A 140968-nucleotide genomic window follows, 5' to 3' on the forward strand; every position below is an offset into this window, starting at 1 on the left:
AAACACACACACACGCACAAACACATACATGTACACAAACACAAACACAAACTCACACAAACACACTCACACACTGAGAACCATGCATCTTTGAGTTTGAGGGAAAAATGTGATGGAAACATAAACATGTTAGTGTCAGATTTATTGTGTGTGTGTGTGTCTATGTGAGAGAGAAAGAGAGAGAGAGAGAGAGAGAGAGAGAGAGAGAGAGAGAGAGAGAGAGAGAGAGAGAGAGAGAGAGAGAGAGAGAGAGAGAGAGAGGAGAGAGAGAGAGAGAGAGAGAGAGAGAGAGAGAAGAAGAGAGAGAGAGAGAGAGAGAGAGAAGCAGGACATTGATCCTATATCGCCCCCCTGAGGTAGATATTTGTTGCCACAAGTACTCAGATTGAAAGTAAACTGAGATGGATAGATAGAGGAGAGAGAGAGATAGAGAGAGAGAGAGAGAGAGAGAGAGAACATGAAAAAACATGATAAATCATCTAATGAAAATGAAACATTCTATGTTATTTTATCATTTATTTTATTGTATTTTTAAAAACGTATCAGTTTATTATATTTGTTTATCATTATATATGTTTAAACAATGAATTATATTTTATTATTTACATTGCTCGGTTTTTATTATATTTATATTTAATAATATTTCTTGATCATTTTATTGATAATCTTTATTTTCCATATGATTTTCAGTGAACGTGTCGGAACTGGTTTGAGCTCTGTTGTGTTTGCTGCCCTCTGGTGGATCCAGGGGAGAAGAGAGAACAGTGGAAATAAACTCACCTCCTTTCTGTTTGATGAACAAACACACTCTGATGAACCTGTTGCTGCTTCAGTGTCACAAAAACCATTCAGTTCAAATAACTAATAATTAGCAGGTTGTTTTAATTCAACTTGATATTTATTGTCTAGTTTCTTTGAAACATAAAATCACTTGAGTGCAACACAAAAATTAAAATACAGAGAGAAGCAGAGACAGGGACCAGTTTGGACCAGATCTGTCAATTAATTTAAAAACTGTCACATCATTCACAATATTTATTTGAATAGAACAGGTCAGATATCACAACTGAGACCAAACACAGAAAAGGATTCAGGAAAAACACGTCAGCTCAGAGTAATAATGATATTTAAAACTTCAGTTATTTAACTTGGATGTATGTTATACGAGTATGAATACTTTTGTATGTTCTGTGTATTTGTTTGTATTTCTATATAAAAGAAATGGAATAAATGGGTATGAGTACTATTAGTCCCTCGTGATTACACACCTTATACTACTACTAATAATAATAATATTATTATTATATATATAATAATATAAAACATAATAAAGTATGATGAATATAAATACTCTGGTAGAACTGGTCCTGGGTGTGCAGAGCAGGATTAGAGGACTGGAGTAGTGGAGTAAAAGTAACTGTAATCTGACTGGGACTGAAATGAATGGGGGAGCTCTTCCAGCGGCAGCCGCAGGGGGCGCTGTTGTCGCTGTCCTTACCCATAAGCGGGGGAGTGAGAGGTGCATGAAATGGAGAAAAATGGCGGATCATGTGCAGGTGAGCAGAGGTTTCATGTTTTTCTAACCGTCAGTTCCTCCGGGAGCGTGACGATGGGTGTGAGCGGGGACTGTGGCGCTGTGCAGCGGGTCCGGAGGCCGTGCCCGGGCCGCTGAGTGCAGGAGGCGGCCGCGCTGCTGCTGCCCGGCGGGTAAAGAAAGGATGTGTCCGCCTGTGTTGACTTGTGGCCTCCTGTCAGTGCTCACTGGAGGCTGGGTTAGCCGGAGCTAGCTGCGAGCACACCGGCTGGAACCAGGCGGGGGGAGCGGGCAGGAGCCCCGGAGCCGACGGGGCAGAGCCGGCGGTGTTCTCGGTGTGTGTGCCGGGGGAAGGCTCCTCAGCAGCGGGCTCCCGGAGCGAGTTAGCGCCGTGTGTGAGTGAAGTAAACAATAAGGAGAGGCGGTTAGCTGCCGGGCTAGCGTCCCGGGGCTGCTCCGCTTGGCGCCACACTGGATCTCCCCGGATCTTCATCCTTCACACCGACATGGACCCGCGCTCCTCCTCGGCTTCACCCCGCTTCTCCTCTGAGAACATGTAGTTCTGCTCTGCTGGCGGCGGCTGCACGTTAGCTAGCTAGGCTAACGTTAGCATGAGCACAGACGTGCACTTCTCCCGCCCGAGCCCGTTTGAAAACACGGTCCGGTCTGTCGGAGCGTGGGTCCGGGCTCCGGGCTCCGTGTCCGCCGCCAGCTCCGGCAACCGCGGGCACGGAGCCGGGTGTGCACCGGGGGCTTGTTTGTGTGCGTGGACCGAGCGGTGCTGCTGTGTTTAGCTAGCAGCCCGGAGCTAGCTGCTCAACACATGTCCGGGTAACGCGGAGGGAGAAGGAGCCGTTGAATCAGCTACCTCTGCTCCTCCATGGTGTGAAACCACCTGGCTCCTCCGCGATGAGGAGCAGGAGCACCTCCCTCTGCTGTTGCTGCATGTGGAGCCTCAGTGGTTCTGTAGCTTCATGTCTCTTCACTGTCTCATCCCCACACGAGCTGTGTGGATGCTAATGAAGCAGGTAGATGTCAGAGCTGCAGCCTCCACGATGCTGCGAGCAGCGGCCAGGAGCTGCAGCCTCCACGGCCCCTCTGGAAGAGGAGCCTCTTCCTCTGGAGGTTCTCTGGAAGAGGCTCCTCTTCCTCTGGAGGTTCTCTGGAAGAGGAGCCTCTTCCTCTGGAGGTTCTCTGGAAGAGGAGCCTCTTCCTCTGGAAGTTCTCTGGAGGAAGAGGAGCCTCTTCTTGGAGGTCTCTGGAAGAAGAGGAGCCTCTTCCTCTGGAAGTTCTCTGGAGGAAGAGGAGCCTCTTCCTCTGGAACTCTTTCGTCTCACACTGTTTATTCTTATTGGCTCCAAACAGAAGATCAACATCTGGCTGAGAAACACATTCCTGAATAGTCCTGATGTATTTCACCATTTATCTTTGAACTCCCTCTTTAAACTGTTAACTTCACACCATCACAGTCCTGACCCTAACTGCTCTGTGGTGTTAATTGTGCTGTAGTTATTCTATAAGATGGCGTAGGGCTGGAAGATGATATCACTCAGGTTTGATTTGTTCGGTCCATATTCTCCTCATAGATCCTAACAAGGTGCGACATCATCTGCCCGTCACCTTCCATAAAGTTCAGACCTGAAGCCCAGTAGAAGATCATTCATATAAACATGTTCTTAACAGAAGGAGTCACCCAGTCCGTAATTAAATAAAATGACAAATCATATCTATATATATATATAATTAATAATATCTATGACTAATTCATGTGATCTGATTGATGATGTGATTCTCTGGAATCAGCTCAGAAATAGTTTCCGTGTGTTTCAGCGTCTCCACTGGATCTACTGTGATGTTGAACAACAGGTTCGATCTGAGTCGTGACGTCTGTAGAGTTTTCTCTCTACAGTGTGAAGCAGCGTGTGTTTGTGTCTGTAGGACCTGAAGCAGGGAACCTGGTGTGAGCAGCACGCTGTCAAACACCTCCTCCGAGGAAGACGCCCGTTTATTGCTTCATGCATTGGTTCAGATGTGATTCAATTAAAGGTTTTAAGATTTCACCAGGAAGTCTGTGGAGTCAGAATGAGGAAGAGTTCTCACTCTGCACACGTCCCTTCAAATCGTTCATTCTGCTGCTCGTGTACATGCAGCCACTCCATTTATTTTGATAATGTTGTTTTTAATATATATATATAAATTATTGTTATTATTATTTTTCCTGTCGGTTTTCTCAACATAACTTATGCAGAGGTTTAAGTAAATACTGTGTTCTCTGCCTCTCGGTCCACGTTGTAGTTTTAAATGTCATCCCTGTTGCTGTGGTAACGCCTCCCGTCCACAGGAAGTTTTACAGCCTCTAAAACATAGAAGTCGATGCAGGTGCAAATATTAGGGAGTAAAAATCTTACCAATAAATTGGTTGATATATAATTATTCTTGCAATATTATGACTTTATTCTTGAAATCTCCAATTTTATTTCTCTTGAAGTGGCCACAATACTAATTGTACGTTGTACACTATGATATTAGGTATTTAGACATTTCAGATACTTATTATTATCAGCTAAGTAACTAAGTAAAAAGAAAACAAAAATACAACCAAATATGTAGAACTTTAATTAAGTAAACAAACATATTTTCCTATGTAGTTATTGACACTGCTCCTGACGCCTGTGAAAGGATCACATCAAAAGGTTTTTATTGGTCAACTGATAAATCCTCAGACTCTTAATTTAGATGTTCCAGTTTGTGTCATCACCTCGTGAACCCGACAGTTTCAAACCCAAACAGGATGAAACAAACACGTAATTGTCTTAAAGTTTCTGCCCGATAAGAGTTTGAATGAAGACGATTCTGCTGTTACAGAGTAGAGATCAGACTTTGGTGTCAGTCCACTGTGGTGAAACTGAACCACATCATCTTCCTGTCGGACGTCTCATCACCAAACATGTGTTCACATAACGTGTTGTGATGTCAGTGTCTATCAGTTTGTCTCTTCAGCAGCTCGTGTGCAGACGAACAGGGTTTGGTGCTGAGCTCTTATCTGAGACCAGCAGAGCTTCACACGCGCTGTTCTCCAAACTCCTGACTCTGATGCAGACAGTGAACACATCACAGACTTTAACCATCCAGACTCCGCTGCTCCCCCCACCTCCTCCGCTAATCTGCTCCTTTAACCTGGTGGCCCCTCCAGTTTGACTTTACTCATGAGTAACTGGCATCTCGCTGTGACGGGGCATGACTCAGCATTTTCCTGTGTGCCACATGAATGAATGAGAGTAAACGTGTGTTTCTGTTTGATTATTCTGTGAGAAAAGTGACGACACACAAATCATACAATCATTCACACACAATATGAACAGGAAGTGATGAACGTGAAGTGAAGGAAGTAAACAAAGATATAGATAAAATAATTATAAGTAATAAAAACAAAGTTTAGTATTTCTGCTGAAAAACAAAACAACACAGTAAATCAATAATGAAAATATTAGCAAATATAATTGCTTGATTAGATCAGAAGTTTCCTCTGTTCTTCGTTTCTCTGTTTCATCGTCACATGTTGAACCTGTGGCTGAAATGACTCTTATCTGTTTTAGTGAGTGTGGAACGTGGTGTTCTGTCCGTCTCTTGTCCTAAAGTGATGCCATCTCGTCTGTCTCTCACTGATAAGTCTCCTGTCGTCCTCTTTATCTAGGGCCTTGCCCAGCTGGAGATCCTGTGTAAGCAGCTGTACGAGACGACCGAATCCGCCGTCCGACTCCAGGCAGAGAAAGCTCTGGTCGAGTTCACCAACAGCCCCGACTGTCTCAGCAAGTGTCAGCTGCTGCTGGAGAGAGGCAGCGTGAGTAGGCCCTGTCTGTCCCCTGTCTGTCCCCTGTCCCTCACCTGTCCGTCGCCTGTCCCCTGTCCCTCACCTGTCCGTCACCATTTTATTGAATTCGCGAGTAGAATTCTCGAAATTTCATCAAACAACATCCACGTCAAATATCTCCATGAAAATTCACTTTAATTTAAATCAGGGGGTGAAGTGTTTTCATTTGAAAAATAATTAGACTTCAGGAAACTGAGGTCCCCAAACGATCGGCTCTGTCGAGCTCCAACACTCAGGAGGGAGTTTAAATAGTTGGTTTCAGCAGCTGCAGCTTTTGTTCGGTCTCGGCACTTTGCTGTACGCTGTAAATCTTCTGTCCAGTATTTAAACGATTTAACGTGTCTCATGTCAAGTGAATTTCCCTGATGTGTGGAAAAGAAAGTTCTATCTAATGTTCTGATGTTTCTCTCTCGTCACAGTCGTCGTACTCTCAGCTGCTCGCAGCCACGTGTTTGTCTAAATTGGTTTCTCGGACCAGCAACCCTCTGCCCCTGGAGCAACGCATCGACATACGTGAGTATATCCTGAAAGTTTCTGCCTCGTTACTTATGAAGTAACACGAGGTAATGTGCTGCTGAATCACTAGGCTGCGCTGTTCCTGCCTCACTAAGCGGCTGTTACTGTTTTTGTATCGTTCAGGGAACTATGTTCTGAATTATTTGGCCACGCGGCCGAAGTTAGCGGCGTTTGTGACCCAGGCTCTGATCCAGCTGTACGCCCGAATCACCAAGCTGGGCTGGTTCGACTGTCAGAAAGATGACTACGTGTTCAGGAACGTCATCGCTGATGTGACTCGCTTCCTACAGGTGAGAGCCTGGTCGATCGTGTGATGCTGAACGCTGCAGGAACCTTTGTGTTGAGCTGTTGTTGTTGTGTCTCTACAGGACAGTGTTGAACACTGCATCATAGGGGTGACCATTCTGTCCCAGCTGACCAATGAGATCAATCAGGTACTCTTCTTTTGGGGGGTTTCACCGTAACGAGATTTACCGAACCGTGATTTTTTGTTTAACGTGGTCTGTTTCCCCCGCAGGCGGACACGACACATCCTCTGACTAAACACAGGAAGATCGCGTCGTCATTCAGAGACTCCTCCCTCTTCGACATCTTCACTCTGTCCTGTAACCTCCTCAAACAGGTACGTTGATCTCCTTCACGAGAGAAGGCAGTGAAATGAAATCATACGAGGTGCGATCACAACGTTCTGAGAATCAAACAAACAACCAAACCTGATGTCATGTGGTGCAGCGATACACCACTGACTGCTCCTGGATCTGTTCCACTGGGTCAGAGACGACTCCCAGAGTAAGAATGTGTTTCCATGTGTGTTTCCTGGATGACGGGTTGTTTGGTCGCAGACGCACCTGATCCTCGATAGAACACTTTGTCGTCCCGCTGGCGCTGCTGGTAAAGTGCTGTGTCCTGCTCGGTCAATAACACGAACAGAATCTTTTACTTCATGTGACTTTTTGACTTGTGATCATTCACAGTGTGCGACTCAGTATTTAGTTCAGTTGAAGCTTCGACAGACTAAAGACTCTGCAGTCGACGTCTCATCAGTAGAACGACGGAGCTCTGAGCTACTTTTAAAATCCCTCAGAAAAGCTTTCAGAGCTTAATTGTCGACAGAGGGCGACCTGCAGCCCGTCGGAGGATAATATCAGTTTATGACACGTGTGACAGTCGCACAGATGGAGCAGAATAAACAACGGATCAGAATTTAATGGAGTTTCTGTAATGAGCTCAGAGTGAGATGATGATTACATGTTTTAATCAGCTTCCTGCTCCCAGCCAATGAGAGAGGAGTAAACCTCTGCAGGCCGACTGCAGCTGAGCTTTGTTCTGTGTGTTCCTCAGGCGTCTGGGAAGAACCTGAACCTGAACGATGAGTCGCAGCACGGTTTGCTGATGCAGCTGCTCAAACTCAGCTACAATTGCCTCAACTACGACTTCATAGGAACTTCCACAGACGAGTCGTCGGACGACCTCTGCACTGTACAGATCCCCACGTCCTGGAGATCAGGTAGCTGCTGCTGAGAGCGTCTTGTTATATATAAATATATAAATATATATATAAATATGAGTGGGATCAGGCTCAGTCCAGTCAGAAGAGTCCATGTGTATATTGATGTCATTGACACAAGTTGAAATATCAACATGTACTGACAACTTCCTGTTTCCTTTCTCTCCTGCAGCGTTTCTTGATTCCTCCACCCTGCAGCTCTTTTTCAATTTATATCATTCCATCCCTCCATCCCTCTCTCCGTTGGTAAGTGACCCAGTGACGTCCTGTGACCTCAGAACCACAAGCTTCTCTGTGAATCACATGAAACTCTTTAGGTCCAAAGGTTTGTTAGGATGAAATGATGTTTTTAATATGTAGAGATTAGAGCCTGACCTTAAATATGTCCTTATCAAACCAGTAAGTCAAAGAAATGTGATTTAGGTTTGATGCTTTACAGTTAAACCATAAACTTTATTATAAATTACTTATACTTTCTGCTCCCAGTTACCTTCTATCAAAACTTAATTCAGTAAATAATCAAACGTTTCTGATTTTAGTTTTCAGTCTGAACATCTTCTATCTCTCGAGACCATTTGAAACCAATGAAAGATGGAACCTGGTCTCTTCATGTTGTGTTAATAACCCGTGAATCTTCCCGTGTGCAGGTGTTGTCATGTCTAGTTCAGATCGCCTCCGTCAGACGATCTCTCTTCAACAACGCAGAGCGAGCAAAGTTCCTTTCACATTTGGTCGACGGAGTAAAGAGGATATTAGCAAACCCACAGGTGAGAAACCGTCTCGTGCACCGCTCCTCCTCTGATTTGTGTTCTCCAGTCGTTGTGTGACGCTGTGGAACATGTTGTGTTTCAGTGTTTACCGGATCCTAACAACTACCACGAGTTCTGTCGTCTGCTGGCGAGGCTGAAGAGCAACTACCAGCTGGGGGAACTGGTCAAAGTAGAAAACTACCCTGAAGTTATTCGACTCATAGCAAACTTCACTGTCACTAGTCTGCAGGTAAGAGGGGTTTGATTCCAGATGTTCGACTCAGTCATCAGCAGCTCGAACTTAATTCTTTCTAAACTAACGTAACATTTACTGATTAAAGAGGAAACTCAGCTTCGTCATGTTTTATTTGAACTTCAGTGTTTTTGTGAAACGACTCGAGCTGCAACGATTAATCGATTTAATTAACAAAACATAATTTACAGCTGTAAAAATATAGTTTCCTGATTTTCTTTGGCTTCTTTTTTTGGACGTTTGTAAAAACTAAACATCTGGAAGATAATTTCTTTATCTTCAGAAATCTAATTTCAGACTAAATCAATAAAATGATTGATTATGAGTTTTTCTGTCTCCTTAATAATTCTTTCTTCAATGACGATGTTTGATGTTTCAGTAATATTTTCAAAACTTTTTAATGCAACATCAACGAAGCAGCAACTTGGCCTGAAAGTGCAGAAACATGATGAACATCTATATATTTTAAATGACAGTAACATCCCCTGTTGGTCTCCTCAGCACTGGGAGTTTGCTCCCAACAGCGTCCACTACCTGTTGAGTCTATGGCAGCGCCTGGCAGCGTCGGTCCCCTACGTCAAAGCCACCGAGCCTCACCTGCTGGAGACGTACACGCCGGAGGTCACCAAGGCCTACATCACCTCGCGGCTGGAGTCGGTCCATGTCATCCTCAGGTAACTTACCACACGGCTTCATGTCCAAGAACCAGTTCAACATGTCAGAGTGTGTCTGACAGGTTTTTATTTAGTACGTATGTAATCAGTGAAGCTCTGTGTCTCGTTCTCTGGTTAAACCCGTGTGTCCAAACGCGTTCGCTCCACAGAGACGGTTTGGAGGATCCTCTCGATGACGCCGGCCTCGTGCAGCAGCAGCTGGACCAGTTGTCCACCATCGGGCGCTGCGAGTATGAGAAGACGTGTGCTCTGCTCGTCCAGCTGTTCGACCAGGCGGCGCAGACCTACCAGGAGCTGCTGCAGTCCACCAACTCCAGCGCCGCTGACATCACCGTGCAGGAGGGTACGTGCTGCAAACACAGGACCACGCTGATGTTTTTAAAATCGTCTCGTTCTCGTGGCTTCGTGCTCAGTGAATAAAACGTTAATCCTGGTTTTTAGGATCAGAACCCTCTGACCAACAGTTCCTCTGCTTCTGTGTGCAGGTCGGTTAACGTGGTTGGTTTATATAATCGGGGCAGTGATCGGCGGACGGGTGTCGTTTGCGAGTACGGATGAGCAGGACGCCATGGACGGAGAGCTAGTCTGTCGGTAAGAAAGAAATCTGAGGATCTCATGACGTATAGAATAAAAAGAGAAAATAGTTTTAAACATGGAAAAGAGATTAAATCTGAAAACAGATTGTTGTTGATGTGTCGTAAGCTCGTGATGACATCTTTACATGTGGGGACAAACGTGTCGATAACGTGCAGCAGCCCAAGATTAATGTTCATAACTCTAAAAATATAATAGTTGTAATAACTTTTCTATATTTAGAAATATTTAGGGTCCATATGTTTTGTGTGTTTTCTGATGAAAAGGCTGATTTCTCTCTTCTGAGCTGCTTGTGGCCTGAATGACGTGAGTGAATCTTTAATTTAAACAACACACTGTACTTCTCTTTCTTCTTAACTCAGGGTTCTGCAGCTGATGAATCTGACCGACTCCCGGTTAGCGCAGGCTGGGAACGAGAGACTGGAGCTCGCCATGCTCAGCTTCTTCGAACAGTTCAGGAAGATCTACATCGGGGACCAGGTGCAGAAATCCTCAAAGGTGAGCGCCGCTGTAACCGTGTCAGGACGCTGCTGTCGCCGTCTGTCGCCTCAGTGTTGCATTAACCCTGACCTGGCCTCCCGCCCCCGGTGACCCCTCATGTCCGCTCCGTCAGCGGGGGCCACTTCGGGGCCACGTCTTTTGTCCCGAACGCTGACATGTGCTCGATGTGGCGGCTGCGTTTTAAAGAGTCGCTCAGTGTGTTTTGCTGTTGTGTTTTTAGACGTGTAGTCGTCCGGCTTCACGCTGACTGACTTCCTGTTCTCTTTGTTCTGAACATGTGTTCGTCTGGTTCGGCGTCGTCACACTTTAAATCCAGGACGTGTTGAGAAGTCGACCGTTTCGCCCGAGCAGCTTCACATAGAGCTCTGAGTGCATGTGGCTGCTGATTGGCTGAGGAGCTGCATCAGTCTGTTGTAGGAACTGAAGCTGTAACTCAAAGAATCCGTCGTCTCAGGTTCTGCTTTTGTTCCTCTGACACTCAAACTCCACGTCCGCGTCGTCTCGTGTTCAACATGAATAAAACACCATGTTTGTACAAGTGATATCCTCAGAATTCAAACCATCAACTAAAACTCTTCTGTCTCCACTAACGTCCTTTATCATTCATATTATTGTTATTAATATTCTTCTTTGGGCCGGATCAGCGACTTCTGTTGTAATTCGTGGAATCGTTGTTTTCATTTTATGAATAAAATTTCTGAGAATAACTATTCATGGAAATTTACCGAACTCTGAAATGGTTTTAAAGCGCTCGACATGGACGAGTGACGGGTCTCCACTTCAAACTGAGGCTAATGAGGAAGTGGAGACGCGTCGTCCGTCTTTATTGTGTGAAGAACAGTTTTTATCTGAAAGGACAGAGAGTTGAATGAGGAGGAGACGCAGCAAAGTCTCCTTGTGCTGCACAAACAAAGATATGTTATTCATGACAGGTGATGTAACCTCATACAGCATCTTCACAGCTCAGTGGGATGTTACACATGTTGAATGTTCTTCCTTCACATTATTTTATCTGTTTGTTTTGTCACTGCAGCTTTATCGACGACTATCAGAAGTTCTGGGTTTGAACGACGAGACGATGGTACTCAGCGTCTTTATAGGGAAAATGTGAGTATTAGAAATAACACAGATTCAATTCATCTCTTCAACAGTTTGACAGACATCTTGAATTTTAACCCAAAGTAAAATGAATTTAATATTACATTTAAAACATTTTTTGTATCTTTTGTTTGTATTAAGGATAATTAATTAACTCAAGGTCCACAGGATTTTAAAGCATCTTTCAGCCGCATGTCACTGCCGTCATCTTTATGACTGTATGAAGGTGCACGTGGTCACATGACTCCAGATCCTCACCAGGGTCATGTGATAAACTGTCTCCATGGCAACAGAGCAAACTGCAGCTAATTAAGACTGAGATGTTGAAAGCTCCGTTTGAACCTTTATCTCAAATAAAGTTTGTCACAAAGTTTTCCAGCTTTAACTTTAAGTGTTAAAATGATCAGAAATAAACGAGTTTTGATTATTGATCAGAAAACAATCTGTTTGTGTGTTTGTGTGTTTCAGCATCACAAACTTGAAGTACTGGGGCCAGTGTGAACCAATCACCTCCAAGACATTGCAGCTACTAAACGACCTCTCACTAGGATATCCTTCACTAGTGTGTGTGTGTGTGTGTGTGTGTGTGTGTGTGTGTGTGTGTGTGTGTGTGTGTGTGTGTGTGTGTGTGTGTGTGTGTGTGTGTGTGTGTGTGTGTGTGTGTGTGTGTGTGTGTGTGTGTGTGTGTGTGTGTGGGGGGACATGAATGTTTCTAATTGTTACTGGACTTGTTGTCACCTCACGCAGCAGCGTTAACTCAAAAACTGAAGAACACACTTTCATCACACTGAGTTTTATGTGTCCGAGTGGAGACTCTGGTGTGTTTCTGGATCTGTGTTTTCTCCTTGACCTCCTGTGCACGTACAGCAGCGTGAGGAAGCTGGTGAAGCTCACCGCGGTTCAGTTCATGTTGAACAACCACACGGTGAGTTCCTCACAGTCGGCACATCTTCATCCATCTGAACGTCATCATCATTAACGGTCTGTGTGTCTGTGTGTGTGTCTGTGTGTGTGTGTGTCTGTTTGTGTGTGTCAGAGCGAACACTTCTCCTTCCTCGGAGTGAACAACCAGTCGAATCTGAGCGACATGAGGTGTCGGACCACCTTCTACACGGCACTGGGGCGCCTGCTAATGGTGGATCTGGGTAACTGCACTTTTCTTTCTCCAGTGAGAGAAGTTCACTGTGAAATAAAGTAACTTTAAAAACAGCAGCTCGTTGTGTTTTGAAAACGAGTCGATGATGTCGGAGCGAAGCTGAGCTCTGGTCACACGAGTCTCGTTACAGTTCGAAGCTCGATGAGTCTTAAAGCTGCAGTGCATCAGACAGTTGTGTTGACTTTCCTCATTGTGCGTCTGTGTGCAGGCGAGGACGAGGACCAGTTCGAACAGTTCATGTTGCCTCTGACGGCTGCGTTTGAAACTGTGGCTCAGATGTTGAGCACAAACACCTTCAATGAGCAGGAAGCTAAGGTGACGCACGCACACACACACACACATTAACAGGTACTGACACTATTTAAATTAGCAGAATATGTCTCCTATACATATTATTCTGTTAAATTTAAAAAGTCTTCAGCTTCTTAGAATAAACTTTTACTCAGCAGCCAATCACAGCAGCAAGTCACATCCTGATTGAAAAACAGGTGAAAAACTCGTCTGCTGAAGTTTTATTATCTGAACATTTCGCTGTCTGAAGAATAAACTGACCTCCGTCTTCTTCTGTGGTTTCCTGTAGAGGACGCTGGTGGGTTTGGTCCGAGACCTGCGAGGCATCGCGTTCGCCTTCAACGCCAAGACGAGCTTCATGATGCTGTTCGACTGGATGTATCCTCGCAGCTGAAACTGAAACGTGCTCTGTATTCATCAGTGTGTGTGTGTGTGAGAGAGACTTGTCCTTAACCCTCCCCTGCAGATACCCAGCCTACATGCCCATTTTACAGAGAGCCATCGAGCTGTGGTACCACGACCCAGCATGCACCACGCCGGTCCTCAAGCTCATGGCTGAACTCGTTCACAACAGGTGAGGATGCTCAGTGTCGCTCTGTGGATTAATCCATCGAGTTCAGTGGACGATGATCAAACAAGAACTCAGCATCATAATCTCTTCAGTCAATAACTGATCTATAACTGATCTGTAACTGATCAATAAGTCGTCTGCTCTGTTTTCGTCGTAGATCCCAGAGGTTACAGTTTGACGTGTCGTCACCGAACGGAATCCTGTTGTTCAGAGAAACCAGCAAGATGATCACTACCTACGGTACGCTCACCAAAATAAAAGTCCTCACTGCACACCCCTCCTTTCTCTTCTTTTTCATTATTATTATTATTTTTATTATTATTATATATCAACTGGTGAACAAAATCTTCCCTTTTCCTTCTGACGTTTACTTATTGATCTTCATGTCCACAGATACTGAGGCTTCTGCAAAAATCTGCAACAAATCAGTGACACAATAATATTAATGATGATGATAATAATAATAATCCAGATTAAACTGCTTCTTTTCACACCGACAGTTAATTAATAATAAACCAAAACAACCTGTAAAGATCCAGCGTTGTTCTCTTTGCAGGAAACCGTATCCTGACGCTGGGGGAGGTGCCGAAGGACCAGGTGTACGGGGTGAAGCTGAAGGGCGTCAGCGTGTGCTTCGCCATGCTGAAGGCGGTGCTCAGCGGGAACTACGTGAACTTCGGCGTCTTCCGTCTGTACGGCGACGACGCGCTGGACAACGCTCTGCAGACGTTCATCAAACTACTGCTGTCCATCCCCCACAGTGACTTACTAGTATGTTCAACCGTGTTTATGTTCATCGTGTCAGCGACACGTTTAATCATCACACGCCACAAACACACGAAACATGAGAGCGTGGAGGTGGAACCTTTCCTGCCCCCTGGTGGCAGGAAACGTCTCACTGACATGTTCTGGACATTTGACCGGCGGCTTCAGGAAAAGTTCCAGAACATTTCTGTCTTTAAATTGAATGAGTTGTTTGTACATTAATCCCATGACTCCTCCTGACTCCTCCCCCTCAGGACTACCCTAAGCTCAGCCAGTCGTTCTACTCGCTGCTCGAGGTGCTGACGCAGGATCACATGAACTTCATCGCCAGCCTGGAGCCTCACGTCGTCATGTACATCCTGTCCTCCATATCAGAAGGACTGACGGCGCTCGGTGAGACACCCGGAGGTCCAGCTCAATTTCAGAGAGCGTGCACGTCACGGCAGGTGTTAAACACGTGTGTGTGTGTGTTTCAGATACGATGGTGTGCACGGGCTGCTGCTCCAGTCTGGACCACATCGTCACCTACTTGTTCAAACAGCTGTCGCGCTCCACAAAGAAGCGTCCGGCTCCCATGGCAACGGACGATCGCTTCCTCCACATCATGCAGCAGCACCCGGAGATGATCCAGCAGGTGAGAGATCCTTCTGATCTACACTCACATGCTTTTATTGTGAAGAAGCTTCCGTGTGTGACCCTGGTGCTCGTTGTGCAGATGTTGTCCACAGTTTTAAACATCATCATCTTCGAGGACTGTCGGAACCAGTGGTCGATGTCACGACCTCTGTTAGGCCTCATCCTGCTCAACGAGAAGGTGAAACACCCCCCACGCCATCGACAGTCTGTCTGTGTGTCTGTGTGTGTCTGAGTGTGTGTGTGTAGTAACACGGTTGTGTGTGCGTCCTGCAGTATTTCGCTGACCTGAGGAACAGCATCGTCAACAGTCAGCCTCCGGAGAAGCAGCAAGCCATGCACTTATGTTTCGAGAACTTGATGGAAGGAATAGAAAGAAATCTACTCACCAAGAATCGGGACAGGTAGGTCACATGACCCGACACGTGAAAACCTCACTTCATGATCTAGAGTCAGATTTAATGAAACATTTTAATATCTGTGTTTATGTTTTGTGAGATGAAAAATAGATCTAACTTTGCAAATTACAAAAAAAAGTCCTAATATTGTGAGAATAAAGTCGTAGTATTTGTATCAGCTCCGAAGATCCAGATCAGTCGGACTCTAAAATATTAGAATCATTTTTAGGTTAATGAAGAAACTAAATGTTTTTATATTCAGTAACTGACAGGAAGCTTCTGTTACCATGGAAACACACTGCAGATGATCATCTACTCTAATGTGACACATGTAGAAAACAAGCTTTGTTGTTGTTATCTGATAAAAGTCTAACGTCTGTGTGCGTGTCTGTGTGTGTGTGTGTGTGTGTGTGTCTGTCTCTGTGCGTGTGCAGGTTTACTCAGAACTTGTCGGTGTTCAGGAGGGAGGTGAACGACAGCATGAAGAACTCGACGTACGGCGTCAACAGCAACGACATGATGAGCTGACATTCCACACATCAGAGTCTTAGAGCGCAGCCGCAGACAGAGCCCACCCCCCTCACCCCTCCTCCCCCCTCTCTGCATCAGCGTCCCCCCCCGGGCCCGGATGCCTGGGGGTCGTCTCTTCACTCGGATTCACAACGTACGGGATCGTTGATTCAGTTCAGCGAGTAACTCCCCCTCACCCCTTCCTCCCCCTTTTTGATAGAAGCATATATAAATATATACAGATCTATTTTAACGCCAGTCTGCATCGGTCTGACCGCTGCGGCTGTCCTGACCGTAGGGGGCGCATGTCGAAGCACTCGGAGGACGGAGGTGAGGACGGGGGCGAGGTGAGGAACGCCGGTTAAACGTAATAATCCGCTTCTGCCTGCCTTGTATAGAAAACACTCAAAAAACCAAGTGTACATTTTTTTTCGTAACATTTTGAACAATGTTTATAATGATGATTGAATTTAAAAACACAAAGAAGAGTCGAGGAAAAAAGAAAAAAACAACAAAAATCGTGTGATTGAGCTTTTTACAGTGTAGTGAGTTAGGGCAACTGTCTGTCTGCGTGGGGGTGGGGGGGGGGCTGTCACGATGCAGAGGAAGCAGAGAAACGCACACTAACACAGCGAGAGGCGTCCACGTTGTACATTGTCCTCCGTCTCTGGTTGGCGTGATGTAAATAGTCACATGACCCCGTGGCAGCGGGCGCGACGGGATTTAAAGGGACAGTTCTGCTATTTATCAACGAGGTTTTGTTCTCGTGGTCGTGTCCGACTGAGTCGTGAAACCTTTTTGTTTGAGGAGATTCTGTCGGAAACGAGTCTGAAGATTGAAACTCCGTCGTATCGAATAATCATAATCAATTTGTGTCCTGAAGAGTCGACACGTGGCTTCAGGTCAGAAATCGAAATGTTTCCAGATGAAGTTAACGAATCGAAGCCTCGTCCGATGTTTCAGATAAACAACGTTTCTACATTTATTCAGTTTACTGAGAGAAAACTTTCTTCCACTTTTCTTTCTTAAATGTCATAACGTCATCAAAGTAGTTTGAAGTAATTTGGTGTTCGATAATTTTTCAGCTCATCATAAGTCTCACAAAGTTAAATGTCACAGAACTTCATGTTACCAGGATTTTAGAATCTGCAAAGTTTTCCACTTCATTATCTGAAACATCCGATCAGTTCGATTTCAATCATCAGTTCATTACGTTTTAAACTAGAACACTAAAATAATGTGAGAATCAGCTGTTTGTGTCTTTGGACCTTTTTCACTGTTTTCTCACATTTTAATATCGATTATCAATAATCAGTTAATGAATCAATGAGGAAATTATTAGTTTTGTCCCGAGTGTGAGAAAACATCAAATCTCATCAGATTATTTATGATCAAGTTTCCTCTGGTTCTGAGAAACACTCGTTCTTTGTGATGGAAAACGTTTCTTAACCTCCCGTCAGATCCGGCTGCGTCTCTCTCCTCGAGTCAACGCGTCTCTGCGACGATCGACGTGTAAGCAACATGGTCACGGCTACATTTTCCCCTCTGGTAGGCTGGGTGCAGTTTCCACCATTTTGTTTACACTCTGGATTCCTCGGACCAGGTTTTGGGACTGCCCCCCCTCCCCCTTTAGGTCCTGCAGTGGAGTCGTTTTGTGTGCGTGTGTGTGTGTGGTTCTCTGTTGCCTGGTGTGTATGTGGCGTCTCATGGTGCTCGTGATGGAGCTCAAACAGCCAAGGTCTGTGCCACCGCGTTGGGGGGGAAAGAATCGTAATGTTATCAGTGATAACGATGGAAATCTCCCGTCGTTCGTCAGCACACGTGTCCATCAGAGCTCGTTGAAGGAATCCAGTTTAGTTTTCAAATATCTGAAGTAAATTGCATTGAACCTTGGTAGAAGTCCGAACAGTGTAAAAAGAGAAGCAGGAGGAGTCTATTAGCAACTTGTGTTACTCTCTACGATGTTGCTGCTAACTGTTTGTGACAACTAGCTCATCTCTAACATGTCCGCACTCATGGATGTTTCTTGAGTTCCTAATTTTTTGGTTTGTGTCCCTGATGTGAATGTGTTGGGTCCATAGAGTGAATAGCTGTTTGAGTTGTTTGGATGTCTGCTACATATAGTGTAAGCATTGTGACTGCAAATAAACCTCATTGATTTTTACATGGATGCTTCTCTCTTCATTTTACTGTCTGCACGTCTCAAAGCTCCAGAAACACGTCGTCACTTCCTCGTGACTCGATCAAATCGTACCGATCTTAACATCTTCTGCCTTTAACGCTCAGAGACTGAGGAAGAACTGAGAAGACTTCAGTCACATGTGAGGGATCAGTAGAACGGACATATGCAATATGATGTCAAGTTAAGCTTAAAAAAACATGTATAGCAAAGCATAAAGTCTTAATATAGTAAAACATCAAATCAGTCATTAAAATAAAATGATAACTTTTTTAAAGTCATGTCACAAAACGTAACTAAAATGCCAAATATGGAAAAAGTCAAACTAGTAATGAAAGTCAGAAAATTCCTGACAATGATTTAAGAAAAGTCAAAATCATAAAAACGTCTTAAACATGAAAATATCTCAACCATCCAAGACGTCATGAACCTGTCGTATAGTTAAAAGTTGTAAAATGTTTGATTTTCAGATGTGATGAACTCGACACTTTGAACTTGGATTCTTTATTTGTTTCCTTTTCAGGCACTAACATTTATTTTCAACAAAAAAAAAAAACGAGCACTTATAATTGGCACAATATAATTTTACAGTAAATACAAAATGCAGGTGAAACAGAACTGACGTCACGTATGAATCTGAATTATACATGAAGGAACGTTTTCATAAAACTAAGTTTAAAAGTTGAAGTTTCCTGGTTCCTGGAGAAACGCTCGATTGGTTCTGTCTGGGTTTGTTAGGATGTTAACTTCGCACTTTTAGACTTGAACACGGCGTCGTTACATCCTTCTCTGTTACGGGCGATTTCAACAGCGAAGAACTGCGCCCTGGTGGCTGAAATGAGAATCACAAGAGGACATTAGTGACGTTAAATCATAACAAACGATAAAAACACAGACTGTAAATAAAGATGACGACGTGAATCCACTTCCTCCAGAAATGAAGTTAAAGTATCTTGGATAGAAACGCTGCCATCTTGTGGTGATGTCATTTACAGTCAGTCTGTGAAGCCTCTAGGTCCCGCCCACACACGCTCTCGACCAATCGTGAGTCAGTCTCAGCTGTCACTCGTGTCGTCCATCTTTATCTACGTCTGTGTTTCCGACAGGAACTCACCGAAGAGGGTGTTTTCCTCGGTGTAATCCTTCTCACAGTCCAGACGCAGCAGAGTCCCGTAGTTGAAATCTTCGATGAGTTCTTCGAACTGGTTACAGAACGGACGCCAGCGCTGCACAAACATCACAACTGAGTTACTGACGACACAATAAACCACCGACACACACTGTTTCACATTGTTGTGTATTACTGTGTGTGTCTGTCAGCATGAAAAGGCAATGTACACAACAAAATACACAACTAAAATAATTGTTTTATCAACTAAACTACAGTAAAAGCTGCAGGTTCCTTCTCTTATTTGAGCGCGACGTCTAAACGCGTCCCCCTCGTGTCACTGACCTCTTTGGCTTCGTTAGATTTCAGGTCGTCTGTTTTCAGAAGTTTAATGTCGAGATCTTTGAACGTTTCTCTGAAGGACGAATAGATACTATCGTCCAGTTTAGTTAGTTTCAGGAACTTTGCATCCACTGATGAAATGAGCTGAAGACACAAGAGACAAGTTTTCATTCCATCTTTTTAAATCACTAATATTTCATTTCATGTAAAAACAAAGAAACGTGAAGAACGAGGTGAGTGAACGGACGATCTTACGTTGAAGTAAACCTCAGCGTGGTTGTACGCCTTCATCGCCCACATGGCCTCGAGCCGCGGCTGCAGAGCAAACACACACAACTCAATTACACTGTTCAACAAAGTACACAACAAATCTATGTAACTGGAAGAATATTTAACAATGAATCAACATGAGGGACACGTGAGGAACATGTGAGAGGCATTGAGAACATGACACGTCAGGGCGTGAGAACACGTGAGGAACATGTGAGGAACACATCAGAACATGTGAGGAACATGTCAGGAACATATGAGGGACGTCAGGGACGAAGAAGACTGACATGAGGGGGACACGTCAGGAACATGTGAGGAACACGTGAGGAACATGTCAGGAACACGTGAGGAACACGTGAGGAACATGTCATTACACATCAGGAACACGTCAGAGCTTCAGCTCTTGGTCCTTGATGTGTGAAACTCGTCACGTGTGATGTTCACAGCTTCGCGTGTGATTCACTGTTTAAAAGTCAGAAATGAAAACTGAAGGTGTACAAACGTAACTTACGTCATTTCCGTAAGCGTCAGCAGGAAGAGACAGAGCGTGAGCTGCAGCCATGGCTCCCCCCACCCCCTGAAAACACACACACACACACACACACACACACATTAACCTGACATGTGTCACCTGGTGAACATGTTAAACACATGATGAGCCACTTGAACATGTGTGTTGTAATAAACATGTTATTCACAGCTCAGTTTCTACACGTGTGCTCCTCTCGGCTAACTAGCATTAGCATCATAAGCTAACTCTCCGGCCTCGTTGAACGGCCCGTGTGTGGTTCTGTTCGGTTCTTTTCTCTCAGGCCAGTTTCACGGACTCGGTTCAAACACGTGACTCGTTAGAAACGCGAAGAACCGACGTGTGAACGGAACTGTTCGGGTTTGAATCCTCACCAGAGAGGACAGCACCTCGTCAGACGCCATCTTCCTCGCACAGAGATCCTCAGAGTCAAGATGGATCCGCGCCCCTGTTCGATGTGTGCGCTCCGACGCGCTGCATGTGTAGCATCATGCTAAACTCACTCAGCTCTTTATAAACATTAGTTTATATATTTCATTATTCTATATTAATATTGAAACTATTTATATTTTACTAACGACATTTCTCTCTTGTATAATTTCACTTCCTTTAACTAATCTGATCCGATTCTATAAACCGAGTGAACCATCTCGCTTTTTCAAAAACTCTCTGCGCTCTTTGACACCACTGTGACGTCACGTATTTAAAGGGCCAGCGTCCGACTCAGAAACGAAAATGTGATATTTTACAAAGTGAAAATTCAAATGATTTTTTTCTTGTCAAACACTGGAATGTTTTTATCGTCATATTAAAAAGTGTCTGGTCACCTGAACAATGATTTATTTTTTGTTTGTACAGCTCATGTTTATGTTTTATTTGATGTCTTACTTTTATTTTCATTTATTTACACATTATTCATTTGAGATATTAGAGTCTGAATAACCAGTGTTTATGTTGATTAAATTTCCATCAATATAAACCATCCCCATGTGATTTCAGTTGTATCGTGTACGATGTGTAGAGAAACTTCAGGAGTCGACTGAGAGGAGATATGAAATCAAAAGAAATCTAAACGGAAGTAGAGGAGGAAACAATACAAACATGATGAGGTCACTTTATATAGACAGATGCATAAGTGGATATAAATAGAAAACAATGTATATTACTTTCTGTGTTGTTATTATTATTATCTGTTATCAGAACATCTTCAGAGCTGCAGTTAAACGTCAGTGACTGTTTGTCTCCTGTAAATGAACAATTATAGATATTTAAATAGCTACAGATGAATAATAATATAATAATCATAATAATCATATAATAATAAATTGTTTTAAAGGTTTTTTTTCAGCTGCAAAGATTCGATCATGTTTCTGAGATATGACGTCACAATAACAGAGGTGATTCTTCTAATGGAGGAGTGGTCACCGAGCAACAGGAAACCCCCCTCCTCCTCCTCCTCCTCCTCCTCCTCCTCCTCTTCATCATCATCATCATCAACCTGGAGGGTGGGGGTCACAGCAGCTCCATCACTAACACCTCCTCCTCCTCTTCCTCCTCCTCCTCCTCCTCATCTCTCCTCCAGCCTGAAAACTGAGATTCCTCCTGCGCTGTTCAGAGGTAAGAAGCGTCCATTTTCCTGCTGAATTATAATAAATATATAGAGAACCAGCCCCGGGAGCGTGTAGCACCGTGTTTAACTGTTTAACCCGGGATTTAACTCGGGATTTAACCCGGGATTTAACCCGGGACTGAAGGGCGGCGGTGTGTGATCGTGAGGCAGCAGACGCACTTGTCTCCTCCGCCTGAGGCCACATGATCCCGCTCCTCCATCACCACGTTGACCGCGTCCTAACGACGACATCACTTCTCCTCCAGCTCCTCCATCAAACTGCACCATCACCACACAGCACACGGTTTGTCCTGCGGGAGCACACAGAATTATATACACACACATATATGTATATATATATAAATATATGGATTCATGCATAAACACGCATCTACAGACACATGATTCTCCAGCTGCGTTATTTTCCTCCTCGTGTTTCTTTATTCGTCATCATTTGAGAAACAGGAGAAGGATTTAAAATGAAAGCTTCTCTGTTCAGTTCATTCTGATGTGAACCAGAACAGCAGCACATCTCCATCTGAACCGGAAGCAGCGACTCGAACCCGGTTTACCAGCTGCTTATTCTATAAACTGTCAGAAAATATGAAACTTTGATCCTTTACAGATCCACAGAGTCCAACATGACGTCAGCCAACATATGAAAGTGAACTGTAAATAATCAAATTTAAGAAGTTTGACGTGTTTTAAAAGAAATTAAAGAAACATAACAATCAATTATCACAACTAGCTGCAGATGAATCTTCCATCAATCAGCTAATTGATGAATCTTTTTAATTCCCACTTCATTTAGATTAAATTCCTTAAGCAGCATCACTGTGGAACTTTACATAATAACAAATCATTAAAAAGTTAATTGACTGCAGGTTCTGACGTAAACTGAATTTCTGAGTTTGGACTCGTTGGTCGGACAAAACATTTAGAGACGTCATCTTTGAGTTTCTAATAATCTGTTCATTGTAAAACTGATCAACAGCTGAAACAATAATGAAAATAATCAATGAATCTCAGTAATTCCATAAAAATGATTGTGTTTTTGTGATGCTGCAGTAAAAAAAAACTCCTGTATGGTTTTGTACATTTAGTCGATCACTTGAGTTAAAACCGTGTGTGTGTGTGTGTGTGTGTGTGTGTGTGTGTGTGTGTGTGTGTGTGTGTGTGTGTGTGTGTGTGTGTGTGTGTGTGGACTAATGGCACACACTCAGCTCGTTGACGTCCTCTCTGGCAGTTAAAAGCTCTCAGAGATAAGACGATGGGACACAGAGCTCTCACTCTGCTGCCGCTCAGATCCTCGTCCTCAGAGACTGAAACAGGCCAAAGTAACTAAGTACATTTACTCACGGACAATAATGAGCTACTTGTACTTGATCTGAGTATTTTCTGCGTCTTCGTATTTCCGCTCCATCACAGTTCAGAGGTGAATATGATATTTTTCTCTCTACATGTGTCTGACAGATAGAGTTTCTCTACAGATGAAGACGTGTGTGAATGAGCATCAGCTCCTGATAACAGCACGTAGCTTCACAGCTGAACACAGACGCTTTAAAGGATTTTACTCTTTTACTCTGCGACAAAAACACAAAGAACAAAGATGAACTTGATTCAAAGCTTTAATATCATTAGCTTCAACGTCTCCACAGATATTTCACTAACATCTAACTTGACCCTGGTGACACCAGAACTCTGTGGTCTTCTGTTCACAGGCGTGTAGAGTTTTGAACCCTAACCCTATGTATGACCGATGTGCTGCGTGTGTGTGACTGGGGGAAAGTGTAAAGTTCTGGTTGACACTAGTAAAACTATTGAAATCGACCATTTTAACCATTTACAGATTTAAATGTTCGAGAAACAACTAAACATGGCTCAGTTCATAAAGAACAACACTCACAGGATGAAACCTCCGACTCTGTTGGTGTTAGAGGAGCTGGATGTTGTTACCTTTGGACTAGGCAGGCCAGTCTATTCTAAGCTAAGCTAAGCTAAGCTAAGCTAAGCTAAGCTAACCGCTGCTGGTTGCATATGAACATCTGACCCTCGGGGAGAAAGACAAGGAGGTGATTGAATGACGGATTATTTAATCTTTTTCCACCTCTGGTAAAAAGAAGAGAGGATCTCAGACGTCTGTTTCCAGAGGAAACATCTGTTTGTTCTGTGCAGATGTTTCATCACAGATCAGGTTGAGCTGAGGGCGAGCGACAGGCCGAGCCTCTCTCTCTGATCTGGGGTCATTCGATCGTTAGAAGCAGACGGAGGAGGAGGTGAAGTGAAGGAGGAGTGAAACCACAGCCCTGTGGAGGACTGATGGGGCGTTGGCCCAGCTGGGCGAGCTGATAAACAGGAGAGAGAGAGGGCGGGAGGGAGGAGGAGGAGGAGGAGGAGGAGGAGGGAGGAGGGAGACGGAGATGAAAGAGAAGCTGGGGGGGGGGTCACAGGAAGGGGGGGTCTCTACTGGTGGAGGATTTCCTGATCCGAGGCTCTGATGTTGTTTAGGTACAAGGTGTATTTCCTGTCTGCAGGACTGCCCCCCCCCCCCTGAGGAGGCTCTGATAACATGAATCTGATTCTCAGTGTTGTTTTACATTCAGTCTCCTTGTCCCCGACTCCCAGAGTCACAGAGGGAGCGACTGTTCTCTGTGCTCCTCTGTGCTCCTCTCTCCTCCTCTGTGCTGCTCTGTGCTCCTCTCTGCTCCTCTGTGCTGCTCTGTGCTCCTCTCTGCTCCTCTGTGCTCCTCTGTGCTCCTCTCTGCTCCTCTGTGCTCCTCTGTGCTCCTCTCTGCTCCTCTGTGCTCCTCTCTGCTCCTCTCTGCTCCTCTGTGCTCCTCTCTGCTCCTCTCTGCTCCTCTCTGCTCCTCTGTGCTCCTCTGTGCTCCTCTGTGCTCCTCTCTGCTCCTCTGTGCTCCTCTGTGCTCCTCTCTGCTCCTCTCTGCTCCTCTGTGCTCCTCTCTCCTCCTCTGTGCTCCTCTGTGCTCCTCTCTGCTCCTCTCTGCTCCTCTGTGCTCCTCTCTGCTCCTCGTGCAGTGAAGTGAAGAACAGCTGACGTCAGGTTCCACCTGAGGATCGATGAACTCATACGACTTCTCATCCTTTCAGATTTCTGTCTCTTCAGCTGGTTGAAGCTGAGCAGGAGAAGGTTCCTCTCCAGACATGCAGAAGGTGAGAAACCCTCTGAAGTGACTCTTCAACTCATGATGATCAGAAACATGACTTTATTATTATGACTGTATTATTATTATTAGAAACTCACTAACTTCATTAGCAGCCTGAACCTAAAACATAAGAAAACACATTTATCTTTTCCAGCTCAGTCACACGTGGTAGAGATTTGTTAGAATACTGCTTTCATACAAAATACAACATTTTAATACTTTCTAGTAACTTTTATGGCGACAAGCTAATGTCAAACAACGAGCTTAGCTTATTCTGTTTTCTGTTATGAGCAGTAAAACGTTAAATACATTTGAAAGTAAACTGTGATAAAAAAGACTTTGTGATATTGTCACTGTTTGTTTCCTCTAATGAAGCTAAAGACACATTATCATGATCTTTGAGTTTAACTAACATGGAACCACAGAACTGAATCCTGAGTAATACGCTGTTTGAGCGCAGGTGGAGGGACGGGGCACCCCGGTCAACCTGCCCTCTTCCAGGGGCCCGAGCACCCCGGGCTCTCCGGCCACAGGCATCATGGTAAACCTGCTGCAACACGCCTGCACCATCTTCACTGTCACTTCACACTAACCTGCTTGTTTGTGGTGTTCAGACCCGGGTGAACGACCAGGTGGTGGGTTACAGGGACCTGGCCGCTCTGCCCAGAGATAAGACCATCCTGCAGGTGGAGAGACCCGACCTCATGACCTACCAGCCGCACCTGAGCTTCTCGCCGCTCGACCCGCCGCGCAGAGAGGTTCGCCAGCAGGATTCATGATCATATTACACACTGTGAACAAAGATGGACGACATGACGGCTCCCTAAACTGAAGCCAGACTGTCTCTGAATTCTGAATTCTAATGGTTGTAATGTGTTTGTGTTCTGCAGCGCTCCCTCTCCCCCCCCCCCTCGTCTCCGACCATGTCTCCTGAGGTGAGAGTCAAACTTCTTCACCAACATGAACATCAGCAGGTTCTTGAGCTGGTGGAGCTGCAGGTTTCACCTCCTGACGCCTGTGACCCACACAAACACTCTGTTCCCTTCAGGAAACATCGACACCATTAACTCTGTGTTTCTGGAGGTCAAAGGTCAAAGGTCACTGTGACCTCACACAACACATCTGTTGACTTGTGAACATCTCATCTTAATAACACATCCAGAGAAGATTCACTGGGATTCACACATGAACTGATTAGATTGGTAATGTTCCCCACAGCACATGAACGTTTGATGACCCATGAATCATCTGACAGGTCATGACCCAGACTTTAAAAAGTGAAATGTCTTCATGTCTTCATGTCTTCATGTCCCCGTCCGGCTGCTGAGTTTCAATCCCGGCTTTGTCTTGATAGAAATGTGACATTTACTGAGAACACAGAGTTTCTGTTGAGAAGCAGCGAGTTCACTGACGACGTCCGTTCAGTTTTCTGTTGTGGAGCCTTTAAAAGTCATGAAATCATCTTCATCAGCGACAGACGAAGATTAATCCTGAGAATCAGATTAAGTTCTGTCTATTGTTAACTATTCCACGGCTCCACCTGCAGGACGCTGTGCGAATTACACCTTAAAAACCTTAAATACGTGATTGTACCATTAAAGAAGTTTGACGTAAACACTGAGGTCCAAGGTCAAATAATGTGTGTGTGTGTGTGTGTGTGTGTGTGTGTGTGTGTGTGTGTGTGTGTGTGTGTCAGGTGAAGGCTCGCAGAGCAGAGAGTGACAGCGGTTCTCCTGGAGGATCCTCGTTGCAGCTCAACACCGGACGGAAGATCAGCGTCAGTCTGCAGCATTTCCACCGACCAGGTGACACACGACACGTCTGTGATTCTCTCTCACAGAGAATCCTGTTTGAATCAGATAATTACAAATAATTACAGTAAAAAGTCTTTGATTTTGTACGTAAATGTTTATTAAGTTGTTGAGGTTCAGTATAATGAAAATGATTAATTGTAATATTGTTAGTAAAATGTATTATTGGTGATTAAATGATTTTATTCTGACACGGACACTTCTGGACTTTTCAGATAATGGAACCAACATCTACATGAAACCTCCGATCTACAAACAGGGTGAGCTCTCCCCCGTGTTAATCACTGTTAATGATGCGTTTCCTGCGGCGTCCTCGCTTGATGTCACTTCCTGTCTTCCTCTCTACAGATGCTGCCAAACCTCTGGAGGGCAGTGGCGTGATTCGCTCGGCCATGTTCCCAGCGGCTCAGCCTCCAGATCCCAACCAGCCGTCCAAGATAGAGACAGAGTACTGGCCCTGCCCGCCATCGCTGGCCGCCATGGGTAACACACACACGCACACACACACGCACCCGCACACACACACACACACACACACGACGCACACACACACCCGCACACACGCACACACACACACACACACACACACACACACACACACACACACACACACGTGGCTGAGATCTGACTCTGAACTCCCACAGAGATCGAGTGGAGGAAGAAGAAGCTGCCGGAGGAAGATGAGTTTGAGGACCTGACAGAAGAAGCCAGGACGCTGCAGGAGCAGGAGCTGGAGAAGGTTTGAGATTTTCCTCTGTAACCTGACACAACTTCTGTTCATCACAATGTCGCTGCATCAGAGAAGCTCCAGGATCTCTGAGCCTCCACGTGTTTCAGGTTGTTTCTGTTCTTGAGGGAATTTCTTCTTCACCCTCGGTACAAACGTTCGGTTTCGCTCACTGAGGAACTGACTCGAGTTTGATGACGTCTCTTTGTGTCTCCGTCCAGATCAAGTCCAACCTGGGTCGTCTGATCCTGAAGGAGGAGAAGGAAAAAGGCCTTAACTTCCGCAGGAAGACACAGTCACTTCCTGACAGAACACACATGCACACCAGTGAGTCTCTGCAGCTCGTTCACGTTTCACTTTGTTCACTTCACCTTGAATCTGCTCTGAAGCTGCTTCTTCGGTTTCACCTGCAGGTTTGTCAGTGAGTGCATCGAAGTCTCCGTCACACTCGGGTTTGACCAGAGTAAGTGTTTGAGTCCACAGAGCTCCAGGTTATAGACCAGACCAGGTCCAGACTAACCAGGTCAGGTCCAGACTAACCAGACCAGGTCCAGACTAACCAGACCAGGTCCAGTCTAACCAGTCCAGGTCCAGTCTAACCAGACCAGGTCCAGTCTAACCAGACCAGGTTCAGACTAACCAGACCAGGTCCAGTCTAACCAGACCAGGTCCAGTCTAACCAGGCCAGGTCCAGTCTAACCAGACCAGGTCCAGTCTAACCAGACCAGGTTCAGTCTAACCAGGTCAGGTCCGGTTCAACCAGACCAGGTTCAGTCTAACCAGGTCAGGTCCAGACTAACGTCAGGTCCAGACTAACCAGGTCAGGTGCAGACTAACCAGACCAGGTTCAGACTAACCAGGTCAGGTTCAGTCTAACCAGACCAGGTCCAGTCTAACCAGACCAGGTGCAGACTAACCAGGTCAGGTTCAGTCTAACCAGACCAGGTTCAGTCTAACCAGGTCAGGTTCAGTCTAACCTGGTCCAGTCAGGTCCATGTCTCAGTTGTGTTGTTGTGAAGACGTCAGCAGGTTTGCGATCAGCTGTGAGTTGTTGTGTTCCAGATGCAGTCAGCAGAGTTTTCCACCGACGGAGACAAAGCAGCTTCAGGTAGGATCCTTCCCACGATCCTCAACACTGAACCTTCAATTTAACAGTTTGAAATTCATATGTGTAATTTTGTCTCAAACAATTTTTTAATGTGTGTTATTTTTTCCTGCATCAACTCAACTTCCTGTCGTTCGTGTTGTTTACAGATGCTCAGGTGAGAATCCCCTGACAAAGTACATGAGCGTGTGCACGAGTGTGTGCACGAGCGTGTGTAATAAAGTCAGAACAAAGCACTTCTTGGTTTCCTCGTGTTGTGTGTCGACGTGTGTTTGTTTAAACAGAAACACTGTGTGTGAGTGTGTGTGATCTTTTCTTTATATTTTGTGTTTGAGCAGAATGGAGACGCTCGCAGAGAGAGGATGGACAGAGGGAACTCTCTGCCCAGTATCCTGGAGCAGAAGGTGAAACTTGAATATAAAATCATATATAATATAGTAGAATAACTTCTGAATAATAATAATAAATAGATAATATAAATAAAGACTGTTCCTCTCTGCTGTTCAGATCTATCCCTATGAAGCTCTGATTGTGACCCACAGAGGGCGCTCTAAGCTGCCGCCAGGAGTCGACCGCACCCGACTGGAGGTGAGTCAGTGACGTGTTCCTAATAAACTGAGCACTTTATAAACTCTTCACTTTATAAACTCTTCACTTATAAACACTTTATAAACTCTTTCTTTATAAACTCTTCACTTTATAAACTCTTCACTTTATCAGTAAAATGTTTGTTTCTATTTTATTTATCAAACATTTGTCTAATAATTAAATTAAACTAATTAAATTATTAATTAAAGCAGCAAACATCACAGAGTTTGTAAATAACAGTGATGTTTCACTCTGTCCCATAATCTCAGATCTTTTCAAACTGAAGGAAAACTCACCCTGATTCTCCTCCTCTTCTCCTTCCTCCTCCACCTCTCCTCCTCCTCTTCTTCTTCCACTTCTCCTTCCTCCTCCTCTTCTCCTTCCTCTTCTCCTCCACCTCTTCTCCTTCTTCTTCCTCTTCTCCTCCTCCTTCCTCTTCTCCTTCCTCGCCTCCTCTTCTCCTCCACCTCTTCTCCTTCCTCTTCCTCCTCCTCCACCTATCCTCCCCTCCTCTCTCCTCATCCTCCTCATCTCCTCCTCCACCTCTCCTCCACCTCTTCTTCTCCTCCACCTCTTCTCCTTTCTCTTCTGACCCCCTCCACCTCTCCTCCTCCTCCTCCTCTCCTCCTCCTCCTCCTCCTCTCCTCCTCCCCCTGTCAGAGGCACCTGTCCTCGGAGGACTTCCTGCGGGTGTTCGAGATGCCGATGGCCGACTTCGACCGTCTCTCCTTGTGGAAACGAAATACACTGAAGAAGAGAGCTTCACTTTTCTAACAGGAAGTGACCTCGTTCCAAAGTAATACTTGATGAAGGTCAGAGGAGGAGGAGCCGGCCGTATCAGCAGATATCCAGAGCCAATCATCACGTCCGTCCGTCTAACTAACCAATCACGACCCTGGGTGTGTGGCGCCCCCCTGAGGATCAGACGGAGATGAACCCTCTACTCTGACTAACCTGATGCACTGACACTCGTTACCTGTGCTGCACTTATAATCACCACTGCTTGCAAATCACTCTCATTATGTGTCCACACACGCCATCATCTTCATCTTCATCATCTTCATCATCTTCATCATCTTCATCATCATCATCACACAGGGGTCTGGTTCCTCAGAGTTTAACCTGCAGACGTCTGTATCGTGTCAGATTAGCATGTTAGCATGTTAGCTCAGGTGTTCTGGTGTCATGAAGCTGGTTACCGAGGCAGCCGACCAATCAGATCTCTGGAAATCATCACTGCTACAGGAGTTCTTCACTGATGATGTCACTTCCTGTCACATTAAAAGCATCACGTGAGCGTCTCTCGAGAACACGCTCAGAACGGAGATCATTCATTGGTCGCCTGTTCTCCTGCGTGTTGTCACATTTCATTTGATTGTGACGTTTTATGAAGAGCGAGAAAGTCCAGACTTTTATTCTGAAACTGAGCTTTGAATCCTGTCACTTCCTGAAACTTATTATTTTCAGGTTTCAACAAAAATACTAAGAACAAATGTTCTTTATGTTTTGTCAACAAAACAACTCGGTCCAGTTTCAGAGAAAACGTTCGATCGATGACAAACAGCTGCTGACCTGACGGTGCGATACTGCCCCCCAGAGGTCATGTGCTGGATTGCAACAACTCTTCCGAGAGCCACAGGAAACACGATGTAGCACGAGAACGTTTCTCAGTGGCTCCTCTCGACCGTGAAGAACAGAAGTTCCCTGACTGGACTGAACGTTTTACAGATGTTCTGTTTGACTCGTTTGTTTTAATCTCGTCAGGAGACGAACGCGTGAACAGTGAAGTGAACAGAACCAGCTCCATGACACCAGGAACCCGAACAGAACCCGACTCTGACGCCAGCTGTTCAATGTCATAAAGTCACATACTCAACATGTAACTTAATTATAAAATATATTTATGACCTGTAGCTTTATTTATTTGATGATTGTAATTTTTACTGCCACACGTGAACTGCTCTTATGTTGAAAATATTACTTTTGGTGTACAGTTGTTTTTTTTATTTAATGAAACGACATCACCTCCCACTTTAACTCGCCGCCGACATTTCACCACTAATCTCATGGCAACATTTTAAAGGAGAACTTCGTGCTAATCAACGTGTTTGTGTTGGATCGTGTGTTCAGGTAGAAAACGTCTCTTTCTTCTGCAGACGCCTTCATAACATTCTGTCTGTTTCAAAGGAATTCAAATAAATCTGAAATAATATCAAACATCTCCTGCTTTTTTTTATCCTTTTCATCACGAGACGTCGGTGACATGTATTTCTCTGCAGCTGCTGATGTTCCACCACAAAGACCCCGTTCACACCCGAGTTCCACATCCGCCCTGAGCTCTGTTCACACCGCACATTAAAAAGACTTGAGATTCATGAGGAACCTTAGAGGTCAGAGGTCGTCAGCTGATCCTTCACGTTGATCTCAGGATGTTTAGGTTTATTCACATGGATTTTAACACCAGGTGTGAACGAGGTCCCAGTTTTCAAAAGAGCGACTTTAGACCAAAGACTAAAGAAAATAAGTTATTGCATCTTTAAATGTCGGTTTTCAAAATAAACTTTATTCACCTGGTTTCAGTCTGAAATTGGTTTTCCGCATTAAAAATACTCGATTACTTTTCATAAACTAAACAACTTGATTAGTTTTTGGTAACAAAAGTAATTTATGTTCCCGGAAACAAAAGTATTCAGAGTAAACGACTTCTAACCAAATAATAAATTGTCCCTGCAGACATTTAAATTCCCAGATTTCTTCTTCTAACATTTCACCTCGTCTCTCGTGTGGTTTTCTCGTCTTCATTTGTTACTACACACTTTCACACCTCTCTCTTTCCTCCCTTCTTCCTCTTTCCTTCACACCTGCAGTCGTGACACATTCTGCTGCGTTGGCCTCGCTGCGTTCAAACTCCCCCGCATGTGTTTTTCTGATCATTAACCTTTTGTGTCTCACACCGACGACCTCGAGCTGGAGAAGCTTCGAGCTGCAGGTAATAATGTGGAGGGTTTTGTTGCTAAGTAACATATGAATCCAACATGAAAGTGAGGAGCCACTCGTCTCTTCAGGATGAAGCAACACAAAGCAACACTTCCCACGCCAGCCTCTGATTGGCAGCCGCTCTGCAACACGTCCTTGAGCGCTGAAGCAGCAGAACCACACGGGCACGGGTACTTTTCTGTTTTTTATTTGAATGGAGTGAAACATCTACATAAATGAGGCCTCGCGATACATGTACTCAACAAAACGTTATCTGTAAAGAAAAAGCAAATCTTGATTTTATCTTTTTTTTTTTCCTGTACATTCTGTGAGATATGTTCAGAAATGTTCCCGACAAAATCCCAACGAACTCCACCCACCTCCCCGAAACAAAAACACTAATCAATAAATCAAACCCACCCGGGTTCATCATCGCCACGGAAACCGTCTCCTCCTCCCAGATACTGCTCTCCTGTTAAAGGATCATCGCGCTTCAGTGCAACTTAAACTACCGATGTTTTAGTTCATCGTCGGTGACAGAAAAATGGCGTCGGACACGGAAAATCTCTGTTTGTAAACGAGCAGACGAGCGAACACGGACGTCCAGGTCGGGCCTCGGTGCACCGGGGCGCTCGTGACCTGCTGCCGACATTACTCTCCTAAACGTCCTCGAAAGGTAAAGGTCATGTGCTGAACTAGAGAGAAAACAGGAAGCCAAACCACGCCCACCCGACCATATTTGGAGCTTCCTTCCCGTTCGCTGTGGAGTCCAACCAACGTTCCTAAGAAACGCACAGCGCGTGACGTAGCGTGAAAACGTTTAGTATCAGTGGCTCCATCATGTTTGGTGTGAACGAGGAGAATCCACGTTCACACCAAACGCTCCAGAACGTGATCCCGACTGAACTGAGCTCACGTTCTCCGTCGGTGTGTGAATATGGTGCGACGGCTCCGTCCAGCGAAAACAAACCAGACTCTAACTGAACCAAATTTAACGGAAATGACAAAAAACTATACGTGATGATTCTTTTTGAACCTTTGGTCGGACATTACTTCCTGTTCAGGATCCGCGTATCTAAACCGAACAGGACAAACACGCAGCCGCGCATCTGAAGATTTGATTTCTTTAGTTTTCACTGTAAAAACGTCTTTGTGAAACGATTACTTATAATAATACTAATAAAGATGATCTACGATCTTATAGTTATTCATAATCACATCGGTTGGTGTTTTTACGAGCAGGAAATCACAAACCTGTCGTCCTGCAGGTCAGGGGTCACGCGCCATTTACGGAAATAAAATCTTTACTCAAGGTTGTTACCATGACAACACGAGACAGAAGCAGGTGAGTTGACCTTGAGTTCAGATTCCGACAGTTTCTAATAAACTTCACGACTTTCGTTGCAATAAAGCGGGATGACCCTTTAAATCCCTCACCCCTGCTCCCCCGCTCTGAATAATTAATCCTTAATCAATAGGTTGTAAAAAAAAAACATCACATTGAAAAGAGGGAACAATTAAAATGTACAGATATAATATAAATGTCAATACTCGCTCGTCAGAGCTCAGTCACACTATCATTGGCATAAGAAAGGATGGATCTGACTGTGTGTGTGTGCATGCATGTCTGTGTGTGTGTGTGCGTGTATGCATGTGTGTGTCTGTGTCTGTGTGTGTATGTGTATGTGTGGGCACAAACACAGCGTTTCAATGAGCGTCACTTCCTCCACAAAATGAAAAATAATCAAGATAAAAAAAATCGCAGGCTCCAGATGGAACGTGGCAGCGATTTGTCCAAGTGCAATGAGATTTATCCCGTTCAGTCGGATCTATGATATTTAATGGATGAAGAAATAAATTAAGCGCGGTGACGTTCGCTCGGACTGAACTGCCTTGTCTCCTGCTCTGAAAGGAGAAGCGAGAGGGGGTGAGGAGAGGGGAGGAGGAAGGAGAGGGGAGGTGAAGGAGGATCTAGGCCTGTGCGTTGGTGCCGTTCTTCTCCGGAGGTCCGGGGCTGGCCGGCAGGTTGTTGAGGGAGGGGGGGGCCTCCTGCTTGCTGTCGCGGCGAGGCGGCATCCTCTCGTTGATGCGGTCGAGGCCTCGCGCCTCCTCGAAGCTCTGGATCTTGTGCTGCGGGTTGAAGCCTTGAATCGCTGCGGAGAAACAAACCAGTGAGAAACTCTCCGGAGATCTGTCAACACGTTTCACACTGAAGGGACTTGGAAACTAAACCTCAGTGAAACAACAGGTTTCAACTAACTCAAGTTCATAATGACACAAACTTAAGGTTTTTGAATAAATTAAATATATGAAGGAAAATATCAAAAATCTATTCGATTTCTTTGTCATCAGAGTTTGATAACGACATCTAAAGAATAATCAACAATTCCTCTTAAGTCAGGCTCTAATATTTATATATTTCTCACTTATATATAATTGATTCATGTTTTCCGGGACAGGAAGTTCTCAGTAAACTTACTTCGACAGGAAATCGACAGCGTGAAGACAAAGAAACAAACTTTGATTAAAGGGACATTTCACTAACTGTGGATCCTTCATGTTTCTATTAGTGTCAAACATTCATATAGTTGTTCAGACAAATATGTGATGAAAATATGAACTATTGATATGAAAGGATGGAAACGTGTGAGTTGATCACATGGAGATGACGTCAGCGAGACCTCAGGCAAAAACACTTTCTAGCTTTGACCCTGAACGTCTTTGATTTAGACTTCGTCAGGTTTGTCTTGATGAGTCAAACAGCGAGGGAGCTCGGATCATAATTTATCAGCTTGAGACATAAACTTTCACGAACAGACCTTGATTGTTACGGCTCGAGGAGAAGAGATTCTCCTCGTACGTGTCCCTGAAGGAAACGTGTTTGTTGCCCGAGGTCCAGCGTCTCTGACATGAATGTAAAGATACAGTTTGTTCCTCAGACTGAGAAGATGAAGGAGATGAAGTGGAAATCACCACACAACACTGAACTCTGACTCGGCACTGCGTCTACAACAGTGCACGTTTGATTTAAAGCAGGACAGACACAGAACCAGTGACGGAGACGGAGACGGTTTCGTACCTCGTGCCTCTTCTGCCTCTACGGTGGCTGTGTAAGCGTGAGTAGAAGTGCCATGCCCCAAACCAATGGAGAGAGAGTGAGAACGTTAAAAATCATTCAGCATTCAGTCAGTCACGTTATCACAGCTGTCAGTCAGTCCTGTTACCATGGAGACAATCATCATACAACCCCCCCACCCACCCCCAACACTGTAATGACCACAGAGGTTAGAGCAGAACAGCATGATTCAAACCCATCATCATCATCATCATCATCACATCATCATCATCATCGTCACTGGGGGTTAGAGTTCACATCATGCTGCTGTAAAATAACATTGTTCTCTTTGTTCAGGTGAAAATCTGTGGCAGCAAATGATTAGTCGATTAATCGATTGACAGAAAACTCAACTGCAAACATTTGGATAATTTATCATTTGAATTTTAGCAAAACTGTTTCCTTGTCTTAGTTTGATGTGAAAGTGAAAATCTTTGTGTTGAGGACGTGTTACAGAGTTTGTTCCTGTGTGTTTGTGTGAGAGTGGGTGCTCTGTCCGCAGGTTTAAACATCTTTTTCCTGCAGCTCCAGTAAAATAATTATTTATAATATATATATATATAATTATCTGACGTAAGAAGAATCTGGGTTTCTTCTTAATTTCATTGTCTCTGTGCAGCAGAGATTCAATTTACTGAGAACTGGTGCGTTTCCTCTCTGTGCTTCAGCTCCGACCTGGTTCAGATGTTGAGACTCAGACATGAAACCGACATGTTTGAGTTTATTACATTTAATTCACATTATGATGGAGATGATATCGTGTTTGTGTCTGAACCACATTCTGAAGTTACTGATCTTAATCAGGCAGCAGACGGAGAAATGTTCGACCTGCACAGTCGTGAGAGGAGTGTGTGTGTGTGTGTGTGTGTGTGTGTGTGTTTCTGAGCTGTTAGTCTCAGTGTGAGTGCAGGCACAGGAAGTTAGTGTCTCTGTGTTAGTGTTTGGTTGTTGGAGGCTCGGACGCCAGCACACTCACCGCTTTGCAGAGTTCTCCGACCTCCAGACAGAACTCCCACAGGCAGTGTTCCTGTCGGGGTCAAACCCTTCAGCTGTAACACACTCTCGTTCTCCTCTCTGACACACAAACACACACACAGAGAAACACACACAGTTAGTTAGAGTCACCAACAGACGTCTGATACGTTTGCTTCTCTCAAGCTAATGTAAAGCTAATCATGTGTAACTGAACCAATCGAGGGAGGAAGAGGAACTCTCCACGTGTCAGTGGTTCTTTTCTGGGTCTTATAATAAGTGGCAGATGCTTTCTGAACGAGAGCAGTCGTCGTTAAAGGACAAACGGTTGTGACACACTTCCACAGAATTAAAGGAGGACACCAGCAGAAAGTCATTAGCCTTAAACTAAAGTGGAGCAAAGTCTCCACAGTCTGGAGCTCAAACTGTCGTTTCTGACATATCACATGTAACTAAGCTTTTTAATATAAAAATATCCTCATTCCTTTGAACCCAAATCCACAATCAGCATGAAAGTAAGTAAATGACCAAAGTAACATGTGAGTGATCTCTTCTACCAGCAGACTGTAGAGATAGAAACCCACCTGAGCACAGAGAAGACACGAGCCATCTTCCCAATCGCCCGGATCTTATTTCTGATCACCTCCTTCCTGAGGGCCGCAGCTCCGCCTGCAAACACAACGAGAACGAACACGATGAACGCAGCTCGACAAAAACACACCTAAAGAATGTGCATAGAAATAAATGTGTGTACATCAACACAATGTGCAGGAGTCAGTATTTTTCAGTTTGCAGCTTTAACCAGGAGACTGTGATTATTGTTTCACTGATAAAACTCAAATGAGGTGAAAAGAAAAGTGAGATTTGATTTGGCTGCTGTTTCCTCAGAGAATTCTTAGTTTTAATGATTCACAATTAAACAATAAACCTAAAGGTGAAGAAAAGAGTTAAACTCTCTCGTCTCCAACGTTTCTCATCCAGCTTATAAAAGTTGGAGTCTCTTACCTTCACCAGCGTCGTCTCCCTCTGACATCAGCTCGTCGTCAGAGCAGATGTTCAACACGTTCACCAGCATCTCCGTCACTGTGGAAAATCCCATAATACATTTTAGATGTTTGACACTTAAATACCTTCAGGTCAACGTCATGTTCACCATCTTCCAATGTAGAAGAAACCTGTTTGCTGCCGTTTGTGCTGCTCTGCTCTTATCACATGTTTTACCAACACAAATCACAGATTGGTCATAAGAAGACAAACTAGGCCGATATGGATATCGGTCAAATATGAACCCGTCTGTCTTCATCCTCACGATAACTCATATGTTTGGTCAGAAGAAGAAGGAGTAGAGTTGCCAGAGAGAGAAGGACGTGCTGCCTCTCCTCTCTCAGCCATGTTTTCCTATGTTTTCAATGCATGATGTCACGTATCGGTCAGTCAGTGACGGTCTGTGGCCGACAGGACTCTCACCCTTCTCTCCGACGAAGGGCAGGGACCAGGTGAAGACGTCCATGAAGTTGGGCAGCCAGTAGGGGTGAGGGGAGCAGTTAAACTGCCGGATGTTCATCACGTTATTCTCATATTTCAGCACCGCAGCTGAAACACAAAAACACACATTAACATCTCCATCATCCCACACTTCAGCTCTCTCTGCAGTTGCCAAGGCTTCAAGGTTTTCCAGCCTGTTGCCATGGTTTCCAGCCCTCATGTCTCCTACCTTTGTTATTGTACACGTCCAGGTAGTTAGGAGCCGAGAAGATGGTAATTAAAGAAGGGAAGCCTGTCGTCTGACTTTTCCTGTACATTCGATACCTGATGGAGAAAATACACAAAGTCAGATGTTATAGAAACAAACGGGAGAAATACCAGACATTATATATGTATTTTTATTATTGTGATACAGATGTTTACACAACCTGCTATAAATTCTCTTTTTCCTTTTGACCCGTGACTCAAGATCAAATACAAAATCTAGAAAGGACAGGAGGTGGAAGATGGAGACGTGTGACTCACCCTGCGTCCTGGGCTTCATGTGCTCGTATTACAGACAACAGGTTATTGTTCATCAGGAAGTCGCATACTGCCGGGTAACTGAAACACAAACACAAAGTAGGAGGCTTTTTAATGTGAGATCCATGAACACGGTGGAAAACCCATTTCCTAACGTGAGAGCGTGACGAGCACTCAGACCCGTTTCCTCCTGCTCGGCCGTGTCTCCCTCACCTCGGTTGCTATGACAGTTAAAGCCACTTAAACTGGTGTAAAACACGAGATGCTAGATGAGCTAAAATTAGGGATTAATTAAGGTCGAGGCTTTTTACACGGGAGAAGAGGGAGATTGTATCTGATCCTCACAGAGCTGGATATTCACTTCAGAAAATTAAAGCAAGACTAAATATTTTTGCATCTGATAAGCGACGATTAGGGACGTTTGATTTTGGTTCCACTTCCTCCAGAGGCCGGACTGTGAATAAAGATGGACGACACGTCGCCACTTCCTCCAGAAATGAAGTTAAAACTTCTTGGAAATTAACACGACATCTTATGGTGATGAGATCATTTGGAGTCAGAGACTGAACAGTAGTTATCGTGGCGTGAAGTCGAAGTCCCACCCATACAACTTCTAAACCAATCAGGAGTCAGTGTCAGCTGTCAATCATGACGTCTCAGCCTGTTTTTATATCATCAAATAACGAAATAAAACCAAACTTGAACAAACATCAGAGAGATAAGAACGAGCTGAAATGACAGAAACTACTTTGACAAACATTTATTTAACGTCCAATTCGATGTCCATGTCCCATCAGCTAACATGGAGGAGGAGGGGGTTATGAGCTATACTGCAGCCAGCCACCAGGGGAGGATCATGAGGACTTTGCGTTACTTTTGGGAGGCGTCATGTGGCCTCTCACACGGACAAGAGGGATGTGACATATTAAACCTGTTACAGACGCAGTGAATAAATAAAGTCTTAACTGTGCCACCACTCAAACAAACTAATGCAGGATAAAAGAGGCTTTGAGCAGCGGCAGCGTTCGCCGCTCTGTGACCTTCACGTGGCGTCAACAAAACTAAATGAAGACAGAGCAGAGAACGCTAATATTTGTTTCAACATCTGTCTGACAGCGGATTTAACCAGCGCTCACTTATCCAGAGATAAGCCATTGTTTGTAAAAGCTTTAACCAGCTTAGAGTTACACAGCAAGCTGCTTTTTGTCTTCATTATTATTTTATTTAATACAGTCCCGTTGTACCTGTAGAAATAAGAGCAGCCTCGGACGCTGTTGTGGCAGAAGTGCTCCTGGGTCTTTTCTGAGCCGTAGTCCTCCCCCGGGTCCGACCACAGCAGGTCACACATGGGCCCGAACGCAGGAGGCTCCTTAAACCGGTCCAGCTGCACAAAGAACCAGAGCAAGCAGGTTAGGAACTTCACTGGATCCTTTTATATTCAGGATTAAACACTGAAACTCCACTCAAAGCCGGAGCCTGCATCAAGGACATCAGAGCTACAACCAAGAGTTCATTCATCCATTAGAAAGAAACTATTCAGATGGTTAAATATGTTAATAATGTTCTCTGGTTCCAGCTCCAACGTTACATTTTCCAGTGGTTTGTGTTTTCTGGAGCATTAAGTTTGACTCTTCAGATCCTTCAGAGCCAGCTGAGCGTCACTCACCTTCCGGATGTCGTCCAGGCAGGTGACTTCAGGGCTCAAGCCCCCGTGCACACACAGGAACTGCTGGTTGAGGAGCGCGGCCAGAGGCAGGCAGTCAAAGGCCTCCATACAGGCGTCATACACACGCTCAGAGTACTTTATTTTACCTGCAGAACAAAAGCATGACAAGTTTGTCTATGGCGAGGGGGCGGGGGGCGTTTAAAGAACAACGTGCGGGCAGCAGGACTTACACTCCTGTTTGAAGGTGAAGTATTCTGTGAGGTGTCGGCACTCGTGGTTTCCTCTGAGGAGGAACAGCGTGTTGGGATGGTTGATCTTCAGAGCCCAGAGATACAGAACACACTGAGGAGACACACACACACGAGAACATCAAACATCATGAAACTGATTAAATATCCACATGACATGTTTTAGTTTGAAGTATCTCTGTTGCTATGGTTACGCCCGGCATCCACGGCTCTCCAGCCTTTAAACGGGGGACTTTGGTGATTACTGCTCACACACCTCACCTACAGTCAGGAGTTCTGGGTCGAGACCAGAAGAACAAGATCACAGATACAAGCTTCACAATGAGAAGTGATCCAATCTCTTCGATAAGCAGAAGAAAAGGGATGAATACAATTAGACCGAAACATCTGTGAGGAAAACAAGACTCTTTCAAACTTCCAGGACACAAACCAGGATGTACAACAGCAGCCAAGAAAAATGTCATGACAACCACAGCCCTGAGGAGAAGGGAACACACACACAAACACACACCCACACACTCCCTCCCTCCCTCCCTCAGATTGTTTTAGAAATGGGACACGGACCAATCCTGGAGGCGGTGTGTGAGGCATGTGTGTGCACGTATGCTGCGGTGTGTAAGTGGGTGTGTTTGAGTGAGGCAGTCAGGAGAGAGAGGAGATGGACAGAGTGTCTTTCATTTCCTACGTCTATTTAAAGACGCTCCTGCTGAGCCACACGGGACCAACATGGCCGCTCGAAAGTTCACAAACGCCACCTACCTCGATGCTGAAGTAGCCTCTGTCCACGTAGTCCCCGAGGAACAGGTAGCGGGTGCTGCTGGGGGACCCGCCCACCTCAAAGAGCTTCATCAGGTCAAAGAACTGTCCGTGGACGTCTCCACACACTGGACACGCAAAAGAAATGTTAACGTGTGTTCGTCTATCAACAGTTAATCAATGTTCATTATCAGGTGTCAATAAGAACAAGAGCTTCTGTCCATCATCTATAATCGATGATGGGAGTTTTAATGAATGACAGGGGAGAAGAAATATGAAAAACAATACGTCAGAGCAGGAGGAGATAAAAATAGTCGGAGGTCATGAGGGCGGGATACCTAAGCTAAACCACATGTCGGGGGGGCAGCTGTAGAAATAGACCGCTGCGTCTGAGACAGTGAAACCACACACACACACACACACACACACACACACACACACACACACACACACACACACACACACACACACACACACACACACACACACACACACACACACACACACACACACACACACACACACACACACACACACACCCAGGGGGTTCACCTGTGATGGGGGCTTCCACCTCCAGCATGCATTTCTCCTGGCGGAGAATCCCTGCTCCCTCGTTTAAGATCCGGAGAGCCGTCTCCTCCTCCACACGCCCCTCCTTCACCAGATGAGCCTTCAGCACCTCCACGCTGGGCCTCCCATCCACGTACAGGTCTTTGACCGTCAGGCGTGTACCAGGAGGATATGGCACCGCTAAGAACACGAGGAGACACACGGGTGAGATATGCAGCGCAAAGATAAAACCAAACGTGCTACGAAAACAGTTTTTACGTTTACTTTTGTCAACATGAGGCAATAAACACAGGAGACCGATCGATATTGAGTGAATGAACTCTCACAGTCGATGGGCTGAAAGTGACGTGTCACTGGGACCTTTGACCACAAAACCTTCTCATTTGATCAGTGAGTCCGAGCGACCATTTGTTCCAGATGTGAAAGGATTCTCTCGAGGTGTTCTCGAGATATCGTGTTCACAAGTATGAGGCCGACGGATAACCTGACAACATAAAGCCTCCAGCCACTAGGTGTCGCCAGCGAACTGAAAGTATCTCCCAGTCAAAGCAACGGCTAAAATCCAACTCTCACTTCAGTTTGTCTTTTCTTTAAACTTGTAGGTTAAGTTTTTTCTTGTTATCTCGTGAACTGTCCCACTCCTTCACTGTGTGTGTGTGTGTGTGTGTGTGTGTGTGTGTGTGTGTCTCTGTTTGACACATGATTTGTTACCAAACTGGATCTTCACTGTCAGAAATAGTGAGATTTTTACTGCAGACGTCATGTTTCTTTCTGTCTCCAGACGACGACAGCGTGTTGAGACGGGTCCTGAAGACTAACAACAGTTTGGCAGCTCACACCGGCCCCCGGAGGAAATACCAAGCAGCTTAATTCCAGGAACACACCTTTATTCACACAGAGATGTGAAGGAGGAGGCCGAGCTGCAGCCTAACTGTTCACTCTTTCACTTAGAAACTTGAGTTCTGACATATCAAAGAGGCAGGAGCAGCTGAAACCGATTCACTTCACTCAGTTGCAGATAAATGCTGTTAATTCTGTGGGATGGACAAATAAACAGGAACTAGTTTTATTGCAACACGTCGTCCAGCTGAGTGATTGGACGACATCATCGTCACTAACCCTAGAATTGTGTCACCAGCATTGAATGTCTGAAGGGAGGCAAACAAAAACCACTGTTGTAAAAAACGAGGCCTCGCAGAGCACCACAGGAAGTGGTATTCAAATAATGGCTGACACAGATGCAGCGTTCCTGACAGTGGCTGAAGGGACGGAGAGTAACACACACGCTACAACAGCCCAACGACACAAACCTCCACCTGATGAGTAAACAGTTAAACTGGTCCAAAGATTAACTAATGACCATCGACTGCGATAACATTTATAATCTCATTGTCCTCTTGTTGAAGTTTGTCCCTGGTGGCCACCTGGAGGAACACCGTCTCTGATGACACATTGTAAAATTAAAAACGTATGAAACATTTACAATATCAATAAAACGCTTGTGTGTCACGTGTTCACACTGTTCAGCAGTAAATTAGTATTTTGCCATGTTTCTTCTGAGCTGAACACGTCACCACTGCAGTTTGACCTATTTACCAATTGGCCGATGGAATCATGTTTGTGGTTAAGGCTTTAACAACATCTTAGGAATGATTGACAGGTTTTCTGTTATATACGTATAACAGCAGATATATTGGTATTGAAAGATGTTGGGGCCCACGGCAGAGCTCTGTGCTGGGGCCCATGACAGGACACTGTACCCACTCCGTCATCAGCTCCATCAATCATGAATGAGGACAGAATCATTACACATGACAGGCAACGCAGACAGACGCACCGATTCGATTACCATCAGTAACTAAGCCATCGGTGTGTACACACACACACACACACACACAGACAGACACACACCAGGTCCAGCAGGATGCAGTGTTACAAAAGGAAGCTGCGATGAACTCGTCACTACGACGACGTCTATAATCAACTTCAGCCTGCAGCTAAGAATTTGTTTTATTCAGTAGATTCATAATTTCATCTATAAATGTCAGAAAACTTCCCAAAGGATGTCGTCAGTTTTTTGTTTTAATGTCGTGTTTAACATCGTATGAGCCAAAGAGAAGCTCGGAATAAAGAAACTTTTATAAAATGATCCGTTAATGTTACTGATTAAGTTCAAAGTCACTTCTACTGCGTCCAATGAGAGAGAAGTGTCCCATTTCAAATATAACACGTTCAAACATGAACCGGCTAAATGACAAACAAAACTATTCACTCACTGCTGATATTTCTGCTTATTTATATCTTGATTAATCCTTCAATCGTTTTATTGATAAACTCCAGAAGAAGTTCTCATTTAGATCTCTACCGACTAATCGTGAAGCAGATAGACATGAAATACAGACGATGGTGGAATAATATCTTCACACGATATGTTCTCATTCTGTGGGAAACAAAGTTTAAAACCACAACCGTCACTGGCTTTAAACTTTGAAATAATAAAGTGGCATTTGTTGTGATAATTATCGATATGGAGTGATATGATCATCTCCCAGCCCCTGATGTGTGTGTGTGTGTGTGTCTGTGTGTGTGTGTGTGTGTGTGTCTGTGTGTGTCTGTGGCCTCAAGGCGGCAGGTTTAATGATGTGACTTTCTCTCGCAGCTTTATACGGATAAGCCTTCCAAACCCACTAAGCCAATCATTCCCCACCACAGACGTCCAGCCGCACCAACCTGGTAAACCCGGTTAACTAATTAATCAAATATGAGGCAGTTATTCCTTTATGGAAATAAAAGGGACAGAGCGTCAGGTTGTATCTTCAGCCGCCGAGCGGTGACGTGATGCTCGTTCCTCCACACAGTCGTGTACAGAGGGAACACGTGTGACCCACTGTCTAACTGGGTCAAACACAATTTGGTGCAACACGACTGTCACACACTTCATAATGGAGATGTGAAGAAAATGATAAAGTGAAAAATGTTCTGTCTGCGAGTCAGATAACGTGACTGAAGATTCACCTGCAAACAAGGAAGGGTGAGGTGATGGGGTGTGGAGGGGTGAGGTGTTGGGGGTGATGGGGTAAGAGGAGGAAGGGTGAGAAGATGGGGTGAGAAGAGTGAGATGATAGGGTGTGGAGGGGTGAGGTGATGGGGTGAGAGGAGGAAGGGTGAGGAGATGGGGATGATGGGGTGAGGAAGGGTGAGAAGATGGGGTGAGGAAGGGTGAGATGATGGGGTGAGGAAGGGTGAGAAGATGGGGTGAGGTGTTGGGGATGATGGGGTGAGGAAGGGTGAGGAGATGGGGTGAGGTGTTGGGGATGATGGGGTGAGGAGATGGGGTCAGGTGTTGGGGATGATGGGGTGAGGAAGGGTGAGAAGATGGGGTGAGGTGTTGGGGATGATGGGGTGAGGAAGGGTGAGGAAGGGTGAGGAGATGGGGTGAGGTGTTGGGGGTGAGGTGTTGGGGATGATGGGGTGAGAAAGGGTGAGATGATGGGGGTGAAAACACATCCACCCGGGACCCAGCGCAGCTTCGATCCCCCACCAGGCTCCAGGAGTCCGGCCCGTCGCGCTGACACGTCCCCCGACCTGAGCCGCATGTGTCGGCTAACACCTGGACGTCCCCCCGGGACAGCGGAGCCACAGAGCGGGACCGAGGAGCCAGGCCACGGGACGCGACGGCCGGGGAGGACCGTGAAACCCGCGGGCTCCACACACACATAACCCCGAGCGAGCGAGCTGTCACCCGGGCTGGCTCGTCCTCCAGCGGGTGTTAAGCTGCTCGCCTTTAGCAAACTAGCTCCGTTAACTTCCTGCCCGGAGGATCGGATGTAAAAATGGAGGCTACGTACCTTTGACAGGTCGCTCGGTGGTGGACAGTTTGTTTGGCTCTTTCGCCGACATCCTCCCTCCCGATGAGCCGCTGGATGTTCGCTGTGTTCCGGACTAAACTTGAGAGATTCCTCACTAGCTTAGCTAGCTGGAGCGAGCTAGCCGCGCTAGCTAGCAGGGAGCGAGCTGCAGCAGCGCTTCGGTCCGCGGACAGGACACCCGAGCCGAGCCGAGCCGGGCTGGAGCTAACCGCGCCGGGGGGGAGCGGGTGGAGACGTGTTCGAGTCGCGGCGGGTCCCCTCTCTGCCCCGAGGAGCGGTGGTACCGAGCCGCTGTCAGAGGACGGATGGCTCCAGGAAACGGCCCGAGCAGCGCGGATCAGTGGCCGCGGCGGCAGCGAGCAGAGCCGCGGATCATCCCAACTTTAGCTCCGAGGGACCAGCTGCATCTGCCACAGGCCGCGGGATGGAGCTTCTCTCGGCGGTCGTGATCCGATGTGTCGTCCAGACCCGTCGGATTAGAATAATCCAGCGCAGCGGATTTCCTACAACATGGCTCGACGCGGGGGGGTGTGGGTAGTGTAGTATTAATGCGCTGCTAATGTGACGCGTCAGGGACCTGAAGTACTGCGACTGACCTGAAGGGCTCCGGCTCTGCACCCTGACGGCCGGGACCGGAACTGCACCTTCAAACCGTCACCCGGCCCATATCCGGTCCACATGGCGTGTGGACGGATGGAGGGACATGTCAGACACCCCCTGTCAATCAAAGGAGGCCCAGATGAGTCGTGTAGGTCCACATCCGGATCACACCTCACCCGGATCACACCTCATCCGGATCACACCTCCCCGGATCACACCTCACCCAGAGCACCGTGTGTTTAGCAGAAAGAGCCAACATTAGTGTCACATCTGTATCTATCTGTGGTACAAGTACATAAGTACATAACTCTCAGCTTCATGTAAAGTATTACAGTTAAAGTACTTAATGTAGTTACAGTATGACAAACAAAGTAAGATACACGTTGAGTAACTTCTTCTGAAAGATGGTGTCTGTCACTACATTGAAGGGAGAGTTCACCCAAAAATGAAACTTTTCATTATCTCCTCAGCACTATTGACAACAACAAAAACACTTTTGGAGTTTCAGGAGTAAAAAGTGTTGCAGACAAATCCAATAAAACTGAAGTAACTGGTGAGTGATTCTTCAAATGGAATAAAACCACAGAAACATAACATGTCTCCATTCTGCTCCTGTGGTGTCATCAAGTGTCCACAAGCCCCGACCTTCATTTACACCAAGTTTAGGCCTAAATGTCTCTGTTCTCACATACAGAACCTCCAGAACATGTCAGGAACACGTCAGGAACATGTCAGGAACACGTCAGGAACACGTCAGGAACATGTCTGAACTTCAGTTCCTGTCTTGAAACAGTTTGACTGAAATTTTAATCTGTTGTTCAGTAAAAACGTGACAGTTTGAAACTGTGTGTTTTCACATCATCATCGTCTCTTATCTTTGTGACTCAGTGATGAAAAGTGTTTGTTCTTCTCTTCATTAAAGAAAAGAAGAATAAAGTGATGATGATCTTCTCCGTCCGTCCTCCGTCCGTCCGTCCTCCGTCCGTCCCCCGTCCGTCTTCACACTGTAAATAGAATCCCTTTAAAAGGTTTTGATCAGCAGCAGCAGTTGCTGAGCCTCAGGAGAACCAGCGTTTTACCAAACACGCTGACCATGTAAGGGGAAGTGTGCGAGGCTGGGGGGGCCCCTGAGGACCCCCCCTCATCCAGACCATCATCACCGTCCCTGTGGTCGAGCCCCGACAGCTGCTCTATTTAAATCTCTGCTCGCTGCACCACCAGCTTCACAGAGACGAAGAGGAGCAGCGATGGTACGTACTCTCATCAGTTTGACATTTTAAGTTTTTATTTTCAGTATTGAGTTTGGTTTTACTCATATCTCTCATATTTAAACTCGTGGATCAAAGTTTAAACAAAATGAACCAAGACGAACATTTACCGTCTTAAACCGACAAAGAAAGAACGAGATGTTATAATATTTTATTGTGTTGTGTTGAAAAATGTTTGAATCTAATTTGCCAGATGGTATTTTTCATTTTCTGTATTTTAAAAAGTTTTTACTGAAAGATGAAATGTAAGTCAGCTATTTATTCATTGTTTCATTCTATGATGAGAATTGAAATAATTTTTTACAAAAAGTGAAAATTCTTTGTGTTGAGAAAAGTGTGATTAATATAAATGTAGTAGAATTTAATGGAATGTACTGTAACGTAAATACATGTATTGTATAATTAGTTTAGAAAATAACTAAATGCAACGATGAATTCACATTTTTTGTTCTAAAATTGATAAATACATTTAAATGTAATTATGCAGATTTGAATAATCAGTTTATTTGTATTAATCCTGAGGGTTCAATCATTTATGAAACTAATTATAAATTATTCAACTTCATAATAAAAATCTTTATAAGTCAAAACTGAACTTTTCTATTCTATGAAGTGAAAATGTGTCTCTTCTCTGATTGGTTTGATGTTGAACGGTAACAGACGACTGTCAGTGAGTTTCTAACGTGAGATTCTGCTTCTTCAGGCGAGTAGAAAGACGAAGAAGAAGGAAGGAGGAGCCAAGCGGGCTCAGAGGGCCTCGTCCAACGTTTTCTCCATGTTCGAACAAACTCAGATCCAAGAGTTTAAAGAGGTAAAGTCATGAGGTTTAATTCTTATTATTGGAATCATGTTCTTATAACTTTACGTTTGTGATTCAGGCGTTCACACTGATCGATCAGAACCGAGACGGGTTCATCGATAAAGAGGATCTGAAGGACACGTATGCGTCTCTGGGTTCGTAGCTCTGATGCTAAACCGCCACGTGATCAGGTTCCTTCTCCTCCATCACAGATTCATGTCTCAGGTGTGTGTGTGTGTGTGTTTCAGGTAAACTCAACGTGAAGGACAAGGAGCTGGAGGACATGTTGAGAGAAGCCACTGGTCCCATCAACTTCACCATGTTCCTCAACCTGTTCGGAGAAAAGCTGCACGGTGAGAAGACTTTAACAAACACGAGGTTTAATCCTCTAGTAGTGTTTTTATTTTTAGACAGGAGCTGACGAGGGGTCAGAGGTCATGAACTGACGTGTTGGACAATGACCAAAGGAAGGTTCAGTATGTTTTCTGTCTGGTTTCAGGCACAGACCCTGAGGACACCATCTTAAACGCTTTCAAAATGTTTGATCCTGACGTCCAAGGCTTCGTTCACAAAGACGAGTGAGTCTGTTACTTTCTAACGTTTCTCTGCTGTTAAACACAAACTTAACAATGTTCTGTTTGATTTGATCAGATTACAGAATCTGCTGATGACACAGGCCGACAGGTTTTCATCTGAGGAGGTAAAGAAGGTTTCTGATGCCGTCATGTTGTGTTGAGTCTGAGAAGATCAGAGGATTTCATCACTTTACATTATTAAGTTAAAGTTAAATTACATTTTCTACAACCTGTGTGTCAACATGTGTCGTTTCAGGTGAAGCAGATGTTTCAGTCGTCAAATATCGACGCAGCAGGAAACCTGGATTACAAATCTCTGTGTTACATCATCACACACGGCGAGGAGCAGGAGGAGTGAAGAGTTTGGTTGTGATGCGTTAAAACTTCCAGAGTTTGTGATGAAATAAAAAAAGAAAAACTGAAGGAAACCTTGATCTGGAATTCACTTCTCAAATTCATGTTGTCCATCTTTATCTACACCAGTGATTTTAGGGTTAAAGACCCAACGGTGGCTTCGTTCACACGAGTCACTACGTTTGTGGAACAGAATTAAAAAAAAAATTATTCGAAACTTAGAAACACAGCCACCGGTATGTGAAAGTAAGTCTTCGTTTCGTCGTCGTCACCTGAGTTCGAGTCTGTTTAGTCCAGAGAGGATGAGCTGTGTTCTATCTAAAGACGTCTCTGTGTCCGCGGCGTCATCGCAGGCGTCCGGGGTCGTGACAGGCGGCGGCTCGAGCGTCGGTGAAGACGAAGAAGGCCAGAGCGTAGGCAGGAAGCTGCAGGTGATCCGCTGGAGGAAGACGACTTCCTTTAAGGTCGGGGAGAGTTTTATCGTCCACCATCTTCAGCACGTCCCCGTTCAGTTTCACAGACCTTCACAAAATAAAAAGAAATATTTTCATTATCGATTCATCTGCAGATTATTTCATCAATTAATCATTTAGTCCAAAAAATATCCAGACTCGACAATGACGATTTCTAAATCATAATATTATGATTATTTTACTGATTTAACGTCTATGATGAGATGTGTGTTCAGATTCAGTGGACTGCTCCTTTAATGACGGTCCTGAGGAGAATCTGAACTCCTCCATCGATCCCCTCTAACACTGAAACCAAGTGACACAGCCTGATGCTCCTCGTGACTTGAGGAGTCTTGAGGGATCAATGGGCACATTGAGGAGGCACCTGGAGTAGAGCCCCTCCTCCCCGGGCCGGTCGGCCTGCAGGACAAAAGCCTCCACTGTGCCGGAGGAGACGAGAGCCGGAGTCGAGATCCGAGCCGGTTTCTCACTCAGGTTCATAGATATCAACGTGACTGCTCCGCTGCTGTAGCTGCAGACACAGAGCGAGGCTGGGTCAGTACACGAGGTTATATCAGAGGGAAACAGTGATGTTGCAGCAGGGGAACCTCTTTGTGTTGGAGCAGTGCAGATACACTCTCACTCTTTTACTGCGGCCAACAGCAGAAGACGCCTCAATCTTCAAAACCTCCGGTCCCACGAGTCTCTTGTAGAGAAGAGACAACCAGTAGTCCTGAGAGATGACACGAGAGGTCAGAGGTCAGCATCAACTCTGCTCAGGCAGTCACACAGGAAGTCGTTAGGAGAGAAATATTCAGGCTCTAACGTTCATCACTTTCCTCAGACTGTTCATCGCTGCAGCTCCTCTGTTCAGCCTCTGTCTCAAACTCTACGTTTTAGCTTGTCTCTTTAAGACCCCCTCCAGACCAACATGGACTTTAAATCAATGTTCATCAGTAAATCTAACAAACACCAGCTGATTAGTCGAAGCCTCAGGTGACGTCTGTCTACGTTAAACATGTTCACCTTCATCAGTCTCATCTTCTTCCCTCCGTCGTTACATCTTCGTATGAACTCTGTAACGTCCACGCTGCCGTTGCCTAGCAGCAGTGTTTATGCAAATGAAGAGACTGAACAACACATCCAGGCTTTTTATAGAAGCAGTGAAGAAGAAGGTCTTACAGGAAGTGGATCCAGGTTGTTGTCGACCAGGTGGTAACTTCCTGAACCAATCAGCACCTGCCTCATCACCACGTCCATGCCGAGTGTGGCTGCCAGGCCCAGTTTGTCCAGCCACCTGCAGGGGGCACACTCTCACTGTAACACTGGGTGTGTGTGTGGTCTCAGTGTAATATATATTGTGAGCATCAAGCAGGTTGTTTGTTGTAATGTTTGTCATGAGACCAGGGGCTGCTGGGTAATCAGTGCGTTAGAGTCCCCCGACATGACAGGAACGTGTTGAGGGATGTTTTTCACATTTGGCACAAAGGTCACGGTCACTGCGACTTTTGATTTGAACTAAAGACGATGCTCACGGCTCTGACTCAGTCTGAACAACTGGAGAAAGATTATTATTATTATTATTAATGAAACATTCTTTAAATTGTTCTGTTCGACTGTTTGATTAATAATTTTCTAATCTCAGCTCTGATAGAAGGTTTTTCTTGAACCCGTCTCGTCTCAACTCACATGAATCCTGCGACGAACGCGTCGGACAGACCCACGGCTCCTCCTCCGTACGCCGAGCTCGTCTCTCCGAGCCAGACCGCCTTCCCCGGGGACGCCATCTTTACTTTCTGACCAGAGGACACATGTCAACATCGTCACCTCGCACATGTCAAAGTCTGTCTGTGTCTCGTTGTCTTTACCTGCAGAACTTCTTTGGTCTTTAACTTCAGCGTGTCGAGAATCTCTGGATCCAGAAAATCCTCCAGAGACGTGTCTCTGCCGTTCACATAGTAACTAAGAGACGGGACAGAGGAGTTAACTCAGCCTGAAGTCACATGGTCTCTGTTTGATTTCAGATTCAAGAACTTTATTGTCACTGTGCAAACACAACAGAATCTGCAGTTGAACTCACTGGTGCCAGGTACAGGCGTCGACGGCGTCCGCTCCGCTCTGCAGGAACCTACAGCCGCACGTAACAAACAAAATCACTGTGTTGAGACTTGACCCGGAGGAGAATGATCCACGTGAACGAGAGCAGCGAGCGTCCGAACGACGGAAATACCAGAAGAGTTCAAATGTTCTGGACTAAATGAGGTGAAGCGTGAAGCTCACATGACGCTAATTAAATCACAGGAACTGGGCTCCGTCCTCGACTGCTGCTACAGAGACTGTTCTCTGCTGCACACGAGACAAATACACAGGGTTTTAATGTCGAAATACAGTATATATGTATTTATATGTGTATAAGTATGTACATCTGTGTGTGTGTAGATTGAATGTTTATAAAGTATAAACTTTATTGACAACACTGTTATAAAGACACTCACACACATGTGAATGCAGGTGGATGTCAAACTGACATCTGTAACTGTACAGATTGTACAGAACACACTGGGGATTTGTTTTGCCACAGGAAGTGAAAGTTGTGTGACACTGAGTCACTTCTCTTTTTTCTCTGTGGTTCCTCTAGATGAGGTTACTGTTTCAATCTGGTTCATATCAGATTATTGTTCCCATGTACACGTGACCCCTCACCCCTCCAGTATGTCGATCCTGTGGCCTCGCGGCTGGCCCACGTCCGGCCCGTACAGTCCGGCGCCGTGGTAGAATTTGGACTCTGACATCATCTCTCGGAGACGGGTGAAGTCCTGTCCGAGCTGATATCCGTCCACTCGGATCCCGGCCTTCTTCTCGAAACTGTTTGGTTCTGAGGTCAAACACACGACAGATATCAAACTCCGACCTCAGGAGACGTGAACCTACGGGTTGGCTGCCGCGGCGTCGTACCGTTCCCCAGCTCCCAGGACATGGCGTAGCCTCTGGACTCGCAGTACTGCAGCAGGGAGCGAGCGTTGCTGCTGTTCCAGCTGTTGTCGGCTGTTCTGAGGAGAGCGTTCAGCCCGAAGATCAGATCCATCCCCGAATAGTTGGAGAAGGAGTTCAGCAGGTCCACGGTCACCTCTGTCACAGGAAGAGGGTCAGCCAGCACGTCACGTGATCACATGATCACATGATCACATGTTTACGTGGTCACATGATCACGTGCTCCTACCTGTGAACTTGACGTTCCTGTACTTCCTCTGAGCATCTTCTCTCATCAGGACCAGCTGCTGCGTCGTCCACTCCACCTTCAGTTTGTCCTCCAACCACGACGGCAACGCCACTTCATCACAGGACGGAGCTGAGGAGAGCAGAGAGGACGTTTATCCACAGGTCAACTTAGATTCATGTTTCCTTCCTTCACTGTGACCTTTGACCTTTAACCACCCAAATCTAATCAGTTCATCTGTGAGTCTAACTGAACGTTTTGAAGAAGTTCCCTCGAGGTCATCTTGAGATATCGTGTTCACAAGGATTTGACATATTGACAAGCTGAAAATATAACACCTCCGGCCACTAGGTGTCGCCAGTGAGCAAAAACAAACTTCCTGTTGTATTTGAATGATCATAAATATTTGATATTATTATCTAGCGGTTTATTTCCGAGCAGAGGGAGGAGCTTGGCTCTGTGAAGGTCACCTGATGTTTGCAGATGTTTCCTCTCGGGAGTGAAAACCATGAAGTCTTGTCTCGTTCCACCGAACCTCAGGAACGAGGGAGTCAGAGCTTTGGCCAACGTCCTGATCTTCTGGGATCTGAGCACAGAACACAAACCACATCAGGGATCAGGTCCGAACCTCAGCTGATCCTAATCTTTGAGTCTGGAAAGATTCAGATGAAGATTTAAATGTGTCAGTTTGATCTTTGATGATCAGAAATGAAAATGAAAGGTAAAACTTAAAAGAAAGAACATTAATTTTTTTAATTAATTTAGAAGATTAAATTTACTCTGACAAACTTTCAAATATCAAACTGCAGCAGAAAGAACAAAGATTTGACCTTTGCCCTTTGACCCTGGAGAATATGGATCTTCTGAATTTATTATTATTCAGTTTGAATCTCATTGATAAAATTAAACTCTGTTTTTTTAATGAACATATTTTACCTTTGAATTCTGAGAAGAGTTTTCATCTTAATAATAAAGATTATTATTCAAAATTCTGGCTGACACACACACAAACGTACAAAGACAAACACACACAAGCAGACACACACACAAACAAAGACACAAAGACAAACTCACACACTCGCACGCACACAAAGACAAACACACACTCACACACAAAGATAAACACAGATACACACACACTCACACAAAGACAAACACACATACACACAAATATGCAAAGACAAACATAAACAAGGACAAAGACAAACATACACAAAGATAAACACTCACACAGACACACAGACACACACACTCGCTCCCCCCCCCTGACCTCAGCAGGTACATGAAGCTCTCCTCGGTCCCCAGGCTGGAGTCGATGGTCACGGACAGAAACCTCGGGTCCACCCGGTGGAGGATGGAGCTCAGATCCGCGGTGACGGAGACGAGCTGAGACCCGGAGCCGGTTGAGTTCCACCCCGGGTCGGAGGCGACCCAGCCCGGGTCTCTGGTGAAGAGGAGTCCGTCCGAGAGACGGAGGAGAAAGAGGAGGAAGAGGAGCAGGAGACTCATGTTCAGACTGAGACACTTCCTGAACTGTCTGCTCCTCCTGCAGGGGGCGCACCTTCTCATCTCAGTTTGAACACTCATTATGTGGAGGCACAGGGGCGGACCTGAGGCCCCCAGGGGCCCAACTGACACCTGCAGGGGCCCCTGACTCAATCCATCAATAAAGATGGATGACATGACAGCTTCAATAAGTGAAGCATCTCCACCGCCCCCTGGTGTCTAACTGCAGTATAAACCCTCCTCCTCCATGTTAGCAGATGGGACATGGACCAAACAAAAAAATCAAAGTAGACGTTAAATAAATGTTTGTAAAGATGTTTCTGTCATTTCAGGTCGTTCTTATCTCTCTGATGTTTGTTCAAGTTTCTGATCAGTTTGGTTTGAATCAGTTATTTGATATAAAAACATGGGACGTTGTGATTGACAGCTGAGACTGACTCCTGGTTGGTTGAGAGGGTGTGTGGGCGGGACCTCGATGCCACGGCTCCACGATCACTGCTGCACAGACTCGTCGTCCATCTTTGTTTATTTATCTGTTGTTGACTCCCATTTTAAACTTTAACAAACTTCATTAGGTTCAACATCTCACCTGTGATTCTGAAGAAGATTCTTTAAGAAGTGAAACGTGTGTTTTTACAGATTTATTTGTCAGTATGAAGAGTCACAGACTCTGATGGTTGTGACGTCTCCATGATCACAGTGAAGTTAATGAAACATGTTTAATAATACCATGTGTATTTCAAAGCAATGAAAGAATAAAAAAGCAGAACGGCAGCAGTTATATAATAAAAGTTATGTATAAATATTTAATGATAAATAAACTCAGAGGAGTTGCTCTGTTGATAAATCAGCAGGCAGATCTAACGGCGCCATCAGCAGGTCGTCCACTTCCTCCTGAAGAGCCGCCGCCTTTTCATTCAGCAGCATCTGGAACACAGAGACACGTCATCAGTCCACGTGTTGACGGACATGTTCAAACCTTCACGTGGAGGCACCAGGACAAACTCACTTTAGCCGAGGCCACGATCTGATTGGCCTGTTTCTTGTACAGGTTTTCTATCGTCTTGGACAGAATGGCGGGATCGGCGTTCGCCAGGTGAGTCAGCGTCTTGTAGCCGGCGTTGTACAGCTGCTTCGCTCGTGACTGGAGGAAAAAAAACAAACATATAGACATACTGTATATGACGATATAAACTAAACTTTATATATATGTTGTTTACGTCACTGACCTCCATGACTCCAACCACCTCCATCAGAGGGATAAGCTCCGCCTTCACACAGTAACTCAGCCTCCGCGTCAGCTCCGTCAGCAACGCTTTGAACGGCCACAACTCCTCCAGCTCCTGATCTCACACAGAAAACACGGGTTTATTAAGGTTCAACCGCTGAGAGCAGCTGCTGCAGATGCACGTCAGATGATGGCGGTACCTCCGTGAAGTGCAGGACGCAGGAGCAGAACGCCGAGGAGGAGCTGAGCAGAGTCTGAACGAAGCCTCGGCTCAGCTGGAACCGGTCAGCCACACTCCACAGGTTCGTTTCCCTCAGGAGAGAAAACAGCACCAGAGCCAGATACATGCGTCTCGCCACCGCCAAGTCCACATTCTGTCCCACGACCACAGAGAGACAGGACATCAGCTGATTTCACACCTGAACACTGTGAATAACATCCTGAGGTTTCTCTCTCACAAACTCTCTCCTACGTTTTTCACCGTCTGTCCGGCAGCTTTTCTCGCTACAAAACTCTCCGGCACGCCGACGGCTGCAGACATCTTCTGCTCGGCCGCTGACAGACGCGTGAACTGAAAGATACAACCGAGAATATTACAAAGCTGAGTAAAGAACAGCGACATCACAGTGTCCGGCGGCGACTCTGCACCTGTCTGAAGAAAATCATCCAGTCGGGTTTGCACTGGGCGACCATGTCGTACGGCGTCACCAGGTAGAGCAGGTGCAGGTAACTGTTGAGCAGCAGACCCTCCAGGCCGCGGGACAGGTCCTGGTACAGGACGCCACTGCAGCTCAGATCCACGGAGCCTGAGGACGAGAGGAGGGAACCGCTCACTGAGCTGTGACGTCACAAGCTGAGCAGGACAGAAACCATGGAGACCCTCACAGTGATGTCATCGTGTATCTTCTTGTATCACAGCGGAGAAACCAGCCAATCAAACAGATCATAGATCATGTGACTAAAACTACACCTCACGGTTATTATTTTGTTATAATTTCTTTGCTTTTTATTTTAAAGACCAATGTTGCATTTGTCATTTAGATATAAATTAATCACGGAAATAGTGTTTATAAAACTTTCAGGATGTGAAACTGGTGAAACTCAGCGTAGATGATGCGTCACCTTTATACGTAGCTTTTCCGAGCTTGGTGACCTGCAGCGTCTGAGTGTGTGACATCACGGCGATGAGATCTTTCTCCTGCAGGACGTCGACACACTGCTGCACCACGTCCCACAGACTCCGCTCCACACACAGCTGCTCCCGCTGAACGTACAACAGCGTCCCCTGCAGGAAGTCCCTGACCTGCTCCATCGAGGTGGTGATCTGACAACAACAGAGCAGCTGATTCTTACTTCTTCTTTTACCTCGTCTGCGTCATGAAGAAGAAAGAGGAGGCAGAAGGATTTACATTGAGTCCGATGAGCGACAGGATGAGACTCAGGATTCCTTTTCCATCGTCGTGCAGCAGGTGACTGCGACAGTTCTCCATCGGAGCGCAGACCAGTGTTTGAGCCTGAAAATAACAGAATCAGTTCGAGACGCAACCTTCAGTAAAGTCCTCTGTGATCGATCAGGCTTCAGTGTGAGAGTCTAGGTACCATGGTCCTGTCTTTGTCCTGCAGGACGAGGATACTCTCTCCCACTGTGTCGATGCCCGCTCGCCCGGCTCGTCCCACCATCTGTTTGTACTGACTCCTCTTCAGGAAGTCCGCGGCCACGTACGGCGACCGGAGAATCACTCTGGACATCAAGGGTCGTCAACAGATTAATAATCTTAGTATACGTTCACCGGTCGTCTTTATATACAGACACTGATCCGTCTAACCTGCGAGCCGGTAGGTTGATCCCAGCAGCGAGGGTGGAGGTACAGGCCAGGAGACAGAGCACGCCGTTGGAGTAGGCCTCCTCCACCAGCTTCCTCTCCTCTGTGGTCAGTCCGCTGTGGTGGTAGGCCACGCCGTAAGGCACCGTCCTCCTGAGCACCGGACACACCGAGCCGTCACCGCTGTCCTTCAGCTCTCTGAGGAGGACGACCTTCTCCTCCCGCCTGTGCTGCAGGAACTCCCTGTTCACAATCAGATGAACGACCCCGAGTCAGTCGCTGCTCACGACACCAGAGACGACAAACGACTGGTTCACTCACTCTTTCAGATATTTACAGATCATCCCTGCGACGTTCTCACAGTTCTTCTTGGTGGGACAGAAGACCAGACACGAGTGCGTGGGGATGACTTCAGTCACCAGAGCGATGATGTGGTCCGGGTCGATCTTCTGCATCGAGCTGGAATACTGACGAGAGAGATCAGACACAGAACTTATCTTCAAATATCAATATACTATACTATAAACTATACTAGCTGTCAATCACTCTGTGGTATCCACCCCCCCAACACATCCGGTGCTTTATGGTCTGTTTGACTCTAAATGAAGACTTGAAACTACAGACTGAGACATAAACTCCTGAGGAGAATGTTTACTGACGTTATAAAGTGAGAAGTAGAGTCATGTTCTCATAGACTTCTATAGAAACTACCTGTGGAGTCGCCCCCTGCTGGTCACTACACAGAATACCAGTTTCAGACACTTCTGTATTGGCTTCACTTCACGAGTAGAAGTTGAATTCTTTGTATGTGTGTGTATCTGTTGTGTAGTTGTGCGCTGACAGTGAACATGAAGACTACAACATGTTAATGTGAAAACTGTCTTTACCTTATAGTTGAGAAGACGTGAGAACCTGAAACACTCCTCCTCCTTCGGGTCCACTTCATAGATCGTGTCGTTCAGTTTGACATATTCTTTCAGCTGAACCTGAAAAGAGACATTTCACGTCTGATTAAATCTTCACACCTGATGAACTTCATCATCACAGCCCATCAGTTTCAGCGGATTAATACACACGTTTAAAATCACTCACAGGTCTGAAGTCATTTGAGTAATTTTCAGCCTTTAGAAACATCTGCAGGTCCCTGATGTTTCCCAAGGTGGCGCTCATGCCAATAATCTGAGTCTTATCTGGAAAATAAATCAGGAGCATTATTCATTTAATCCAAAGATAATAAAAGAAGAAATGATATAAGACACTTACTGCTCATGTACAGAACTTTAGCCAGAGTCATTTCAATGACAGCTCCTCTGCTTCCGTCGCCCAACATGTGAAGCTGCACACGCAAGAACAACAACTTCCATCAAACCTCAGAACATCTCAACACGTCAAACACCTTCTATTTAAAGTTTTACCTCATCAACCACCACCAGGCCGACGTTATCCAGCCGGCCAGATTCGATCAGAGAGTTCACGAGGCCGTGGCCTTTCTCTATCGTCGAGATGTAAAGTGACGTCTGGTTTCTCCGCTTCACTGGAGGAAACCTCCCCTTACTGCCAGCGTACTCCTCCACCATGAAGTCCAGCTCCAGGCCGAAGCTCGCCAACCCGCGGACCTGAAATAACCAAAGAGTGAGTCAGTGGAGTTTAGGAAAGGTGTCCCACAAGGCTCTATCCTCAGTCCTCTGCTCTTCACTGCGGACAACAATATCATCATCTCCACGACACGATAATGAGCAGTGTTTTGGTCTCGTACCTTCTCCTGCACCAGTGAGATGTACGGTAAGATGAACAGACAGTCCTTCTTCCTGCACAGCAGCTCTCGGAGGATGAGGATCTCTGCCACCAGAGTCTTTCCTCCGCTGGTTGGAAGAGAGTAGATCAGATTCTTCCGCTGCTGAACACAGTCGAGGTTCAGACACGTCTCCTGCCAATCTGAGCCAGAGGAGGAATCACAACACTGAGTTTCAGTGGCTTGAAGGAAAACAACAGAATCCACCTGCTAACATCTAAAGCTTGTTTGAATGTTACAATGATGATCATTTATAATAAAAAGTCTCACGAAAACTAAAGGTGACATCTTCAAATGTCTTATTTTATAAACTTCAAAACATCGTAAACCTACTTGGAAATAAACCCAGATTCTGATTCACACTGTCTTGATCATTCTGTTGATCACTGCTTATTCTATTTGACTATTTATTATAATGTACTCATACATTTTTGACTACTTTTTTATTCATGTTCTATTACTTCTTATTGTTATATTTTTAAATTGTAATATTTTGTATTGTATTGTGGTTTATTTAATATTTGTATTTCTTGTGAACATTGATCTCAAAGTGTTCTGATGTTTCATGATTCATCGTTTCAAGTGAGAACATGAAACATTTTCAACATTCTCTCGTTTCCGTCTCCGTGACGAACAACAGATTTGAACTCGTCTTCTTCGTCTCTGAGAAACTGAGATGAGCATTTAGTTTTAACTCGTTTACACAATCTGATGAATCCATAATGAAACAGTCCGTCACCATATAAGCTCTTGATTCCTCTCAGTTTGTACATCAGATCTTTTACTTTGGAGGGGAGTCCAAAGAAGGGGCCGAGGTCGGTCGTCTCCGTGGAAACCGTCTCCATGGCCTGCATGGCGACGCTGATCTCCTCGGAAACCACCGCTTCCTTCAACCCGACAGAGCGAGAGATGTTCGATGGAGCTGCAGCGTTACAGAGCATCGTCCTCTTCAGCTGATCCGTCACACTCCTCCTCGCTCGGCTCCGTCTCCTGGTTTTATCGTCTGTGTGTCTGTCTGTCCCGGCCTCAGACGTCCTCCTGTGTCCACTGTCTCCTGCGTTTCTAGAAGGTGTTGAAGTGTTATCTCCGTCCTGCAGCTTGTTCCTCTTCACACCTTCACCGATCTGTTCTTCAAACTGCATCTGGCTGACAGGTAAGTCCTCGAAGGGTTCGTCTCCCAGGACGTCCAAGATGGAGTCTGTGAGGACATCTTGGCAGGAGCGATTGTGGACGCGGTCTTCGGGCGGTGGCAGAGCGGCGAGGTCCTGCTGATCCACAGCCACGAGCTGGAGCTCACGCCGCCTCTCGTCTTGTTCTGCATCGTCGAGCTTCGCCAGGAGCGAGCTGTCGCCCAGGAGACTGTCGTAGTCCCCGAATAAATCCTCAGTGTCACTGCAGAACTGCAACGAGACACAGGAGCGTTCAGTTCACACGTCAACGTCAAACACAGACGGTCACTCATCATCTGTCAGCTGACTGCACAGGGATCTGATTCAAGAGGAGACTACTGATCGAGTATCTCTCTGTCGACTGATCTTCTAACTCACCTCAGCAGGTTGAGCCATGATGCTGGTGACCCTCCTGTCAGTGGGACATGTGTCTGCTCCTCCTCCTCCTGCTCCTGCTCCTCCTGCTCCTCCTCTCTTCCTGGCAGGTGTCATGTGACTCTGAGCTCCATCTCTCGACCTCTTCCTCCCGGAAACTCGTTTTATTCTGATGTCTCTGTCTCCACAGTTCATCGCTGTTCATGTTCCATGTTAAACAGCTGCTGAACAAACAGGACAGCTACAGACAGGAAGCTGAACACGCGCACGCACACGCACACGAAGCCTCTCTTCCGTTCAGATGAATGATGCTAACAGACGTTAGCCGTTGTTAGCTCCTCTAGACTCTTTGCTGCTTCAGCTCGTGAACTCGTCACTTTAAACAAATGTTCACAAATGTTCCATAAACTTATAAAAGTTTGTCGCAGAAACGATTCGATGTCAAATCGCTGGTTAAGTTTGAACTTGAGTGAAACTGGAGGAAACAGCAGCACGATGCAAAGTGTCAACAAGAGAGAACCCCCTCCGTCACTTCCGGGTGCGTCTCACAGGCTCGCTCCCGGCTTCCTCTCGTTCTTTAAATAAAAACAGTTTATAAACTTTAATCAAACACAAACTGTTTCTGTGACTTTAGCTGCGACCAGAGGAAGTTACTTTATTACTCGATTACAGTAACGAGACATAACGATGACGTCATTAACTTAGTATTTAATTTTAGACGTTAACGAGATTTTCAGCGACTTCGCTCATGCAAACAAATAAATAGATTTATTAACACAATTAAAATCACATGTTAAATATTTATTATCTGTAGATGCAGCTGTAATTAAAATAAAATTATATTTGTTATAAAACCACAACAGACAAACGAAGAGGTAGGAACTAACAGTTCCTGCTCACGGACGCGCCGGACCCTCTAAGTGGTCGGACCGCTTCTCTTCCTGTGTCAGGTCAACATGTTCACTCTGAGATTGTCGCTGCGGTTAAACTCGATTTTATCTCAACATGGAAACACGAGTAAGATCAAACTCCACGTTTTAGTTTCTGTGTGAATGTGACGCAGTTTGTTACGTTTTCAAATCAAATGTCTGTTTACTTCCAGTTAATGCTAATGCTAATGCTAGCTAGCAGCAAGGAGACTGTCTGAATGTGACATTTGTCTCTGTAGGTTTGAGGAGTGTGACGTCAAACGTGGTCCAACGGAAAGATGACGTGGTGAGTGATGTCATTCACGACAGGAACCTCAGGTAATACGTCATAAATTGAGTTTAACCACGTGATGATGTTTGTGTTCATGTCGTCAGCTCGTGAAGATGGAAAATCCGTTTAAAGAGGCTCAGACCGGATGTGTCCTGTGTAACGTGCAGGTGGATTTTAAGAACACCCAGGTGAGTGACACCTGTTTGTCTGAGAGAGAGAGAGAGAGAGAGAGAGAGAGAGACTCTGTCTGTCTGTCATGTCACTAACACGTCTACCTGTCCTACAGCTGCTGTCTCAGTTCATCTCCCCTCACACAGGACGGATCTACGGCCGACACATCACAGGTGAGTGTCTGTGACGTCAGGTGATCGATGTGACGTCAGGTGATCGATGTGAGATCAGATCTGTGACTCGTCTCCTCTGATTCTTTAGGTTTGTGTGGAAGAAAACAGAAGGAAATCTCCAAGGCCATAAAGAAAGCTCACTCCATGGGTAAGATTCTGTTAACTCGTTACTGAAGCTGTTTTCAGACATGAACTGAACCACTGACGTGTTCCTCACATGTTCCTCACATGTTCCTCACATGTTCCTGACCGGTTCTGTGTGTGAGAACAAATGTCAGAGTCAGTGTCTCTGGACATGTTCTGGATCTTCTCCTGCAGCCTCCTAGTAGAATGTGTGTAACATGTCAGAGTGAGTCCATGTGAGGAAACAGCAGGACAATGTGTGGAAGCTTCCCAGAGAGCGAGTGGACGTGTTGATGAGGTTTCTAACACGTGACGGACGTGAAACTGGAAGAACTCAAATATCTCAGGATGAAGAAGAGACACGTAGAAGACAAAGACGTGTCCAGACAACATTTTACTGAGTTCATGTCTGAAAACAGCTCCTGTCCACAGGGTTCAGTCGGTTGTTATGTTAATTCACCACTAGATGTCACTAAAGCTTTCTCAGATTGAATTCACTCGACTCTCTTTCCTCCAGGTTTCATGTCGGTGACTCACAAACACCCACAGTTCATGAGGGATCCCAACATCTGTAGCATCAAACATCTGCATTAGTGGATGGACCCGTGTGTGTGTGTGTGTATATGTGTGTGTATATGTGTATGTTTGTGTCATTTGTGAATTAAAACCTGTTAATTATGAGTCTTCTGTCGTCAGTTTTTTATCGTTCACCTCATCAAGCTGTTTTCTTCACATTGAACAAACTGAAACAGTGTGAAGTTTAAAAAATGTAAAAATATCTTAAGAACTGAACTATTACACTAAGTTAAAATAACAACACATTTTCATTATGTTAACAAATGTATTTTCAAAAAATGTAACCGAGTAACCTGAACATTTATAATTTTTACAGTATAATGATACAATAGTTTCTTTACAATGAATATTTCAGCTTTTTAGACTCAACAGATCAAACTGTTCATTGTCAGGATCCAATCAGCTGCTTCCAAACATGTAGTGACATCAGAGTCATGTGACCATTAAAACCAGGCGTGTGCTCCAGTCAGGACTTGCTGTTCCTGCGTTTCCTCTCCCTCCCCAATGACGCCGCTCTCGGCCTCTTCCGACAGTTTGTCCCACTGGAGTCGGGAGCGTCGCACTTTGTGATCGTGGAAACGAGTTCATCGTGTTTGGAGCCGCAGACGACAGGAACAGGAAACGCCTCCAGAGTCAGAGTCTGTGTGTGGAAGAGAGGCGAGCTGGCGAACAGAGCTGTGAGCGCCTCACGGAGCAGCAGGTTGTTCCTGTGCTCAGACGGATCGGTGACGGTTTCTGCAAATAGACAAACACACAGATGAGTTTCTGAACATCTCCGCTGTGCATCACATGTTTTATAAACTGAAAACCGACCTTTTCCTGCTTCGTTCTGCCGCTTCTCTCGGACTCTCCTCCTCAGCGCTGAAACATCAGCCTGCAGCGTTTCCACCAGACTCTCGCTCTCCTCCACGTCTCTGCACGCTTTCTGTCCGACACACGGAAACATGAAGGAGTTCAATACGATTCAAACATGTTCCTCAAACCACGGGACTGTTTCCTCTGGTTCTCACCTGCAGCTCCAACTGCAGAGAGTCGTTCATTTTGTTCACTTCATTGACTTCTCTCAGGAGCCCGTTGGAGGAGAAGAACTTCGACCTGCAACAACAGGGAGAAAAATCAACATCGTAGGTGTGATGTAGGCGTGTGATGTAGGTGTGATGTAGAGGTGATGTGAGGTGATGTGAGGTGATGTGACGTGACGTGGTAGTGCAGACGTGATGTAGACGTGACGTAGGTGTGTAGGTGTGATGTAGACGTGACGTAGACGTGGATGAGATGTAGGTGTGTAGGTGTGCAGCTGCGTCCGAGGTCGTACCCGTGTTTCTTCATGGTGAGGTTATAACCTGCTGCTGAACAGGAAGTGGACACCTTCCAGTACGCCAGCTGCTCCAGTAAACCCAGGTTAGTGACCAGGACGGGAATGTTGAGGAACGTCCTTCACAGGCGAAGAAACATTGAACGTCAAATATTCGTTGGTTCCAGTTTCCATGTTTTTATCATATGAGAGAAAAAATGTTTTGTTTTGTCTGATACAATAAGTGAATAAAGTTAAAGGATGTGATCGATATATTTCTCATCAATTAATCAAGTAAATAATTGTCATATTCAAAAATAACCAGAGTTTCCGCTCTAATTAGCATCAAAATATATTTAAAATAACAAAAGTCATTACTTTTTAAAATCTTATATCTAAACTCATGTCCAGTCTCAACAAAGACAGTGACGATGATGATAAACTCAGCGTGTGAAGACGAGCGGCGGCGGCCTCACCTGCTGCGGGAGATGAAGGCAGCGTACTCCGTCCGGTGAGTGGCCCCCGGAGACGTCAGCTTACTGGGCGTCAGCAGCACAAACACCATGTGAGGGTTGGACAGAGACGTCTTCAGGTTCTCGTGGACGAGCTTTTCTCTGAACGTCATCCGTTGATCTGTGTTCCGCCGCTGTCTGTACCAGCCAATCACGTTCTCCTGCAGGGGCATGACATCATCAGTCACTGCTGGTTCTAATCCACATGCAACATTTGGTGGTTTTTTACCTGCTTGTTGTCTGCCAGGACTTTGTCTAGCGCCTCCATGTTCACGTCTCCAACACTGTTGTAAAAACTTCACACACAGAAAGTTAAACAGTTTAACATTAAAACAACCGAGTGGATTAACCTGCAGAACTCACCTGTTCAGCCTGGGACAGGTGATGTGCTTCTGAATATCTGTTGCAGAAATGAAAGATTTACTTTTCAGCAGAGGAAGAAGTGTTCAGGCTCTTTACTGAAGTTCAAATACTCCTGTCAAAGTAAAAGTCCATCATGTGACTCAAGTTAAAGCAGAGAACTGACTGTAGATCTCCTCGATGTGGATGTTATCAGCCTGAGAGTCACTGATCGTCACCTGCTCCTCGAAGCTGCTCCGTCCCAGGACCAGTCCCTCCTGCAAGCAGAACCAAGCAGATGGGATTAGAACCAACATCCAAGTCACATGGAGGAACCAGCTTCATCACTGACTCATCACCTGACTGATCCCTGAGCTGCAGGATTTAAAGTGAAGCTCAGTTACTGAACTTTACTGAAGTCACAGTTTTAATGATTCAACTGCAGATGAAGAGAAAAACATTAAACGAGATAAAAGGATGAATCAGCATCTCGTGGTTTAAGTTACTAGTGATGTTGAGTAAACTGAGAAGTTTTTTACTTTACAGAGTTAACACTATTTAAAACGATATTTACTGATGGAAGAATCTTTTATTGAATGAACCATCAGATCATGATGAGCTTCAGTCACGTGTTGTCGCTCCTCTCATTAAAACAGCTTCATCACATCCAACGTGTTCCTCACCGAGTCCGAGTCACTGTTCAGATGCTGAAACATTAGAGAAGATAAAACGATCCCGGAAACACGAACTGTGGGCTCCGCCATGTTGTTTCTGCTGCTAACCTGCAGCTAACCTGCTGTTAACCTGCTGCTAACCACCTGCTAACCTAACCTGCAGCTAAACCACTGTTAACCTGCAGCTAACCTAACCACCTGCTAACTGCTGCTAACCACCAGCTAACTGCTGCTAACTGCTAACCTGCAGCTAACGAGATGCTAACCAGCTGCTAACTGCTAACTAACCTGCAGCTAACGAGATGCTAACAACCTGCCAACCCGACCTGCAGCTAACGAGATGCTAACCGCTAACCTGAGCTAACGAGCGTCACGGCAGCGCAGTGAATCTACGTCAGCACGCCAGGATGACGCGGCAGCAGGGGGCGTGGTCTGTCGTAGCGGAGCAGCGGATCGTTTTTTCTCGTCTCGTCTGAAAAAAGGTAAATAAATAAAACACGTGATTTAGTTCGTGTTGATTTCACCTGAGCTCAGTTCATCAGTTCAAATCAGGTTCGTTCGGTTTAATCTCGACTTTCACCGTTAGACTGAACTTCTACTCGAGTACTTCTACTCGAGTACTTCTACTCGAGTACAGGGGAGCTGGAGCGAGTACTCTTCACTTCGTGTTACTTCGTGTTACGTAAAGTACTTCTAGTATTTAAAGTTTAAGTCCTACACGTGTTCCAGAGAACTGTGAACACAGAGAACTATTTACTCAGATTAAAGTACAAATACAGTTATATAATAAAGTTAAAATCCTGCAGAAGTGTGAACGAAATGTACTTGAAGTATCCAAAGTACAAGTACTGTTTATGAACTTTATTCAGAGCTGTGTTTAGTTCATATACTGTTTAATTATTGTTTTATTATGGATGAATATGTGAGCAGAGGTTTCACTTTTCAGCTTCTCATGTGAAAATATTCAGTCCTTTGAAGAAACTCCTGCTGTTCTGTGTGAATTATTCTTTGTGACAGTTTGTAAAATAAATCGATTGTTTGTGTTTGATTCTCCTTCAGAAATAATCACTTTCAAATCAAATGAAACAGAAACAAACTTTTAAACTGAAAATCAAACAATGGATCAATATTTAAAAGTTTTAGCGATTTAAAAGGTGATGATTTCAGTATCGGACGATTAAACCTTTGACCTGATGGTGGCGCTAGATGAAAATGCTGCAGGATTCATCCTCTGGAGAATCTGCTCAGTCCATCTGTTGTACTTCAGTCTCAGACGATGACGTGACCTCGGAGCCGCAGATCAGTGACCTCAGCTGTCGGGATGGACGACCTCCGGGCCGTGGCTGTGGGCGCTTTCCATGCGTGGATGTTCGTGGTGGTGTTCCTCATCATGCTGCCCGCCATGTTCGGCCTCTCGCTGGGCGTCACCAGCGTCTACATCCAGATCCTGGTCAAAATCCTGGAGGTAACGTAAAACACAGTCACAGACTCTCAGCTTCCTGTCTGTTGTCGTGTTTTTACATTCAGACACTTTGTCGTCTTCATCTTCACTGAGCGTGTGTTCAGTCTAAATGTCCGAGGTCACGTGTCTTTGTAGTGGGCGACGTTACGAATCCAGAGAGGACGCCAGCAGCAGCCGAGCGTTCCCGTGCCTCTGCCCAACGGTGAGTCCGTCATCTCACATGTTCATCACCTGTAAGATGAACACAGGTCTTCGTCACGCTCATGTAACGACGCTTTAGTGTCAAGAGGTCGTCAAACTTCCAACTCCAAAAAGTCTCTTCTCAAAAAGTTTAAATTTCTTCGTTTCCTGTGGTCATGTCTACACTGCCCCCTAATGGTTTCCAGTGGTGCTGCTCCGTTTCATCCCCGATCTGAATCGATTAATCAGTAAATTCACCTGAAGCTGTTTTAATAATCGAGAATATTTACTGGTTAAGTTTTCTGAATATCTTTGTGTTTTGAACCACCCAAAGAACTAATATATATATATATTATATATGATGTGATTACTTTCATCAGAATCAGGATCTTATGTAAATGACTCAGCACATGCTGTCCGGCTGCACTCAGGTCATGTGACTGTGTGTGTGGGAGCTTCCCATTGGTCGGCTCGGACCTCTGATGTCGGGGTGTTAGGCTGCGTGAAGAAACCCACATGGCTCGTTTCAGGGTGATGACGCAACAGCAGCAGATTATATAAGTTTGACCAAACAGAGGACAGACACACACACACACACACACACACACACACACACACACACACACACAGTTTAGCTGTAACATAAAAACACAGGTCTGTATCTGGACATGAAGCAGCTCTGTGTCAGTCTCAGTGTTCATGAAGAGTTAAACACGTCGTCCTCGTGATCTCAGACAGTTTCACACACGGTCACATGACTCAGAGTTCAGCAGGATTCAAATCACACAAACAACACAAACTAAACTGAACAACTCATTTTCATCGTCCTGTGACCAGACTGTGTAATTTCTCTGTCAGTTAATGAGTCGAAACACAAACTGATCATTTAAAACATGTTCTCGTTAAACTGTGGAAGATTCAAACACGTGTGAACACAGACGTGTGGAAACTGTTTAAATCTGAGTCACATGTTCAGAGTCGTTTATGAGACATTAAATAAAGTTAACTGAATTTAATCAGGGATCTAAGTTTCATATCAGATCAGAGATCGTCATCTGGATCGCCCCCTGGTGGCTGGCTGCAGTATAAGTCATGAACCCCTCCTCCTCCATGTTAGCAGATGGGACATGGACCAAAGTAAAACCTCAATACCACAGCTTCACGATCACTACTGAACAGACTCTGACTGTAAATCATCTCATCACCACAAGATGGCAGCATTTGTGTCCGAGATATTTTGGCTTCATTTTTGTACAACAGGAGGAAGCGGAGACGTTGGAGCGTCGTTACCATGACAACAAATCTTATTATAAATGAGTACAAATCCGTCATTCTTAGTAAAATCTTAACTCAGTTTTCTTCCAGGGATCATTGAGCGAGCGGGCGGCTCGATGGAGGAGGAGATGGCGCCGCTGCGGAACTCTGTGTCCCCGGCAGGGGCGGAGTTCTCCCTGAGCGACGCCCTCTTCTTCTACAAGGAGGGCGTGGAGAGCATCGTGGACGACCAGGTGACGCAGCGCTTCTCCTCCGAGGAGCTCGCCTCCTGGAACCTCCTCACACGCACCAACCACAACTTCCGCTACATCAGCCTCCGCCTCACCGTCATCTGGGGCCTCGGCGTCTTCGTACGTTACTGCGTCCTCTTCCCTCTCAGGTCAGTGTCATTTATTAATATTAATAATAATGTCTCATATCAACACTTTGTGACTCTGGTCCTGGACGTGCATCTCTCATGTTCCTGCAGAATCACTCTCGCTGTCATCGGACTCTCGTGGCTCGTGATGGGAACGACTCTGGTCGGCTTTCTGCCTGAAAGCAGGTACGACAACAACAACTCAGTTTGCAGTGTGTTGATTAACATGTTGTGATGTTCATCCATGTTGTGTGTGTGTGTGTGTGTGTGTGTGTGTGTGTGTCAGTGTGAAGACGTGGCTCAGTGAACTGGTTCATGTGACCTGCTACAGAATCTGTGCCAGAGGTTTGTCAGCGACCGTCCACTATCACAACAGGTCAGTGGGAGCGACTGGTTTCATCGAGAAACGCTGCGGTGAAAAAACACCAAGAAATATGAAGGAATCTAGAAATACAGAAAAACTAAATCCAGAAAAAAGAAATTGAGGGCAGCTAGAAAATCCTAAGAAATTAGATAATCTAGAAGCATCTAAGAAAACTACAAAAATATTAAGAAAACTGTAAAATACTTCATCATCTTTACCGTTGTACTGTAACGACATGAAGTAGCACAAGTATAATAATAATAAAATACCCTGGTAAACGTCAAAGTGCAGGACTTTTACTTGTAATGGAGTATTTTTGTACTTTTACTGAAGGAAAGTATCTGATTACTTCTCGTGTCTACAGAGAGAACCGGCCTCAGAAAGGAGGAATCTGTGTATCCAATCACACGACACCGATCGACGTCGTGATTCTGGCCAATGACGGCGGCTACGCGATGGTGAGTGTCGTCCGTCCGGCGGCTCGGCGCGTTGAGGACGTGATGTCACAGCTCTGTGCTTCCTGTCGTCCTCAGGTGGGTCAGATTCACGGAGGTCTGATGGGGGTCATCCAGAGGTCGATGGTCAGGTCGTGTCCCCACGTTTGGTTCGAGAGGTCGGAGATGAGAGATCGCACCGCGGTGACCAGCAGGTTAAAGTCACAACTTAGTCGCTCCAGGCCTCAGACGCTGGTTTTATCTCCAGGAGCCATGAAGAGTTTTTATTTTCACTCTGAAATATGTAGAAATTAAAAAACTCGTCTCTGTTGTTCGTCTGTTTCCTGGTTTATCCTCGTTGTCGTGACGACGGATGTTGACTCATGGAAACCTCTTCCTGTCTCTGCAGGCTGAGAGCTCACGTAGCAGCAAGGAACAAACTTCCCATCCTGATATTTCCTGAAGGTCAGTTTGCTCCACGCCGCTCTGCCGCTGGTCATGTGAGGGGTGATGGCGGTCAGATAACGACTTCCTGTTTCTCTGTGTCAAACAGGAACTTGCATCAACAACACGTCGGTCATGATGTTTAAGAAAGGAAGCTTTGAAATCGGAGGAATCATCCACCCGGTCGCCATCAAGGTACAAACCACGACATCACGTTTCACCACACGTCAAAAACACACACGCCGTTTCCAGACATGACAGCGGAACCGGACCCATCAGAACCTCAGAACCTCAGAACCTCAGAACCTCAGAACCTCAGAACCTCAGACCTTCACATCCTTGTTCTCTGTGCTTCAGTACGACCCTCGGTTCGGAGACGCGTTCTGGAACAGCGGTAAATACAACATGGTGAGTTACCTGCTCCGCATGATGACCAGCTGGGCCATCGTCGTCAACGTGTGGTACCTCCCTCCCATGACCATACAGGTACGAAGCCCCGCCTCCAAAACACCCGATCTGTCGAGACAAAGATTCATCTGATTTTATTTTGAAATTGAAAATAAAATGAATTAAAATAGATTCTGTGTGAGAGATTTACTACTTGTTTATTTCTTGATTTATAGATTCAGTATAAAAACAGTAACTAAACATATTCAGGACTCACTGGTTTAAAAACTTTAACAATCAATGAATTGAAGGAACATTGTTGCTCTACATGTAGTTATATAAACATTCTATAACACTAATATCTGTGTTTCCATGGCGACGCGAGCAGGACGGTGAGGACGCAGCTCAGTTTGCCAACAGAGTGAAATCTGCTGTCGCTCATCAGGGCGGACTCCTGGACCTGGACTGGTGAGGAGCCATCAGTACTCAGAGTACTCATCAGTACTCAGATTACTCATCAGTACTCAGATTACTTCAGAACGAGGAGTTCCAGCTCATTTTCCTTCTGAAGCTGTGAATTAAAGTTGTTTCTTCTTCTCAGGGACGGAGGATTGAAACGAGGGAAAGTGAAGGATTCTCTGAAGGAGGAGCAGCAGAAGAAGTACAGCAGCATCATCACCGGACAGAACAACGTGGACGAGCCGTGACCCCCCCGATCACGACTCCTCGTCATTAACGATATGAGAACTTTCTATAAACGGCTCAGATCCTTGTTTCCTTCCTCCTGACGTCCTGTGTGTAACGGTGTGTGTTCACCAGCAGGAGGCAGCGTGTGATAACAGTTGACTCGGTCCAGATCATGTGACGCTTTAAAATGAAGCAGATATTCAGTTCAAAATGTTATTATCTGTTTATAAATGTGTTTTTAAACTGAACATGGATCTTTATTTACTGGACACACACACACACACAGACACACACACACACACTTTTATATATGTATTGATTTATCTTTTATTGATGTACTTTTTAAACGATGTCATCATTGAGTTGTTTGATGTGAAGATGAATTCATCGACTCGAAGACGACGTGAACAGTTTGAAGAAGAGGTTTCACGTTCTTCATCTAACGTTTCATGTTCAACAGTTTCAATTCAAGACAAACACACACGTGACAATAACAGGAAATAAAAACATGAGAAAATGAATCAGAACAGAGAGAAGCTGAACATTTTTAATATTTAGATCAAGAAAAATAAATGAGAAGCAAACAACAAAACTAAAAAGATGAATTTCAACCCGTAATTAAAATGAGATTAAAGATTTTTATATTTTTTATATTGTGGATCCTCTTTTATGTTTTTCTATCATCAGATAAAACAGTTTGAGTTTCCAACCTGTGGGTGGAGACCCCCGGGGTCACAGAGGAAACCTGAGGGGTCACGGGATGAAGAATAAAATATGAAACCAGGACGTCGTCTGGAACAGAAAGATCTGGATCTTTTATTTCTTCACGCCTCAGAAAATAAATAAAATCAAACTGAGACGAGCAGCGTCAGAAAAAACAACACGTCAGATATTTAAACAAATACTAATCATAAAAAAATTCAATTTCATTTGTTTCCACTTCTGAAACAAACTCGCGTTTTTTCTGCTTTTGTTTAATTTGAGTCCAGTTTGAATTTAAATAGAAAAGATTATAAGATTAAATAACTGAAGTAAAAGATTTCATCTCTTCTGTTCATATGGAAATCTAATAGTTTTAAATATTTCCCATAATTCAGAGAGGACACGTGTGTTTTTACTATTTGCAGTAAAAATCCATCAGATCTGAGTTTTATATTAATTTTTATTTACATTTTTTCTCCAGAAGTTTCTTTAAATTTAAACCTCAGATTTATTCTGATAAAATTAAACAGGATGATTTTATTTTTAAATAAATCATGTTTTATCTTTTCTGAACTCTTTGTTTCTCTCGTATTTTCTTTGTTCATATTTTATAAACGTCTTTGTTTCTTCACTTTTTCTCTTTCAGATTAAAATCAATATTAAATGTTCAGAGTGAAAATATCTGTCGATTAAAATGCAGATGTGACATCATGTGATCAGATGATTCAACATCTGTCTCCACATGTTGCAGGATCAGGATCCATCTATAACACTCACACTCCAGGAAATAGACTGATTCCATGTTCACACACAAACTCCTGATATCAATTTATTTAATGATTAAAATATTAAAGAAACAGTTTCTGCTTCAAGACTCTGAATATTAATATTTTATTCATATTTATTCTGTCATGAACAAACATAACTTAACTGATTTGTCTGAAGGAAAATCAATACAAACAAAAATAATAAAACTATAAATCTCCTGCAGAGTAAAGATTAATATCAGAGCTTAGATTTGTACATTTCATCATCTAGATATAATTTATCGATGATTGATAATAATCCATAAAATGTTTTGAATTTATTTTTAAAAAGATGATTTTGAATTTTAACTTGATGAAATATTTTTATATTTGACTTGTTCTGTTTAAACTTGTTATTATTTTTCAGATTTCATCAGTTCTGCTTCATGTTTCATGTAAATGATTCATTTCACATGAACTCTGCAGGTTCAACATTTCTCTGTGTTTGAATCCAGAAACGATCTGAAGAGAAAAATCCTTCAAGTTTCATCTTTGTTCAAATTCTCTTCATTTCAAACAAAACTTGATTTTTTGATTTGTAAACATTTTCCAGCTGATGGAGACGATGGTCGTGATGATGATGATGAAGAGCTGCGGCCCCGAGAGTTTGTGGTGAAATGATGATGTGATTCCTGCGTCTCCTGCTCAGAACAAACTCTGGCTGCACGCACACACACACACGCACACACACACACGCACACACACACACGCACACGCACACGCACACACACACACACACACACACACACACACACACACACACACTCATGTTTCCTGTGACGCTGCTTTAATAAAGAAGCCAGACACTGTGAAATAGCTCAGAGTGATTCCTCCACACACAGCCGGGCTTACGTGTGTTGGCGAGGCCGCCGGCTGCAGCACACGCCTCTAATAACAATCCCCAGACTCAAATTGCTTGAACAGAAATGTTTGTTCTCCACTAACAAGATTGTGAATTATTAATAGGATCTAAAGCCGATTCTATAACCCGATTGCGGAGGTGGGATTCTTGGCGAGCGATGCTCCACCACACCATTTACTGTGATGTATGTGTCTGCACATCTTTATATCCAATTTAATGTGATTCAGATAGATTTCAGAGGGACATCATAAAAGGCATTGGACTGACCCCGGCTGCAGACTCTATACAACCTCCCTGTATACGCTCATTCAATTTGCTGCATTTTACTTTTACCCTCCACTGATCTATACAAATGCAATGCAGGTACACTAAGTAAATATGAATACATTTCCAAATTGAATCCCAGTGAACGTAGTCCACAGAGGACATCATTTTAAATGACGCTGTGCTGGGAACCGAGCGCTCCGACCACTCACGGGCTAAATGACTGAGGCTCGCTCCAACGCTCGCCATTAGTCGCAGCGTAATGTCTTTAAATACGTTGTTGTGCGTCTGTTCGCTGCTGCAGCTGTGATATATGTGAGGCTGAGGAGCCGGGACGCAGCTCAGAGACCACGATCGATACGGACACAGCAGGTCCACGCTGACCAGCAGCAGAACACCCACAATGCTCGGCTTCCTCTGTGGCCAGCGCGTGTGAAACCATCTGAGTGAAAACGTTTCCTCAGCTCGTTCTTCTTCTGACTCCGGATTCATTTCATCTGACGACTGGAGGATTCACAATCCTCAATAATCATATCATAATAATCTTTGTTTCATACGAGTAGGATTCGTTTCTGAACTTCTCCGTTTCAATTAGATGATTAATCATAATCAATGAGATTCTGATGCTTCAAATGAAAAGAGTTCAGAGAAAAGTCTAAAAACATATTTGTGAATCTGAACTTTGGGTTTTTGGGTCAATCATGTGATGACCCTTCAGATGTATAACCCGACCCTCAGGAGGACCCGACCCTGAGGAGGACCCGACCCTCAGGAGGACCCGACCTTCAGGAGGACCCGGCCTTCAGGAGGACCCGACCTTCAGGAAGACCCGACCCTCAGGAGGACCCGACCTTCAGGAGGACCCGACCCTCAGGAGGACCCGACCTTCAGGAGGACCCGACCCTCAGAGGACCCGACCTCAGGAGGACCCGGCCCTCAGGAGGACCCGACCCTCAGGAGGACCCGGCCTCAGGAGGACCCGACCTTCAGGAGGACCCGACCCTCAGGAGGACCCGACCCTCAGGAGGACCCGACCTTCAGGAGGACCCGCCCTCAGGAGGCCCCCGACCTTCAGGAGGCCCCGACCCTCAGGAGGACCCGGCCCTCAGGAGGACCCGGCCCTCAGGAGGACCCGACCCTCAGGAGGACCCGGCCTAGGAGGACCCGACTCAGGAGGACCCGACCTTCAGGAGGACCCGACCCTCATGTTGGGAACCACGTGATTCAACTCACTCTGATGAATTAAAACTGTTTCATTTTGATTCATCACGTCAAACAGGAGAAACCTCATTGAAACTTAATCTGACAAATAAACGAAACAAAGCTCGTACAAATAATTTGAGTTTTTGAGTTATTTTCCTCGTTAACGTTTTCACAACATGGAATCATGTTTAGTTGAGATATTATTTAGTTTACTCAAGTTTAACTTATCGATATTATAATATGATTATGTATAAATGACATATAATAATACGATTATATAAATAGAGCAACTTTATATTATATTATAATATTACAGGTTGTTATCTGGTTTTTATTCTCATGATATAAATAAAGCAGAAGTGACCTAAATGAACAGTTTCAGTTTTAGTGGAGATCTTAGTGAGTATGTGTTTCTCACAGCGTGTTCACACACACATGTCACACACACACATGTAACACACACACACATGTCACACACACACATGTCACACACACACATGTCACACACACACATGTCACACACACACATGTAACAGCAGCTGCAGGTGAGTGGCTCTGACCAGGAGGGGGGGGTCTCACACCGATCTTTCCTCTCTGATCTACATACGCTAATGAAAGCTGCTATAATTGGTCAGAATTGATTTTTTGTTCCTGCTTTGATTGAGCTACGATTGAGTCTGAACTTCTTCAAGTGGAGAACTGATTGATTTGTGGTTAAATTCCAGTTTATTTAGTTTAGACAATAATTATGTCCTCATGCTGCGATTGGACGGAAGAGGAAGAGTCGCTGACCTCCTCCTCCAATCGCGCGCCCCCGTCTCTTCCCTCCGTTTGTGATGAGAAGAATCATTTTTGTCGTCGTCCACAATCTGTCCCAAACAACTGATTGTGTTGTACTGAGCGAGAAGGTGGAGTTACATGAAAAATGTCCTGCACGGAGGTACATGAAGGTGTGAAATTGCAGACTCCTCTTTGCCCTCGGCCCCGGGCCTCAGAAGGTATTTCTTCTTTTATTGACAGAGCGGCTGGATTTCAGGCTGATGGCGGCGGCTGGTGGCCCAGAGCTCCCACATCCTCCTCCAGCCCTGATTGCTTTTGTTTCCAGGTCACCTCCTATCTATTGCTGCAACTTTTCCAATTTCTCAGAGCTTGTTGTATGAAGACAGGAGGCGTCGGCTCCTCTCGGGGAAATGTACATAAACCTCCACAGAGACGACACAAAGGAAACACAGAAACCTTCTGAGACACTTCAGCACGACCTCATCAAACAAACCAGCAGATCAACGTCTCGCTTCATTAATATGAAATTATGTCAGCGCGCCGTTAATTGCATTAAAGTTGTGAAAGTGTGTTTTGTGAGGATCTGAGCTGAGGAAGTGATGGATGATGAGAACGTTGTGATGAATGAACAACGCACAAGAACTAAATTGAAAGTGTACTCATCCGTTCTTCCCACACAACTAATGATAAATTGAGCGTGTCACATCGCAACAATACACGCTAACGTTTAAACATGGCCTCCTCCACGTTAACGTTTAAACATGGCCTCCTCCACGTTAACGTTTAAACATGGCCTCCTCCACGCTAATGTTTAAACATGGCCTCCTCCACGTTAACGTTAAACATGGCCTCCTCCATCCTGACCTTAAACATGGCCTCCTCCACGTTAACGTGTAAACATGGCCTCCTCCACGTTAACGTATAAACATGGCCTCCTCCATCTGGCCGTTTAAACATGGCCTCCTCCACGTTAACGTGTAAACATGGCCTCCTCCATCCTGACGTGTAAACATGGCCTCCTCCACGTTAACGTGTAAACATGGCCTCCTCCACGTTAACGTTTAAACATGGCCTCCTCCACGCTAGCTTATAAACATGGCCTCCTCCACGTTAACGTGTAAACATGGCCTCCTCCACCCTGACGTTTAAACATGGCCTCCTCCACGCTAACGTGTAAACATGGCCTCCTCCACGTTAACGTATAAAACATGGCCTCCTCCACGTTAACGTGTAAACATGGCCTCCTCCACGTTAACGTGTAAACATGGCCTCCTCCACGTTAACGTGTAAACATGGCCTCCTCCACGTTAACGTAACATGGCCTCCTCCACGTTAACGTGTAAACATGGCCTCCTCCACGTTAACGTGTAAACATGGCTTCTCCACGTTAACGTGTAAACATGGCCTCCTCCACGTTAACGTGTAAACATGGCCTCCTCCACGTTAACGGTAAACATGGCCTCCTCCCGCGTTAACGGTAAACATGGCCTCCTCCACGTTAACGGTAAACATGGCCTCCTCCACGTTAACGTGTAAACATGGCCTCCTCCATGTTAACGTGTAAACATGGCCTCCTCCACGTTAACGTGTAAACATGGCCTCCTCCACGTTAACGTGTAAACATGGCTTCCTCCACGTTAACGTGTAAACAGGCCTCCTCCTGCGTGTAAGCATGGCCTCCTCCATCGATTCCTCTTGTTCAGAAACCGTCTTTAGTTTTTCTTCATGACTACAGAAGTCGATTCAGTCGCTCTTTTGTTCATCTGAGTTTCTGTATCTAATAATTTGGTTTAATCGTCTCCACGGTGATAAATAACTTTAATCATTTTTCTAAATAACTACTGGAAACATCTATGAGGATTGATTGCCAGGATTTTTTTTTTTTTACTTTTCCTCGTTTAAAAACCAAAACAACTGACACGCAGCCAAAGTTACAGATGATCAAACTCCTATTAAGATGGCGTCTGGCGCGGCTCCAGCTGACAGCCTCCATTGTAAATGATATCACCATCTGTGAGATCACAACAGTCGGGGAATGAAGACGAGGATCTCCATCAATCTCCACTCGGCCCATTCATATGTTGATACTCGTGTCAGTGCTGCAGAGCAACTTCACTTTCTACCTTTCACAGTATTTCACTGAAGGACCTCACGTTGTTAATCTACTCGGTGGAACTGGTTCGATGCTGCTCTGAACCTCCGGACTCATCAAACCATGAAGATACAAACCTGCTCACGACTTCACTCTTCACCTTCACTACTCTTCTGTCATCTCCTGTTAGCTGCTAGCTTAGCATTAGCAACATCTGCCACGTTAGCTAACAACCATTTAACTCCAGAATCCCAGTGGATCGATCTCTACACGTTTGTCTTCGTCCACACGACTACGTTCACAAACTAAGACGATCTCTGTCCACCAGCGTTTTAACAAACATGTCACATGACCCCTCACGTACACTGTGGGTTCTGGTGTAAACAGGAAGTGCGTCGCGCTCAGGTCCCACTGGACATGGGATTGAATAACATCTGGTCTCCTCCATGTTAACAGCTGTATCACTGTAAAACACAGACTGAACAGCTGTTAGCACAGACAACAGGGTCAGTAACCGCAGTAGTAATTATTAAGTACTTCTACTAAAGTAACACTTGTAGTTGATTCTCCGTGTTGTGTTCTTCTCTGGGAGCTGAGGCTGGTGAAGGAGGTCACGTGACCGGAGCCACAGAAAGCACGTTTGCTAATATTCAACGTTAATATTTTCTTCAGATGTAAAAAATATAAATTACCATTTAATCTACCGTCCAATGAAAACTGAACTTTCACGGCCTCACCGCTCGTTATGGATTCGTCCCGTCGGAGGTTCAGAGGTTCGGCTGCGTTACGATCACCAGGATAATACGTGAGCAGAACTCGGAATACTGTCGCTGCAAAGTATGATTAAATGTAACGAAAATAATGAAAAACTAAGAAGAGAATACGAGTGAAATCAGAGTCAATAGATTATTTTGTTAATAAAGTAGAAACCTTCTTGTTTCCTCTCATTGGTTCGGAGCCGCTCGGTGGATCAGGCCACTCTGTGGTCGGAGACATGTCGCGTGTTGTCAGCGTTTAGTTTCCTCGACACTAAACTGTGACACATCTTATCACACAAACTACTTTCATAGAAAATTACACAGCTTTGATTTTATTCCAACTTCATATTTGGCAAGTCCATGTTGACTGTCATCCATCATGGGCTGCACTGTCTGATCAGCGTCTCCGGGGAGACGAGGTTCATCTCTCCTCTTCCACCAACCAGAGCAAAAAGCAGCGCTGGCAGCCACGAGCCCACATCTCCAATTTCATTCTCAGCAGCTATGCAGAGGAAAACCATCAGTTCAGTGGAGCAGCGCGTTCGGCAACTTCTCTGCGAAATGAATACTTTTTAATTTCTGTGCCTGGGATGGCCTCGGGCCCCAGGACAATGTTGATGGATGATGTTTTAATGCTGCTGAATGTTATTTTTACTGAACAGGGAAAACTATAAATTTTTACTTCATTGGCAATGATTGTGCCCTATGCATAAAAGCGCGGCGGCTGAGCGTTGCCCATGAATAATCGCCCCTCGCAGCAGATGTTACTTTGCAGAAACCAATTCCTTGGATAAGATTTGCAGAAGATTAATTGTCTACAGCTGTTTCATGGCCCGCTGCAATCTTAATACATTTATGATAAGTTTAAAAGCTCACCAGAGGCAGCGGAGCCGCCCGAGTGAGGCTGCCGAGAGAAAGGGACGCTTTATTCTTACATCTGGATTCATATCCTCCGTCAGATTCATCATTAGCCTTTATGCAAGACGACTGAGGGGCCGGCCGTCATTACCGCACGACATGCAACAGTGTCGCCCTCCTCTTCCTTTATCCTCTCTTCAGGCCCATATTTTCATCTCTCCCGTTTTTGAGTGACTGAATTATTCAGATTTGTGCAAATGAGTTGTTTTCATTTTTCTCCGCTGGAAGTGGAAATTGAAAGTGACCCAGCGTGACCCCCATCTATTACTCAAGCTAAATTGCAGTGAATGTGCAGTCTGGATCATTTTAACCATGCAGGGCTTTGTTAACCGCCGAGCCGTGACCCTGCCCACACGCAGCATCTGTACCAGTTTGGAAGAATCGGCGTGTTACGACCTGCACTCCACGCCTTTTATCCCGCCCCATTTAAATATTCTTGACAGAACAAAAGCAATCATGTTCAGAGAGCGGCGGCGGGTCAGGGGCCGGCGCTCGGCAGGCCAGTACTTTAGGTGAGTTTTTGAAGAACCATGTGGCGTTTAAAAGTTCCTGACACCGACAGGGAGGACATGAATGCTCTGAGCTTTTCATTTGCTGAGCATTTAACCCTCCTCCTCGCTCATTGTGTGCGTTTCATCCCGGCTCAGATCATTTAACGCCGCAGAGCTTTCTCTCAGGACTCGGAGCGCTGCCAACAGATCGACCACATCTATTATTTATCATGTGAATCATCGCAGTGATTGAAAGAATCAGAGGAAAACCTGCAGCTGTCGATGGATTCCAGACGTTCTGAAAAATTAATAACACTAAACCAGAGATTACATCTTAAATACGATTAAATGGATAAATAAAAGAGTCATTACGTCTTCATGTACGATTATATTAATAAATAAATCATTTATTCCATCTTTAATATGATTATATGAATGAATAAATCATTTATTACGTGTTTATATAGAAAAATAAAGTTATTATGTGTTTGTATAGAATTATATGATAAGTAAACCACTCATTACATCTTATATATGATTATATGGATATACTTCACGATGACATTGTCAGCCAGTAACAGTTATAATGGAAAGCTAGCTAACGTCAGTTGAAGCAAACACGTGGTTAGCTCATGCTACGGAAAATACATTTATTTTTATTTATGTCTATTTATGTATAGACATAAATATCAGGACTGAGAATTTCAAATTAAACAGAATCATCAGAAACAAGCTAACGTTCACTTCATCATAAATAAACTTAAATAAATACAACTACTGAAACTCAAATGATGAATAAATAATAATCTTATATCTTTATTAAATAAATAAATAAAGATTTTCTGGGTATTTTTCCATATTTCACATTGAAAATGAAAGTAAACACATCATGTGGGTCGTGACTGAAGCTGTTCATTGACTCTCGATCTTTAACATATCAACATATGATGTGTAAAGAGATCATATGTTCTCAGTGATTCCAGCCACTCAGTGAGAAGTGGACATTTCAGACAGATTTTATCATCAATATCTCCATACAACAACACACACACACACACACACACACACACACACACACACACACACACACACACACACACAGCTGTGTATCGGCTGACAGGAAGTGGCCATAAATAATCCCTCCTAACCACCATCATCTCGGCCTTTACCTCGTTCCTCCGACACCTCAGACATTGAACACGACATAATACGCTGTAATAAAACAAAACCTTCACTTCATAAATTTGCATGATTTATATGGAGGTATGGAATGAGTTCAGCGTCATAAATATGCAACAACATGAAAGCATTGCAGCGGCATAATTTTAATTTATTCTCATGTGATGGTGGCACTTAATTACTAATTGCTTTCTCTCCTCGCTCATTAAGAAATTTGTGTTAATGAAGTGAACGTTGTGCGTTTACCTTTTTATACAGTTTTTAATTCACAGAATATTGTGAAACACAGTGTTTAACACACGTGTTCCACTGGGTTCGTCTCTTGTGTTTAAACACGAGGTCCAACGTAGAGTTTAATATCAGGACAGAAGAGTCCTGTCACATCATCACTCACACGCCTCCTCTTCCTCCTCACACATCTTCCCAGCTTTGTACAAACAGATACCTGTCACGTATGAAGAATAGCTGCGCTCCTTAACAAATGCCTCATTCTCTGTGGATTATTTACTTTTAATGGGCGGGGAGGGGATGAGAAAAGCACTTAATATGTGCTCTCACGAGGCGTGATGTATGGGGTCATCGTAACACCGGTGGCACCGCCCCGGGTTGCTCGCTGGAAATAAATCTACGCTCGGCTGCAGAGCTCAGCGCCGAGTTTTACTACAGGATGTGTTCATGTAGAAATGTGGGGAGTTCATGTCCCTCAGGAGTTTACAGTTCTGATTCTTTCATCATTACAGGGACCTGGAGTTCAGGAGACGGTCCTGTGCACCGGGCGTAACCATGGAGACACTGATGAGCTTTAAAACTGAAAAGGGTCAGTGTGGACGGAACCTAATGTTTATTTCACACGACACCATTTTGAGCCCAATTTACCAACGACAGACAAATCTAGGAATCCCAGATTCGACTGTGAATCGCTGATCGCTGTGCGTGAACTCTTCAAGACGTCGCCTCCTCTGACCAACACGTATCATCTACAGAGACGACCCGTGATGAAACCTGGTGTCGTGTGCGACCTGGTGTCAGTCAGTCGTTAAGTACGAACTCGATCACATGACAGGAAGTCGCGTAGAGTGAACTCAGCAGTAGGTCCCAAACCTTTTCATGTTGGGCCTTTACGTCCCCAGATGAGTGTGGACACTTGATCTGGATGATCAGAGGACACGGTTGGATGAGGACGCCGTCCTGAATCTGTAAGAGCGAGCGGGACGCAGCGTCTCCGGCGCTCAGGACGCCCTCGCTCGTGTGAAACTCGTCATGGATGAAATATGTGGCCTCTCTTGGCGCAGCAGCTGCAGAGAAGACGTATACAGAGGAGGCCAGTGTGTTATTAATATTCATGATCAATCATCAGCAAAGAGCCTCTATGGCTCGTTGTTTCATGATGGTTATTAATGACGACCTGAGCGCTTACCTCTCCCACTCATACAGCTCTGAACTCTTAATGATCAAAAGTATTAATTCCCACAGTTTCCATTATTAATATCCTGGATGGAGATAAAAAGTAATATTAATGTAAGGCCGACATAAAGACAGAGTCATTATTTAAGTCCTGTCATCGTTTGTCTTATTTAAATACCTCGGTGATAAGGTTTTATTTTAATTTAAATACAGACATTAATTTCTCCAGTGCTGAGTAATCAAACCAATATTTAGCAGTTTAACTGAAAACCTTGTTAAATCCGTCATAAATCTTTCTCCGGGTTCGAGGATCAGCGTCGATCTCGTGTTATCAGACGTCGCAGAGCGAACACACAACTGATGCTGCGATTTCCTCAAGAGTCGTTAAAACACCAAGAGACCAGGTCAGATTTTAATTAAAGCTGCTGAAGCTTTTCATCACAGCATCTGACGAACAATGAGACAAACTCTCTGAATGTGGAACGAGATCGTTTCTGCCTTGGCTCAAACTGGAAGTTATGTTTTAATACATGTCTGTAGAATTATTGTAGATTTTATTTTGTCAAACTCACAAAAAATACAACAGAAAACGAGTCTGAGAAAATAAATGAAACTGGAAAACGAATATATAAAGATTTTAAGATAAATAAATAAAAGAGATGAATTCGTACAGAAAGATGATGATGATCATTATTAAAGTAGTTAAAGGTTTTATAATGTTCAGACAACACATTATGTTATGATCTGAATCTTCTTATACAAGAACTTGTTCTTAGGTTATTGTCACAAAGGTTCATATCTGTCTGCAGACGATTCTCAGACGACAGTGATCACATGTTGATGTCGTTTCTCTTTAACTATCATCATTTTGAAAATATAGTTTTCTTTAAGGTTGTGAAACTATTTCCTTTTTGGATGAGAGTCATTTTATTCTGTGTTTCTTTAATTTCTATTTTCATCTTTGGATGTTTGATGATCTGAGGTGATTGTTAGAACCTGAGACGCAGTTTGTGGTCTTTACATCCAACAGATTTTAGTTTAGAAAACAGAAAAACTAAATCAGAAATTTTGACGATTACCATTCATAGACAGAAAAAACAAAAATTCCTGTTTTCCTTTGATGTTTCTTTAAATGAAAAACCAGAATTAAAAATGTTCTGAGTGAAAATCTTATTTCTTCATTTTACCTCCATCTGGATCAGGTTTTATTATTTTGTTATAACGTTAAAACGACATTTTGTTTTTAAATTATCAACATTTACGTTAATGTGTCGTCATTACACAACACGACAAATGTCAACGTTTAGTTTTGAACATTAACGTGTTGTCCAATGGCAACATGTTAACATTCAGGTTGTGTCGTCATCATACAACATGTTAACCACATGTAACGTTAACGTGTTGATTCAGCTGATACCTGAGGCTGCTCCTCAGTAAACAGCGTTTCATCATGGAGGAGGAGGCGGCGGCGGCGGCGGCACTTGTTGACGGAGAGGGGTGAGGCGGTGGCGATGGCGGCGGATCACTAGATTATGCGGCGGGGGCCGTGCACTGGGAAAATGAGAAGCGAGGCCTCAGCCAACACACACCTGACTGCCTCCTGATCATCCTTTTAATAACGTGTAATATTGTGGCGGAGGTCTGCGGCGGCGGCGCCTGATTGATGGGCTCAGCGATGAGACGCTGCGAGCGCGGCGCAGATTGACCAAACAACCAAACATACAAATTATTAAAAAAGGAGGGGTTAGCCTCTGCACCCCGGGAGGAAAGTGAATCACCTTTAGTTAAGATGAAACCGTTCTCCAAGTGCAATTTATGGTCTATTGACTGGAGAAAGTGTCTTTTCACATCTGCGGAAATTGTCTCACATTGTAGATGAGATCTGTCGCTTGACACCGGATCCTGAGGCCAGAGAGACGGCAAATATCACATTAGCTGCTCAGGAGACGGAGAGATGCTATCACTGGGCTGCACTCCGGACACACACACACACACAGACACACACACACACAGACACACACAGCAACATACAAACAGACACACAGATGGATGGACATACATGTATTAGAATTAAAACTGCAGAACATATTTTGGGATTTGTATGATTGTTCAGCAGCGATTGGCTTACAAACACACAGACACACACAGACACACACACACAGACACAGACACACACACACAGACACAGACACACACACACACAGTGTTTACACTCAGGTGGCGTTTCTCATTACGTGTCAGTCAGGATGTTTTGACGGATCCTTCACTCAGGTCTATCAACGTCAGACACACACACACATATTTGGATTAAACAGTCAGAGTCATTACAGCCGACGTTATTGACCTTTTAAGATACAACTTTAATAGCTTTCCTCTCCTCTCTCCGCTTGTCTGCCTGTGAAACATGAGCGGCTGCCGTGCTGATGAAGTCCCCCTCAGGGTTTGCCTGGAATTGGAATCAAATACTTTAGATCCCCCTCTTCCTCGCAGGTAATGCCACGGCTTTGTGCAGAGAAAGGAGAAATTAGAGGAAAAGCACACAATGAGAATGAGGAGCAGGCGACGAGGATTACAGGACAGGACACTCATTTTCCAGAGGCCGGCCAAGCCCGACGGAGCCTGAGACCCTCGTCTGGGATCTGGAGCCGGGACCAGAGGACGTGTGGGATCACAAACTATAATTAATACAAGAGTGAGCCTGTGAATTAAATATAATAAGGATTTGTTTGTGTCAGTGAATTAAACGTCATCAATGTTTGAACATGAGGTTAATTTAACATCGTGTGGACGCTGGTCAGAGTCATTGAGTCTTTCCATCTATTTATCTTTTTATTTATCTCACTGTGGAACAATGGAGCCAAACTGACCAATTGGCGGCCATGTTACATGTTACAGGTCACATGTTACATGTAACATGTCACATGTAACATGTGACCTGGTGACATGACACTTTAAAAAAAGGCTTGAATGCAGACGAGACGTTTCAAACTTTACGACAAACTGAAAAGAGCAAAACGTGAAGAGTGAAACACGATAACGTTAATGTGTGTGTGTGTGTGTGTGTGTGTGTGTGTGTGTGTGTGTGAGGTTAATATCCTGCCTGTCTCTGCTCTTATCGTCTCAGTTGTGTTTTGTTGCGACAGGAAGTGATGGACGATGACTCGTGTGGTTTGTAAATCGCAGGTCGCAGCATCATCTCCTCTCACTTTATATAAGACCAAGATAATGACACAGAACTTTTGTGATCTCGTGACCTTTCTTCACCTGCGGCCTCGTCCTCGCTCTCTCACCTGTCCACATCACTCTTATTGTTTTCTGTGCTCGTACCTGCGCCCCCGCCGCAGCAGCCGCAGCCGCCACCGCAGCCATGTCCTATTATTCACTGTCTGCAGCCATCAGCCTTTTCCAATCTCACCATCAGGGAAGTCACAGCTCTTTGTACAAGTGCCTTCAGTAATTGAATTTGCTGCAGAAATAGCGGCCTGGAAAATTTCATTTTCGCTCCCGGTTGATGTGTGTGTGTGTGTGTGTGTGTGTGTGTGTGTGTGTGTGTGTGTGTGTGTGTGTGTGTGTGTGTCTGTGTGTGTGTCTGTGTGTGTCTGTGTGGCTGTGTGTTGGATGCACAAGCAGGCGAAGCTCATCCCCTCCTTCTCCTTCCTAACTGATCTATTCTCTCTCCCCACAGACGCCCGTCTCACTCCATTTTGGACTCCACTGCCCGTCGTCCTCCCTCCGAGCCACTCAGCCGCGCCGGCAAACACAAACACCGACATCCTGCTCAACCCATCAGCGATGTTCACTGATTTAAAACTGTCTGGTGAAAAGACAATCATTTCAAATGTGGTGACGACGGTTTGTGCAGCCTCAACGTTTCAGGAGAAACATTGTGAAATTTACACTCTGTGAGATGTTGAATTTAAAATACAGAAATTAACAGAAATTCAAGAATCAATTTTCCAACTGTGAAAAATAAAGATGAATGTCATAAAAGCTGTTTTTACACGTGAACCGAAAATAGAAACATTCAGACGAGAGGTGAAGTGTCTTCATCATTATCATCGTTACGTTAAGTCCCAGGTTCGTACGAAGGTTCACTTGTTTACGATCACATGTACGACACGTAAAGACCTGACATCTTTATTAGGAGGCTGCCGGAGAAGCTCCACAACATGTCCAGAGACACTGACTCAGACGTTTGTGTTCTCACATCCAGAACCTGCAGAACATGTGAGGAACACGTCAGGAACACGTCAGGAACATGTCAGGAACATGTCAGGAACACGTCAGGAACATGTGAGGAACTCTTACAAACAGATACAGACTCTTACCTCATGTGGACATTTACGAATGAACCGGAACAAAAACTACAATCTGTGAAGCTAGATGCTCTGCAGCTGCTCTTCACCCCTCTCCCCCTCCTCTTCCTCGCTGCCTCCTCTTCAAACCCTGACCACAGTGATCTTTATCAGGATAACTCAGCTGTGTGTGTGTGTGTGTGGTTGTGTGGTTGTGTGTGTCTTGTCACGGTGGCAATTTTCTCCTAAATACCTTCCACAAATAATGGTTTTCAGAATGAGCATTAACAGGGTTGATTACACGGAATGGCCCTTTTAATTTACAGCGGGCTCCTATTGATCACAGGAGTGCAGATTAAAGCGTTCAATGAAGCCAGTGATGAGGTATTAACCAGCTGGAGCCCCGCGGGGCCCCGGGGGGACCGGGGGGCCGGCCGGGGCTCTGCCTGTGTACAGTTATTCCCCTGTAATGAAGTGCCTCTATGCAGCGGCATGGAGCCCCGGCAGGAAAAATAGATTGAAGATGATGAGCTCTTCAAAGTCATTCCTCGCTCTCTCATTCCACCTCATGCCCGGTGTCTCTCGTCCCCCGGCCCCGCTCCCCAAAATGCCTCGGATTTACTTAGCCGGCTGGACCGATGCAATTTTTATGACCTTATTGCTTTTTTACCATGGTAATAGTTTTGAATCAATTTATCAATCTGCAGGAGCCATCAGCCATGTTGCCCTCAAAGATCAAGTCCAGGTCATTCCATCATCGCACCGCGGAGCACTGAGATGGAAAGGCCCCCCCCGCCGCCTTCCCTCCCCACGTACCCCATCACTGCCAGCGGCCATATGAGACTGCTCCTCAAACAGCTTAGCAAACATGCTCTCGCCAGTTTAACCCCTCATCCAGAACCCAGCACCCCCCCCCCCACCACCTTGCCTTTAAAGCAGAGAGCAGGGATTTCTTATTATCTATCACTGAGAGACGCCCCGCCACAATAAGAGCCTCTCCACTCTCACAAGTGTGTGGGCCACGTATTACTCATGTTATGGGGACCGGATTCTGTTTACACAGTCTCATCATGGGTTTACTTTAGGTTTAAGCTAAGTTTAGGTTTAGATTTTGTTTTTAGTTACATTTAGGTTTGTTAAGGTTAAGTACGCTTATTTTTAGCATAGGTTTTAATTAGGTTAGTTTAATGCTAAGCTCAGGTTTAGGTTATGTTTAGGTTAAATTGAGGTTAGGTTAAGGTTTAGGGGCGTGGGTCACAAAATAAATATAAGTCAATGTAATGTCCTCTGAAGATATGGTGATACAACTGTGTGTGTGTGTGTGTGTGTGTGTGTGTGTGTGTGTGTGTGTGTGTGTGTGTGTGTGTGTGTGTGTGTGTGTGTGTGTGTTCGTGCGTGCGTGCCTTCTCCTAATCAAATGCTGCCGGCTTAAATAAATTCGCATAAATCTGGAGAAACGCTCGACTCAGTTTCTTTTTATTTCTCCTCCATTGATTCCACTCATTTTCTAATCAATAACAGATTGAAGAGAACAATTTATTCTGGATATTAATACGTTTAAATGAGCGTTACAGCTCCACTGTCCTTTGTTTGGCTTCAGCAAATGTCAATTAATGCTCCATATCCATTCTGAGATCAGGCCTGAGAGCTTTCATTCAATTAGGCTGAATTATCTGAGGCTCTGTCTACTGTCCGCCACATAACGCTCAATCAGGAACGTGATAATGGCGGCGAGGCTGCAGAGCTCGCTCCCTGCAGACGACTCAGCCGACACGTTGAGCATCTTTACATCAGGATCTTTACGTTTAAACGACTCGTGGTCTCTAGTAAACATTTCATTTCATCTGATTTCACAAAGCTTCTGGACGAAGGTTTATTTTGTTCGGTCATAAGTTGCATTAATGAAATGTTCTCTATATTTCTATGTGTATCTTATTCCTGTGGTTTTATTCAATCTGCAGAACGTTTCCACTCTGGTCTTTTTATTCCCACGTGATTTATTCTGGTTGTGTTTCAGTAACGGACGACCAGCAGCGCCCTGCGGTGGCCGGGGGGGGGGCGGGGGGGGCCGGGGGAGTGAGCAGACTGCAGCTGAATCCAGGCCCCGCTTATTAAATCACTTTAAAGCTTTATGTTGTGATCAATAGAAATGTGTTTATTCTGCAGCACAGTGTTATTCATTAGAAACCTTAAAGAGGCTCATTATGCTGAGATGTGGCTCGGGTCCTCGCAGACGGAGAGACGTCCTCAGAGCGCCGGAGCAGAAAGGAAACAGGAAACTACATCTAGAGTCAGTGTTTGACTCCGCCCCTCTAACATGGAGGTCTTCAGCTTCATGAGCAGCGTCGCTCTGTGATTGGTTCAGTTAATCCACCATTTAATAAGGTGACTCCTCTTTTCTACTGGTTTTATAGTGAATTCATATAAATCAGTTTAATAATCAGTCACAAGCTGAACTTCAACACACGACACAACAAACCAACTGTGCCTTAAAGGGATTAAGACAATATTTAAAAAAACTGTACAAACTCGTACAAAATCCATAAAAACGTTAAAGTATTGAACAGATTCATGTGAGGATGTAAATGCTGTGACAGGTTCAGAATCAGAGGTCATGACCTCACACAGCAGAATTAATCCACTTCCTGTTACAGACGCTCGACACGTCGTCACTTTTAATTCAACTCTAATATATTAAAATACTATACGACACACGGAGGCACCGTCCCAGTAGAGTGTGTGTGTGTGTGTGTGTGTGTCTTCAGGAGGCCTCACATGTGATGAATATTGAAAACGTGTCGAGGACAAAGACTAAATGATGAGTTTAGTCGCAGGTTTGAGTTTATAAACAAATACATTTTCACTTTTATCGGATGATTTGCAAAATGTGAATAATTAATATCACATGAATCACCTGGTTCACATCATAGATTTTAAATAAACATGGACGACATGACGGCTCCCAACAGTGAAGCTAAATCATCTGGATCGCCCCCTGGTGGCTGGCTGCAGTATAAACCCCTCCTCCTCCATGTTAGCAGACGGGACATAAAAGATAAAAGTAGACGTTAAATAAATGTTTGTCAAAGATGGATTCTGTCGTTTCAGGTCGTTGTTATCACAGGCTGAGACGTCATGATTGACAGCTGAGACTGACTCGTGATTGGTCAAGCGTGTATGGGCGGGACCTCGATGAACAGTACTGCAAAGACTTTGACTGCAACTGCATCATCACCACAAGATGGCAGCGTTCGTATCGGAGATATTTTTGCTTAATTTCTGGAGGAAGTGGCGACGTGTCGTTTATCTTTATTTACAGTGTGTGGTCAGAACCAACACTACCCAAAATGCAACAGGCCATTTGTGACCAAATGACTTAATGAAAAGATGTTAGAGTGTGACGCATTTACTGAAACTACATTTTGTCTTTTTGAACAAAGGAGAGAGACTCATCATGTCGGTGATGGAAACATTCGTCTGTTTCACGCAGGTCACGTGATGCGAACGATTTAAAACTGACGGTAAAAGAACAAAGAAAAACACGACTTCAAACAACAAAAAACACAACGAATCAAATCATGTGTCTGAGATAGAGAGTCTCGATTAAACTTCATCCGCGGGTCGTGGACGTCCGTCCTCCGAATCCCGCAGGAGTAAACAATGACAGGATGAGGTCTCTGGGATTACAAGAGCCAATCAGGAGTCAGCGTCCGGACTTCTCCGGCTGCCCTGACCTACACGTTTCCCAGAAAGAGGCTCTGTCTTCTGGCCAATATTGGACTAATCCCCCCTCGATCTGCCTGCTCCTGGAGGTCAGCCTTAACAAAAGCATTAAGCAAACAGCTAATGGAATTAAGGCTATAATAATATAGGGATATAGTGAGACAATTCTATTAACAAGATATAAATCATGTTGAGTGTGAGGTAAGTGTTTTTTAATTGATTGATGGAAACGGCGATCCATAGGTTTTCTGGAGACTAACGGCCATTTACCGTCTCCTGCCGAGGAAAAGAGGCAAAAAGGGAGAGATAAGAAAATTACGTCGGGCGGAGGAATAAATTATTCAGAAAAGATAATCACTCTGTGCTGACGTTACTAATGTGAAGAAGCATTTAATCTGCGTCCTGAGGGACCAGGAGGAAGGTTTTATAAAGATTAAAACTGCACCAGAACCAAGAGCGCTCATATCACACACACACACACACACACACACACACACACACACACACACACACACACTGCTGTTCTATAGTCTCACACACACACACACACACACACACACACACTGCTGTTCTAGTCACACACACACCACACATGCACACACACACACACACACACTGCTGTTCAATAATAACACATATGATGTGATATATAAAATTGTATATATATAAATGTGTGTGTGTGATTATATTTATATAATGATCAGTGAGTGTATATGAAATGATCAGTTATGTTTCCTCCACAGTAAATTTTACACATACAGTAAATGTGATTTTTAAGACACGTGTCGTGTTCGTACGTCTTATTTTAGTCGTAGTTAGCAGACATCAGCTCCTCGTGTTTTCCCGTCTTCAGATGAACAAATGGCTGAAGATGTAAAGAGTGAGACAGCGGCGAGCGGCGAGCGGCGAGCGGCGAGCGGCGAGCGGCGCTCTGACAGATTATGAGAGTTACAAACCGCGGTGACAAACGGGCGGTTGAGCAGGAAGTTAACGGGAGCGTGATGGTCGGCGGCGGCCGGTGTTATCTCCCCCTCGTGTTTATTACAGCCTGTTGTTGGGCCCCGGGGCCGAGCCGACAGTGATGGACAGCTCCTATTAGGAGCCTCAGTGGCCGGCAGCTGGCAGGAGCAGATACATTAAATACAGATCCTATTACTTCTCATTGGCTCGCTCATAAAACACAGTCACTAAATAGTTGCTGCCATCAGATGCAGTTTGATACAAGATTTTAATTTGAGAGACGTCTCCATCACCGCTGCTATCGACACGGGTCTTTGTCCGGGGACAGTAACGACGGTGTTCATGCTCAGTATTGACGCTCTGTCTCCTCAGGGCTTTGTTTGCCTGTTATATATGTCCCTGCTTGTCAGGGGCCCCTGAGGGCCGGCCCCTGAGCGACACCTTATCAGACCTGCCTCTCCCGTGTCCTCCCCCTTCGTCTCCTCTCACCCACAGATCATGTCTGCTTATCACAGCATGTAGCAGCACACACACACACACACACACACACACACACACACACACGTTCTGCTAGAATAACAATGACCTGATGGTGGCGCTGTTTGAAACGTCAGAGCATCAGAGTTCATCCTGAGGGGAACATGAACGTCTAAGGCATCGACTGTAAATAAAGATGGACGACACGACAGCTCCGGACAGCCCAAGCGTCTCTATCGTCCCCTGGTGGCTGGCCGCAGTATAAGTGATAAACCCCACCTCCTCCATGTTATTAAATGGGACATGGACCAAAGTATAAGAAATCACAGAACATTTCAACACAAAAGTAAATGCAGACGCAGAGACTTTTCTCAAAATACGAAATGGAAAATCCTTCTTTTCTAAATTACTTTTCTTGTATCTGACCCTGATACTTTTCTGTACTTTCTACTTCTTCTCTTTGTTTTATTTTAATCTCTTTTCGTCTTTTACGTCTCACGTCAAACTCTGAATCTAACCTCGTTGTGAGAAGCTGCTCTGAAGATTAACTTGTCTTGTGTTACAAGATAAGACTGTGCGTGTGTGTGTCTGTGTGTGTGTTCGTGAGTGTGTGTCTGTGTGTGTGTGTGTAAGTGTGTGAGCTGAGTTCACACAACAATAGAAAGATGTGTCAGCTGATATCCGTCCTCTGAAATGGGCCCTAAACACTCGTCTAATAATGATGCATTGGAAACGTGAGCGTCCAATGACAGCGCGGCCTGTGTCTCCGTGGTGACGGCAGGACATCTGCATGTTGGCTGGTGGCGAGGGTCCGTGTCACGTCCCCCCCGCTCTGTGCGCTGCATATTAAAAGCTTTATCCGAGCAATTAAATGTGGGCGTAATGGCCAGGAGTTGGCAGAATGATTGTGCGATTGAATTAGCAGTTATGATGGGGACACATTACAAGATGAAGTAAATGCAATTAGCTCGGGCGTTTCCCGCCCCCCCGCCAGCTCCAGCCGCATGATGTGACTTAATTAGCTCTTGCTCTTGTCACATACACTTTCCTCCTGATCTAATTCTCCGACAGCTCCGAGTGGATCTGAGGCCGACCCCCGGTATGTCTGACCATTTTACACTCGGATGCTTCGGAGCTGACTCATCCCATAATAACAGTCAGAATAAAGAGTGGAGTCCTGGAGCAGCCAAACTAATCTGATGAAGACGAGAGCTGCTTCCTCCAGAAGCATCACAGTCGAACTTCAGGTTTTAGAAACTGTGAAGCTGGAGAAGAACCCGGATTCTGACGCTCGGCTCAAGTTCCTACTTTTAAATCACATTGTTTTAAATCTAAATTTACATCAGGTAAGAAACATATTGTAAAGTTCTAATTATTATTATCGTAATTAACTGTTAACTGTAAAAATGTATTTAAAAGTGTTAACAAGTTTTTCAGTATAAAAAAACACAGTTTTTATACGAATAAACTGCAGAAGCAAATTCAAAGGAAACTTTTTCCATAATAAAATCTATTTACTTAAAGTTCAGGCTCAACTTTGCACCGACCCTCGTTCACACCTTGTTTGGTTCAGATCTCTGTGAAAGGTTCCTCGACCATCTCACCCACATTTAGTTCTGTGTTCCTGGTGGAGCAGATGAAGAGATCGGCTCCTGAAGAACACGTCGTGGTTCTCAGCAGGAGGTCGGAGACGTCGTCCTCTGAGAACACAGCTCAGGCCTCAGGTCTCTGCGGAGCGCCGCCGCTCGCCCTCCTCTCTCGGACATTGATTAGCGCCGAGCTCTTAGCCGTGGTCATTTGCCAGTGATGGAGGCCGAGTCCGTGTGAATGTGGTGTCCTTGCAGATTTAGTGGTCACTTCTCTCAACTTTGCCCATTAACCTGAGTGCAGCAGGCAGTTTGCCCCCCCCTCGCTCGGAGCGCCGCAGGACCATTTATTACCCGGGGACGCTCTAATGGATCCCAGTTAAGGTGTGTTAACAATTTTTCTATTGATTAATTGAAAGAGAATCATAGGCAGACTAACTTAGCCCAGAAGATTTAGTGGCTTTTAAGGTAGTAGCGATGAATATAATGCTTTACAAAGAGCTTCTGTACATTATATATATGACACCTGCTACATTAAGGTTTCATACGTCTTCATTACTGGCGCTCTGCCCAACCCCTTCAAGGTTGAAATAGAGATCCACCTTTCATTACGGCCGCCATGACGGCTCTGCGGAGAGAGATCAAACAATAATGGAACTGTTGAAACAGTTCTGCCTCAGTTGTTAATGTTAATCGATGTATTAAATATTAAAGATTTCCATAACAGGACTTTGAACCGCGGCCACGCTTCCCCCATCAGCAGCGTTCAAACTCCCGTCCCCCTGTAATCAGGTAAAGTAGAGGATGATGACGACCCGCTGACCTCTGACCTCCCCACCCCCCCGCTGCTGAAACAAGGAGAACTCAAAGACGCTTCTCAACAGGCCACATCCGGAACAACTGTATTCAAACACTGTCACTTAACAAGATGAGCACTGCAATCAGACCCTAGACTGTAAAGAAAGATGGCTCCCTACAGTGGAGACAAATCACTGGGATCGCCCCCTGGTGGCTGGCTGCAGTATGACTCATAGGTCACATGACCATTCACATACTCTGGTAGTTGAGTCATGTGACTGATGAGAACCAATCAGGAAGAGAACGTGAGCATCTAAACAGAAACACTTTATGTGTAAAGACTAATTTAACTTTGGATACTTCAGGTGCATTTAATTAAAAATCGTTTTTTAGTTTTATTGTTTTAATGTGATGAGTATCTTGACCTTTTTAGTTCAGTTCTCCTCTGAGGCCTTTACTAACTTAATAAATTCATAATCATATTAAATGTCGAGATGTTTGTTTGAGCTCGTCTGCGTTTCTGCGACGTCGTGTGTTTTTGAACGTGTGAGTTCTCCTCTGACTCAACACGCAGCGGTTTGATCCGTGTCCAGACCTCAGCTCGGGACGGACAACACTCTGGATGAAAGAGAGAAGTTCGGTCTGCCGCACACGACGCAGCACAAATAAACGTCTCGCAGCGAGCGAACGTCAGACTGGCGAGGAGCGGAGGCGTGCTCGGTGCCCAGTGTGTGGAGAGAAAACAGCTTCCTCTGCAGGACGCCCCCGCCGCCCACATTCAGCCCCGGACCCTCTGTTTCTTTTTCCCTCCCAGCATCCAAAGCCTTACTCATGTTTGCTTTTCAGATCTTTTGATGACAGCGAGCGTCGCAGCGTTCCAGAGTCAGCAAATGATTCTTTCATAATGTCTCATCATCCAGTCACAGGTCACACTCTGAGGTTTTTATTTCATATTCAACATTTTCACATCACACAGACTAAAAGAGGCTTCAGAGGACAAACAGGGAATCTGGAGAATAAAGATTAATACGAGTTTGTGTTCAGAGAGGGAGAAAAACGCTGAAATCTGATTTACATTCACTTCAGTACCAGTCGTCTCCCTCTGCAGCAGATTTCTTAAACGTCATGTAAACAAGAAAACTGGTCTCAGTGAGCGCAGGATCAGAGACGCCTGATTTCCCAAGATACATTTCTCCTGGAGGACGCAGAATATTTCATTCCTGTGCTTCTGATCAGTTTTATACGAGAACGAGTGATCGGGACAAAGTCTTCAGATTATTCACACGTCTAAACAGGAAGTCAGGAAAGAGAAAACACGCTGCCATGAATCTCACGATCGACCTGCTGCAGGTACACAAAGTGTAGTTAGTGTTTGTGAAGCAGCAGCAGGTTGTTGGGTCCCGACTCGTTCACACAGGAACATGTGGGAACATCCAGGCGAGGGGCGGAGCCTGTAGAGCAGCAGGGGCGGAGCCTGTAGAGCAGCAGGAGGCCGGACATGACGTATAAACTCTGCTGTGGAAAGATCAGTGTTGTTGTTTACAGCTCATCCACACCGGCGTCGGCCCTCATCACCAGAAGATCTGGAACCTCAGTTCATTCAGATGCTTTTATTTTGACACGTTTAATGAATGTGAACATTGAACCTGTTAAAGACAGACATGAGTATTGGGGTTCATGTTGGAGGTTGTTTACAGGGAGTCTGACCTGAGGGGCCCACAGTGTCACACTGTGACTCCCCTGTGCTAAGCTAAGCTAACACACTTCATTTTCACCAGCCGAGCGTCGGACAGAAAGAGAAGAAGCTTTAAAGTGAAGCACTCGGAGCGTACGTGTGATAAACGCGTCAGTAACGACCTCCTCACTGGATCCGATGTGCAGTTTGTGGTTTATAGATTTAAAAAACGAGGGGAACCAGGAGCGTGCAGCTGCTGACTCTGACGGCTTGAAGAAATTACTGAAGGAACAGCGTTTTCCTCCATTTATTGTTTAATGCCACATTAGCAATCTGCAGCGTTTCGGAGTCGCTGCCAGTGGCGGCGGCTCCGGGCAGATGGGCCGCTCTGTAAGACAGATCCACTGCCACATAAATTCCCCGCTTCCATCAAAAGCCAAAGGAGAAACAGCACTAACGGCGTGTTATGGTGGGTCGGACGCCGCTGCCAAGAGCAACAGTTCATGCTTTTTCCCTATTCAGACATTTGAGGGATAGATTCAGATGTTACCTCTCATTAGTGTCACTGCACAGCAGAAACAAACAGTGTCCAGGAAACATCATCAGCTGCAGATGTGCTGACGTTTCTGTTCTTTGTCTGAATCAGAACAACAATAAAGTTTTAATCACACACACGAATCAGCCGAGGTCGTTACTGAGGCCGAACGTTGTACACCTGAAAAGACCTGCGGAGCTTAAAGTGTCTCTGACAGCGGAGTCACAGTCAGACTACAACACCGAGTAACACCTTAGTTACACCTTAGTAACACCTTAGTTACACCTTAGTAACACCTTAGTTACACCTTAGTAACACCTTAGTAACACCTGAGTAACACCTTAGTTACACCTTAGTAACACCTTAGTAACACCTTAGTAACACCTTAGTAACACCTTAGTAACACCTTAGTAACACCTTAGTAACACCTGAGTACCACCTTAGTGACACCTTAGTTACACCTTAGTAACACCTTAGTTACACCTTAGTTACACCTTAGTAACACCTTAGTAACACCTGAGTAACAGCTGATCATCACCTGGTCATCGCTGCCTAAACTTTATTTTCTTTATGAGGATAATGATTTTGTTTTGTTGAGTTTTACTGTGAGGTTTGTAAAACTCACATTTTTGACTCTATAAATACAAAGTACTTCAAAATAATTAATTTCCAATCAATAACTGATAATAACTATAAAATTATATATAAATAAATGATGAACTGATGAGATCCCCTGTCGATCCTATTGGTCCATTACAGTCATGTGATGGTTCAGGTTTATTACAATAATCTGAACATAAAACAAGATGTGTCACGATTGAACAACTGAAAATATTATTTTTTCATTTAGAAAATAATTAAGTGATAATAAAATGAATGATGAGCTGCAGATTCCCACAGAACAACTACATTAATAACACATCTGCTAATGCTGACATATTACAAAGTATTTAACAAGAAAATCATTAAAACTAATACAATCATTAGAATTAAAGACATAGTTATAGAGAATATTTAATTTAAAGTAAAATCTGAAAAGTTTCTTAAAAAGGAGGAAAGAGGAAAAAGATCTTCTTGTATTTTTAGAGAACTGAGAAACTTATTTTATCTCCAGTGATCATCTGTTAATGTGCAGATTCTTTTGAGGAATGTTTTAAAATGTTTCTCATCATTTAATCGTCACAAGAGTCAAAGAATAATAACACAGATATTATTTCTTAAAATCATTAATCAGAAAGTAAAAATCTATAAATCTGAACCTTTCATTCATCTTGTTCTATTATTTTATTAATTATACTGAATCGGTTTCTTTGATTCTCAGATTTTATAAAACAACATTTTTAATAATCAAAGTGCTGAGTGATATTGATCAGTGAAGGATTTTTACGTCCCTGGTTCAAACATTATCTGGCGGCGCAGTGGCCCAGCGGGCGGCGGGACAAGTGTATCAGTGGCGAGCAGACAGTTGTCGGAGCTGTCGCTTCATTCTCTCTCCTCGGACGCCACAATTGACTTGTCATGTATTTTCCAGCTAATTAGCTCTTTTAAATCGGAGGTTATGTGCGGCGGCCGTTGATAAGAGCGCGGCGGTAAATTGACCGTGTGATGCTGCCATTCACTCGGGGACAATGACCTCCTGTAGCCATAATCAGGATTAATTAAACACTGTTAAGGAAGAGTGATGGCGTGGCAGCAGGCATGCTGGGTAGATAGCAGGGCTCTCTCTTTAACTGCGCTCTGATTGGTCGGTTGCTGTGAATGTGTCGGGGTTAACCAGCAGGGAGGGGGGGGGGGGCTCTGAAAAGACGAGGGGGCACTTCAACAAAAGGTCGTAACAAAGTCTCAGTTTCTCCTTTCAGTCCAAACATTTACACACAGCAAGGGAGGAGCGGCGAGGGCGAGGGCGAGCGGGTCTCAGGGCGCCGGCGCCTCAGGACGAGAACAGACTCAAACGTTCCCAGTAAATTTACATCACTTTTCACTCCGGCTGAAAATAAAGTTAAAGTAACGGACGTTTCTCACAATGTGTCAGAAACATGAAGCTGCTCACTGAGATTCATCTGCTTCACTCAGGACTCAGAGTTCAGGATCAACTTTGCTCTGACGCCTCGTTCACACCTTGTTTCAGAGCTTCAGACCCGGTGTGAACGGTTCCTCACACTCGTTCACACCTTGTTTCAGAGCTTCAGACCCGGTGTGAACGGTTCCTCACACTCGTTCACACCTTGTTTCAGAGCTTCAGACCCGGTGTGAACGGTTCCTCAGACTCGTTCACACCTTGTTTCAGAGCTTCAGACCCGGTGTGAACGGTTCCTCACACTCGTTCACACCTTGTTTCAGAGCTTCAGACCCGTGTGAACGGCTCACACTCGGTCCAGACTGTTTTCTTACTTGTTATAAAATCAGATTTTATTTTAGCTGCTGCAGTTCCATTTAGTTTCTTGTTGTTGTTCTGCAGCTCTCATCTCTTTATTCGCTGCTCTTCATCTCGTCTTCATAAACACGACTCTCCTGCTCAGGTCTCTCACCTCCTCTTCGTCATTACGGCGTCCTCTGGTTCTCTCGCCCTCTCTGGCAGCTGACGACGATGGGACACGAAGCGTGGCGTCCTCCGGGGAGCGGCGAGCTCTGCTCTGCTGTGAGCACAGAAAGGACTTGTCTGTGCTGATTGTGGGGGTGTGACAGGTAATAGGTGTGTGTGTGGGGGGGGCGCTCTGCTGCAGCCTGCAGAGGCTGGCGTCTTAATTCACTGACCATTAGCCAGGAGATTTGTTATTGCTCACGGTGAAAGGCAGTGACAGAAGGTGTTCCAGCCGCCGCTCGGCTCCTCCACAGGGAATCACAGCAGAGGATTCGTGTTCTGACTCGAGTCTCAGCTTCCACTCGCTCGCCTCATCCTTCAAACATCATCTTCACTTCTCCTGCTCGCCGCGTGTGTCACGTCCTCAGGGAGCGCGAGGCTGGAAATTGGCTGAAGGGATTCCCAGTCATGGAGCTCCTGATTTGTCAATCACTTTTCAATTAGCAAATGAGCTCCGCCGCCAAGGTAGCTCATGGTCAATCAGAGGCGGGAAGAGCTGAGGCAGGACAGAGCCGAGCTGAGGCAGCAGGAATTACCCCCCCCTTCACATACGCCAATGAAATTAACCCAACATAATATAATTACCATCATGCAATTGATCAGAGGGTCTGATTTTTAAAGCAGGGGCCACAGAGGGGCCACAGGGGGGCCACAGGGGGGCCACTCACTGACTTCATCCTGGGGACAGCAGAGATGCATGATGGTAGATATGTGGGTCAGTTAGTGACCATCAGTTGTCCACTACTCTCATGATGCATTGTGGGAAACCATGAGTGAACTATATAGAATATAAAAACTAAACATTCAGACACCACGACAAAAATAAAGATGGAAAACAGACGGAACATGAACCAAAGTAAAACATAAAGTAAACGTTAAATAAATGTTTGTAAAGATGTTTCTGTCATTTCAGGTCGTTCTTCTCTCTCTGAGGTTTGTTCAAGTTTCTGATCAGTTTGGATTTAATTCGTTATTTGAAGATTTAAAGAGACACAAGATGGCAGCGTTCACATCTGATGTAGTTTGGCTTCATTTCTGGAAGAAGAGATGTGTTTACATCTTTATTTACAGTCTGTGATATAGATACATATTCATATTTTAATATTATAATCTATTAGACATCTTGACTGTAAATATTAAAATTAAAATGATGTTTTTATTGAAGCTGGTGAGACGTTGAACTGGACCTAAATAAGTGGACAGAGACAGTTTGACGTCCACATCAAGTCAGAGGTAAAGTGATGGCAGGTTAAAGACTGTGGCCGGAGCAGATGGATCATTGGTTTCATTTCCACACACGATGAGAACATCAGTTCTTCTTGTTTCCAGTTTGACGTCGGAGCCTCTCACCAGAGACGCCTCAGAGGGATTGATTATCAATAATCTGGTTGATGTAGCGGCGTGATGTGATCGAAGGCGGCGCCGCCTCTCCTCCATCACGCAGACGGATGTTTGATCTCCTCCTCAGGTGGAAATGGGAAATGAAGTGATCTGTTTTTTCTCCTTCCTCCTCTGTCAGCAGTTCTGACCTTCTCTCTCTCTGTCTCTCTCTCTCTCTCTCTCTCTCTCTCTCCCTCTGCTGAAGGACGTCCCGATCAGCTGACACTGCACTTCCTGTCTGCCGTCAGCGCGCTGGTCGCTGCCAAGGTGTGAGAGGTCCGGCTGCAGCGTGGGCACTTGATGAAGCAGAGCAATCGATGGAGCGAGGAATGATGAAGAAATGAGCAGCAGAGACGGACAGGCCGCAAAAATGAGTGTGTCACATTTTCTGTGTGTGTGTGTGTGTGTGTGTGTGTGTTGATCGATAATGAGATGAAACCATCAGCAGCAGCTCCTGTTGAAACCGAGTCTACATCCACTCGACTACGTTTTACTCTGAAACCCCATCAGCTCTGCTACAGACGCGTCCACACGACTTCTACACTGAATCAGAGAAGTTTGAAAACTTAGACAAACTGATACGGAGACAAAACGCTTGTGTGAACAGAGATTTAGTTTGAAATAAAGACGTAGAAGTGTGAAAGGAGCCTGAACCATTGAGTCTTTGATTGAAGCTTTCAGTCTCTTCCCTGAGCTTCATCTGAGAGTCGGAACAACAACGAGCAGTCGGACACATGATTGATGAACGAGTGGAATCTCAAACGTCTCTCCGGTCGCTTTCCAGACGCTGGAGGTTTATTTGTCTTGGTGTTGGGGCGAGTGGGTGTTTATGTTGCGTCTCTGGAGGAGCCACATGTCCTGAGAAACAAGCCGCTGCACCACAGAGAGCTCGAATATGAAGTTCATCCTCGGCCTGAACTCTGAGCTCTCACTGAAAACTATTACAATCCTCCGTCTTTGATTTTATATCCGTTAGTCAGAGCAGAACATTTTGTTTTCAGTCTTGTGACATGTTGCATTTCAGATCCAGGAAGCGAGTCTGATCAGCTGATCTGAACCAGGCCGTCTCCTCTGTTTCCAGGCTGATTGATTTATTTCACATTATTAATGAACTTTGCTGCAGCTCCACTTGTCAGACTTCGGCCCCCGAGGGTCAATAACCAGAGGAAACCTGATGTTAGTGGATCCAGCTTAAGTGATTCTGTCGCGCTAACGATTCAACGTATCAGGACAAACGTCAGCTGCTTGTAATACGTGGATTCTCCGACCTCATCTGCATAAGCACTGTGTTCACGGGGGGGAGGAGCACGACTCAAAACGACTAAATTAAAATTCTTTTAGCTTTTAATAAAGATTTCATGCAGAAGTGAATCAATCAGAGCGACAGGAAGCAGAAAGAGAGACCTGCTCATTGGATAAACGAACGCCGGGGGGTTGTATGTTCTGCATGTGTGTGTGTGTGTGTGTGTGTGTGTGTGTGTGTGTGACTAACTAAACTGCTGGCTCGTGGTTTCTGCAGGAATCAGTGCGATGGATCGGACGGGAGAGATTTAGTTGCAGGTGGCAGAGGTCGCTGGATTGTGTATTCTGTGCAGTCAATAATAAAGTTAGGACTTATGCCCACAGAAAGTTAATGAGCAATCACAAGGACCTTGGAAAGTCATTTGCATCCGGGCACGGGCTCCTCACTTTGGCTGGGGGGGGGGCCCCGGGGACACGGAGGAACAGTGATACTGCAGAGTAGCAGAGTCACAGAGGAGCTGAACGTTACTACTGAAGTTTAACAACATTAAAATCACTAAATAATAAATAATACAACAGAACGCTCCAGGAGGTTATTCCAATCAAAGATGGCTTCATTCAAATAACTTTAAAAAACACGGCAGGACAATGTGTGGAAGCTTCCCAGTGAGCGAGTGGACGTGTTGATGAGGTTTCTAACACGTGACGGACGTGAAACTGGAAGAACACAAATATCTCAGGATGAAGAAGAGGAGCCGTACACGTAGAAGACGAAGACGTCAACTTGGAAACACGAGGAGGTTCCAGATCTTCTGGTGATGAGGGCCGGCCCGGTGTGGATGAGCTGTAAACAACAACACTGATCTTTCCACAGCAGAGTTTATACGTCATGTCCGGCCTCCTGCTGCTCTACAGGCTCCGCCCTGCTGCTCTACAGGCTCCGCCCCTCGCCTGGATGTTCCCACATGTTCCTCGTCTTCGTTCACATGTAGGACACCTGATGATGTCACTCAATCCTTCACGCTGTAACTTAGCTTCTGTTAATTATAATAAGATCGTGAGCGTCAGACCACGCCCCCCGTGACGGCAAAACTCCACAGCCCTGAATTAGATTAAACCCCTCCCCCTCTGGAGCTGCTTCTTTTTAAATCATGAACATGAGCCTCTCTCCGCTCTCGGCTCCCAACATGCACTTCTGCTCTGAGGACACGCCTCACATGCAGGGAGGATTTACCTTCATCATGAGGTCACACTCGGGCGCACCACGCCAGCCGTGTAATCACCTCATCTGCTTTCACCGCCACAACCTCCCGGCTGTAATCTGTCCCTGCACACTGATGCAGGAGGCTGCTGCTCTCCCCGGGGCCCCGCTGGCCCCCTGTGTGGCCCCCGGTGGCCCCCCGGTGTGGCCCCCGGTGTGGCCCCCTGTGTGGCCCCCGGTGTGGCCCCCGGTGTGGCCCCCGGGCCTCTCAGCCTCCAGACACAAACACAGGCGGATTCATTCGTACCGTCGTACCTGTGTACGCTGATGATTTGTCATGAAGTGTGGGCGTGTCCACGGTGAGGTGCAGCTTCATATCATTTTATATTACTGACTCATACAGTGGACTCAGTTTCCCACAATGCATTGTGAACTGTAGTGTACAACCGATGGTCACTGACCAACGCCATATAGACCATCATGCATTGCTCTCACAGGAAATGAAAGTAATGATGGACAGAAAAGAGAAAACTGTCGAACAAATGTCAGAATGTGTCTGAACTTTGACCTTTGACCCTTGACCCTAAAAAAATATATAATAAACACGTTCGACTAAAATGAAAAATTCTGACGTCGCTTCAGAGAGAAGAAAATAAAAATCAGCTCAAATAAAAAGCTTCACATGTGATTTAATAAAAGAGACAAACTGAAAATGTATTTTCTATTTATTCTTCTGGGAAAATACGTTAAGTAAAATATATATTTATTGATGTTAGTTTAAATTGAACGACCGGTTGTTGCTCTGAGATTTTACAGTTTATAAAAATCCACTCGTCTGTTTCCTCCTGTGAACAAATGTTTTAAATCTTCATCTCTGACATGTAACAATATAAATATCACATAAATGATAATATTCTGTTCATCAGGAGATAAAGTTCATATTTTAAATGAAAACACAAAAAGATAAATGTTTCCTGAATATCTGAAGGAGGGGAAAAAGAAAACGGAGGAATAATAAAAGTGGAAGCCGAGCGAGCACACGTGATGAAACGTGTCGGACACGTCGAGGACAGCGCCTCCTGCTGCCTCCTCAAACACACATTTCATTACTTTGCTTTGTGGCATTTTTTCCACGTCATTACGGAGCGGTAATGTGCGATCGCAGGCGGAAACAGATTGTTCTGCTGCTCACATCCAACAGGCCTCATTTTAATGTGCCACCATTACACGACTCACTGCTTTGTTACAGTCGCTCCCTCCTCCCCGCTCCTCAGTGTCTGCACGGAGACGCTGCTCTGTTCTGACACCAGACAAATGTTTCATTCAAATGTTGCTTTCGCATATTGTGGAGGAAGTAATGAATTCCTGTGCGGCGGCGGCGGTGGCGGCGGGCCCGGTTCACCGTGTCAAGCCTGAGCGCGGTGCAGGCGCGGCTCCACAGCAGCAAAATTAAATTTAATGTTCCATTCGCCGCGGGAAAGGTGCATAAATCAAAGCTTTTGATTTGCATGGACTGTGGCGAGCGACCTCATCCCATGCAAAAATAAAGCGGGGCAGAATATGATGTCACGGGGAAAACAATGTAATCTCACACTTCCTAATAAAAACAAGCAACAGGCAGGAAGGTTTAATTCAGAGCGCTGCTCCCGTGTCAAGTGTATTATTAAAACCAGGCCTCGCTGCGCTTTCATTTAAAGAAAATGTGATGTTGTTTCCGCCGCAGGAAAATGAAAGTTTCAAGATTTAAAACCAGGAAGCTGCTCCGTGACTCTGACCAATCAGAGCTCCTGATTCATTTTAACATGGCTGACCTGATGATGATGAAGATGACCCACATGACTCTGTTTAATCATGACCTCATCTCACTGTTTCTCTGATAGTTTAAACACGTGTGATGTCAGCAGACAGGCGGGATTCACCTGTGACATGTCACTCAAAGAAAACATCTGTTTTTAAATTTATTTAATTTTAAATCTGACTCATAAAAAGGTATTTAAAATCTGTTCTGAATGAATTCCAGTGCGTTTAGTGCTTTAGATGAACTGAATCCTGAATCCGGTGTAACGAGGCTGAACCAGGTGATTCCAGGTAGACGACACAATGTGCAAATTAAATCATAGTTATTCATAAATCACTAAATACACGTCCAGAGGAACATCTGCAGACTGAGGAGGGTCTTTATCATTTATCCAGTGAACAGAACAAACGTTAATTACACTTCAAACATTTAAATGTTTTAACCACAATGATGGAAATAATGAAAAATCATTATCTGTTCGTCTTATCTGTGATGTTTCCATTCCTGTAAGCTAACGCTAAATTGCTCTGCATGACACACACACACACACACACACACACACACACACACACACACACACACACAAGCCCCATTAGGAATCAGCCTTGATCAATAGCCAGTGAATTAGAGTGCCACTGATCTGATTAACTCCCCATTATTTTCTACAGGCTCTTATTTACGATGCAGAACGAGAAAATATCCCACGTTGTTTTTCTTTAAATGAAAAGTTCACATCCAGAGTCGGACTCTGACGGAGGAGTTCGGGGTAGAGCCCAGTCTGCTCTGATTGGTCAGCTGCTCCACTCTGTTGTGATTGGACAACTGCTTCGAACTCGTGTAGGAAATGTCGGCCTAGCTGCTACAACTTTATAATATTACGACTGAATTCTCGTCTGTGCTCTTTCGTAATAAAACTCACAAGAGGAAAGAAACGTTTCTTCTCAAGTTCAGATTCAGTTGAACCAGAAACCAAAGATCCTTTAGTTTCACTGTCACTAAAAACTATATCAGAGCTGTCGTCACTGTGGGTGTGCACGTACATGCAGTTGTCCCTGTGGGTGTGCACGTACATGCAGTTAGAGCTGTGGGTGTGCACGTACATGCAGTTGTCCCTGTGGGTGTGCACGTACATGCAGTTAGAGCTGTGGGTGTGCACGTACATGCAGTTGTCCCTGTGGGTGTGCACGTACATGCAGTTAGAGCTGTGGGTGTGCACGTACATGCAGTTAGAGCTGTGGGTGTGCACGTACATGCAGTTAGAGCTGTGGGTGTGCACGTACATGCAGTTGTCCCTGTGGGTGTGCACGTACATGCAGTTAGAGCTGTGGGTGTGCACGTACATGCAGTTGTCCCTGTGGGTGTGCACGTACATGCAGTTAGAGCTGTGGGTGTGCACGTACATGCAGTCAGAGCTGTGGGTGTGCACGTACATGCAGTCGTCCCTGTGGGTGTGCACGTACATGCAGTTATCCCTGTGGGTGTGCACGTACATGCAGTCGTCCCTGTGGGTGTGCACGTACATGCAGTTGGAGCTGTGGGTGTGCACGTACATGCAGTCGTCCCTGTGGGTGTGCACGTACATGCAGTGGTCCCTGTGGGTGTGCACGTACATGCAGTCTGGTACCAAAGTGCCCACAGTGAGTTTCCCGTGGCCTCTGCTCCTCGGAGGCCGCAGGGCAGATGCAGGTTATTGAAATGAAATGGATCTGCTCTAAATCTGCTTTGCTTTAATATCACAGAGGAGGAGGAAGACGAGGAGGAGATGGAGGAAGAGGGGAGAAGCCAAGTCGCCCCGAGGCATGATGGGATTAGTGCCGGGGGCTATAGAGCGATTGCTGCGGCCCTGGATGGAGCGGTTCAGGTGTAGCGGCTCACCCCTGCAGTTAAAGAGATTATCAACAATGAAGATAATCTAAAGAAAAGTTCCCTCGTCCGCACTCGACACACAAACTCTCTGCATCTTCACAACAAATTCCCAGAAAAGGCTTTTTATTGTATAAGTGTTGTGGAGGCGGGCGGAGGTACAGGTGGCGGCGCTCACCCTGTGATCCCTGCAGCTCCGCCCGCCTCCACAAACCTAATAACACGCAGGAGGACCACAGGCTTTTATATTAAAAGCCATATATTCTGATTAATTCTTCTCTTGGTGAATTCTACGCTTTGAGGGAGGAAACAGACGATGGACTCGTCTCAGAGGAAGAGACGGATAAATCCAAACCTCCGCAGGAAACAGGAAATCATGTTTTCCTTTCACATTAATTCATCACAAACACATAATGTCGTCCTGACACTAATCACATCCACAACGTTTGCTTTAAAAACTCTATTTCCTTTAAATATTATTCTGAAAATCTCAGTTTTTCCATGATGTTAAAACCTTTTTTTGAAAATATTCATCTTCAAAATAATCTCGTGTTTTGGGGAATTTTAATATTTTCCTCTAAATAAAATAAAGGAGATGTATATAAAACAATTCACTTATATTTTCTCAAGATGATATAATATTCACAACAGAAGTTCATTCAAACAAATTCTACACAAAATAGTAAAAAGATCAGCCAGTAATGAATTTGTAAAAAATTGCAGCATTTTAAAAATACAAATCAAAATGTACTTTAAATGTTTTTATAAAATTCAGAAAATATTTTCTTTCTTCATTTATTAATAGATAATGTATGACAGCTTTACTTTTAAATAGATTTGATCAAATTCAGCTTCATTTATGTTTAAAAATTGTGTTGTTTTATTTCCGATTTCTATTAAAATCACAATCACACGTTTTTTATCTGCCACTTCATCTTCAGATAATCGATCACTGATCTTCCTCAGTGTCTGTGATCAGTTTAAAGTGTTAACAGCAGCAGATCCTTTCGATGATGATTAATATTCACGTCACTGATGGTTTCATCCTGAGCTGACGTGAGGAATCAGAAACACTCGTAAAGTGGCAGCTGCTCCGCGATCAAAGTGGCTCGTTTAGGTTTTTATGAAGCAGACGAGAACTGTGGTTTCAGATTATGAGGGAGGCTGTGAAGGCGTCATGAAACATCTGTGATGATCCCTGTGCTGCGCAAAATAATTCTTTATGTCCATATGTCTGTGTGTGTGTGTGTGTGTGTGTGTGTGTGTGTGTGTGTGTGTGTGTGTGTGTGTGTGTGTGCGTGATGAGGAAATGACTTGTCATCATCAGAAATATTAAAGTGTCAGTTTCACACATTAACTGTTCAAACAAACTGGTCGAGGCCTGCCCCCCGTGACCCTGTCGTAAATGACAACTTCAACCCCCCAACACACACACACACACACACACACACACAGACCAATCACAGCTGACGTTATCAGTTGATTGAGAGAAAGTCGATAATTGACTCATCGTCAATTTAAATCATTTTAAAGGAAAATTAGAAAAAATTACGGATGTGAATTTTTTCCACGTTTTTGTATGAAACTATTTATTGGGTATGAAAGAAATTAATTGTCAGATGTTTTAGTAAAATGATTTCAGACATGAACTCAGTAAAATGGAGTCGAGACCTTTTCTGGAGTTTGTCTTTAATGAAGAAATCAGATTTAATGTTCTTTTGATCTTCTGCTGTTCACACGTGGAAAAATGAAATCTGAGGAAAAGTCCCCAAAACATCACAGAAATCTTTCATCAGGAGCGTCTACGTGTTTTATCTGTTTTTTTGTTAATCCAGAAACATTAAAACATTTTACCAGACATGCAAGTTGTTCTCATGTTTTTTGACATGTAAAAATGTATTTACTTGTTCCTAAAAAATAATTTGTTTTGTATTTAGACTCGTCAGTTCTAAATGAATAATTTCTATCTTGTCTGAGAAATAAAATCCAAACGAACATCCACAATGAACATCCGCAGCTCAAACATCTGACACAACAACATCCGTTATATATTTTATCAGTGAAAACTGTTTATGTCCATATGTCTGTAGATATAAGTTTTATAACCAGGAACAAGCTGCTGCTTCACATAAACGTAAAAACCAGTTTAAAAAGTAATTTGTAAGTTTGCTGGAAGTTTTCAGTGTGAGGGAGGGTGAGGGGGGGGACTGTGAGAAAAACACACAAGCTCATACAACAGCGATTCAAATCAATTTCAAAGCAGAGCTGGAAGAAATTTGTGTACGAGCGAGCTCAGGCTTCCTGGTTCGGAGAAGAACGAGTTCACGGAGGAGGGGGGACAACCCTCAAAAAAACTTCTCCAGATTCCGACTCGCAAATAAAAAAAGCAAAGCAATCAATCATGTCGGAGAGCCCCATTCCTCGCTGCTCCTTCCAGGCAGCGGCAGAATGAAATCGGACAAGACCAGAATATGCAAACTTATTCTCTCTGGACAGCGAGAGAGAGACGGGGGGGCGAGGGAGGGGGGCCACAAAGATAAATGGGCATTCCAGGGGACGACACAGGGGCCTGTTAAAAGTTTACTGTCACAAACACTAATTAATCACCACGGCGGTGGCAGCTATTAATCATATATTAATGAGATGGTCTCTTTACTTTGGCCCGCCCAGGCCTCCTCTCGGCCCCGTGGCCCCTGGAAGCCTCGCTGAGCAGAAAGCATCCTGGACTCAATTAATCTTCTCGCACCTCCGCCGCCGCCGCCGCCGCAGACAGAGAGCGTCAGCGAGAGCAGGCAAACAGCGAGGACATTTAAACTGTCCACGGCTCAGACGAGGGGTTTCAGGGCGGTTAATCACCTGAGTGGGGGGGGGGATGTTTCTTTGACGGTTGGAATTTCACCGTGGAAACAAACTCACTGACGTCAGACGCTCGTGTTGTGGTAAATCTGTCCCTTCGTGGTGCCGACTCTCAGACCGACAGAACTGAAGTATCCCAGCGAGACTTCCTGTCGTCCAGGAAACACACGGCGCCGTACGACCACGACACGTCTCCGTCCTTCACAGGTAGAACACGACTTTCTAAACTTTAACAGGTTGATTCCTTTCTGCTGCATTTTGAACGATACCAAGAAAAAAGATTTATAATACACAAATATTTATGGTCCTTTAGACACAAACGCACCAAAGTTCCACGTGCGTTATAACATCGCGTGAAGACTAAAGAGGAAATGAGGCGGTGTCCGATCTCATGAGGATGAAACATGGCCGCCCTCTGACACGCTGACATGAACGTTAGCAGAAGCTGCTGCTCACGCTCACATTGGATGTAGACTGTGAGCTAGCTGGCTAGGCTAACAGTGTGCCCCTGATTCCAGTCTTTATGCTAAGCTAAGCTAATCGTGTGTGACACAGTATCGAACTGACAGACTCTGCAGAGACAGCAAACCCAACTTCAATCCAACCTGAGCCTGACTTCAATCCAACCTGAGCCTGACTTTAGCCTGATTTCGATTATGGGGGAGGTCGGTGGTTCGATCCCAGTCTTCCCCATCTGCATGAAGAAAGTGTCCTTGGGCAAGACACTGAACCCCAAATTTCCCCCGATAGAAAAAGTGCTGCCCACAGATGCACTGTGTGTGTGTGTGTGTGTGTGTGTGTGTGTGTGAATAAACTGTACAATAAAGCACTGTGTGTCATCACGACTTGAAAAGATCTGTATGAACACAGAGCATTTATTAAATATTATTGATAATCTATCAGCTGGCTGTAGCGCAGGTTGACGTGAGGTGAGTGTGTCGGGATGTAAACGCTGCTGCGGCTCGGTGGCGATCACCGCTCGCCGCCACAGACGCCGCCTCATTAAGGAGAATGGAGCTAAATGAAGCGCGGCGTCACTTTACACCTGCAGCGCCGGCCGCTCAGGAGAAGGAACCAAATGGAGCGTGAAGTTAGAGAGCGGCGTCCGCACAGGTTTAACACACAGGCTGACAGACTGCAGCACTCACAGCCTCGAGTAATGAGCCCTGACAGAGCTCAATGATTTTACATCCACAGTTTAAAAACAGTCCCATCATACACCTCCGACCAGCCGGCGACCTGACGCCCTGATGTTTGTGTTTCCTCTTCATCCTGATGTTTCTCCAGAGAAATGAAGAACGTCTCACTTCATCATGCTTTGGTTTTAGAGCCGTGATGAGTTCACGTGCACGGGTCCGCAAACTCCTGCTGTTTGATTACGTTTTAAACACATGTTCGACTCAGGGTCAGACACCAGGAGGTCGTTTCTGAAACAGACCAGTGGTGTTGGTACGAGACGAAGCATCAGCTCGATGGACGAAGATCGACGGAGTGATGAGACACGAGAAACATCTCAGGAAACTCACACTCGAAAACCACATCGTGACTGAACCTGAAGAGAAACAGCACTGCAGAGAACAACCTGACTCAATTATCTCTAAATAAGGTTCAATGTGGAACTAGACCTGTGTTATATCTGTAGCTGAGTTTCCTTCTGTCGCCTGTTGGTGGCGTCACATCCTCTTTGTGCTTGTGTCGGAGTTTGTTTGTCTGACAACGATCAAAAACATCATCCACATCTTCTGCATTGTGACTTTGAGTTGCTCTGACTTCACCTTGGGTCTCCCCCAACACACACACACTCACACCACACACACACACCCACACACACACACACACACACACACACTGTTTGTTAATACCCTTTTAAACTGATCAGTAATGGTCGGGAATCAAAGTGCGATTGGAGACCAATGATCATAATGAAGCACTCAGGCGACCATCAGAATAATCCGAGCGTGTAGAACCACAACAGAAAGCGTTTCCATCAGCGACCTCCACTCTGTGACACTGATCGCTCATAACGGCCCCCGAGTGCAGCCATGACATAATAAACATGCGACCCTGTGGCCAGGTTTGTCACAGAGACGTCCTTTAACTGCAGAGACACTCTCTAATTGGTTTGCCTCCCTCATGGCGAGAGCACCCCCCCCCTCTGTAATTACCCACCTAAGAAAGGCGTGGAGCGTGCGGCGTGCAGGTCCGAGCTGATGGCTGCACTCGCTGTGCTTCAGTACATTACCCAGAGATCACCTGGGGAGGGTGACACAGATAGATCTCCCTCATGCTCCCCATGGGGAAGAGAGATGGCTTAAAAGCAAGAACGCCACGAGAGACCCGTTGACCTGAGGACGGGGGGCAGATGGTGCAGGGATGATGGGGATAGAGGACGAGGGGGATGATGATGGGGGATAGAGGACGAAGGGGGGGTAATCTGTGCTCTGTCTCTGCTGCTTTAATGAAGGACACACTGCTGCAGGATGACAACTACATACGCTTATATAAAGTAAAATAACTGCTGTAACATATACTTTATATATATTATACATTATATATTAACATGATGTTAATTTATGTATCTGACCAGCTGTAGCATCGTGTATAAAGGAAATCAATACCCAACTATCAGTGACTGTATTTGAGAAATATTTACTTAATGTGTACTTTCGTTTTTTTCTTTGGCCCATGTCCCATCTGTTTACATGGAGGAGGTGGGTTTATGACCTGTACTGCAGCCAGCCACCAGGGGGCGAGCCAGATTATTTGGCTTTAGTTTTGTGACCTTGTATTTCTGCTGCTTCCTGTTGTCGTTGTTGTCGTTGTTGTCGTTGTCGTCACGTGACTCCACTTCAGAGGAACCACAGACTCTCAGACTCTGTGATGTAACAGCAACAATAATGTTGTGATTGGTCGGCTCCAGGCTCTTTGATGACACGCTTAATGAGACGTCTGAGAGGAGCAGCTCAGCGGGGGGGCTGAGACCTCCCACATCAAACAGACTCTGACTCCCCCACCCCTGAAGACTTCACCCTGGACTGTGTGAAGACGATAGAACAGAAAACAGAAGACAAAACTTCTCTTTGTTGACGAGTTCAGTCCCAGCTGTAAGCTGCTGTTCTGTTCTCTTACTATATAATATTAATATAATATTATATTATATTATGTTATATAGTAAAGGTGTGTGTGTTATGTTGTGTTCTCTTGTTCTGTGTCGATACTTCAGGATTATTCCTCGTCATTAGTGAGTCGTCCTGGTTTATCTGCACTGAGCGTTTTATACTCAATGTTTCTCATCAAATGAAACTGAATTGTCTTTATCACGGTTCACGTGTGTGGTTATTTTTTCATACATCACATATCGACTGTTTCAGAGTTAAACAACCGACACAATCTTCAGACTCAAGTTCACAACTTTTCAAAATAAAAGCTGTGTAATTCAGCTCAATATACAGCACAAAATGTTGTGTATTTACTTTGAAGACAAAAAGCCGAACAGGAAATGATTCTGTGAATGTTGTTGCCGTGACGCAGGGCAGCACCTTCCTGTGAACGTGTCTCAGTCCGATACCGTGAAATGGAAAAAGAATCAAACTGACCCGAGGTTTGACCCAGAGGTTAATCTGAGGACCTAGAAGAAGACATGTCCCACTCGGTCCACAGACTGAAGACACACTGCCCCCCCCCACTGACTCATTTATTCAATTCTTATTAATATTGAACAAATCACGTGTCGAAATCGCACAAAACAACAACACACATGACAAGTATGAGATTGATGTCATGACTTCTGAGACGTAGGAAACGACTTCATTATTTCTTAATTGATCGTGTCTCAGCTGCACATGAAACAAATTATAAAATTAATGTTCCACATTTTCTCTTCATTCAGTCGAGATCTGAAGGAAGTTAAATGTCAACTTTAATGATGGATGTTCACACGAGTCAAATAAACTGTCAGCGCTGCACGTTACTGCAAGAACAAACACAGCCGTGTGTGTGTGTGTGTGTGTGTGTGTGTGTAGTGTGATTGTGTGTGTGTGTGTGTGTGTGTGTGTGTGTGTGTGGACTGTGTGTGTGAGTGTGTGTGTGTGTGTCAGTTTACTCAGCTTGGGAACTCCATGTTACAGATGTCTGCTTCTCGAGGGGGGGGCTCATGTCACAGGAGGAAAATATTATTTCAGCACTGACCTCCGTTTGAAAACGCTCTGACTGAGTCGTGACCTCGCAGGACATCGGCAGCCTCATCAAAGACGCCACCGCCATCACGCGTCACTCTCAGAGAACCTCCACACACACACACACACACACACACACACACACACACACACACACACCTGAGTGTTTACTGAGTTTGTGCATGAAGTCGTTTTCTCTTTTTGTCGGAGACGTTCAGCGTCTGTTTGAGTCGACATGAAACGGCGGCGTGTTTTCTCAGAGAGCTTGAATCCCGGTGGTATTTACTTTAGACGTCTGAACATCTCTTCACACATTCACATCAAAGCAGGAAGTATATTTTAAAACTCAGTGTGACTTCACTCTCCTGCCATCAGCTGCAGGAGGCAGAGCTTCTCACCGAGCAACTTCCACTTCAGTTCATGCACCAGTAATGACATCATCTCCACAGCAGAGTTACGACTGGTTGCCCACCTGTCAACTTGTTCAACGTGGTGCGTACAGCGAGCACAACATGGAGGAGCTACAGGCAAGAGTCTGAACAGGTTCCTCTCCACAGACATGACCGGTTGTTAATGTCACATCAGCGTGAACCTGTGACTCTGGATTCACTTCAGATCTCAGAGAAACAGATTTAATCTAAAGGACTGAACACTGAACTCTGGGAGAAGTTCCTCACGTCTGTCAATCGATTATCTTCACATGTGCTGCGTGTTGACCCTCGACCTCATGTTCCTGTACGATGAATGAATCACTTTGTGTCAACGAACGTCTGAGAAGTTATATGGAATCTTTCACCAGTTACCATGACGATACAACAACCTGCAGAGGTCAGAGGTCACCGTTACGACCTTGGAGCCACTTCCAGAGACCCGGGGCCTCATGTATAAAACATGCGTAGGATTCATACTAAAAGCCGATATCGAGGTGTTTGTTAGTTAAGGTGAAGAGACACAAAACGTTCAGTGTCTTCATCCCGTCTCTGTCACGTCATCGTCCCATGACTTGATGGACACGAGTATTAGAGCCATGGAGACCTGTGTGTGACCTGCTGCCTCCAAACAGCCAATAGCAGCCGTCGCAGGAGCGAGATGTGACGAGCGGCTCATTCACCGTGAACGTGTTGAACAGAGGACGAGCTGTTGAAGAGACGAGTCCACACGGGTCGGCCGGGATCGACCTCACTGACGATGAACGATGGACGACTCCGATACGAACGCTGCCATCTTGTGGTGATGACGTCAATTGCAGTCAGCGTCTGTTTAGTAGTGATCATGGAGTGGAGTGGTTGTATCGAAGTCCCGCCCCTACACGCTATCGACCAACCCTGAGTCAGTCTCAGCTGTCAATCATGACGTCTCAGCCTGTTTTTATATCAAATAAATAATTCAAACATCAGTGAAATAAGAACGACCTGAAATGACAGAAACCATCTTTGACCATCTACTTTCATTTTCTAGTTTGGTCCATGTCCCATCTGCTAACATGGAGGAGGGTTTATGAGCTATACTGCAGCCAGCCACCAGGGGGCGATATAGACGATCACTCTGCTGATTAAACTGAAGGTTTATTTCATTTCACTGAATCAACTAATTAAAGTAATTTATATGATGGACGTGTAGCAGCTGGTCCGTCATTGGTCAACTTCACCTGTCACTTTGACGGCTTTTGTCTTTTCTGCTTGTCCCCAAAAACGGGGCAGATGTCAGTGACCCCCAACACACACACACACACACACACACACACACACACACACACACACACACACACACACACACACAGAGGACGAGCTACCTAAACGCTGCACAGTGTTGATCCCGTTTGACAGAGAAGTTTTTAATTTCTCTCTGGAGTTGATCCATTAATATTTTGGCTCCGGACGTTATTTGTTTCCTTTGTTCTCTTCACAAACAGAACGACTCCTCATTTCATCCCAGGACAATGATTTATCTTCTTTGCTCTCACGTCTCAGTGTCTCATCATCAAACCTTCATTCACTGAGAAGACAAAAGCTCAGTGTTTCCATCCAGACTCCAAACACCAGATATTCACTGGACAACGTGTTTGAGACCAGACGCCAGATCAGTGCAGCGCTGCCGGAGGACGTCACTGACGAGGGTCTGGAATGGAATTAACTGGTTTTGTTAAAAAGTTTTCTTTCAAGTACAAAAAACTTAATGATGTAGTTTATTCTGTATATGACTAATTGTGTTGTGATAATAATGTGCAGATGAAAACATGGAAACTATTTAAAGTCAAATACTAATAAAAACACAAACATAATGAAGAAACATTAAGATATTGAAATGTGATATTTCTGTTTGTATATTTAATGTCACTGATTCTGAAAAACTGTTTGATTATCAGTTTCAAATTGATTCGTCTGAAATGTTTCAGTATTTGAAATGTTTCAGCTGTTTAAATACGAGGTTTTATCACTACTGTTACTCTGTTACATACATACACACACATATACACACACATACACACACATACACATACACACACATATACACACATACACACCCACACCCACATATACACACACGTTACTGAAAATGGGAGTCGAGCGTCCTGTGATGTCACAGATCCCAGCTGTATGAACTTCCTGTGAACTCCGGACTGGGAGGGTGTACCTGCTGACGACTCGTCCTCTGGGTGGGTGGTCCCTGATGGGGGGTCAGGGGGTCGGGGGTGGAGCAGCAGCCATTGTTTCCAGACAAAGACGACGCTGACGTCGTTCATTAAGTAAATTAAAATCTTCACCTCCATCAGCCTCCGTCTTTCTCTCTGGTCCTGAGACGGTTTACACCTGAGGACACACATCACATGACCTGTCACCAGGACCAGGACTCACCCAGGACCTGGACCGAACCAGAACTAAACCAGAACCAGGACTGAACAAGGACCAGGTCCAGGACTCAACCAGGACTGAACCAGAACTAAACAAGGACCTGGACTAAACCAGCACTGAATCAGGACTAAACCAGGACCAAGACTAACCCGGGACCAGACCAAAAACAGGACTAAACCGGTCCAGATTGAGATAAGCCAGTCCAGCGGGTTGTCCTGTGAGAACAGGTTGTTTTATTATGGTCTGTGCAGCTGTTCAGGGAGACGCAGTAAAGGTTCTGATGAATTCACTGCTCTGTTACTGCGTCATATAAAAACTAACTATGAAAACATGGTGTAAAAGTGTCTGTTTTATTGGAACGAGTGTGAACATGATGCTGAGGGACGTTATTCTAACGAGGAGACGTTCAGATGATCTTTATCACACGTCTGTGATCACACACACACACACACACACACACACACACACACACAGTTTAACTGAGCCACTGTTTGTTCTGCAGCAGTTTAATAAAGACGTCAGGTTCAGTTTAACATCACATATGAACAACAGAGCTCAACATGTTCATCACAGACTCTGATGTTTCCTCTCAGGGGAAAAGAATCGTCCAGGTTCTGAAGGACATTTAGGAAAAGAGACTGAAAACAAAATCAATGCAGATGAATATGTGGAATGTTTTGAGTTTAAACTGTTAAAATAAAATGTTTTAACTTAGCTCTTCAAAGCTATAAACCACCTTTTAATTATTTTCTCACATTTTAAAGAAAATTACACAAACCAAATCAGTTTCATGTTTTAATGTGAGAAACTATCGTCCGCCTCTAACAAGATGTTTTCATCCACTGTGATACTGATCCACTTGTTCTTTTCCTGGTGAAGCAGCAACATGATTCCTAACTTGAGATTATTGAAACACAAGAAGTCCAAACCTCTTCTTTCTGTTTGACCTTAAACACAAGGTCGCTGCTGTTTCCTGCTTTTGAATGTTTCAGTATATTTCAAACCCAACGTCACCATAGCTTCAGGACATCAGCTCCGTCCCTCTCTGATCAGCCACACGTCCGTCTTTAATAAAAACACCCTGATGAGTATTTGGTGTCACGTGCAGATATGAGGTCGAGCTGGACGTGTGCGTTCAGCGACACCTCGTTAAAATACCAGCTGAAGTAAACCTCCGTTTGTGTTGGATGATAAGAATCAATCGACCTCGGCGTCGGATTCACCCACAGACTAATATTATTGTTACACATGAGATTGTGATGTGACGAGACGCTCGTGTCAGAGAAGAAACAACAGTCACGTCTGTATACAGTGAAGCTGCTCAGCTGCTTTAATCATATATACTAATCATTAATACAATAATAATCATCATCATAATAATACAGCTTCACAGTATAATGAGATTATTCAGGGTCAGTTTGTTCTGAGGAATAAACACAGTAAATGTACCTGATGTTATAAAATCAGTCTCATCTGTAACATCTGTCAAACATCTGGAACATGTGTCGTCTCAGTAACGTTAAAACTCAAGAATCAAACAAGAAGAACTTGTTAATGTGCAAATAAAGAGGAAGCTGAATTTTAAAAAAGACACATCTGAGGCCCGGACATGATGAAGATGAAGAAGAGGAAGAAGAGGAAGACAAAGTAGATGATGATGATGAAAATAAAGACGTAGAAGACGAAGAAGACTAAGCAGAAGAATTATAGGGGAGCTAACAAGAGAAAGAAGAGGAAGATGAAAAAGATGATGATGAAGAAGAAGACCGACATGAGGAAGAAGACAAGAAAGCAGAGGAAGAAAACAAAGGAGAAGAAGAAAAAGACGAAGGAGAGGAAGATGAAGAAGAGGCACAGAAATCAGCTGATGAATTTATGAGTCGATTAGTTTTTCATAGAGTTGTTCATTTTTCTATGTTGCACAAACAACACAGTGTGTGTGTGTGTGTGTGTGTGTGTGTGTGTGTGTGTGTGTGTGTGTGTCTGACCTGTTGAAAATGAGGCTGTTTAATTAAGTCACTAACAAAATACAAATTTCAGAAGCTCGGGAAATAATTGTGCGACGCTCATTAAACATTTTCCATCTGGAGCCAATTAGCTTCTCTTTAGCCTGTGGGGGGAGGTGTTATAAATGAGCGGCGGCTAATTGAAGCTAACAGTCCGAGCCTGAGATGAACTGAATTACACCACGTCATTAAAATAAATACATCAAATCATTATCTGACGGAAAATAAATGGAGTGAACGAGTGTCATTGTTCTTCTGAATTAGTTCCTCCACCACTCTGAGGACAGCGCTCACCGGCGCCCCCTGCAGGACCTCGTTCACTGCGTCGCTCAGCTTCACGTGGCGACACAGAGAGCGGAGGTGGACTGAACCACGGCTCTGGACTGAACCACGGAATAAAATCTCATTTCTGTGTTTCAGACGGTCACGTGACTCGCTCGGAGACGCGTCCTCGTCCTCCCTGACAGATTACCTCCCTGATTTGGTGAAAAGGGGGAATCCTTCCTTTTTTTACCTTGAACTCTGCAGACGAGCGTGTGCGTGAAACATTTCCAGCTGAATTGATAGTGACCTGATTTATGGGCCTTATTGCGCCGTATAATTAATTTTATGCATATGACTTCCTTTACAATTACCATGCGGGCCGATTGGAGAAGTTCACTGCTTATATGAAGACATCAATAATTGCAAATTCATCAGCGGCAGATTGAACATCTGCATGAGGGAGAGATTCAGTAAAAGGGCAAAGGCATCAAGTCGACTGAACGCCGCGAAGAAGAGAGCGGAACAAACGGAAAGGACGTTTACAGAGTCAGCGTTTTGTCCTCGGCTCAAAATAACAACGTCCTCATTCACATTCTTATGTTTTATTTAGTAAAACCAGCTGAAGAGTTTCCTCAGATACTCAATGAACAGAAATAAAATGGAGAATTATAAGATGAAACCCGAAGATACAGTTTAAATGGAGCAGATGAAGAACTTTTCAATCAATTATATTATTATAAGTTAAGGTTTTATTCAAGGAAAGCATATGTTAAATATTAAAATTATCTCCACCTTTAAAAACTACAAATTTAAATGAATTATTAATCATAGTTTAATAATTGATTATCTACCTGCACAGCTGATGATGAAATTACAATGAAGCAGTAAAAATTGAAAATTTACTGAAAGACAAATCAGACTCATCAACAAACTAACATCACTGGAATTAAAGGAAAGTTCTCACGAGTCGACAGTAACTTTCTCCACCTCCATCACAGTCAGGAAACCTCTGAACTTTGACCTCCTGACCTTGGTCTTATTTCAGACCGAGGCTTCCAAGAGATGGTGAAAAGCCAACAACTAAAAAACCTACAAACACCAGCTGTGATAGAAACGATATAAGAGATATGAAGCCACAGCAGCGACACGTCCGCTGGTGGAGAGAAGACACAGATGAGACGGAGGTTAAACAGCAGACGGACGGGGGGGAGTGACGCAGGAGTGTTTCCTCTCAGGCGTCCGTCAAGTGCAGCTCAGCCTGCGATTGGACGTGAAGGCTGGGTCATGTCCAGCCCCGTGACCACAGAGAGGTCAGACATAATGAAGAGCGCAGCCAGCGAGGACAACGGCCTGATGGGAATCTGAAATCTATTTCTGTTCATTCAACCTCAATCTGATCCATTACAAAAACTTTCACATCGATTAAAAACAGATTTACATTCTCAAATATTCAAACAAGACGTGGCCGTAGTTTCTGGAACTGATCTTTTCTGTCATCGTCAATTAATCTGTCAATTTAATTTGACTTAAGACTCAAGACAGAAAAATGATGATGAATCTTTAACTGATCGAACAGTTGTAGATAAACACAAACGTCTTCATGTCTATCCACATCAAATCCACATGTCACTGATTCACATTGTAGGAGGAGTTTGTTAAAGTACAACCCCTCCAACGCCAACATTACACATTGGCGACTTCCTGTTGTCTCCCACCAGCTGATCATTGATCCACGTTTGAAGACGAGGCCTGAGAGACGCCAACACTTCCTGTTGTACCACATGACCTCATCCTGTACTGACAAATGTAGGATCCCGCAGCTCGTGCTCCGCCCCCTCAGCTCTGTGACCTGACATCATCATGTTTAGTTCACATAATTGAAAACCTTTACGCTGTATATACATCAGCTCCTGATGCTGCAAAACAATGAGTCTCAGTGTAAACCAACACGTTCCCGTTAAACACGCTCAGTGTCATCAGCAGCTCTTTATTAAAATCTGATGAAAAAAACCTGCGGTGGGAAACACGTTGGCACAGAACTGATCTGGATGACATGAATAATTTAGCTGACACTAAAGGAGGTAATATAAATGCACACATATATTCTAATCTTTTCGCCGGCGATGCGTGGATGCTGTGTTTCCCGCCGCCTCCGTCTCTCTCATGTGGAAACGCAGCAGATGCCCTCGGAGCTGAATTAATCCAGAATGTATCTCCGCCTCAGAATTATTCACATACCGGCGCATGATAATGATTCGCAGATTAATCCGTGACGAGAGCTGCTGCCTGCCGTCTTTTTTTTTGTGCGACTGAAGGTAACTTTTTTTCCCCGCTGACCTTTAGCTCGACAGCGGTCTCACGTCGGCGTTAATACCCTGATGGACGCTGACACCTGAGCGGCGCTCGCTCCTGCTGCCTGTCACACAGGAATCCCAGTGTCCCTGGAAGACGGCACTCTGGGAACTGGTGTCCTACGTTTGTCCTCGTCTCGACCAAAGTTAAAACTTCAGAGTTTCCTGAGTCTGTGCTGCAGGAAACTCACATGGTTTTATATATAACATTAAATAAAATACTTAGTATATTTAACATACTTAGTCATACTTATTTGTTTTTATTGTTATTTACATTTTTATATTTACACTTCTTATTTATCGATTCCTTTTTTTGTTGAATGAAACAAACAAACTAAAATGACAGAAACCATCTTGAACAAAAAATAATAGTTTGGTCCCATCTGCTTACATGGAGGAGGTTAATGACCTGTACTGAAGGCAGCCACCAGGGGGTGATCAAAATGTTTTGGCTTCACTGTAGTGAGCTGTCATGTCGTCCATCTTTTGTCCTGATGGAGGTTTTGGACGCACTGTGGGTCGTCGTCCTCCAGGGAGCAGGGATATTTAAAGCCTGTGGTCGTGGTGTGAGGAGAGACTCACCTGGACGGAGGAGAGACTCACCTGGACGGAGGAGAGACTCACCTGGACGGAGGAGAGACTCACCTGGACGGAGGAGAGACTCACCTGGACGGAGGTGAGCACGCTGCGGTGCAGTTGCACCGACGCTCTCCTGTGCTGCGGAGACCAGGGAGCTGGTGCTTTGCCAAACGGCAGCAGTCACTGTGGTCGTGTGAGTCTCTGAGGCGATGGCACCAACAGATGGTCGGAGGAAAACAGCTCATTTGGACACTAACAAAGAGCCACCAATGATTTAATGATCATTTCTCATTCAGCCATTATTTATATGGGCATATAATCAACTGACACACAATCTTTCATTTGTGCGCAGGCTCTTGTGTGGACAGACGGCCACGTCACCGAGACGTTGTCCCTGTGAGGAGGAGAGAAGCCTCTGTTGAAGCATCAGCGCTCGACATATTCATGACGTGAATCATTATGCTGATGATGAGCTGTTTTTATGACACACCTCGTTCAATTAAATGGGTGATAATGAATGCGTCCCCCGACGGGTGTTTTTGTTGTCGCTGGAATTGCGCCGCTCTGATTTACATGGCAGACTAATTTGGTTGAGAGGCGGATATAAAGAAGGTCAGCCCCCCTGTGGTGAGGGCGGCGTGTAGAGTCCTGCTCCGACGATGTTCACTACAACACAACAGGAGGCAGGTGACGGAGCCGCCGCCTCCAAACGAGCAGGTAATGAGTTGTACAGGTGTGCGGCTGCGTGCGACCCCAGGTTGGGGTTAATTAATGAAGTGATCGGGGCCCAGGGAGGAGGACACGAGGCTTCCTGCGCCCCCCCGGCAGCAGGTCACAGCACTGACAGATGCCCTATTACGATGTTAATGATCACAGGCCGCGGGTCAGATAATCATATTCAAAGCTTTTCTACCAGATAACAATCAGAAGCCACTGATGGGCGCCCCGACGACGACGAGCGCTTTTACAGCATATGTGGCACACACACAGCCCCCCCCACCTCACCCCCTCGACTGTTTAAACTGGTTTGTGTTTTATTCTGGTTCAGTCACCAAGGGGTGGGGTGGGGGGGGTCCAGGCCCTGAGGACCGATCAATGTGATCAACACCTGATACGATCTTTTCTACTTGGCTGGATGTCACAGCACGCGCCGCACACGCTCACCAGGGAGCTACACACACACACAGACACACACACACACACACACACACACACACACACACACACACACACACACACACCCACAACACTTCCATGACTTCAGAGGACATTACATTAACTGAGCTTAATTTTTGGAGACTTACTCGAGCCCTAACTCTGACCTGCTTGTTGGAACTTTAAACTGTGTAATCACTGACCTCATGGTCCCCACAACATGAGTAACACACACACACACACACACACACACACACACACACACACACACACACACACACACACACACACACACACACACACACACACACACACACACACACACACACACACACACACACAGAAATGCACATTCCAGCTGAAACAGCGAGTCGATCACTGATCATCGATCATCGATCACTGATTGATGAATCTTTGCTGACGACAGCGTTTCCAAAGTATTTGCTGCAAAGATCTTTGACTTTGGGCCTGATGGTCGAATTATTACTGATCTGCAGATTATTAGAGTTTATATTAATTATTAATATATTTATTTGAATCAATATTTTTTAGCAGATCCTGATGTTTTTCAGTTTGGGGTGAGAATACTTTGAGACTTCATGACCCATCACGCTTTGGGGATTCAACAGAAAGTATAATGTTGACATGGAGATGCTGTATTTTCTCCCTTGTTTTATTTAAAATGTGGTTTATATACACGGAGCCTTGAGGAAACTATCCCATAATGCATCACATATTAATTCAAACAGTCATGTGACTATAGCTGCTGATAAAGTGAGAAATGTGTTTGTTTAACCACTGAACGTGTGATTGTGAACACGCCGCCGCTGATTGGCCTGAGGTGCGTAAAAATGTGAAATAACTCACGGTGAGCACACGGAGGCGTCGGAGAGGGGGGGGGGGCGAGCAGCGGACCGTGATGTTGAAAAAATGAAGAGAGCGGCGAGGAGGCCAAGAGGCAAACGGGGTGAAATTTATTTTTCAACCTCTGTCACGAAGGTGCATTAATCTAAGAACATCGTCCAAGTGTGTGAACGTGTGATTTCTCCATCAGCGGCCACTCCCCTGCTCCCTCATCCCAAACATTAAATATCACCTGCCGTGATTAATCCCAACTTAATTAAATCCATCAGCCAGACAATGGCCAGCCAATGAGCTGTGTAATCATTCACACAGTAAATTAAAAGAAGTAAAGGCGGCTCTGTGTTCTCCGCTGACAGAGATGGAGAGGATGGAGCACAGGGTCCCAGAAACTCAGCTGGAGCTGGGGGGTCGGCCTCCACCCGGCACAGCTCATCCACACACACACAGTCACACACACAATCACACACACAATCACACACACAATCACACACAACATACATGTGCTCTGTGTGGCCGAATACAAGGAAAGAAGAAGAAACGTGCTTTGAGTAAAAGTACAAATATTCAAGTGAAATCGTTCAATTACTTGAAAAGAAAACAGTTTTTGCTTTATTACACAGAACGGCTCATTTCAGATGTTATTTTGTAACGAGAGCGGAAACAATATGTCGATGATGATATCAATATTTGGAAGTAAAAATATCATAAAAATACATCTACAAAAATCACTGGTAGAAATGAGCATTTTTATATTTAAAAAAAATATATATTTTATTTTATTTTATTGTTTTGTTTGATTGCATTACTGAGCATGATCTGGCTATTGTATTATTTACTAACTATATATCTTGTGAAGAACCTTATAACTGCGGTGCATAAGAAATTAAGTTTATTATTATCATTACTATTATTATTATTATAACTAAAAAGAAACCACAAATATATATAGAACTCAAATTAAGAGAATAAAGTTATTTGTTTTAAAATATAAACATTAATTTAAAGGAATATAAAGTAAAAGAAAATAGAAAATTAAATTGTACTTTAATATTGTAGTTGTGATTTAAATCATCATTGTCATCAGAAAAATCTGAAATAATTTATTCATTCCCGGGATGATGTGTCATTTCAAACGAATTAGAAAAAAAATGTAAAAAGTAGGACTGCGTTTATAAAGGCCCCGCGTCGGCCCAGTATTTTGTAGATGTATTTTTATGATTTTTTTTCTTACAAATATTGTTACAAACAGCATCGACATATTGTTCACGCTAGAGTTACAAAATAATATTTGAAATGAGCCGTTCAAATTTGAAATGAGCCCCGTGTCGGCCCAGCGGTCGCCAGTCGGCCCCGCGCTGCCCCGCTCGGCCGCCCAGCGCCGGCCCAGCGCCGCCCAGCGCCGCCCCGCCGGCCCCGGCCGGCCCAGCGCCGGCCTGGCCGCCGGCCTCGCGTCGGCCCAGCGCTGCCCAGCGCCGGCCCAGCGCCGGCCCTGGCTCGCCCAGTGTCGGCCCAGTGTCGGCCCGTGGCCGCGCGGCGTCGGCCGCGTCGGCCCGCGGCCCAGTGTCGGCCAGTGTGCCCAGTGTGAGCCGACAATCTGAATGTGATGTTCCCAACAAGATTAATTAAAATAAAACTTTATTCTAAAATGAAACTGTATTTGCAGCTGCTGAGTGTGAGAAACGTCATGTGACTGCACCTTCACACGAGGGTTAACAAGTGATTTATTTCTGCCAACACACACACACATGAGCTGCGTGTAGACACAGACACACACTCTGCAGCACTGATCTTCACACTGTGAGAAGGTCAGAGCGAGTGTCGGCCTGCAGCAGCAGGAGAACAGATGTTAGTGAGAGGATGATCCTGCACACACACACACACACACACACACACACACACACACACACACACACACACACACACACACACACACACACACACACACACACACAGCTGGGATGTTAATGCCAGCAAACAGGATTATCCTCAGAAAGGATTTCTCTGCTAAGCATTTCCTCTTAATTAGATTTCTCCATCTCAGGGAAGAATTGCCTTTTAGCGGCGAGCGCTGCCACTGAGGAGCTGTTAGCTGCTTATAACTGAATTAAACGCATAATTAGTGACACAATTACATTAGCACGGCCTCTTTTGTATTTGTGTGAGTGAAGGGGATGGAGAGCGAGGGGGGGCGGGGGGGAGCAGATACTTTCAGGAGAGTGATCGCTGCCAACAGGTGAGTTGGTGGCCAGAGCTCAGGTGAGAGAGACTGCAGGTGTGACACATGACCACCAGGGGACGCTCAGAATCATGTGACCAGTAAACGTTACATCCACACTACAGCGTTTTAACATCGTTTCTACGGTAACGCCTGACGCCCACATGACGCCTGATGTTTCAGAAGCGCTGCTCGTCTCGTTTTAGTTTGAAAACTCTGGGTTTTGTTTCAGTCTGGACGAACAGAAACTGAGACTTTTATAAACGATGAGGCAGACGCCCACGTTCTCTTCCTGATTGGTTCTTATCAGTCACATGAAATCCCTGCTCTTACTTTTCACCATCACCGAGTATTTCCTGTAACTAAGCAACCGACTGCAGAGGACACGTCTTGAAGCCGTCGCCACATCGGGGAACAGATATTTTATCACGACTCATCACACTCGACTCAGATCTTCAGTATCAAAGTCCATCACATGATCCAGACAAAAATTTAATTTCCTGCAAAACAAACAAGCGCCACAAACACAGCGTCCAGCAGACGACCAATCAGAGCGCAGCATCTCTCTCCTCACGTATGTGGTGAACATTTGAAAGTCAGGTTCCGTGGTGTTCACATTAACCCCTGACGTCCACGATCTGGTCAATTCATCATTAGTCGTCCTCTAACACACACACACACACGGCCTGAACATACACTGAGCACACGCCCTGCTCCCACCTCTCCCCTCCATCCTCGGCATGTATCCCTGAACCATTCATCACCAGGCGGCCGCTGACAGTGACGGATGGGTCAGCCCGCCACTGGCACTATCCCAGCCTGAGACTCATACGGCAGCAGCAGCGGACTGACAGCTGGAGCAACATGTCAAGTGGTGGAGAGACTGCAGCCATTAATAACCTCCATCACATGACCGCCGTGGCGTGGGGGCCTGCGCGGGCTCAGGGGCGTCCACAGGAGATGTCACCGCGAGCGGGGAGGGGTGACAGTCATGGACGCCTGATCTTTAATCAAGTGTGCGGGGATGATGGGTAATGAATATATCGCTCACAAATTGGAAGGTGTGCAGCAGGCGGGGGTGTGATGGTCCATCTGTAGATTCCTGTGACCCTGGGGACGAGTTCCACTTAAAGACGAGTCGGCTGCTCTCGCCTCAAGTGAGCACGAGTAACGTGTCCTTCATTCAGTGACACGAGGCCCCACACAGCAGACCTGGAGTCAGTCACTTCACACATCTCAGGTTTTCATCAAATAATTCACACAAGGCTGTTTCAAACCAGGCAGCAGCTAGCAGCCGTTAGCCAGGAAACACAGGTAGCAGCAGCTAGCAGCGGTTAGCCAGGAAACACAGGTAGCAGCAGCTAGCAGCCGTTAGCCAGGAAACACAGGTAGCAGCAGCTAGCAGCCGTTAGCCAGGAAACACAGGTAGCAGCAGCTAGCAGCCATTAGCCAGGAAACACAGGTAGCAGCAGCTAGCAGAATTTAGTATGGCTCCTCTTTTTTCATTCTGAGATATTGGTATTCTCTCCGTTTCACGTCCGTCACGTGTTAGAAACATGTGAGGAACATGTGAGGAACATGTGAGGAACACGTCAGGAACACGTCAGGAACACGTCAGACTTCAGTTCAGGTCTGAAAACAGACGTCAGAGCTTCAGCTCGTGACTCAAAGACGATAAAATCCAGAATTGGTTGAAACTAAAGCAGCTGAAGGTGAAGAGGAGTCGAGCTCTGAAGTTAATCAGTGAAATCTGTACAACTGACTGGAGCTCAGTGCTGAGAGGCTGATAGCATCTCCTCTCTTTGAATTAGAGCATTAATGCAACAGAAGCATTCATGTTTAATTGACTTTCACCTCTCCTTGTGCACTGAGCTGATGTATGTAAAGCAGCAGGAAACTGCAACTGTCCACACGAGTAAACCGTTTATTTCTGAGCGGCCTTAAAGAGCCGGGATGATCCTTTAATCCAATTCTACACAGCAATCAAAGATCCATGAATCAGGCCCATTATGAGCGGACCTGTGGCCGAGCGCAGCGTTTTGCATGTCATTACTTGGGGGGGTGCGCCTTAACAAAGCTGCTTTTAATGAGATTCCACAAAGCTCCAAATCAGGCCGTCCCACCATGCATCCTGGATAATTCACTTAAAAATAATTCATTCCCAAAGACAATCGCTGAAGGTTTGTCCTCCCGACGACCACGCTTCACTTTCAACCTTCACGGCGAAGAGGAGGCCCGTTCCCCCGATGAAGAAATATCATTATCCGGGCGAGGGACATTAGAGAAGGGGGTCACAGAGTGATTAACTCAGATGTCCTCAGTGTCCCCGACTCACAGATGCAGATTTGGCAGAAAGAGGCAGAGCGTCCGTCTTCCCATGGAAAGCTAATAAAATCAGATGACGCAGGGCTAATGCTAGCAGCGCTAACTCCTTTATGAATAGGAAAATAAATATGATATTCAATTACTACTTTATACACACAGAGAGAATTGAATTAGCGAGACTCTGCAGGACAAACAGAGAAATGAGAATATAAGAGCAGCATCGTTCTGAGAGACGCAGCTTTAACGTGGCGTTCTGTCAGCCGCCGAGCGTCTGCTGAGGTGTTCACACTCACATCTACACGCCTTCAATTACCTCCGAGCGCTTTACTGTCACCGCCGCTCGATACATCTCCTCCAGGTGAGCGCACGAGCGTGCACGAGACAGATGAACATATTGTGGCTCACATCTTTGCCGGTTCATCCGTTATGGTTGTGAAATTATAAATTGGATTTGGTTTGTATGATCGAGTGCAGAGAAACATCCATCAGGCTGCTGTACATGTGGCTTAATAATGATGTTGTTTAACTGACACACACACACACACACACACACACACACACACACACACACACACACACACACACACACACACACACAGATCTAGGGTTAGATTCTAATGATTCACTCTTTAGTGTTTGTGCAGCTTCACTTTACTCGTGCTTTTATTTTATTCTGCTTCCCTTCACTGCAGAGGGAAATGAACTTTACTTTGTACGGTATCTGACTGACGGATACAGTTACTTAAGTGAACGTTACTTTACAGGATTAAACTGATAAAACCATGAAATTACTAATTGTTTTACAACAAACAGACGAACACTGTGTAAAACAGTTCATCTGATCAGCCAAAACATCAAAACAGACGACCCGCTCATCTCCTGATTCGATACCAACACGATGCAGTTTGATATTTAATGCGACTCCACATTATGATTTATTGCGGATGTGTTTTCCTTTTGAAGAATGACAGTGTTTCATTAAATATCTAGACTGTGGCGGCGACATATTTAATTTGTCCCTTCACAGTTTCATAATGAAGCAAACACAACAATTTTTATATTTCTCATAAGAGATCTCTGACTTGGTGTTTTGCTCCGTTGCTGATTTGTATATCTGTGCACGGCGCCATTTACTGCGTGCTCGCTCGTGCTATCACCATGAGAAGATTTCACAATAAAGAGAAACAAGTTTATAATTATGAAAAACTAGTTTAAAACAGTAAGAAACTACTTTTAAAATATTAAGAACTTTCTGAAATGTTCCCAGTTGTCTCTTTGACGTAGAACGGATCTATAAATCATCAGTAATGCTTTATGACTCATTGAAACTGTGGTTTCATGTCATGAATTCTGTGTGAAGTTTGACTCTGACCAGGGTTTTGATTCGTTGATGTTAAACTGCTGCAGCCTCAGGTTTTCAAAGAGCTCGTCTCAGAGACCTGACGCTCTCCTGCTCCAAGTCAAAGTTTCATGAAGCGACAGATGGGACGTTTTCCTCCTCAGATCACTGCAGGATTACGAGGAGACGAATATCGACTGTTGTTGAAAGCTGGCGGACATCAAGGCCTGCTCGTCCGGCGGCAAAGCGGCTCAGACACACCCCCGAGAGCCGGACAAAGTGGCACAAGCCTGAGCAACGGCGCTGAGATGAGACCACCTGTCAGAGCGGCTCTGACGGGATGTGTGGGCGGCGTGTTCCTTAACCAAAGCTCCCACTTTCTTTAACTAAACTCTCCCATCTGTTGAGAGGCTATTGTGAGCGGAGTAATGCAGCTGCAGAGGAGCAGCTTCTCTTTCATTAACACTGAACAACACGTATTCACCCTCCTCCTCCTCCTGCTGTTATTCAAATACTGTTACTAACCACTGATTTATTCATTGGCTTTACACACACACACACACACACACACTAACACACCCACCACGACCTTTTCCCCCACACCCCCGGCCGACACTCCACACTCATCCTTTCACTCCTCGACACGTCTCGTCCTCCTCTTTCTCTCTGTCCACTCAGACCTCCCAGCGTCCAGCTGTCACTCTCACCAACAGGAAGTGTGGGCGTCAGGTTTTCAGTGCACGCACTCAGACGCCACCTTTAACACGATTACTTCAAAACTATTAGAAATATCAAGAAATACACGCTGACCCTGAAACAGCTGTTTGAATGTTTTATCTATGAATTTAGAATAAAGGGCGAAAACAAAAGCAGGTCGTGACCTCTGGACTTATGTTATTGGATCTCTGCTGTTTAATTTATTCCATTTGGCCTGTTTGTTAATATTATTATAGTTTTTTAATCTGTTTTATTTTGTTTTTCTTGCAATTAGTTTTTAAATCTATTTTACTGTTCTTGCATCTTAATGTGTTTTATCTTGTCTTCTATTTGTTCTACTTAACATGAACCGAACACTAAAGTAAATTCCTTGTATGTTGAAAAACCAACATAATCCTGATTCTGTTGTTCGGTGATAAATCTGCTGGATGTTTCCTTAATTAACTGATGGTTTATTAAAAAGTCAGAGAAATTCAGAGGTTTCATCTTTTAAGAGACAAAGACTCGATGGAGGTTTGTCGACAGGATGAACATATGTGATACGAGTCAGAGAAGAACTTATTATATGTGAAAAGACATTAATGTCTCCAGAAGTCAAATTTTGGCAAAGAATTTATTATAGAACTTCATGAACACCTGAAATTTAATTTGACCAGGACATTTAAGTTTCTAAAGTATCGGAAACTAGTTTTAAAAAAACAGAGGAAAAATGTTTGTTGAAATAAAAAAGCTTCACAAGATAAATCGGAGATTCACAGCAAATAATCTAAAAGATGTAAATGTTAGTGTAAAACACTTTTAACTTTTTTCTTCACTCTCTAAACTTCAAGGCTAAAAAAACACTTTGATTAGTTTGTGTGAGTTTATTTTATTTCAGCTCTAATAGAACGATAATTCTGGATTAAACATTTCACACCTGAACTAAGCCTCATGTCTTTGTTACATTAACATTTGATCAATCCTGCAGCTGCTTCCTCTTCTTCTTCTACTGTTTAATTCTGTCTCTACTTCCTGTGATTGGTCCAAAAGTCCAAACTCTCAAAGTTTGCAAACCAACAGAACCAGGTTCAGTTGGATCCAGACCCAGAACTCCTCCTCTGCTCTGAGGAACCTTTCACACCTGCTGTTCAGCTTCAGACTGAGAGTCCTGAAACACAACCTCTGATCTGAGTGACAGTTACAGGACCGACGTGACGACTTGTGTCGGCTCCATCGTCACGGTAACGTCCTGATGAGGTCGTTACAGCAGACGACAGGACATCCCGTCTCTCTGCGTGTGATCTGCTTCCTGCCGTCGGCCTCTTTGTGGCTGATTTCACGGCACGTTCCCGGCCGTGCCGAGCCCTCTGCTGAGGCCTGTGCTCTGACAGCAGGGGCCTGACAGCCTGTCGTCTCTATGGCAGACAGATAGCGCCACTTAACGCAGCCGCCGGAGGGAAATATGGCCTCTTTTATGACGAGGGATTTAAGTGATGAGTTAGCGTCAGCGGCCATGAAGCTGTCAGGCCGGCCGGGGTCACACCCGACACCGTGGTGGGAATCAGCCGTCAGAGTGGTGGAGGGGGGCAGCAGCCCACCCACAGTCCTTTGCAGGTTTTAATTCCAGGCTGATTTTTGTTATGCAACCACCCCCCCAGAACACTTTTACAAGCCCCCCCCCCCCCTGAAGCTGCTGTCTGACTGCACTCGGCTCGCTGTAATAAAGTGACCATTCATCCCGAGCCCCCTTTCACCAGCTCACTGAGGGCGGGGGGGCGTTCAGGCTGCGCTGGTCGTGCATGCAGAGCCGAGCTCGTCCGGCTGCATTTACTTTAATTGATCTTCAGATCCGAGGACGGTTCCTGCGACTTCCTTTGTGGCGACATGAGATTATGACGAGGACGAGTGGCGTCGAGTGGCGGACACTTCAGGACGTCACGGGACATTTAACTCCAAATTTAAACTCCATCTTTATGCATCAAAACTTCTACTTATTGGTATTTTCTATGAGTGAAAACCTGCTGACGTTTTATTTATGGTTTCAAAAACTGGATAAAAGTAAAACCTGCACATTCAATATGAATGGAACTTTCTATGGAGCAGCTTTATTTCATGTCTGTGACTAATTCTGAATCGTGTGAACAGATGAGATCTAAACAATCTACCTGCTGATGAAAGTACGATAAATAATATTTGCCTCGTACAGACGTGGTTATGGTCCTGGTGGCTGCGGCACCTTTTAAACAGCGGCTCGTCACTGCAGTCAGTCTCTGTTCATTTCCTTAATTAGGAGTTTTAGTTGTTGGGCTAAATGTCTTTTTAATTCATTAGTAATATCTTTGTAATTAGTGACTATTAGTGTGATCGGCTGAGGACAACTTTCAGGTGGCTTATCAAAAGCAAATTAAACATCATCAACAGACTAATGTGGGTTTGATGGTGCCGCGTTCGGAGTCTTAACTAATGACGGCCTCGGCTCTCAGGCTGAGTGGCCCCATTAAATCAGTCTGCCCAACTTAATGTTCAGAGGTGTTAACAGATTGATTCGCTTAATCTGTTCAACTACATCAACAGCCAGCATGGGCCAGTGTGTGTGTGTGTGTGTGTGTGTGTTTTAACCAATTTCACAGTTCGTAGTCACGCACAGTTAAACTCAGTTTTGGGCGGCGCGCCCGTGATGAAGCAGGGTGAGGGGGTGGGGGGGGAGCTGGTGGTCGCCGTCGGGCAGAATGAAAACCTTCAAGTTCATTCAGCTTGATTAAACCCGAACGGGGACTTTTCTTCCCGGCTAATTATGTGGAAATTACAAAGACAATAAAGCATCTGGGAGTCATTCTTCCTCTTTCACGTTTTTCTCAATATTGTGACAGGCTGATGCATTGTGGGAGATCTTGCCCCCTGCCGCCACCGAGCCGGCGCGGAGCTGAGGTCAGCAGAGAGCAAATAGATGAATTTATAACTTTGGCTTTTCACGGCCGAGGAGCAGGGATCATTGTCCCTGTCTGCCCCCCCTCTGCTGTTCCACCCCAGAGACCACCACTTATTCTGAGGACGTCCAAAAAACTCAGCCTGGCTCAGTAATACCCCCCCGCACCCCCCAACGCCCCCATCTGAATGACACAAAGAGGAAAACAGTGAGAAAGACTGCGAGGGCCACCCTGGTAACGGCGCCATGTTTTCTAATTCTCGTGGAAACTAACAAGTCACAGCGACGACGCTCACAATGAGCAGGAAGTCACGTCCGACCAGCACAGCCTCAACTCCGCCCACAGAGGGAACCTTTACAACCAGGTGATGGAACATGTTCTCCTTCTCTTAGTGCAACATATCATAACTATAAATATAAATATAAACGGGCAGCGACCTGTCCAGGGTGAACCTCGCCGCCCCTCAGGAGCGTACGCAAAGGATAAGTGCTTTAGATAATGGATACAATACACTGGATTATATATTCTTTGGTTTTGGTTTTAGGTGAAGAGACACCTTCCCCTTGTATAAACCTGTTTGCAGACTCTCGGCTCCATTTCACAATGTTTGTGACTGCGAGGAACGAATTGAAGAAGTCAGGAGGTGAATGATGCAGAGCGAACGTTCAGACCAGCGGAGGTGATGTCGATTCTCCCACTCGACGCTTCTGGAAACAACGGGAATCGCGAGTATAAATAAGCCTTGAATCGCGTAACAACAGGTTTATTTATCCGCATGATCGTATATATATACGGTATATGAATTATTGTTTAAGATTAAAAGACACTAGAATCAAACAGTAAAACACAGTGAAGCACAGAGCTGAAACAAGATGTAAATAAAACATGACGATGATGCATCAAGTCCCAGAAACGAAAATTAACCTGAAGTAAAGTGAGTGCGTTTACAATTCCAGGGTTTATTCTATATAAATAAAGTAAAAGAATACAACTATATATATCACGAGGGAACCACCGCTTTATCAGATCGTTTGTCTTTCAGTCGATCGAACCTGTTTTCTGTTCTTCTCCGTTCTCTTCTCACCTCGGATCCACCTGGTGTTCAACATGTCTTCTTCTTCAGCTCTGCTTTAATTAAATGTGCACTTCATTAATGTAAATTGTGGTGCTGGTGCTGGTGGGGGGGGGTTAATGCCCTTGTTGAAATTCTGAAGAAAGTGCAGTGGCCTCGCGAAATGCTCCAGCATCGTTGCAAATTAGATTAGGGAGCAAGAAAGGCAGTAAAATTAGAATGATAATGGTTGATATGGCTCCCTGACAGGCATGACTATTCAAGGATCAATGGGATGTTGAATGCTTTGGCGGAGCCCACTTCTCAAAGGCCGGGGGACAAACGTCAGCCTACAGATGTGCCTTTTGGAAGCACTTGAAATTAGTTTAATTTGGTAAATGGTAGGGATTTAGAAGCTTTTAGTCCGACTATAACAAGACAAGAATACATTGAAATGTTTTGCCGTTTCCTCATTAGCATAAAACGGGGCAGGGCTCATTTGCATTCCCAACAAGTCCATTTTTTCCCTCCATCAGATGCTTTTCTCCTCCTCTATGAGATTACATTTGCATTCGCTGCTCAGCTGCGCCTCAGAATGAACACTGGTTTTTAACCTGCCGTAATCCCTTTAAAGGGGAGGGGACGGCTTGATTTTATTCTTGCTAATCTAATCAAAGACACCAATTACACAGTCATTTTGATTAAAGTCCAATAAGTCTAACGAGGATGAGGAGATCGAGGCTCCCGATAAGATCTGAGCTCTTCTCAGGTTCTGGTGAAATTATCATGTCTGACGAGCTCTGGAGCTAAAATATGTAAATGTCCAAAAAGTGAGTGAGAGGAGCTGATGATGAAGACTCTGTCTTTTACTCAGCCTCCCGCAGGCCGACATCCCTGACCTCACGGCATTGTGGGTAAACAGACGGAACTGGGTGGGGGACGTGAAGAGGAGAGGGGGTTATATATAGACAGCAAAGACGGAGGAAGTGATTTTACGTCTCTGAACCAAACAAGACAAACAGACGTTTAAATATCTGCAGAAAGACACAGATTCTTCTAAACTAAGAAAATGACTTTGTTAGATTATTAAAAACTATTATTATAAAAAATTATATTTATAATATGTAAAATGTATTATAATGATGTGTTTTCGTTTATAAACAAACCTTAAAACTCAGTAAAATTGCAGTTCACAGGAAAAGGAAGGGATCTGATTGGCTGGTCACCTGAGATCAGTGTGAGTCAGTTCAGGTGTCGCCTCCTTCAGAGGACGTGAGGACGTGAGGACGTGAGGACGTGAGGACGAGACGTCTGGTGTGAAGAGGATTTCCTTGATCATCCTCACCAGCTTGTCCCGCCCTTATTGTTGTTGCCTAGCAACAGAGCTAAAGTTGGACATGACATTAAAGTTTGAATGGCCCTTGTTCTTTAGCATGTGTACTGTCGGCTGCTTGGTTGAGTTGAAGCTTCAAGCTTTGAACATCAAGCCGCTAACACCATGACATCTTTGAAACAGTTTGTCAGTGAAGTGCAGTAAGTCCTGGGACAAGTGGGACAAGTGGGACAAGTGGGACCAGGAAGGAGCTTCACTTCTCTGGGGTGGAAGGAAGTGTCGGCCAATCGGTCTTCAAATGCAGACTTTGAATTGAGAAGCATCCTCAGGAGAGACAGACCCTCACGACACGCACGCACGCACGCACGCACGCACACACACACACACGCGCACGCGCGCACGCACGTACGCACGCACGCACACGCACACGCACGCACGCACACGCACACACACACACGCACACACACACACACACACTTCAAATAGAGTGTCACTGAAGGTGAAACTATATTTTCTGACAGAATATTTCTAATTTAACTTTTTAAACTCTAATTAAACGCTGGTCATTGAAGGTCTGACATTCACATGATGCTCCTTTTTTCTTTTCCGTTGCGAGGGGGGGGGGCAGCAGGAAACAGGTCATGGCAAAGTGGCAACTGGCAGCCCCATAATTAATCAGCTTCCACTGTAATTAAGGTGTCCATCAACAAGCCAGGCACCAGCGTTCACCCCCCCAGAGCCACGGAGGCCTCAGGAAATCAACCTGCAGGAATAATGAGTTCACCTTTAACTGGCTTAGTAACAGATAAACACCATGTTACAGGCTGAATGCACAATTCATCACATGGATCACCAGGAGGAGCCGGTCGGAACATTCACCTCCGAGCTTTAAGAAATGTGGACTGACGGCTGCTCGTCGAACCGACTAACAAAGTCCTCGTTGTTAATACTGCTTTTAAAACTTGAGGGTTTTAATTTTGTTGTCATGAGCAGCTGTTTCTTCCAAACGAAAACCACTGGACTAATAACTGTACAGACGTTCATGGTCTGAGAGGATGAATCCCACTGTCTCTGTTGTCCTGACTTCTTCTCTAGCGCCATCATGAGGCCCTGGAGACAGAACCTAGTGAGCAAACAAATAAAGTTTGATAAACTCTACATTTCTCATAGATTGGTCAGTGAACAGCTGCTAATGCTAACGTTAGCTATAGCAAGATGGCAAAATTGTACATATAGCGTTTAGCGACATCTCGCTCATGTTAGAGAACATCAGTCTTTTCATTAACTTGACCAAAGCCTGATTCTACAATCAAGGGACAGCGCCCTCTAGTGGCCGCAATAGTTACGATGCAAACAAAGAAATAAACTAGTTGAGTTTGTCAAAAGACGCCATTTGTTTCCAAAAGACAATCCACAATGTTTCTAATAATTCTAACCACAATCTGTCAATAAACTATGTGTTCATTAGAGTTTTATCAATTAATCAATTAGGTTTTTAGAAATATGTTTGTACCCACTTCAGCTGCACTCGTCTGTTAACACCCACCTGCCAGAGTGCTGTTGAGCAAGACACTAAATCCCAACCAGCTGCAGGGTTGTTGTCACGTGACCTTTGACCTTTCTGATCAAGAAAACCAATGAATTTCTCCTCCCGTCGATCAATAACTACTTAGTAAATTAAAATGTCCTATTTGCATCCTGTGTTTTTCTCCTCAGATCGTTCCACACATTGAGTTTGAAGCCGTCGGACGTCCTCTCACTTCTCACTTGTGTTTCTCGGTCGCTCTTTAACCTTGAGCGTCTCCTCATTGCTAAAAGCGAGCGGTCTCTAAATGCAGCCATTCTCCGGTGAGGATGCCCCCCCCCTGCAGCCGCGGATCAATGGTAAAAAGTGGAATTAGTCATTCTAAATCATGCAGCTGTGGTCGAAGAGAGCTCCTCCAAAAATCATTAAACAATCATGTATTCCCATTGATTTATTCTAAATACCTGAGGAGAGAGCAGATTAAAGCAGGGAAGAGGCGGCTAATGCAGATGAAGCAGCTGAAGGATGGGGGGTCCTCAGGGAACGCTTTTGTCCTAATCACAAGGAAACAATACTGCTGCAATTACCAGCCTAAGCAGGTCTATTAAGGCTCCTTCACTTGACATATTTATGTATTTCAGATACTGCAGGCCACATTAAATGGAGTTTACTCAGGCACTTTTACATTTCTGCAGTAAACAGTGGAAACACCAGGGAACCACCATCTGCTCTGTGACGTGGACAACATGAGAAACCATGAACCACGTCAACCTGGGCTCTGACCACGAATCAGACCAACGCTTCCAGACCAACAATTCATCGTATTGATCGGATTATTTATTTCATTAGTCAAACTTTTGTTCTGTCCAATATGAGACGATGGTGAAAACTGTCAAATCGACGTCTTTCAGACTTCAAATGTTCAAAATTCAAAACCAAACCACAGAGAGCGAGTCTGTGGTTTGAACAAGTTACATTCAGAGTTTTTACAAAGTAAAGACCTGTGATATGAAGGAACATCAGAGTCAGAAGGTGAAGTAGAGAACAACCCTGGAAACACCACGTCATCTCTCAGACTACCACAGACAGAAAGAATCAGATTACCACAGACAGAAAGAATCAGATTACCACAGACAAGCTGAGCTCTATTCTGAGTGTCGATGGTCAGTTAACAGTTCACGTTGGTTTGTCTGTAGTTTAATTAGTGTGTTAATATCTCCATCACTTTGTGTTTGTGGCGTCTTGTCCTCGTCATCAGCTCATCGCTGCTCCTTTTATTATTATTTATGAATCTGTAACTCATGTCTTCAGTGCAAAATTCTAAAACAAAAAACTGAAAAATGACTTAACTATTAACGATTATAAAGAGAGTTTAAATTAATTTTCCATCTATCAACCGACGATTAATTCCCAAACTGTCTCAGCTTGATTCTTATGTTTCTTTATGTTTCTTTATGTTTCATGAACAAAGTCCTCTGTTAAATATAAATTTTTCAAAGTGGTGTCCCTGATGTGGAGATGATCAAATAATAATGAAATAATTATTGTAATTATTGGAAAAGTGAAGCGATGCTCAGACAAACATCAGGAGAATCATTTCTTGTCTTTATCCACTAAACCTGTTTAAATATATTCACCACACAAACATTTACATGTAATAAGATTATTTCATTTACAGCAGCCTGATAAAATACAGATTAATAGAAAATATCACTTTAATTCAGAGGCATGAATATGACGAAAATCTAAAACTATAAATCTAACCACAACTCATTTCTGGTGAGACTTTAAAGCCTTGTAACTTATTCCCAGAGAGAAAATATTAATCAGGGCAGATTAAGCGCTCGGCACATTTGCTTAATATCTCTGAGGAGACGGAGCCGAGCATATTTTAAATTACACATCTATAACAAAGCTTTTACATCTGAGCTGAAGTCGTCTGAGAGCTTTACTCAAATCCTGCAGCAGAAGTAAGGAGCGAGGCGACACTGAGCTGAAAGAGACGCACAACAGGAGGATTTCAAGAGATTAAACAGATTCAAGTTTCCACAGTGAAGTGTTGCAGTCGCACTGAGTAAAGACTCTGAGATATTGTTTCCAGAGGTCAAACGCAGCGTTTGATTGGCCGTGTGGACAGAACGAGGATCCTGTGTTCAGCTGAGTAAAGACTCTTTGTGTCGGAGCTGATGTTTGAACAGCTGAGAGTCGACTGGTCCGAGGCCTTAAACAATGATTCCTGCACATCTCTGAAAACAATCACGTCTCTGTACAACGTCTTTATCTGCTCCAACGCTCAGAGCGACACAGACACGACCACTGTTTCATCACTGACAAATCATTTAGTGTCTGAAGTGTCAGGAAATAAAAACCATCGGTCGAAACCTGCTGCTGATGAATCTTATCTGAAACTTATTCAACTCAAACTTAGCAATGATGAACATCACTATTCTTGGTATGTACATTTAAAGCTGTTTTCAGACATGAACTGAAGTCGACACATGTTCCTGACGTGTTCCTCACATGTTCCTGACGTGTTCCTGACATGTTCCCCACATGTTCTGCAGGTTCTGTGTGTGAGAACAAATGTCCTCGTGAGTCCATGTGAGGACACAGCAGGACAATGTGTGGAAGCTTCCCAGTGAGCGAGTGGACGTGTTGATGAGGTTTCTAACACGTGACGGACGTGAAACTGGAAGAACACAAACATCTCAGGATGAAGAAGAGGAGCCGCACGTAGAAGGCGAAGACGTCCACTTGGACAGACAAGGAGGTTCCAGATCTTCTGGTGATGAGGGCCGACGCGGTGTGGATGAGCTGTAAACAACAACACTGATCTTTCCACAGCAGAGTTTATACGTCATGTCCGGCCTCCTGCTGCTCTACAGGCTCCGCCCCTGCTGCTCTACAGGCTCCGCCCCTCGCCTGGATGTTCCCACATGTTCCTGTTTGAACGAGTCGACCCGACAACCTGCTGCTGCTGCTTCAGACACTAACTACAGGAAATGAACAGACAACATTTCACTGAGTTCATGTGTGAAAACAGTCAAATATTCCAGAAATATTCATATCCGCACCACACAGCTGCTAGTTACATCCTTCAGGAAACAAGACATTCAGCTGCATTGTGGGAAATAGGCACCTGTGTTTTTAGACTCACACAAATCCAGTGACAAGATGGAGGTTGAATTGTAACTGCTGGAGTATTAAACATGAAGATGACAGTAAATCAGATGTGACTGAATGATAAGAAGTTGTGTTCCTCCATCTTCTCCTCTCTCACTCTGAGCAGCAACAACAAAAACTAAAGTCAATTCAACTCTGATGAAACGAAAAAGTGTGTGTGCGTGTGTGTGTGTGTGTGTGTGTGTGTGTGTGTGTGTGTGTGTGTGTGTGTGTGTGTGTGTGTAGAGAACAGTATCTTGATGTAGAGCAGTTATGCTGAAGATCGACTGGGCACAAACTTGTTGAGTGGAGCCGAGGAGCCGGTCGATATTTCTTTAGCACAAACACAGAAAATGAAAGCACTTTTAAAGGCTGAGGCGACTGTTCTGCCACAGCAATCTGCATCCAGCGCAGGATTGACTGCTCCAGCGGCTTTAGTATGTGGGTAATCAATGAGGGTAGGGGTTGGGATGTAATGATTAACTCTATATGTAGGTTCCTTAGGCTGCCTAGAGGATGACTGGGGACACACACAGGCTGAGGGAGACAAAAGATCCATACCTTCACATTAGTCACCATTTACCACATTACTATATTACACTGTTTGTCTGCAGCCGTCACAGACAGAACAGGAACTCTGCTGCATCGCTCATATTCATTCATCAGGACAAAAACTG

The 140968-nt window shown here is 44.8% G+C and overlaps 10 protein-coding genes and 1 long non-coding RNA gene across 18 annotated transcripts; 6 read left to right on the forward strand and 5 right to left on the reverse strand.

The window, feature by feature from the left end:
• Window positions 1–1455: 1455 nt before the first annotated feature.
• On the forward strand, window positions 1456–17785 carry xpo7 (exportin 7). 2 transcript variants are annotated; one of them, XM_035184931.2, is made up of 29 exons: window positions 1456–1556; window positions 5229–5375; window positions 5825–5918; window positions 6045–6211; window positions 6290–6355; window positions 6439–6543; window positions 7263–7428; window positions 7601–7674; window positions 8076–8195; window positions 8281–8427; window positions 8932–9104; window positions 9254–9447; window positions 9590–9695; window positions 10061–10196; window positions 11233–11306; window positions 11766–11846; window positions 12159–12222; window positions 12334–12442; window positions 12662–12768; window positions 12903–12941; window positions 13034–13122; window positions 13211–13318; window positions 13473–13555; window positions 13872–14086; window positions 14335–14473; window positions 14557–14714; window positions 14796–14894; window positions 14990–15117; window positions 15546–17785. In XM_035184931.2, exons 1-29 carry the CDS (start codon window positions 1524–1526, stop codon window positions 15637–15639), a joined length of 3315 nt encoding a protein of 1104 aa, XP_035040822.1. In that variant the 5' UTR covers window positions 1456–1523; the 3' UTR covers window positions 15640–17785. The 2 variants fall into 2 exon arrangements, with proteins under 2 accessions (XP_035040822.1, XP_035040823.1); XM_035184932.2 differs by lacking the exon at window positions 12903–12941.
• A 503-nt stretch (window positions 17786–18288) lies between these two features.
• Window positions 18289–20519, reverse strand: pbdc1 (polysaccharide biosynthesis domain containing 1). Its single transcript, XM_035184959.2, has 6 exons — window positions 20424–20519; window positions 20032–20097; window positions 19506–19565; window positions 19254–19394; window positions 18915–19026; window positions 18289–18632 (listed from the first exon to the last, which is right to left on the reverse strand). The coding sequence occupies exons 1-6, from the start codon at window positions 20451–20453 to the stop codon at window positions 18535–18537; spliced, it is 507 nt and encodes a 168-aa protein (XP_035040850.1). The 5' UTR covers window positions 20454–20519; the 3' UTR covers window positions 18289–18534.
• Window positions 20520–21534: 1015 nt separating this feature from the next.
• On the forward strand, window positions 21535–31270 carry dmtn (dematin actin binding protein). Of its 3 annotated transcripts, none has more exons than XM_035184947.2 (16): window positions 21535–21666; window positions 24767–24829; window positions 25283–25363; window positions 25437–25580; window positions 25713–25757; window positions 26519–26627; window positions 26849–26893; window positions 26982–27116; window positions 27278–27372; window positions 27582–27687; window positions 27774–27823; window positions 28423–28468; window positions 28615–28622; window positions 28804–28869; window positions 28973–29053; window positions 29714–31270. In XM_035184947.2, the coding sequence occupies exons 2-16, from the start codon at window positions 24821–24823 to the stop codon at window positions 29825–29827; spliced, it is 1134 nt and encodes a 377-aa protein (XP_035040838.1). In that variant the 5' UTR covers window positions 21535–21666; window positions 24767–24820; the 3' UTR covers window positions 29828–31270. The 3 variants fall into 3 exon arrangements, with proteins under 3 accessions (XP_035040838.1, XP_035040840.1, XP_035040839.1); XM_035184949.2 differs by lacking the exon at window positions 29714–31270 and adding an exon at window positions 29323–29452; XM_035184948.2 differs by lacking the exon at window positions 21535–21666 and adding an exon at window positions 22867–23093.
• A 951-nt stretch (window positions 31271–32221) lies between these two features.
• ppp3ccb (protein phosphatase 3, catalytic subunit, gamma isozyme, b) lies at window positions 32222–45830 on the reverse strand. Of its 3 annotated transcripts, none has more exons than XM_047344393.1 (14): window positions 45212–45830; window positions 41346–41543; window positions 40797–40921; window positions 40020–40131; window positions 39790–39935; window positions 39368–39507; window positions 38127–38204; window positions 37831–37925; window positions 37584–37709; window positions 37122–37199; window positions 36701–36785; window positions 36121–36218; window positions 35109–35135; window positions 32222–34173 (listed from the first exon to the last, which is right to left on the reverse strand). In XM_047344393.1, exons 1-14 carry the CDS (start codon window positions 45261–45263, stop codon window positions 34001–34003), a joined length of 1533 nt encoding a protein of 510 aa, XP_047200349.1. In that variant the 5' UTR covers window positions 45264–45830; the 3' UTR covers window positions 32222–34000. The 3 variants fall into 3 exon arrangements, with proteins under 3 accessions (XP_047200349.1, XP_035040831.2, XP_047200350.1); XM_035184940.2 differs by having other exon boundaries at window positions 32222–34182; window positions 45212–45829; XM_047344394.1 differs by lacking the exon at window positions 35109–35135 and having other exon boundaries at window positions 32222–34182; window positions 45212–45828.
• LOC118125896 lies at window positions 41312–42903 on the forward strand. The gene is made up of 2 exons (XR_004698890.2): window positions 41312–41567; window positions 42145–42903. It is a non-coding gene; the product is annotated as an uncharacterized LOC118125896 (long non-coding RNA).
• A 731-nt stretch (window positions 45831–46561) lies between the features above and the next one.
• On the forward strand, window positions 46562–48832 carry LOC118125895 (myosin light chain 5). The gene is made up of 7 exons (XM_035184963.2): window positions 46562–47082; window positions 47804–47911; window positions 47979–48054; window positions 48148–48252; window positions 48399–48477; window positions 48551–48599; window positions 48731–48832. Exons 1-7 carry the CDS (start codon window positions 47080–47082, stop codon window positions 48830–48832), a joined length of 522 nt encoding a protein of 173 aa, XP_035040854.1. The 5' UTR covers window positions 46562–47079.
• On the reverse strand, window positions 48279–54030 carry hpse (heparanase). 2 transcript variants are annotated; one of them, XM_035184937.2, is made up of 12 exons: window positions 53768–54030; window positions 52968–53083; window positions 52501–52629; window positions 52236–52409; window positions 51984–52155; window positions 51361–51408; window positions 51149–51242; window positions 50970–51076; window positions 50463–50577; window positions 49889–50013; window positions 49666–49812; window positions 48279–49350 (listed from the first exon to the last, which is right to left on the reverse strand). In XM_035184937.2, exons 1-12 carry the CDS (start codon window positions 54004–54006, stop codon window positions 49173–49175), a joined length of 1644 nt encoding a protein of 547 aa, XP_035040828.2. In that variant the 5' UTR covers window positions 54007–54030; the 3' UTR covers window positions 48279–49172. The 2 variants fall into 2 exon arrangements, with proteins under 2 accessions (XP_035040828.2, XP_035040829.2); XM_035184938.2 differs by having other exon boundaries at window positions 52968–53149; window positions 53768–53886.
• A 751-nt stretch (window positions 54031–54781) lies between these two features.
• Window positions 54782–60929, reverse strand: helq (helicase, POLQ like). Its single transcript, XM_035184933.2, has 18 exons — window positions 60394–60929; window positions 59586–60246; window positions 58811–58989; window positions 58470–58670; window positions 58318–58390; window positions 58147–58244; window positions 57942–58040; window positions 57376–57521; window positions 57058–57297; window positions 56831–56972; window positions 56641–56745; window positions 56354–56555; window positions 55880–56037; window positions 55704–55802; window positions 55432–55605; window positions 55233–55346; window positions 55013–55147; window positions 54782–54930 (listed from the first exon to the last, which is right to left on the reverse strand). The coding sequence occupies exons 1-18, from the start codon at window positions 60583–60585 to the stop codon at window positions 54826–54828; spliced, it is 3123 nt and encodes a 1040-aa protein (XP_035040824.2). The 5' UTR covers window positions 60586–60929; the 3' UTR covers window positions 54782–54825.
• Window positions 60930–61249: 320 nt separating this feature from the next.
• Window positions 61250–62738, forward strand: mrps18c (mitochondrial ribosomal protein S18C). The gene is made up of 6 exons (XM_047344438.1): window positions 61250–61407; window positions 61559–61605; window positions 61695–61778; window positions 61877–61934; window positions 62023–62082; window positions 62575–62738. The coding sequence occupies exons 1-6, from the start codon at window positions 61347–61349 to the stop codon at window positions 62649–62651; spliced, it is 387 nt and encodes a 128-aa protein (XP_047200394.1). The 5' UTR covers window positions 61250–61346; the 3' UTR covers window positions 62652–62738.
• Window positions 62739–62884: 146 nt separating this feature from the next.
• abraxas1 (abraxas 1, BRCA1 A complex subunit) lies at window positions 62885–65778 on the reverse strand. Of its 2 annotated transcripts, none has more exons than XM_047344436.1 (9): window positions 65462–65778; window positions 64966–65056; window positions 64803–64839; window positions 64669–64735; window positions 64404–64600; window positions 63949–64068; window positions 63644–63728; window positions 63447–63558; window positions 62885–63368 (listed from the first exon to the last, which is right to left on the reverse strand). In XM_047344436.1, the coding sequence occupies exons 1-9, from the start codon at window positions 65540–65542 to the stop codon at window positions 63100–63102; spliced, it is 1059 nt and encodes a 352-aa protein (XP_047200392.1). In that variant the 5' UTR covers window positions 65543–65778; the 3' UTR covers window positions 62885–63099. The 2 variants fall into 2 exon arrangements, with proteins under 2 accessions (XP_047200392.1, XP_047200393.1); XM_047344437.1 differs by lacking the exon at window positions 65462–65778 and adding an exon at window positions 65353–65398 and having other exon boundaries at window positions 65018–65056.
• A 14-nt stretch (window positions 65779–65792) lies between these two features.
• Window positions 65793–71291, forward strand: gpat3 (glycerol-3-phosphate acyltransferase 3). Its single transcript, XM_035184943.2, has 13 exons — window positions 65793–65934; window positions 66720–66917; window positions 67050–67116; window positions 68460–68748; window positions 68839–68913; window positions 69014–69103; window positions 69456–69549; window positions 69625–69740; window positions 69935–69990; window positions 70079–70164; window positions 70327–70455; window positions 70745–70824; window positions 70958–71291. The coding sequence occupies exons 2-13, from the start codon at window positions 66774–66776 to the stop codon at window positions 71061–71063; spliced, it is 1332 nt and encodes a 443-aa protein (XP_035040834.1). The 5' UTR covers window positions 65793–65934; window positions 66720–66773; the 3' UTR covers window positions 71064–71291.
• Window positions 71292–140968: the final 69677 nt, after the last annotated feature.

Source organism: Hippoglossus stenolepis, chromosome 18 (genome assembly GCF_022539355.2).
Source record: "Hippoglossus stenolepis isolate QCI-W04-F060 chromosome 18, HSTE1.2, whole genome shotgun sequence".
Classification (NCBI taxonomy): Eukaryota; Metazoa; Chordata; class Actinopteri; order Pleuronectiformes; family Pleuronectidae; genus Hippoglossus; species Hippoglossus stenolepis.

Excerpts from the sequence above, each read along its gene's own strand:
- dmtn (XM_035184947.2), top strand. Across the intron at positions 27,824-28,422 it reads CACACTCGGGTTTGACCAGA|ATGCAGTCAGCAGAGTTTTC; the intron begins GTAAGTGTTTGA and ends GTTGTGTTCCAG. Across the intron at positions 28,870-28,972 it reads CCAGTATCCTGGAGCAGAAG|ATCTATCCCTATGAAGCTCT; the intron begins GTGAAACTTGAA and ends TCTGCTGTTCAG.
- abraxas1 (XM_047344436.1), bottom strand. The coding sequence starts at position 65,542 with ATGGCGGAGCCCACAGTTCGTGTTTCCGGGATCGTTTTATCTTCTCTA. Across the intron at positions 64,840-64,965 it reads CCACATCGAGGAGATCTACA|ATATTCAGAAGCACATCACC; the intron begins GTCAGTTCTCTG and ends TTTCTGCAACAG. Across the intron at positions 63,729-63,948 it reads CTCACCATGAAGAAACACGG|GTCGAAGTTCTTCTCCTCCA; the intron begins GTACGACCTCGG and ends CTGTTGTTGCAG.
- xpo7 (XM_035184931.2), top strand. The coding sequence starts at position 1,524 with ATGAAATGGAGAAAAATGGCGGATCATGTGCAG. Across the intron at positions 6,212-6,289 it reads ATGTGACTCGCTTCCTACAG|GACAGTGTTGAACACTGCAT; the intron begins GTGAGAGCCTGG and ends GTGTCTCTACAG. Across the intron at positions 12,942-13,033 it reads ACATCCTGATTGAAAAACAG|AGGACGCTGGTGGGTTTGGT; the intron begins GTGAAAAACTCG and ends GGTTTCCTGTAG.
- ppp3ccb (XM_035184940.2), bottom strand. The coding sequence starts at position 45,263 with ATGTCGGCGAAAGAGCCAAACAAACTGTCCACCACCGAGCGACCTGTC. Across the intron at positions 40,922-41,345 it reads GGTGGAAGCCCCCATCACAG|TGTGTGGAGACGTCCACGGA; the intron begins GTGAACCCCCTG and ends TTGCGTGTCCAG. Across the intron at positions 36,219-36,700 it reads CGTGTCTTCTCTGTGCTCAG|AGAGGAGAACGAGAGTGTGT; the intron begins GTGGGTTTCTAT and ends TTTGTGTGTCAG.
- hpse (XM_035184937.2), bottom strand. The coding sequence starts at position 54,006 with ATGAGTCTCCTGCTCCTCTTCCTCCTCTTTCTCCTCCGTCTCTCGGAC. Across the intron at positions 49,813-49,888 it reads CACTGCTCCAACACAAAGAG|CTACAGCAGCGGAGCAGTCA; the intron begins GTTCCCCTGCTG and ends CTGTGTCTGCAG. Across the intron at positions 49,351-49,665 it reads GAGGAGGGGCTCTACTCCAG|GTCTGTGAAACTGAACGGGG; the intron begins GTGCCTCCTCAA and ends TATTTTGTGAAG.
- gpat3 (XM_035184943.2), top strand. The coding sequence starts at position 66,774 with ATGGACGACCTCCGGGCCGTGGCTGTGGGCGCTTTCCATGCGTGGATG. Across the intron at positions 66,918-67,049 it reads TCCTGGTCAAAATCCTGGAG|TGGGCGACGTTACGAATCCA; the intron begins GTAACGTAAAAC and ends GTGTCTTTGTAG. Across the intron at positions 69,991-70,078 it reads CATCCTGATATTTCCTGAAG|GAACTTGCATCAACAACACG; the intron begins GTCAGTTTGCTC and ends TGTGTCAAACAG.
- pbdc1 (XM_035184959.2), bottom strand. The coding sequence starts at position 20,453 with ATGGCGTCTGACGAGGTGCTGTCCTCTCTG. Across the intron at positions 19,395-19,505 it reads ACGCTGAGGTTTACTTCAAC|CTCATTTCATCAGTGGATGC; the intron begins GTAAGATCGTCC and ends TTGTGTCTTCAG. Across the intron at positions 19,027-19,253 it reads AATCTAACGAAGCCAAAGAG|CGCTGGCGTCCGTTCTGTAA; the intron begins GTCAGTGACACG and ends ATGTTTGTGCAG.
- mrps18c (XM_047344438.1), top strand. The coding sequence starts at position 61,347 with ATGTTCACTCTGAGATTGTCGCTGCGGTTAAACTCGATTTTATCTCAA. Across the intron at positions 61,408-61,558 it reads ATCTCAACATGGAAACACGA|GTTTGAGGAGTGTGACGTCA; the intron begins GTAAGATCAAAC and ends TTGTCTCTGTAG. Across the intron at positions 61,779-61,876 it reads TGGATTTTAAGAACACCCAG|CTGCTGTCTCAGTTCATCTC; the intron begins GTGAGTGACACC and ends CCTGTCCTACAG.
- helq (XM_035184933.2), bottom strand. The coding sequence starts at position 60,585 with ATGAACTGTGGAGACAGAGACATCAGAATAAAACGAGTTTCCGGGAGG. Across the intron at positions 56,973-57,057 it reads ATCAACCTACCGGCTCGCAG|AGTGATTCTCCGGTCGCCGT; the intron begins GTTAGACGGATC and ends CTTGATGTCCAG. Across the intron at positions 55,803-55,879 it reads GGATGATTTTCTTCAGACAG|TTCACGCGTCTGTCAGCGGC; the intron begins GTGCAGAGTCGC and ends TGTATCTTTCAG.
- LOC118125895 (XM_035184963.2), top strand. Across the intron at positions 47,912-47,978 it reads AGATCCAAGAGTTTAAAGAG|GCGTTCACACTGATCGATCA; the intron begins GTAAAGTCATGA and ends TTTGTGATTCAG. Across the intron at positions 48,055-48,147 it reads GGACACGTATGCGTCTCTGG|GTAAACTCAACGTGAAGGAC; the intron begins GTTCGTAGCTCT and ends TGTGTGTTTCAG.